At 43.4% G+C, this 144,179-nt stretch overlaps 1 protein-coding gene across 1 annotated transcript; it reads right to left on the bottom strand.

Annotated features, from left to right (window-relative positions):
• Nucleotides 1-32,638: 32,638 nt before the first annotated feature.
• On the bottom strand, nt 32,639-82,948 carry LOC142791224 (uncharacterized). The gene is made up of 2 exons (XM_075885459.1): nt 81,308-82,948; nt 32,639-32,905 (listed from the first exon to the last, which is right to left on the bottom strand). Exons 1-2 carry the CDS (start codon nt 82,946-82,948, stop codon nt 32,639-32,641), a joined length of 1,908 nt encoding a protein of 635 aa, XP_075741574.1.
• Nucleotides 82,949-144,179: the final 61,231 nt, after the last annotated feature.

The following is a 144,179-nucleotide window of genomic DNA, read 5'->3' on the forward strand; positions in this document are numbered from 1 at the left end:
CTTTTGTGATGCAGTGAAGCTTGATCATATTTAAGTATTTGTCCTTTTGTTTGCCTGAAGCGGACGTGCCAAGATGCATATTTGGCCTGTGCAGTCGCAAATGCTTATATTTGTTTGATGCACAAGTGGCCTGGGCATGCGTTCATTTTGTATCATGTAGTGCTCTTCTGCTCAAGCTGGCGTTACCGCAGTGCTTTTTCAATGCAGTGAAGCCTAATCATTTCTTGGTAATTTTTTTTGTCTCCATGAAACGGACGTGCCAAGATGCATATTTGGCCTGAGCAGTCGCAAATGCTTATATTTGTTTGATGCACAAGTGGCGTGTGCATGCGTTCATTTCGTATCATGTAATGCTCTTCTGCTCACGCTGGCATCACCGCAGTGCTTTTGCGATGCAGTGAAGCTTGATCAAATTTAAGTATTTGTCCTTTTGTTTGCCTGAAATGGACGTGCCAAGATGCATATTTGGCTTGAGCAGCCGCAAATGCCTATCTTTGTTTGATGCGCAAGTGGCCTGGGCTTGCGTTCACTTCGTATCATCTAATGCTCTTCTGCTCACGCTGGCTTTACTGCAGTGCTTTTTCGATGCAGTGAAGCTTGATCATATTTTAGTATTTGTCTTTTCGTTTGTCTGAGACGGACATGCCAAGATGCATATTTGGCCTGAGCAGTCGCAAATACTTATATTTGTTTGATGCACAAGTGGCGTGGGCATGCGTTCATTTCGTATCAAGTAATGCTATTGTGCTCACGCTGGCTTCACCGCAGTGATTTCGCGATGCAGTGAAGCTTGATCATATTTTAGTATTTCTCCTTTTGTTTGCCTGAAACGGACGTGCCAAGATGCCTATTTAGCCTGAGCAGTCGCAAATGCTTATAATTGTTTCATGCACAAGTGGCCTGTGCATGCGTTCAATTCGTATCATGTAGTGCTCTTCTGCTCACGCTGGCATTACCGCAGGGCTTTTGCGATGCAGTGAAGCTTGAATAAATTTAAGTATTTGGGTTTTTGTTTGCCTGAAACGGACGTGCCAAGATGCGTATTTGGCCCGAGCAGTCACAAATGCTTATATTTGTTTGATGCACAGGTGGCTTGTGCATGCGTTCATTTCGTATCATGTAATGCTCTTCTGTTCACGCTGGCTTTACCACAGTGCTTTTCGATCCAGTCAAGCTTAATAATTTTTTGGTAATTGTCTTTTTGTCTCCCTAAAACGGACGTGCCAAGATGCATATTTGGCCTGAGCAGTCGCAAATACTTATATTTGTTTGATGCACAAGTGGCGTGGGCATGCGTTTATTTCGTATCAAGTAATGCTATTGTGCTCACGCTGGCTTTACCGCAGTGCTTTCGCGATGCAGTGAAGCTTGATCATATTTTAGTATTTGTCCTTTTGTTTGCCTGAAACGGACGTGCCAAGATGCCTATTTAGCCTGAGCAGTCGCAAATGCTTATAATTGTTTCATGCACAAGTGGCCTGTGCATGCGTTCAATTCGTATCATGTAATGCTCTTCTGCTCACGCTGGCATTACCGCAGTGCTTTTGCGATGCAGTGAAGCTTGAATAAATTTAAGTATTTGTCTTTTTGTTTGCCTGAAACGGACGTGCCAAGATGCGTATTTGGCCCGAGCAGTCGCAAATGCTTATATTTGTTTGATGCACAGGTGGCTTGTGCATGCGTTCATTTCGTATCATGTAATGCTCTTCTGTTCACGCTGGCTTTACCACAGTGCTTTTTCGATCCAGTCAAGCTTAATAATTTTTTGGTAATTGTCTTTTTGTCTCCCTAAAACGGACGTGCCAAGATGCATATTTGGCCTGAGCAGTCGCAAATACTTATATTTGTTTGATGCACTAGTGGCCTGTGCATGCGTTCATTTCGTATCTTGTAATGCTCTTCTGCTCACGCTGGCTTTACCGTAGTGCTTTTGCAATGCAGTGAAGCTTGATCATATTTAAGTATTTGTCCTTTTGTTTGCCAGAAACGGACGTGCCAAGATGCATATTTGGCCTGTGCAGTCGCAAATGCTTATATTTGTTTGATGCGCAAGTGGCCTTTCTTGCAGTCATTTCGTATCATGTAATGCTTTTCTGCTCATGTTGGCTTTACCACAGTGCTTTCGTGATGCAGTGAAGCTTAATCGTCTTTTGGTAATTGTCTTTTTGTCTCTCTGAAACGGACGTGCCAAGATGCATATTTGGCCTGAGCTGTCGTAAATGCTTATATTTGTTTGATGCACAAGTGGCTTGTGCATGCGTTCATTTCGTATCATGTAATGCACTTCTGTTCACGCCGGCTTTACCGCAGTGCTTTTGTGATGCAGTGAAGCTTAATCATATATAAGTATTTGTCCTTTTGTTTGCCAGAAAGGGACGTGCCAAAATGCATATTTGGACTGTGCAGTCGCAAATGCTTATATTTGTTTGATGCACAAGTGGCCTGTTCTTGCGTTCATTTCGTATCATGTAATGCTTTTCCGCTCACGCTGGCTTTACCGCTGTGAATTTCGCAATGCAGTGAAGCTTAGTCATCTTTCGGTAATTGTCTTTTTGTCTCTCTGAAACGGACGTGCCAAGATGCATATTTGGCCTGAGCAGTCGCAAATGCTTATATTTGTTTGATGCACAAGTGGCCTGTGCATGCGTTCATTTCGTATCATGTAATGCTTTTCTGCTCACGCTGGCTTTACCGCAGTGAATTTCGCGATGCAGTGAAGCTTAGGCATCTTTCCGTTATATTCTTATTGTCTCCCTGAAACGGACGTGCTAAGATGCATATTTGGCCTGAGCAGTCGCAAATGCCTATATTTTTTTATGCACAAGTGGCCTGTGCTTGCGTTCATTTCGTATCATGTATTGCTCTTCTGCTCATGTTGGCTTTACCACAGTGCTTTCGTGATGCAGTGAAGCTTAATCGTCTTTTGGTAATTGTCTTTTTGTCTCTCTGAAACGGACGTGCCAAGATGCATATTTGGCCTGAGCTGTCGTAAATGCTTATATTTGTTTGATGCACAAGTGGCTTGTGCATGCGTTCATTTCGTATCATGTAATGCTCTTCTGTTCACGCCGGCTTTACCGCAGTGCTTTTTCGATCCTGTGAAGCTTAATAATTTTTTGGTAATTGTCTTTTTGTCTCCCTAAAACGGACGTGCGAAGATGCATATTTGGCCTGAGCAGTCGCAAATACTTATATTTGTTTGATGCACAAGTGGCGTGAGCATGCGTTCATTTCGTATCATGTAATGCTCTTCTGCTCAAGCTGGCTTTACCGCAGTGCTGTTTCGATGCAGTGAAGCTTGATGATATTTTAGTATTTGTCCTTTTGTTTGCCTGAAACGGACGTGCCAGGATGCATATTTGGCCTGAGCAGTCGCGAATGCTTATATTTGTTTGATGCAAAAGTGGCCTGTGCATGCGTTAATTTCGTATCATGTAATGCTTTTCTGCTAACGGTGGCTTTACCGCAGTGCTTCCGCGATGCAGTGAAGCTTAATCATCTTTTGGTAATTATCTTTTTGTCTCTATGAAACGGACGTGTCAAGATGCATATTTGGCCTGAGCAGTCGCAAATGCTTATATTTGTTTGATGCACAAGTTGCCTGTGCATGCGTTCATTTCGTATCATGTAATGCTCATCTGCTCACGCTGGCATTACCGCAGTGCTTTTGCGATGCAGTGAAGCTTGATCAAATTTAAGTATTTGTCCTTTTGTTTGCCTGAAATGGACGTGCCAAGATGCATATTTGGCTTGAGCAGCCGCAAATGCCCATCTTTTTTAGATGCGCAAGTTGCCTGGGCTTGCGTTCATTTCGTATCATCTAATGCTCTTCTGCTCACGCTGGCTTTACCGCAGTGCTTTTTCGATGCAGTGAAGCTTGATCATAATTTAGTATTTGTCTTTTCGTTTGTCTGAGACGAACGTGCGAAGATGCATATTTGGACTGAGCAGTCACAAATACTTATATTTGTTTGATGCACAAGTGGCGTGGGCATGCGTTCATTTCGTATCAAGTAATGCTATTGTGCTCACGCTGGCTTCACCGCAGTGCTTTCGCGATGCAGTGAAGCTTGATCATATTTTAGTATTTCTCCTTTTGTTTGCCTGAAACAGACGTGCCAAGATGCCTATTTAGCCTGAGCAGTCGCAAATGCTTATAATTGTTTAATGCACAAGTGGCCTGTGCATGCGTTCAATTCGTATCATGTAGTGCTCTTCTGCTCACGCTGGCATTACCGCAGGGCTTTTGCGATGCAGTGAAGCTTGAATAAATTTAAGTATTTGGGTTTTTGTTTGCCTGAAACAGACGTGCCAAGATGCGTATTTGGCCCGAGCAGTCACAAATGCTTATATTTGTTTGATGCACAGGTGGCTTGTGCATGCGTTCATTTCGTATCATGTAATGCTCTTCTGTTCACGCTGGCTTTACCACAGTGCTTTTTCGATCCAGTCAAGCTTAATAATTTTTTGGTAATTGTCTTTTTGTCTCCCTAAAACGGACGTGCCAAGATGCCTATTTAGCCTGAGCAGTCGCAAATGCTTATAATTGTTTCATGCACAAGTGGCCTGTGCATGCGTTCATTTCGTATCAAGTAATGCTATTGTGCTCACGCTGGCTTTACCGCAGTGCTTTCGCGATGCAGTGAAGCTTGATCATATTTTAGTATTTGTCCTTTTGTTTGCCTGAAACGGACGTACCAAGATGCCTATTTAGCCTGAGCAGTCGCAAATGCTTATAATTGATTCATGCACAAGTGGCCTGTGCATGCGTTCATTTCGTATCTTGTAATGCTCTTCTGCTCACGCTGGCTTTACCGTAGTGCTTTTGCAATGCAGTGAAGCTTGATCATATTTAAGTATTTGTCCTTTTGTTTGCCAGAAACGGACGTACCAAGATGCATATTTGGCCTGTGCAGTCGCAAATGCTTATATTTGTTTGATGCACAAGTGGCCTTTCTTGCAGTCATTTCGTATCATGTAATGCTTTTCTGCTCACGCTGGCTTTACCGCAGTGAATTTCGCGATGCAGTGAAGCTTAGTCATCTTTCGGTAACTGTCTTTTTGTCTCCCTGAAACGGACGTGCCAAGAAGCATATTTGGCCTGAGCAGTCGCAAATGCTTATATTTGTTTGATGCACAAGTGGCCTGTGCATGCGTTCATTTCGTATCACGTAATGCTCTTCTGCTCACGCTGGCATTACCGCAGTGCTTTTGCGATGCAGTGAAGCTTGATCAAATTTAAGTATTTGTCCTTTTGTTTGCCTGAAATGAACGTGCCAAGATGCATAATTGGCTTGAGCAGCCGCAAATGCCTATCTTTGTTAGATGCGCAAGTGGCCTGGGCTTGCGTTCATTTCGTACCATCTAATGCTCTTCTGCTCACGCTGGCTTTACCGCAGTGCTTTTTCGATGCAGTGAAGCTTGATCATATTTTAGTATTTGTCTTTTCGTTTGTCTGAGACGAACATGCCAAGATGCATATTTGGCCTGAGCAGTCGCAAATGCTTATATTTATTGATGCACAAGTGGCCTGTTCTTGCGTTCAATTCGTATCATGTAATGCTTATCCGCTCACGCTGGCTTTACCGCTGTGAATTTCGCAATGCAGTGAAGCTTAGTCATCTTTTGGTAATTGTCTTTTTGTCTTTCTGAAACGGACGTGCCAAGATGCATATTTGGCCTGAGCAGTCGCAAATGCTTATATTTGTTTGATGCACAAGTGGCCTTTGCATGCGTTCGTTTCGTATCATGTAATGCTCTTCTGCTCACGCTGGCTTTAGCGCAGTGCTTTTGCGATGCAGTGAAGCTTAATCATCTTTTGGTATGTGTCTTTTTATCTCCCTGAAATGGACGTACCAAGATGCATATTGGCCTGAGCAGTCGCTAATACTTATATTTTTTTGATGCACAAGTGGCGTGGGCTCGCGTTCATTTCGTATGATGTAATGCTCTTGTGCTCAAGCTGGCTTTACCGCAGTGCTTTTGTGATGCAGTGAAGCTTAATTATATATAAGTATTTGTCCTTTTGTTTGCCAGAAAGGGACGTGCCAAAATGCATATTTGGCCTGTGCAGTCGCAAATGCTTATATTTGTTTGATGCACAAGTGGCCTGTTCTTGCGTTCATTTCGCATCATGTAATGCTTTTCCGCTCACGCTGGCTTTACCGCTGTGAATTTCGCAATGCAGTGAAGCTTAGTCATCTTTCGGTAATTGTATTTTTGTCTCTCTGAAACGGACGTGCCAAGATGCATATTTGGCCTGAGCAGTCGCAAATGCTTATATTTGTTTGATGCACAAGTGGCCTGTGCATGCGTTCATTTCGTATCATGTAATGCTTTTCTGCTCACGCTGGCTTTACCGCAGTGAATTTCGCGATGCAGTGAAGCTTAGGCATCTTTCCGTAATTGTCTTATTGTCTCCCTGAAACGAACGTGCTAAGATGCATATTTGGCCTGAGCAGTCGCAAATGCCTATATTTTTTTATGCACAAGTGGCCTGTGCTTGCGTTCATTTCGTATCATGTATTGCTCTTCTGCTCATGTTGGCTTTACCACAGTGCTTTCGTGATGCAGTGAAGCTTAATCGTCTTTTGGTAATTGTCTTTTTGTCTCCCTAAAACGGACGTGCGAAGATGCATATTTGGCCTGAGCAGTCGCAAATACTTATATTTGTTTGATGCACAAGTGGCGTGGGCATGCGTTCATTTCGTATCAAGTAATGCTATTGTGCTCACGCTGGCTTTACCGCAGTGCTTTCGCGATGCAGTGAAGCTTGATCATATTTTAGTATTTGTTCTTTTGTTTGCCTGAAACGGACGTGCCAAGATGCATATTTAGCCTGAGCAGTCGCAAATGCTTATAATTGTTTCATGCACAAGTGGCCTGTGCATGCGTTCAATTCGTATCATGTAATGCCCTTCTGCTCACGCTGGCATTACCGCAGTGCTTTCGGAATGCAGTGAAGCTTGATCATTATTTAGTATTTGTGCTTTTGTTTGCCTGAAACGGACGTGCCAAGATGCATATTTGGCCTGAGCAGTCGCAAATGCTTATATTTGTTTGATGCACAAGTGGCGTGGGCTTGCGTTCAATTCGTATGATCTAATGCTCTTGTGCTCAAGCTGGCTTTACCGCAGTGCTTTTGTGATGCAGTGAAGCTTAATCATATATAAGTATTTGTCCTTTTGTTTGCCAGAAAGGGACGTGCCAAAATGCATAATTGGACTGTGCAGTCGCAAATGCTTATATTTGTTTGATGCACAAGTGGCCTGTTCTTGCGTTCATTTCGTATCATGTAATGCTTTTCCGCTCACGCTGGCTTTACCGCTGTGAATTTCGCAATGCAGTGAAGCTTAGTCATCTTTCGGTAATTGTCTTTTTGTCTCTCTGAAACGGACGTGCCAAGATGCATATTTGGCCTGAGCAGTCGCAAATGCTTATATTTGTTTGATGCACAAGTGGCCTGTGCATGCGTTCATTTCGTATCATGTAATGCTTTTCTGCTCACGCTGGCTTTACCGCAGTGAATTTCGTGATGCAGTGAAGCTTAGGCATCTTTCCGTTATATTCTTATTGTCTCCCTGAAACGGACGTGCTAAGATGCATATTTGGCCTGAGCAGTCGCAAATGCCTATATTTTTTTATGCACAAGTGGCCTGTGCTTGCGTTCATTTCGTATCATGTATTGCTCTTCTGCTCATGTTGGCTTTACCACAGTGCTTTCGTGATGGAGTGAAGCTTAATCGTCTTTTGGTAATTGTCTTTTTGTCTCTCTGAAACGGACGTGCCAAGATGCATATTTGGCCTGAGCTGTCGTAAATGCTTATATTTGTTTGATGCACAAGTGGCTTGTGCATGCGTTCATTTCGTATCATGTAATGCTCTTCTGTTCACGCCGGCTTTACCGCAGTGCTTTTTCGATCCTGTGAAGCTTAATAATTTTTTGGTAATTGTCTTTTTGTCTCCCTAAAACGGACGTGCGAAGATGCATATTTGGCCTGAGCAGTCGCAAATACTTATATTTGTTTGATGCACAAGTGGCGTGGGCATGCGTTCATTTCGTATCAAGTAATGCTATTGTGCTCACGCTGGCTTTACCGCAGTGCTTTCGCGATGCAGTGAAGCTTGATCATATTTTAGTATTTGTCCTTTTGTTTGCCTGAAACGGGCGTGCCAAGATGCATATTTAGCCTGAGCAGTCGCAAATGCTTATAATTGTTTCATGCACAAGTGGCCTGTGCATGCGTTCAATTCGTATCATGTAATGCCCTTCTGCTCACGCTGGCATTACCGCAGTGCTTTCGCGATGCAGTGAAGCTTGATCATTATTTAGTATTTGTCCTTTTGTTTGCCCGAAACGGACGTGCCAAGATGCATAATTGGCCTGAGCAGTCGCAAATGCTTATATTTGTTTGATGCACAAGTGTCCTGTGCATGCGTTCGTTTCGTATCATGTAATGCTCTTCTGCTCACGCTGAATTTAGCGCAGTGCTTTTGCGATGCAGTGAAGCTTAATCATCTTTTGGTATGTGTCTTTTTATCTCCCTGAAATGGACGTGCCAAGATGCATAATGGCCTGAGCAGTCGCTAATACTTATATTTTTTTGATGCACAAGTGGCGTGGGCTTGCGTTCATTTCGTATGATCTAATGCTCTTGTGCTCAAGCTGGCTTTACCGCAGTGCTTTTGTGATGCAGTGAAGCTTAATCATATATAAGTATTTGTCCTTTTGTTTGCCAGAAAGGGACGTGCCAAAATGCATATTTGGACTGTGCAGTCGCAAATGCTTATATTTGTTTGATGCACAAGTGGCCTGTTCTTGCGTTCATTTCGTATCATGTAATGCTTTTCTGCTCACGGTGGCTTTACCGCATTGCTTTCGCGATGCAGTGAAGCCTAATCAGGTTTTGGTAATTGTCTTTTTGTCTCCATGAAACGGACATGCCAAGATGCATATTGGGCCCGAGCAGTCGCAAACGCTTATATTTGTTTGATGCACAAGTGGGTTGTGCATGCGTTCATTTCGTATCATGTAATGCTCTTCTGTTCACGCTGGCTTTACCGCAGTGCTTTTTCGATCCAGTGAAGCTTAATAATTTTTTAGTAATTGTCTTTTTGTCTCCCTAAAACGGATGTGCCAAGATGCATATTTGGCCTGAGCAGTCGCAAATACTTATATTTGTTTGATGCACAAGTGGCCTGTGCATGCGTTCAATTCGTATCTTGTAATGCTCTTCTGCTCAAGCTGGCTTTACCGTAGTGTTTTTGCAATGCAGTGAAGCTTGATCATATTTAGGTATTTGTCCTTTTGTTTGCCAGAAACGGACGTGCCAAGATGTATATTTGGCCTGTGCAGTCGCAAATGCTTATATTTGTTTGATGCACAAGTGGCCTGTTCTTGCGTTCATTTCGTATCATGTAATGCTTTTCTGCTCACGCTGGCTATACCGCAGTGAATATCGCGATGCAGTGAAGCTTAGGCATCTTTCCGTAATTGTCTTATTGTCTCCCTAAAACGGACGTGCTAAGATGCATATTTGGGCTGAGCAGTCGCAAATGCCTATATTTTTTTATGCACAAGTGGCCTGTGCTTGCGTTCATTTCGTATCTTGTATTGCTCTTCTGCTCATGTTGGCTTTACCACAGTGCTTTCGTGATGCAGTGAAGCTTAATCATCTTTTGGTAATTGTCTTTTTGTCTCTCTGAAACGGACGTGCCAAGATGCATATTTGTCCTGATTTGTCGCAAATGCTTATATTTGTTTGATGCACAAGTGGCTTGTGCAAGCGTTCATTTCGTATCATGTAATGCTCTTCTGTTCACGCTGGCTTTACCGCAGTGCTTTTTCGATCCTGTGAAGCTTAATCATTTTTTAATAATTGTCTTTTTGTCTCCCTGAAACGGACGTGCCAAGAAGCATATTTGGCCTGAGCAGTCGCAAATGCTTATATTTGTTTGATGCACAAGTGGCCTGTGTATGCGTTCATTTCGTATCATGTAATGCTCTTCTGCTCACGCTGGCTTTACCGCAGTGCTTTCCCGATGCAGTGAAGCTTAATCATCTTTTGGTAATTATCTTTTTGTCTCCATGAAACGGACGTGCCAAGATGCATATTTGGCCTGAGCAGTCGCAAATGCTTATATTTGTTTGATGCACAAGTGGCCTGTGCATGCGTTCATTTCGTATCATGTAATGCTCTTCTGCTCACGCTGGCATTACCGCAGTGCTTTTGCGATGCAGTGAAGCTTGATCAAATTTAAGTATTTGTCCTTTTGTTTGCCTGAAATGGACGTGCCAAGATGCATATTTGGCTTGAGCAGCCGCAAATGCCTATCTTTGTTAGATGCGCAAGTGGCCTGGGCTTGCGTTCATTTCGTATCATCTAATGCTCTTCTGTTCACGCTGGCTTTACCACAGTGCTTTTTCGATCCAGTGAAGCTTGATAATTTTTTGGTAATTGTCTTTTTGTCTCCCTAAAACGGACGTGCCAAGATGCATATTTGGCCTGAGCAGTCGCAAATACTTATATTTGTTTGATGCACTAGTGGCCTGTGTATGCGTTCATTTCGTATCATGTAATGCTCTTCTGCTCACGCTGGCTTTACCGCAGTGCTTTCGCGATGCAGTGAAGCTTGAATAAATTTAAGTATTTGTCTTTTTGTTTGCCTTAAACGGACGTGCCAAGATGCGTATTTGGCTCGAGCAGTCGCAAATGCTTATATTTGTTTGATGCACAAGTGGCTTGTGCATGCGTTCATTTCGTATCATGTAATGCTCTTCTGCTCATGCTGGCTTTACCGCAGTGCTGTTTCGATGCAGTGAAGCTTGATGATATTTTAGTATTTGTCCTTTTGTTTGCCTGAAACGGACGTGCCAAGATGCATATTTGGCCTGAGCAGTCGCGAATGCTTATATTTGTTTGATGCAAAAGTGGCCTGTGCATGCGTTAATTTCGTATCATGTAATGCTTTTCTGCTCACGGTGGCTTTACCGCAGTGCTTTCGCGATGCAGTGAAGCTTAATCATCTTTTGGTAATTATCTTTTTGTCTCCATGAAACGGACGTGCCAAGATGCATATTTGGCCTGAGCAGTCGCAAATGCTTATATTTGTTTGATGCACAAGTGGCCTGTGCATGTGTTCATTTCGTATCATGTAATGCTCTTCTGCTCACGCTGGCATTACCGCAGTGCTCTTGCGATGCAGTGAAGCTTGATCAAATTTAAGTATTTGTCTTTTTGTTTGCCTGAAATGGACGTGCCAAGATGTATATTTGGCTTGAGCAGCCGCAAATGCCTATCTTTGTTAGATGCGCAAATGGCCTGGGCTTGCGTTCATTTCGTATCATCTAATGCTCTTCTGCTCACGCTGGCTTTACCGCAGTGCTTCTTCGATGCAGTGAAGCTTGATCATATTTTAGTATTTGTCTTTTCGTTTGTCTGAGACGAACATGCCAAGATGCATATTTGGCCTGAGCAGTCGCAAATGCTTATATTTATTGATGCACAAGTGGCCTGTTCTTGCGTTCATTTCGTATCATGTAATGCTTATCCGCTCACGCTGGCTTTACCGCTGTGAATTTCGCAATGCAGTGAAGCTTAGTCATCTTTCGGTAATTGTCTTTTTGTCTCTCTGAAACGGACGTGCCAAGATGCATATTTGGCCTGAGCAGTCGCAAATGCTTATATTTGTTTGATGCACAAGTGGCCTGTGCATGCGTTCGTTTCGTATCATGTAATGCTCTTCTGCTCACGCTGGCTTTAGCGCAGTGCTTTTGCGATGCAGTGAAGCTTAATCATCTTTTGGTATGTGTCTTTTTATCTCCCTGAAATGGACGTACCAAGATGCATATTGGCCTGAGCAGTCGCTAATACTTATATTTTTTTGATGCACAAGTGGCATGGGCTTGCGTTCATTTCGTATGATGTAATGCTCTTGTGCTCAAGCTGGCTTTACCGCAGTGCTTTTGTGATGCAGTGAAGCTTAATCATATATAAGTATTTGTCCTTTTGTTTGCCAGAAAGGGACGTGCCAAAATGCATATTTGGCCTGTGCAGTCGCAAATGCTTATATTTGTTTGATGCACAAGTGGCCTGTTCTTGCGTTCATTTCGTATCATGTAATGCTTTTCCGCTCACGCTGGCTTTACCGCTGTGAATTTCGCAATGCAGTGAAGCTTAGTCATCTTTCGGTAATTGTCTTTTTGTCTCTCTGAAACGGACGTGCCAAGATGCATATTTGGCCTGAGCAGTCGCAAATGCTTATATTTGTTTGATGCACAAGTGGCCTGTGCATGCGTTCATTTCGTATCATGTAATGCTTTTCTGCTCACGCTGGCTTTACCGCAGTGAATTTCAAGATGCAGTGAAGCTTAGGCATCTTTCCGTAATTGTCTTATTGTCTCCCTGAAACGGACGTGCTAAGATGCATATTTGGCCTGAGCAGTCGCAAATACTTATATTTGTTTGATGCACAAGTGGCGTGGGCATGCGTTCATTTCGTATCAAGTAATGCTATTGTGCTCACGCTGGCTTTACCTCAGTGCTTTCGCGATGCAGTGAAGCTTGATCATATTTTAGTATTTGTCCTTTTGTTTGCCTGAAACGGACGTGCCAAGATGCATATTTAGCCTGAGCAGTCGCAAATGCTTATAATTGTTTCATGCACAAGTGGATTGTGCATGCGTTCAATTCGTATCATGTAATGCCCTTCTGCTCACGCTTGCATTACCGAAGTGCTTTTGCGATGCAGTGAAGCTTGATCAAATTTAAGTATTTGTCCTTTTGTTTGCCTGAAATGGACGTGCCAAGATGCATATTTGGCTTGAGCAGCCGCAAATGCCTATCTTTGTTAGATGCGCAAGTGGCCTGGGCTTGCGTTCATTTCGTATCATCTAATGCTCTTCTGTTCACGCTGGCTTTGCCACAGTGCTTTTTCGATCCAGTGAAGCTTAATAATTTTTTGGTAATTGTCTTTTTGTCTCCCTAAAACGGACGTGCCAAGATGCATATTTGGCCTGAGCAGTCGCAAATACTTATATTTGTTTGATGCACTAGTGGCCTGTGTATGCGTTCATTTCGTATCATGTAATGCTCTTCTGCTCACGCTGGCTTTACCGCAGTGCTTTCGCGATGCAGTGAAGCTTGAATAAATTTAAGTATTTGTCTTTTTGTTTGCCTGAAACGGACGTGCCAAGATGCGTATTTGGCTCGAGCAGTCGCAAATGCTTATATTTGTTTGATGCACAAGTGGCTTGTGCATGCGTTCATTTCGTATCATGTAATGCTCTTCTGCTCATGCTGGCTTTACCGCAGTGCTGTTTCGATGCAGTGAAGCTTGATGATATTTTAGTATTTGTCCTTTTGTTTGCCTGAAACGGACGTGCCAAGATGCATATTTGGCCTGAGCAGTCGCGAATGCTTATATTTGTTTGATGCAAAAGTGGCCTGTGCATGCGTTAATTTCGTATCATGTAATGCTTTTCTGCTCACGGTGGCTTTACCGCAGTGCTTTCGCGATGCAGTGAAGCTTAATCATCTTTTGGTAATTATCTATTTGTCTCCATGAAACGGACGTGCCAAGATGCATATTTGGCCTGAGCAGTCGCAAATGCTTATATTTGTTTGATGCACAAGTGGCCTGTGCATGCGTTCATTTCGTATCATGTAATGCTCTTCTGCTCACGCTGGCATTACCGCAGTGCTCTTGCGATGCAGTGAAGCTTGATCAAATTTAAGTATTTGTCCTTTTGTTTGCCTGAAATGGACGTGCCAAGATGTATATTTGGCTTGAGCAGCCGCAAATGCCTATCTTTGTTAGATGCGCAAATGGCCTGGGCTTGCGTTCATTTCGTATCATCTAATGCTCTTCTGCTCACGCTGGCTTTACCGCAGTGCTTTTTCGATGCAGTGAAGCTTGATCATATTTTAGTATTTGTCTTTTCGTTTGTCTGAGACGAACATGCCAAGATGCATATTTGGCCTGAGCAGTCGCAAATGCTTATATTTATTGATGCACAAGTGGCCTGTTCTTGCGTTCATTTCGTATCATGTAATGCTTATCCGCTCACGCTGGCTTTACCGCTGTGAATTTCGCAATGCAGTGAAGCTTAGTCATCTTTCGGTAATTGTCTTTTTGTCTCTCTGAAACGGACGTGCCAAGATGCATATTTGGCCTGAGCAGTCGCAAATGCTTATATTTGTTTGATGCACAAGTGGCCTGTGCATGCGTTCGTTTCGTATCATGTAATGCTCTTCTGCTCACGCTGGCTTTAGCGCAGTGCTTTTGCGATGCAGTGAAGCTTAATCATCTTTTGGTATGTGTCTTTTTATCTCCCTGAAATGGACGTACCAAGATGCATATTGGCCTGAGCAGTCGCTAATACTTATATTTTTTTGATGCACAAGTGGCGTGGGCTTGCGTTCATTTCGTATGATGTAATGCTCTTGTGCTCAAGCTGGCTTTACCGCAGTGCTTTTGTGATGCAGTGAAGCTTAATCATATATAAGTATTTGTCCTTTTGTTTGCCAGAAAGGGACGTGCCAAAATGCATATTTGGCCTGATTTGTCGCAAATGCTTATATTTGTTTGATGCACAAGTGGCTTGTGCAAGCGTTCATTTCGTATCATGTAATGCTCTTCTGTTCACGCTGGCTTTACCGCAGTGCTTTTTCGATCCTGTGAAGCTTAATCATTTTTTAATAATTGTCTTTTTGTCTCCCTGAAACGGACGTGCCAAGAAGCATATTTGGCCTGAGCAGTCGCAAATGCTTATATTTGTTTGATGCACAAGTGGCCTGTGTATGCGTTCATTTCGTATCATGTAATGCTCTTCTGCTCACGCTGGCTTTACCGCAGTGCTTTCGCGATGCAGTGAAGCTTAATCATCTTTTGGTAATTATCTTTTTGTCTCCATGAAACGGACGTGCCAAGATGCATATTTGGCCTGAGCAGTCGCAAATGCTTATATTTGTTTGATGCACAAGTGGCCTGTGCATGCGTTCATTTCGTATCATGTAATGCTCTTCTGCTCACGCTGGCATTACCGCAGTGCTTTTGCGATGCAGTGAAGCTTTATCATATATAAGGTTTTGTCCTTTTGTTTGCCAGAAAGGGACGTGCCAAGACGCATATTTGGCCTGTCCAGTCGCAAATGCTTATATTTGTTTGATGCACAAGTGGCCTGTTCTTGCGTTCATTTCGTATCATGTTGTGCTTATCCGCTCACGCTGGCTTTTTCGCTGTGAATTTCGCAATGCAGTGAAGCTTAGTCATCTTTCGGTAATTGTCTTTTTGTCTCTCTGAAACGGAGGTGCCAAGATGCATATTTGGCCTGAGCAGTCACAAATGCTTATATTTGTTTGATGCACAAGTGGCCTGTGCATGTGTTCGTTTCGTACCATGTAATGCTCTTCTGCTCACGCTGGCTTTAGCGCAGTGCTTTTGCGATGCAGTGAAGCTTAATCATCTTTTGGTATGTGTGTTTTTATCTCCCTAAAATGGACGTGCCAAGATGCATATTGGCCTGAGCAGTCGCTAATACTTATATTTTTTTGATGCACAAGTGGCGTGGGCTTGCGTTCATTTCGTATGATGTAATGCTCTTGTGCTCAAGCTGGCTTTACCGCAGTGCTTTTGTGATGCAGTGAAGCTTAATCATATTTAAGTATTTGTCCTTTTGTTTGCCCGAAACGGACGTGCCAAGATGCATATTTGGCCTGTGCAGTCGCAAATGCTTATATTTGTTTGATGCAAAAGTGGCCTGTGCATGCGTTAATTTCGTATCATGTAATGCTTTTCAGCTCACGGTGGCTTTACCGCAGTGCTTTCGCGATGCAGTGAAGCCTATTCATGTTTTGGTAATTGTCTCTTTGTCTCCATGAAACAGACATGCCAAGATGCATATTGGGCCCGAGCAGTCGCAAACGCTTATATTTGTTTGATGCACAAGTGGCTTGTGCATGCGTTCATTTCGTATCATGTAATGCTCTTCTGTTCACGCTGGCTTTACCGCAGTGCTTTTTAGATCCAGTGAAGCTTAATTTTTTGGTAATTGGCTTTTTGTCTCCCTAAAACGGATGTGCCAAGATGCATATTTGGCCTGAGCAGTCGCAAATACTTATATTTGTTTGATGCACAAGTGGCCTGTGCATGCGTTCAATTCGTATCTTGTAATGCTCTTCTGCTCACGCTGGCTTTACCGTAGTGTTTTTGCAATGCAGTGAAGCTTGATCATATTTAAGTATTTGTCCTTTTGTTTGCCAGAAACGGACGTGCCAAGATGCATATTTGGCCTGTGCAGTCGCAAATGCTTATATTTGTTTGATGCACAAGTGGCCTGTTCTTGCATTCATTTCGTATCATGTAATGCTTTTCTGCTCACGCTGGCTTTACCGCAGTGAATTTCGCGATGCAGTGAAGCCTGGCATCTTTCCGTAATTGTCTTATTGTCTCCCTGAAACGGACGTGCTAAGATGCATATTTAGCCTGAGCAGTCGCAAATGCTTATAATTGTTTCATGCACAAGTGGATTGTGCATGTGTTCAATTCGTATCTTGTAATGCCCTTCTGCTCACGCTGGCATTACCACAGTGCTTTTGCGATGCAGTGAAGCTTGAATAAATTTAAGTATTTGTCTTTTTGTTTGCCTGAAACGGACGTGCCAAGATGCGTATTTGGCCCGAGCAGTCGCAAATGCTTATATTTGTTTGATGCACAGGTGGCTTGTGCATGCGTTCATTTCGTATCATTTAAACGTAAACATTTTGACAGCAATCTGTCTGGCTAAGTGAACAGCTCTCGAGAGTCCAAGGAAAAGCCGGGGTCACGGTAATCCATAAACCTGTTTCGACGCTCGCTCGCTTGCTACCGCGGCCGAAAGACCGACCTCCGAGGGAGCTACACCCGGGCGTTGTCTACAAAGTGTCGTGTTCTGGGTGTCCAGCCTGCTACATAGGCGAGAGCAAAAGTTTCCCGGAAAGAATGCGCCAACACATGAAAGACGTCAGGAAGATGGAAGTGCAACGTAGCGCTCTGGCGGAGCACTGCGAGAAGCATGACCATAAAATTGACTTAGACGGCGCTTCTGTTATTGAAACAGAACGGAATTTGGGAAAGAGGCTCTTGCTCGAGTCTTGGCACATTCAGCATACGCCTGCCAACATGAACCGCTCGCTGGGAACAATGCCTTCGGTGTACGTTCACGGTCTCCGAAACGTGGTGGAAAGGGAAAGCCGGAGCCGGGGTGAGAGAACACGACGCGACGACACTTCCATGACCAAGACAGTCACCCCCTGAGGAAGGGACCGAGTCGGTCTCGAAACGTCGGACTCTATTTGAACTGTGGCTGGAGCAATTTCAATTTCGTATCATGTAATGCTCTTCTGTTCACGCTGGCTTTACCACAGTGCTTTTTCGATCCAGTGAAGCTTAATAATTTTTTGGTAATTGTCTTCTTGTCTCCCTAAAACAGACGTGCCAAGATGCATATTTGGCCTGAGCAGTCGCAAATACTTATATTAGTTTGATGCACAAGTGGCCTGTGCATGCGTTCATTTCGTATCTTGTAATGCTCTTCTGCTCACGCTGGCTTTACCGTAGTGCTTTCGCAATGCAGTGAAGCTTGATCATTTTTAAGTATTTGTCCTTTTGTTTGCCAGAAACGGACGTGCCAAGAAGCATATTTGGCCTGTGCAGTCGCAAATGCTTATATTTGTTTGATGCACAAGTGGCCTTTCTTGCAGTCATTTCGTATCATGTAATGCTTTTCTGCTCACGCTGGCTTTACCGCAGTGATTTTCGCGATGCAGTGAAGCTTAGTCATCTTTCGGTAACTGTCTTTTTGTCTCCCTGAAACGGACGTGCCAAGATGCATATTTGGCCTGAGCAGTCGCAAATGCTTATATTTGTTTGATGCACAAGTGGCCTGTGTATGCGTTCATTTCGTATCATGTAATGCTCTTCTGCTCACGCTGGCTTTACCGCAGTGCTTTCGCGATGCAGTGAAGCTTGAATAAATTTAAGTATTTGTCTTTTTGTTTGCCTGAAACGGACGTGCAGAGATGCGTATTTGGCTCGAGCAGTCGCAAATGCTTATATACTTAGAAATTTGGCGCAACCTCGACTCACGCAAACACTCACACAAGCACACACACTTACACCAGAGCAACACACACGACACGCAGCGCTCACTACCAACTGTTTATTGCTCCTATCTGACCTTCTTAAATACGTACATCGAAATGCGCAAAGGCACAAACTAACAGAACTGCGCCGGTAGAAAACCAACATGGCGTCACCACACCACTAGGAACAAGTAAAAAGTAAAAAAAGTAAAAAAAGTAAAAAAACGGGGGGGGTTAACACGAAAAGGAGATATAATCGCTAAACCCTCGCATCAAGGAAAGATATTTCTTGTTGATACAACACCAAAGATGGCTCGCTGACACATATATCTTTATTCTTTTCTATATAATATGCTTCTAACAGCAAACGTGCTGATAAATTTGAGCTTCTCCCAAGAATCCTTGTATCAGAAAATCGTGGTTCACACCCACATGCGGCAATATGCGACACAAGATGTGCGTACTTGTCCTCGTTTTTCTTAACCTTTAGCGCATGCTCCCTAAGCCGGTCATTGATGCATCGCTCGGTAATGCCAATGTACACGTTACCGCAGGAAAAAGGAATGGAGTATACAACTCCCATGGAACATTTTACGAAGGCATTCTCATGTTTTTTCACGCAACCGCGTCTCTTGCCATTGCAAATACGCGGACATAACTTGGCGAGCTTTTCCGGCGCAGAAAAGACCACAGCCACACCATGCCTTGCAGCAACCTTCTTAATATTATGGGAGAGCTTGTGCACGTAAGGCACGACTTGAAGCTTGGAACCCGAAGGATCCCAAGTAGCTCTATCCCTTTGTGTTCCACGTTTCATCTTCTGCAGTAGTGACTCGGTGACCGCGTTTAGGACCGACGAAGGGAAGCCCGCCGCCGTCAATCGGCTGATCTGTTCATAAAAACTAGTACGCATGTGGTGTGGACACGACTTAATCAACGAGGATTCTAGACATAGCGAAGCAATACCTCTTTTAACTAATTTCGAGTGCGCAGAATCATACGGCAACAGCCCCTTCTTCACTCTAGGCCGGTAGACCCAACAAAAGTGTTCACTACCCCACAGTAGCTTGAGGTCTAAAAACTGGAGACAAGTCTCTGTGGGTACCTCGGTAGTGAACCTAAGTCCGCGTCCATGATCTTTAAAAACACTAAGCACATGTTCACAATAAGAACGCTGCACTTCATATGAAACCTCATCCGCACGCACACTCACTGAAGTACAGGCGTCTACTTGAAAATCTAAAAAGTAATTGGGGGGTGTATATGGCCCCCGCTTGTCTAAAAGAATTAAAAAATCGTCAACATATCTAAAAATCTTCAAAACCTTATTCCCCCTTAAAAATTTATCCAACGTCCTATCTACATCTGCTAAAAAAATATCAGTAAGAACAGGGGCGACACAAGAACCTATACAGATGCCTTGTCGTTGTAGATAGGGCTTGTCGTTAAAAGTAATAAAAGTAACGTTAAGATAAAATTCTAAAAGTGCTAAAAAGTTTTCAACGGATACGCCCGCATTATTCATAAAAGAAACGTCACCATTATCTTCTATGCACTGTCGGACCGAAGTCAAAAGCTTATCATGAGGTACCGAATAAAACAGGTCTTCAACATCTACTGAGAAAGCAAAGGAAATCTGCTGGTTATTCCGTATGAAATCTGCGACATCACTAGAGCTTTTAGTGCGAAACGGGTCACTAACACTGAGTGGCTTTAGTTTGCTTAACAGGAATTTGCTAACGTTGCCCTGCCATGAACCATTTTCACTAACAATGGTTCTGAAGGGAATGCCCACTTTGTGGGTTTTAGCGGAAAAAAAAGACGTTCAAGTTAGTGCTTTTGCTACTAGCTAAGGTTCCAGCCAGCGTAGGAAGTCCTACTTCCCTACAGAACGCGGTGAATTTAGATTTAACGCGTACAGCACTTTTTTTAACAGGTAAAAAGTTCTTGTCAATGGCGCTAATCGCTTTCTCATTGTAAACACCCTGTGGCAAAACAACGAAACCACCCTCCTTGTCGGCTTGTACTAACATCAAATTCTGCTTCTTGAAAAAAGACACCACACTACTCAGTCTTCTGCTACCGCTATTGTCCGGAAGTTGGCTTTCACACCTCGTGAGGCAGTCCATACCGTCCAGCAGGCATCTTTCTCGGTCCTGGTTGGCCTTAGATGACAGGTCCCTGTTCAGGCCTACCAGGTCATGGGCGGAAACACTTGGTGTGCACGCATACTTTGGTCCTTTTCGCAGAAGCTTTTCAATGTCTTCAGGTAGCACTGCACCCCCGAGAACAACGAGGTCCTGACAATTATCTCTTCTCCGTTTACCTTGAAGCCTCAGAAGGGGGGTCAACACGCTCCTCCACCTAGATTCAGTTGTCTGAGCTATACGACGCTTGACTTTCCCGAGTTTATAAGCCGCAAGTTGTTCAGGGTATTCGCATTGAAGAATCACACGAAGCCAATCATAGAGCAGCCTTACTTGGCGCCACAATTCCGCTCTAAGAATTTTGAGCACTCTTTTCACGTGTCCCCAAGAAGGTCTCACGCACCCAAACAAGGCACTTACTTCTTCTGGTGTGATGGCTTTCCGGATGCAGAAGGCGGAAATCCTTGCTCTGCAAGTGGCTTCACTGATGTAGCCCATAAGAAGGTCAATCTTCGCAGACACATTAGGAGCATAAAAAGAGGGGCCCATTGCACTAGAAATATAGCTTAATAAAACTTGTTGTTGGGCTAGTTGGTTATACATCATATACTTAGAAATTTGGCGCAACCTCGACTCACGCAAACACTCACACAAGCACACACACTTACACCAGAGCAACACACACGACACGCAGCGCTCACTACCAACTGTTTATTGCTCCTATCTGACCTTCTTAAATACGTACATCGAAATGCGCAAAGGCACAAACTAACAGAACTGCGCCGGTAGAAAACCAACATGGCGTCACCACACCACTAGGAACAAGTAAAAAGTAAAAAAAGTAAAAAAAGTAAAAAAACGGGGGGGGTTAACACGAAAAGGAGATATAATCGCTAAACCCTCGCATCAAGGAAAGATGAGAATGCCTTCGTAAAATGTTCCATGGGAGTTGTATACTCCATTCCTTTTTCCTGCGGTAACGTGTACATTGGCATTACCGAGCGATGCATCAATGACCGGCTTAGGGAGCATGCGCTAAAGGTTAAGAAAAACGAGGACAAGTACGCACATCTTGTGTCGCATATTGCCGCATGTGGGTGTGAACCACGATTTTCTGATACAAGGATTCTTGGGAGAAGCTCAAATTTATCAGCACGTTTGCTGTTAGAAGCATATTATATAGAAAAGAATAAAGATATATGTGTCAGCGAGCCATCTTTGGTGTTGTATCAACAAGAAATATCTTTCCTTGATGCGAGGGTTTAGCGATTATATCTCCTTTTCGTGTTAACCCCCCCCGTTTTTTTACTTTTTTTACTTTTTTTACTTTTTACTTGTTCCTAGTGGTGTGGTGACGCCATGTTGGTTTTCTACCGGCGCAGTTCTGTTAGTTTGTGCCTTTGCGCATTTCGATGTACGTATTTAAGAAGGTCAGATAGGAGCAATAAACAGTTGGTAGTGAGCGCTGCGTGTCGTGTGTGTTGCTCTGGTGTAAGTGTGTGTGCTTGTGTGAGTGTTTGCGTGAGTCGAGGTTGCGCCAAATTTCTAAGTATATGATGTATAACCAACTAGCCCAACAACAAGTTTTATTAAGCAAATGCTTATATTTGTTTGATGCACGAGTGGCTTGTGCATGCGTTAATTTCGTATCATGTAATGCTCTTGTGCTCATGCTGGCTTTACCGCAGTGCTGTTTCAATGCAGTGAAGCTTGATGGAATTTTAGTATTTGTCCTTTTGTTTGCCTGAAACGAACATGCCAAGATGCATATTTGGCCTGAGCAGTCGCAAATGCTTATATTTGTTTGATGCACAAGTGGCCTGTGTATGCGTTCATTTCGTATCATCGAATGCTCTTCTGCTCATGCTGGTTTTACCACAGTGCTTTGGCGATGCAGTGAAGCCTAATCAGCTTTTGGTAATTGTAGTTTTGTCTCCCGGAAATGAACGTGCCAAGATGCATATTTGGCCTGAGCAGTCGCAAAGAATTATATTTGTTTGATGCACAAGTGGCCTGTGCATGCGTTCATTTCGTATGTTGTAATGCTCTTCTGCTCACGCTGGCTTTACCGCAGTGCTTTTGCAATGCAGTGAAGCTTGATCATATATAAGTATTAGTCCTTTTGTTTGCCCGAAACGGACGTGCCAAGATGCATATTTGGCCTGTGCAGTCGCAAATGCTTATATTTGTTTGATGCAAAAGTGGCCTGTGCATGCGTTAATTTCGTATCATGTAAAGCTTTTCAGCTCACGGTGGCTTTACCGCAGTGCTTTCGCGATGCAGTGAAGCCTATTCATGTTTTGGTAATTGTCTTTTTGTCTCCATCAAACAGACATGCCAAGATGCATATTTGGCCCGAGCAGTCGCAAACGCTTATATTTGTTTGATGCACAAGTGGCTTGTGCATGCGTTCATTTCGTATCATGTAATGCTCTTCTGTTCACGCAGATTTCACCGCAGTGCTTTTTCGGTCCAGTGAAGCTTGAATAAATTTAAGTATTTGTCTTTTTGTTTGCCTGAAACGGACGTGCAGAGATGCGTATTTGGCTCGAGCAGTCGCAAATGCTTATATTTGTTTGATGCACAAGTGGCTTGTGCATGCGTTAATTTCGTATCATGTAATGCTCTTCTGCTCATGCTGGCTTTACCGCAGTGCTGTTTCAATGCAGTGAAGCTTGATGGAATTTTAGTTTTTGTCCTTTTGTTTGCCTGAAACGAACATGCCAAGATGCATATTTGGCCTGAGCAGTCGCAAATGCTTATATTTGTTTGATGCACAAGTGCCCTATGCATGCGTTCATTTCGTATCTTGTAATGCTCTTCTGCTCACGCTGGCTTTACCGTAGTGTTTTTGCAATGCAGTGAAGCTTGATCATATTTAAGTATTTGTCCTTTTGTTTGCCAGAAACGGACGTGCCAAGATGCATATTTGGCCTGTGCAGTCGCAAATGCTTATATTTGTTTGATGCACAAGTGGCCTGTTCTTGCGTTCATTTCGTATTATGTAATGCTTTTCTGCTCGCGCTGGCTTTACCGCAGTGAATTTCGCGATGCAGTGAAGCTTAGGCATCTTTCGGTAATTGTCTTATTGTCTCCCTGAAACGGACGTGCTAAGATGCATATTTGGCCTGAGCAGTCGCAAATGCCTATATTTTTTGATGCACAAGTGGCCTGTGCTTGCGTTCATTTCGTATCATGTTCTTCTGCTCATGCTCTTCTGCTCATGTTGGCTTTACCACAGTGCTTTCGTGATGCAGTGAAGCTTAATCGTCTTTTGGTAATTGTCTTTTTGTCTCTCTGAAACGGACGTGCCAAGATGAATATTTGGCCTGAGCTGTCGCAACTGCTTATATTTGTTTGATGCACAAGTGGCCGGTGCATGCGTTCATTTCGTATCATGTAATGCTCTTAGCTCACGCTGGCTTAACCGCAGTACTTTTGCGATGCAGTGAAGCTTGATCATATTTAAGTATTTATCCTTTTGTTTGCCTGAAACGGTCATGCCAAGATGCAAATGTGGCCTGAGCAGTCGCAAATGCTTATATTTGTTTGATGCACAAGTGGCATGTGCATACGTTCATTTCGTATCATGTAATGCTTTTCTGCTCACGCTGGCTTTACCGCAGTGCTTTTGCGATGCAGTGAAGCTTAATCATCTCTTGGTAATTGTTCTTTGTCTCCCTGAAACGGACATGCCAAGATGCTTATTTGGCCTGAGCAGTAGCAAATGCTTATCATTGTTTGAAACACAAGTGGCCTGGGCATGCGTTCCTTTCATATCATGTAATGCTCTTCTGCTCACGCTGGCTTTACCGCAGTGCTTTTGCGATGCAGTGAAGCTTAATCATCTCTTGGTAATTGTTCTTTGTCTCCCTGAAACGGACATGCCAAGATGCTTATTTGGCCTGAGCAGTCGCAAATGCTTATATTTGATTGATGCACAAGTTGCCTGTGGATGCGTTCAATTAGTATCATGTAATGCTCTTCTGCTCACGCTGGCTTTACCACAGTGCTTTTTTGATCCAGTGAAGCTTAATCATCTTTTGGTATGTGTCTTTTTGTCTCCCTGGAATGGACGTCCCAAGATGCATAATGGCCTCAGGAGTCGCAAATACTTATATTTGTTTGATGCACAAGTGGCATGTGCATACGTTCATTTCGTATCATGTAATGCTTTTCTGCTCACGCTGGCTTTACCGCAGTACTTTTGCGATGCAGTTAAGCTTTATCATATTTAAGTATTTGTCTTTTTGTCTCCCTGAAACGGACGTGCCAAGATGCATATTTGGCCTGAGCAGTCGCAAATGCTTATCATTGTTTGACGCACAAGTGGCCTGGGCATGCGTTCCTTTCATATCATGTAATGCTCTTCTGCTCACGCTGGCTTTACCGCAGTGTTTTGCGATGCAGTGAAGCTTAATCATCTCTTGGTAATTGTTCTTTGTCTCCCTGAAACGGACATGCCAAGATGCTTATTTGGCCTGAGCAGTCGCAAATGCTTATATTTGATTGATGCACAAGTTGCCTGTGGATGCGTTCAATTAGTATCATGTAATGCTCTTCTGCTCACGCTGGCTTTACCACAGTGCTTTTTTGATCCAGTGAAGATTAATAATTTTTTGGTAATTGTCTTTTTGTCTCCCTAAAACGGACGTACCAAGATGCATATTTGGCCTGAGCAGTCGCAAATACTTATATTTGTTTGATGCACAAGTGGCCTGTGCATGCGTTCATTTCGTATCTTGTAGTGCTCTTCTGCTCATGCTGGCTTTACCGCAATGCTGTTTCGATGCAGTGAAGCTTGATGATATTTTAGTATTTGTCCTTTTGTTTGCCTGAAACGGACGTGCCAAGATGCATATTTGGCCTGAGCAGTCACGAATGCTTATATTTGTTTGATGCAAAAGTGGCCTGTGCATGCGTTAATTTCGTATCATGTAATGCTTTTCTGCTCACGGTGGCTTTACCGCAGTGCTTTCGCGATGCAGTGAAGCTTAATCATTTTTTGGTAATTGTCTTTTTGTCTCCATGAAACGAACGGGCCAAGATGCATATTTGGCCTGAGCAGTCGCAAATGCTTATATATGTTTGATGCACAAGTGGCCTGTGCATGTGTTCATTTCGTATCATGTAATGCTATTTGCTCAAGCTGGTTTTACCGCAGTGCTTTTGTGATGCAGTGAAGCTTGATCATATTTAAGTATTTTTCCTTTTGTTTGCCTGAAGCGGACGTGCCAAGATGCATATTTGGCCTGTGCAGTCGCAAATGCTTATATTTGTTTGATGCACAAGTGGCCTGGGCATGCGTTCATTTTGTACCATGTAGTGCTCTTCTGCTCATGATGGCTTTACCGCAGTGCTCTTTCAATGCAGTGAAGCCTAATCATTTCTTGGTAATTGTTTTGTTGTCTCCTTGAAACGGACATGTCAAGATGCATATTTGGCCTGAGCAGTCGCAAATGCTTATATTTGATTGATGCACAAGTGGCCAGTGCATGCGCTCATTTCGTATCATGTAATGCTCTTCTGCTCACGCTGGCATTACCGCAGTGCTTTTGCGATGCAGTGAAGCTTGATCAAATTTAAGTATTTGTCCTTTTGTTTGCCTGAAATGGACGTGCCAAGATGCATATTTGGCTTGAGCAGCCGCAAATGCCTATCTTTGTTTGATGCGCAAGTGGCCTGGGCTTGCGTTCATTTCGTATCATCTAATGCTCTTCTGCTCACGCTGGCTTTACCACAGTGCTTTTTCGATGCAGTGAAGCTTGATCATATTTTAGTATTTGTCTTTTCGTTTGTCTGAGACGGACATGCCAAGATGCATATTTGGCCTGAGCAGTCGCAAATACTTATATTTGTTTGATGCACAAGTGGCCTGTGCATGCGTTCATTTCGTATGTTGTAATGCTCTTCTGCTCACGCTGGCTTTACCGCAGTGCTTTTGCAATGCAGTGAAGCTTGATCATATATAAGTATTTGTCCTTTTGTTTGCCAGAAAGGGACGTGCCAAGATGCATATTTGGCCTGTGCAGTCGCAAATGCTTATATTTGTTTGATGCACAAGTGGCCTGTTCTTGCGTTCATTTCGTATCATGTAATACTTATCCGCTCACGCTGGCTTTACCGCTGTGAATTTCGCAATGCAGAGAAGCTTAGTCGTCTTTCGGTGATTGTCTTTTTGTCTCTCTGAAACGGACGTGCCAAGATGCATATTTGGCCTGAGCAGTCGCAAATGCTTATATTTGTTTGATGCACAAGTGGCCTATGCATGCGTTCATTTCGTATCTTGTAATGCTCTTCTGCTAAGCTGGCTCTACCGCAGTGCTTTTTCGATGCAGTTAAGCTTTATCGTATTTAAGTATTTGTCTTTTTGTCTCCCTGAAACGCACGTGCCAAGATGCATATTTGGCCTGAGCAGTCGCAAATGCTTATATTTGTTTGACGCACAAGTGTCCTGGGCATGCGTTCCTTTCGTATCATGTAATGCTCTTCTGCTCACGCTGGCTTTACCGCAGTGCTTTCGCGATGCAGTGAAGCTTAATCATCTCTTGGTAATTGTTTTTTGTCTCCCTGAAACGGACATGCCAAGATGCTTATTTGGCCTGAGCAGTCGCAAATGCTTATATTTGATTGATGCACAAGTTGCCTGTGAATGCGTTCAATTTGTATCATGTAATGCTCTTCTGCTCACGCTGGCTTTACCACAGTGCTTTTTTGATCCAGTGAAGCTTAATAATTTTTTGGTAATTGTCTTTTTGTCTCCCTAAAACGGACATAACAAGATGCATATTTGGCCTGAGCAGTCGCAAATACTTATATTTGTTTGATGCACAAGTGGCCTGTGCATGCGTTCATTTCGTATCTTGTAATGCTCTTCTGCTCACGCTGGCTTTACCGTAGTGTTTTTGCAATGCAGTGAAGCTTGATCATATTTAAGTATTTGTCCTTTTGTTTGCCAGAAACGGACGTGCCAAGATGCATATTTGGCCTGTGCAGTCGCAAATGCTTATATTTGTTTGATGCACAAGTGGCCTGTTCTTGCGTTCATTTCGTATTATGTAATGCTTTTCTGCTCGCGCTGGCTTTACCGCAGTGAATTTCGCGATGCAGTGAAGCTTAGGCATCTTTCGGTAATTGTCTTATTGTCTCCCTGAAACGGACGTGCTAAGATGCATATTTAGCCTGAGCAGGCGCAAATGCCTATATTTTTTTATGCACAAGTGGCCTGTGCTTGCGTTCATTTCGTATCATGTTCTTCTGCTCATGCTCTTCTGCTCATGTTGGCTTTACCACAGTGCTTTCGTGATGCAGTGAAGCTTAATCGTCTTTTGGTAATTGTCTTTTTGTCTCTCTGAAACGGACGTGCCAAGATGAATATTTGGCCTGAGCTGTCGCAAATGCTTATATTTGTTTGATGCACAAGTGACCTGTGCATGCGTTCATTTCGTATCATGTAATGCTCTTAGCTCACGCTGTCTTAACCGCAGTACTTTTGCGATGCAGTGAAGCTTGATCATATTTAAGTATTTATCCTTTTGTTTGCCTGAAACGGACATGCCAAGATGCAAATGTGGCCTGAGCAGTCGCAAATGCTTATATTTGTTTGATGCACAAGTGGCATGTGCATACGTTCATTTCGTATCATGTAATGCTTTTCTGCTCACGCTGGCTTTACCGCAGTGCTTTTGCGATGCAGTGAAGCTTAATCATCTTTTGGTATGTGTCTTTTTGTCTCCCTGAAGTGGACGTCCCAAGATGCATAATGGCCTGAGGAGTCGCAAATACTTATATTTTTTTGATGCACAAGTGGCGTGGGCATGCGTTCATTTCGTATGATGTAATTCTTTTGTGCTCACGCTGGCTTTACCGCAGTGCTTTCGCGATGCAGTGAAGCTAAATCATCTCTCAGTAATTGTTTTTCGTCTCCCTGAAATGGACAAGCCAAGATGCATATTTGGCCTGAGCAGTCGCAAATGCTTATAATTGAAAAATTGAATTGCTGCACAAACTTGAAGAAAAAAAACCAAGAGAGACAGGAAAGAGTGCAGACTACCAACTGTTTATTGTCGTTTTTTGAAGCCAATATATACATGCTACGCTGCGCTTCCACGATGCGCACAAAACCAAAGACGCCGCAAACAAAGCCGACCAAATCAAATCAAAATTGACTGCCACCACAATGACAAACGTGAAAAATGACAAAATACAAAAGTGATACCCACCACGATCTAAACTGCTTACTCCCAAGGTGTGCGCTCATCTTTTATCTTTTATTATTCATTGCACCAAGCATCAACTAAAGCATGAAAAAATAAAAACATGTTCTAGAGATTTTCGTTTTAAAACCCTAAAAATAGCGCTTAGCACCAAATAAAACAATAACTTAACATTTTCATATTCACTCCAAGCAGCCCCAAATGAGAAACCAGAAAAAGCAGTACGCCGAGAGAGTCAAAAACTATACTACCATAAAATCTAACACAACATTTCGTAGCGTCACATGGGAAAGAAAACAAGAACACTAATAAACAACACAAAGAAAGATGAATAGACGAGAACACAATGCAAGGCGTTAGCCACAACATTACACATGACCTTCCAGGAAGACCATTTCCCTGTCCGAAAGTGAAATGGAAGGCATGCTTATGCACTTGTCATCATATTGTCTGATAAAGTACGCTTCAATTATTTCTCTTTCGGTCTTTTCACGCGCCTTAGCCATGACTGACGCACTCTCGAAACGGGGGGAGCAACCGCATGTCCTACAGTGGAAATCTAAATGACCGCCATTTTTTCCTTTTACGGCCAGACTGTGCTCACGCAAGCGTTCGTTGAGGCAACGCCCCGTCTGCCCTATGTACACCCTCCCACACGACAAAGGAATCAGATATACAACCGCAAATACACACCTAATGAACACGTTCGCATGCTTTTTTGTGCATTTTGCCTTCTTCTGTTTATTCATTAACGAGCAGATCTGACGTAACTTTGTAGGCGCAGAAAACAGTACATCAACACCGTACCTATTAGCCACCTTTTTTACATTATGCGAAACACTATGTACGTAAGGCATAACATGAATAGGCCTCTTCTGCCTTCCTTCGACAGTTGGACCCCCGCCCTTGTATTTTTTAAGAAGGCTTTCACAAGCGCTAGCTAAAAACTGTGCTGGGTAGCCAGCCGCACCCAGACGAGCTACCTGATCCTCGAAGCTTTCAGAGATCAGATGAGGGCAAGACTTGTCGAGGGCTTCCGCACAAGCTGACAACACAATGCCCCTCTTAATCAACTTCGAGTGCGCACTATCAAAAGGCAACAAGCCTTTCTTCGATCGCGGATTGTACTTGAAGCAGATGTGCTCCTTGGCAAACTTCAGCCGTAGGTCCAGAAACTGGATCTCATTATCAACCGGCATTTCGTGCGTGAACTTCAGGCCACTGGAGTGTCTGTTGAAAACCTCAAGGACACCTTTCACAACACCTTGTACCCGTTCACATGGGACCTTCCCAAGCACGATAAGGTAGTCGTCCACATACCTGAAGGTGCGAACGACATCCAAATGGGACAGATCATCCTTCAGGCGTTGGTCGAAGGCTGCCAAGAAAATGTCACTAAGAACAGGTGCGACTGCAGATCCAATACAAATTCCAGCTTTTTGGACGTAGGTGCCTTCCTGGTGGCCGATTGCAGTGGACTCTAGGTAGAATTTTAAAAGTTCCAAAAAGTTATTCACGAAGATACCATGCTTGTTTTGGAAACTAATTTCACCGAATTCTTCGATTGCACTCCTGACAGCATCAAAAAGCGCGCCATGTGGAATTGAGTAAAAAAGCTCTTCCACATCAATTGAAAAAGCCGTGGACGCCACTGGTAAGCTTTCCTTCAAAGTAGAAACGATTTCCAAAGAACTTCGCACTAAAAAAGGGTCACCGCTGTTAAGAGAGCCAAGTACGCTTTGTAGGTACCGTGACACTACCCTTTGCCAGCTGCCCTTCTCGGACACAATGAGGCGAAGCGGGTAGTCACACTTGTGCGTCTTGCAAGTGAAAAATGACTGTAGCGTCACATTGCTTGTTTTTACCACTTCTCTGCACAGCGCATCAAGGTTCATTTCTTTCAACATTTTTTGTATCATGGTTTTCCGTTTCTTTGGACAGAAATGCACCTCCTTGAAGTTTTTGCACACTGCATCTAGTGCCTTGTCCTCGTACATGCGTTCAGGAAGAACCACGAATCCTCCCTCTTTGTCTGAGGTTAGAACCATCAAGTTCCTTTCTTTGAGTGCCTTGACGACAAATTTTAGAGGAGGCCTTGGAACCCGCTGATCACTCACGGTTTTCACCAGGCAGTCTATTCCATCCCCGATGGCCCTCTGCTGGTCCTGCTCTTGTACACGTTGGCCAAACCGATGCACGTGGGACAACATTTCAGGACGCGTTGAACGGGGTTGGAAACTGTATTTGGGACCCTTTTTGAGGACTTGCTCCACAGTTTCAGGGATCCTTACGTCACCCAGGTAAGTGACACTACTGCCTGTTGCAGCCAGTCGTGGTTTTGAAGTAAATGTTGACCTGACGTTCTGCCACAAGAACTCAGCCAACTGATTCGCCTTCCTTTTGTGCTTTGCAAACTGTTGCTGGCCTGTATCACAACCACACTCCTCTTGGAGTACTACCTTGAGCCAGTCAAAATAGAATCGCACTTGTCTCCACGATTCAGACTTCATCAGTTTACAAACTCTCTTGGCGTGGCCCCAGGATGGCTCCAGAGCGCCGAAAAGTACTCTCACTTCAATAGGAACGAGTTTCTTCTTTAAGCAGTAGGACAGATATCGAGACATGCAGATGGACTGTGCGACAAGGTTCACGCAAGCCTTAGCAGCTTGTGGCTTCTTCAGGTAACAGAGGAAAGAGTCCGCAGAACTAGAAATATGTTGAAGCAATACTTTTTTGCAGACTAGTTGGTTCATACTTGAAAAATTGAATTGCTGCACAAAATTGAAGAAAAAAACAAGAGAGACAGGAAAGAGTGCAGACTACCAACTGTTTATTGTCGTTTTTTGAAGCCAATATATACATGCTACGCTGCGCTTCCACGATGCGCACAAAACCAAAGACGCCGCAAACAAAGCCGACCAAATCAAATCAAAATTGACTGCCACCACAATGACAAACGTGAAAAATGACAAAATACAAAAGTGATACCCACCACGATCTAAACTGCTTACTCCCAAGGTGTGCGCTCATCTTTTATCTTTTATTATTCATTGCACCAAGCATCAACTAAAGCATGAAAAAATAAAAACATGTTCTAGAGATTTTCGTTTTAAAACCCTAAAAATAGCGCTTAGCACCAAATAAAACAATAAATTAACATTTTCATATTCACTCCAAGCAGCCCCAAATGAGAAACCAGAAAAAGCAGTACGCCGAGAGAGTCAAAAACTATACTACCATAAAATCTAACACAACATTTCGTAGCGTCACATGGGAAAGAAAACAAGAACACTAATAAACAACACAAAGAAAGATGAATAGACGAGAACACAATGCAAGGCGTTAGCCACAACATTACACATGACCTTGCAGGAAGACCATTTCCCTGTCCGAAAGTGAAATGGAAGGCATGCTTATGCACTTGTCATCATATTGTCTGATAAAGTACGCTTCAATTATTTCTCTTTCGGTCTTTTCACGCGCCTTAGCCATTACTGACGCACTCTCGAAACGGGGGGAGCAACCGCATGTCCTACAGTGGAAATCTAAATGACCGCCATTTTTTCCTTTTACGGCCAGACTGTGCTCACGCAAGCGTTCGTTGAGGCAACGCCCCGTCTGCCCTATGTACACCCTCCCACACGACAAAGGAATCAGATATACAACCGCAAATACACACCTAATGAACACGTTCGCATGCTTTTTTGTGCATTTTGCCTTCTTCTGTTTATTCATTAACGAGCAGATCTGACGTAACTTTGTAGGCGCAGAAAACAGTACATCAACACCGTACCTATTAGCCACCTTTTTTACATTATGCGAAACACTATGTACGTAAGGCATAACATGAATAGGCCTCTTCTGCCTTCCTTCGACAGTTGGACCCCCGCCCTTGTATTTTTTAAGAAGGCTTTCACAAGCGCTAGCTAAAAACTGTGCTGGGTAGCCAGCCGCACCCAGACGAGCTACCTGGGAAAGCTTACCAGTGGCGTCCACGGCTTTTTCAATTGATGTGGAAGAGCTTTTTTACTCAATTCCACATGGCGCGCTTTTTGATGCTGTCAGGAGTGCAATCGAAGAATTCGGTGAAATTAGTTTCCAAAACAAGCATGGTATCTTCGTGAATAACTTTTTGGAACTTTTAAAATTCTACCTAGAGTCCACTGCAATCGGCCACCAGGAAGGCACCTACGTCCAAAAAGCTGGAATTTGTATTGGATCTGCAGTCGCACCTGTTCTTAGTGACATTTTCTTGGCAGCCTTCGACCAACGCCTGAAGGATGATCTGTCCCATTTGGATGTCGTTCGCACCTTCAGGTATGTGGACGACTACCTTATCGTGCTTGGGAAGGTCCCATGTGAACGGGTACAAGGTGTTGTGAAAGGTGTCCTTGAGGTTTTCAACAGACACTCCAGTGGCCTGAAGTTCACGCACGAAATGCCGGTTGATAATGAGATCCAGTTTCTGGACCTACGGCTGAAGTTTGCCAAGGAGCACATCTGCTTCAAGTACAATCCGCGATCGAAGAAAGGCTTGTTGCCTTTTGATAGTGCGCACTCGAAGTTGATTAAGAGGGGCATTGTGTTGTCAGCTTGTGCGGAAGCCCTCGACAAGTCTTGCCCTCATCTGATCTCTGAAAGCTTCGAGGATCAGGTAGCTCGTCTGGGTGCGGCTGGCTACCCAGCACAGTTTTTAGCTAGCGCTTGTGAAAGCCTTCTTAAAAAATACAAGGGCGGGGGTCCAACTGTCGAAGGAAGGCAGAAGAGGCCTATTCATGTTATGCCTTACGTACATAGTGTTTCGCATAATGTAAAAAAGGTGGCTAATAGGTACGGTGTTGATGTACTGTTTTCTGCGCCTACAAAGTTACGTCAGATCTGCTCGTTAATGAATAAACAGAAGAAGGCAAAATGCACAAAAAAGCATGCGAACGTGTTCATTAGGTGTGTATTTGCGGTTGTATATCTGATTCCTTTGTCGTGTGGGAGGGTGTACATAGGGCAGACGGGGCGTTGCCTCAACGAACGCTTGCGTGAGCACAGTCTGGCCGTAAAAGGAAAAAATGGCGGTCATTTAGATTTTCACTGTAGGACATGCGGTTGCTCCCCCCGTTTCGAGAGTGCGTCAGTCATGGCTAAGGCGCGTGAAAAGACCGAAAGAGAAATAATTGAAGCGTACTTTATCAGACAATATGATGACAAGTGCATAAGCATGCCTTCCATTTCACTTTCGGACAGGGAAATGGTCTTCCTGCAAGGTCATGTGTAATGTTGTGGCTAACGCCTTGCATTGTGTTCTCGTCTATTCATCTTTCTTTGTGTTGTTTATTAGTGTTCTTGTTTTCTTTCCCATGTGACGCTACGAAATGTTGTGTTAGATTTTATGGTAGTATAGTTTTTGACTCTCTCGGCGTACTGCTTTTTCTGGTTTCTCATTTGGGGCTGCTTGGAGTGAATATGAAAATGTTAATTTATTGCTTTATTTGGTGCTAAGCGCTATTTTTAGGGTTTTAAAACGAAAATCTCTAGAACATGTTTTTATTTTTTCATGCTTTAGTTGATGCTTGGTGCAATGAATAATAAAAGATAAAAGATGAGCGCACACCTTGGGAGTAAGCAGTTTAGATCGTGGTGGGTATCACTTTTGTATTTTGTCATTTTTCACGTTTGTCATTGTGGTGGCAGTCAATTTTGATTTGATTTGGTCGGCTTTGTTTGCGGCGTCTTTGGTTTTGTGCGCATCGTGGAAGCGCAGCGTAGCATGTATATATTGGCTTCAAAAAACGACAATAAACAGTTGGTAGTCTGCACTCTTTCCTGTCTCTCTTGTTTTTTTTCTTCAAGTTTGTGCAGCAATTCAATTTTTCAAGTATGAACCAACTAGTCTGCAAAAAAGTATTGCTTATAATTGATTGATGCACAAGTGGCCTGTGCATGCGTTCATTTCGTATCATGTAATGCTCTTCTGCTCACGCTGGATTTACCTCAGTGCTTTTGCGATGCAGTGAAGCAGTGAAGCTTGATCAAATTTAAGTATTTGTCCTTTTGTTTGCCTGAAACGGACGTGCCAAGATGCATATTTGGCTTAAGCAGTCGCAAAGGCCTATATTTGTTTGATGCGCAAGTGGCCTTGGCCTGCGTTCAATTCGTATCATGTAATGCTCTTCTGCTCAGCTGGCTCTACCGCAGTGCTTTTTCGATGCAGTTAAGCTTTATCATATTTAAGTATTTGTCTTTTTGTCTCCCTGAAACGGACGTGCCAAGATGCATATTTGGCCTGAGCAGTCGCAAATGCTTATATTTGTTTGACGCAGAAGTGTCCTGGGCATGCGTTCCTTTCGTATCATGTAATGCTCTTCTGCTCACGCTGGCTTTACCGCAGTGCTTTCGCGATGCAGTGAAGCTTAATCATCTCTTGGTAATTGTTTTTTGTCTCCCTGAAACGGACATGCCAAGATGCTTATTTGGCCTGAGCAGTCGCAAATGCTTATATTTGATTGATGCACAAGTTGCCTGTGGATGCGTTCAATTTGTATCATGTAATGCTCTTCTGCTCACGCTGGCTTTACCACAGTGCTTTTTGATCCAGTGAAGCTTAATAATTTTTTGGTAATTGTCTTTTTGTCTCCCTAAAACGGACGTACCAAGATGCATATTTGGCCTGAGCAGTCGCAAATACTTATATTTGTTTGATGCACAAGTGGCCTGTGCATGCGTTCATTTCGTATCTTGTAGTGCTCTTCTGCTCATGCTGGCTTTACCGCAATGCTGTTTCGATGCAGTGAAGCTTGATGATATTTTAGTATTTGTCCTTTTGTTTGCCTGAAACGGACGTGTCAAGATGCATATTTGGCCTGAGCAGTCACGAATGCTTATATTTGTTTGATGCAAAAGTGGCCTGTGCATGCGTTAATTTCGTATCATGTAATGCTTTTCTGCTCACGGTGGCTTTACCGCAGTGCTTTCGCGATGCAGTGAAGCTTAATCATTTTTTGGTAATTGTCTTTTTGTCTCCATGAAACGGACGGGCCAAGATGCATAATTGGCCTGAGCAGTCGCAAATGCTTATATTTGTTTGATGCACAAGTGGCCTGTGCATGCGTTCATTTCGTATCATGTAATGCTATTTGCTCAAGCTGGTTTTACCGCAGTGCTTTTGTGATGCAGTGAAGCTTGATCATATTTAAGTATTTGTCCTTTTGTTTGCCTGAAGCGGACGTGCCAAGATGCATATTTGGCCTGTGCAGTCGCAAATGCTTATATTTGTTTGATGCACAAGTGGCCTGGGCATGCGTTCATTTTGTACCATAAGTGCTCTTCTGCTCATGCTGGCTTTACCGCAGTGCTCTTTCAATGCAGTGAAGCCTAATCATTTCTTGGTAATTGTTTTTTTGTCTCCTTGAAACGGACATGTCAAGATGCATATTTGGCCTGAGCAGTCGCAAATGCTTATATTTGATTGATGCACAAGTGGCCTGTGCATGCGTTCATTTCGTATCATGAATGCTCTTCTGCTCACGCTGGCATTACCGCAGTGCTTTTGCGATGCAGTGAAGCTTGATCAAATTTAAGTATTTGTTCTTTTGTTTGCCTGAAATGGACGTGCCAAGATGCATATTTGGCTTGAGCAGCCGCAATTGCCTATCTTTGTTTGATGCGCAAGTGGCCTGGGCTTGCGTTCATTTCGTATCATCTAATGCTCTTCTGCTCACGCTGGCTTTACCGCAGTGCTTTTTCGATGCAGTGAAGCTTGATCATTTTTTAGTATTTGTCTTTTCGTTTGTCTGAGACGGACATGCCAAGATGCATATTTGGCCTGAGCAGTCGCAAATACTTATATTTGTTTGATGCACAAGTGGCCTGTGCATGCGTTCATTTCGTATGTTGTAAAGTTCTTCTGCTCACGCTGGCTTTACCGCAGTGCTTTTGCAATGCAGTGAAGCTTGATCATATATAAGTATTTGTCCTTTTGTTTGCCAGAAAGGGACGTGCCAAGATTCATATTAGGCCTGTGCAGTCGCAAATGCTTATATTTGTTTGATGCACAAGTGGCCTGTTCTTGCGTTCATTTCGTATCATGTAAAACTTATCCGCTCACGCTGGCTTTACCGCTGTGAATTTCGCAATGCAGTGAAGCTTAGTCGTCTTTCGGTGATTGTCTTTTTGTCTCTCTGAAACGGACGTGCCAAGATGCATATTTGGCCTGAGCAGTCGCAAATGCTTATATTTGTTTGATGCACAAGTGGGCTGTGCATGCGTTCGTTTCGTATCATGTAATGCTCTTCTGCTCACGCTGGCTTTAGCGCAGTGCTTTTGCGATGCAGTGAAGCTTAATCATCTTTTGGTATGTGTCTTTTTGTCTCCCTGAAATGGACGTGCCAAGATGCATATTGGCCTGAGCAGTCGCTAATACTTATATTTTTTGATGCACAAGTGGCGTGGGCTTGCGTTCATTTCGTGTAATGTAATGCTGTTGTGCTCAAGCTGGCTTTACCGCAGTGCTTTTGTGATGCAGTGAAGCTTGATCATATTTAAGTATTTGTCCTTTTGTTTGCCTGAAACGGACGTGCCAAGATGCATATTTGGCCTGTGCAGTCGCAAATGCTTATATTTGTTTGATGCAAAAGTGGCCTGTGCATGCGTTAATTTCGTATCATGTAATGCTTTTCTGCTCACGGTGGCTTTACAGCAGTGCTTTCGCGATGCAGTGAAGCCTAATCATGTTTTGGTAATTGTCTTTTTGTCTCCATGAAACAGACATGCCAAGATGCATATTGGGCCCGAGCAGTCGCAAACGCTTATATTTCTTTGATGCACAAGTGGCCTGTGCATGCGTTCATTTCGTATCTTGTAATGCTCTTCTGCTCACGCTGGCTTTACCGTAGTGTTTTTGCAATGCTGTGAAGCTTGATCATATTTAAGTATTTGTCCTTTTGTTTGCCAGAAACGGACGTGCCAAGATGCATATTTGGCCTGTGCAGTCGCAAATGCTTATATTTGTTTGATGCACAAGTGGCCTGTTCTTGCGGTCATTTCGTATCATGTAATGCTCTTCTGCTCACACTGGCTTTACCGCAGTGCTTTCGCGATGCAGTGAACCTTAATCTTCTCTTGGTAATTGTTTTTTGTCTCCCTGAAACGGACATGCCAAGATGCTTATTTGGCCTGAGCAGTCGCAAATGCTTATATTTGATTGATGCACAAGTTGCCTGTGGATGCGTTCAATTAGTATCATGTAATGCTCTTCTGCTCACGCTGGCTTTACCACAGTGCTTTTTTGAACCAGTGAAGCTTAATAATTTTTTGGTAATTGTCTTTTTGTCTCCCTAAAACGGACGTACCAAGATGCATATTTGGCCTGAGCAGTCGCAAATACTTATATTTGTTTGATGCACAAGTGGCCTGTGCATGCGTTCATTTCGTATCTTGTAGTGCTCTTCTGCTCATGCTGGCTTTACCGCAATGCTGTTTCGATGCAGTGAATCTTGATGATATTTTAGTATTTGTCCTTTTGTTTGCCTGAAGCGGACGTGCCAAGATGCATATTTGGCCTGTGCAGTCGCAAATGCTTATATTTGTTTGATGCACAAGTGGCCTGGGCATGCGTTCATTTTGTACCATGTAGTGCTCTTCTGCTCATGATGGCTTTACCGCAGTGCTCTTTCAATGCAGTGAAGCCTAATCATTTCTTGGTAATTGTTTTTTTGTCTCCTTGAAACGGACATGTCAAGATGCATATTTGGCCTGAGCAGTCGCAAATGCTTATATTTGATTGATGCACAAGTGGCCAGTGCATGCGTTCATTTCGTATCATGTAATGCTCTTCTGCTCACGCTGGCATTACCGCAGTGCTTTTGCGATGCAGTGAAGCTTGATCAAATTTAAGTATTTGTCCTTTTGTTTGCCTGAAATGGACGTGCCAAGATGCATATTTGGCTTGAGCAGCCGCAAATGCCTATCTTTGTTTGATGCGCAAGTGGCCTGGGCTTGCGTTCATTTCGTATCATCTAATGCTCTTCTGCTCGCGCTGGCTTTACCGCAGTGCTTTTTTGATGCAGTGAAGCTTGATCATATTTTAGTATTTGTCTTTTCGTTTGTCTGAGACGGACATGCCAAGATGCATATTTGGCCTGAGCAGTCGCAAATACTTATATTTGTTTGATGCACAAGTGGCCTGTGCATGCGTTCATTTCGTATGTTGTAATGCTCTTCTGCTCACGCTGGCTTTACCGCAGTGCTTTTGCAATGCAGTGAAGCTTGATCATATATAAGTATTTGTCCTTTTGTTTGCCAGAAAGGGACGTGCCAAGATGCATATTTGGCCTGTGCAGTCGCAAATGCTTATATTTGTTTGATGCACAAGTGGCCTGTTCTTGCGTTCATTTCGTATCATGTAATACTTATCCGCTAACGCTGGCTTTACCGCTGTGAATTTCGCAATGCAGTGAAGCTTAGTCGTCTTTCGGTGATTGTCTTTTTGTCTCTCTGAAACGGACGTGCCAAGATGCATATTTGGCCTGAGCAGTCGCAAATGCTTATATTTGTTTGATGCACAAGTGGCCTGTGCATGCGTTCGTTTCGTATCATGTAATGCTCTTCTGCTCACGCTGGCTTTAGCGCACTGCTTTTGCGATGCAGTGAAGCTTAATCATCTTTTGGTATGTGTCTTTTTGTCTCCCTGAAATGGACGTGCCAAGATGCATATTGGCCTGAGCAGTCGCTAATACTTATATTTTTTGATGCACAAGTGGCCTGTGCATGCGTTCATTTCGTATCTTGTAATGCTCTTCTGCTCACGCTGGCTTTACCGTAGTGTTTTTGCAATGCAGTGAAGCTTGATCATATTTAAGTATTTGTCCTTCTGTTTGCCAGAAACGGACGTGCCAAGATGCATATTTGGCCTGTGCAGTCGCAAATGCTTATATTTGTTTGATGCACAAGTGGCCTGTTCTTGCGTTCATTTCGTATTATGTAATGATTTTCTGCTCGCGCTGGCTTTACCGCAGTGAATTTCGCGATGCAGTGAAGCTTAGGCATCTTTCGGTAATTGTCTTATTGTCTCCCTGAAACGGACGTGCTAAGATGCATATTTGGCCTGAGCAGTCGCAAATGCCTATATTTTTTAATGCACAAGTGGCCTGTGCTTGCGTTCATTTCGTATCATGTTCTTCTGCTCATGCTCTTCTGCTCATGTTGGCTTTACCACAGTGCTTTCGTGATGCAGTGAAGCTTAATCGTCTTTTGGTAATTGTCTTTTTGTCTCTCTGAAACGGACGTGCCAAGATGAATATTTGGCCTGAGCTGTCGCAAATGCTTATATTTGTTTGATGCACAAGTGGCCTGTGCATGCGTTCCTTTCGTATCATGTAATGCTCTTAGCTCACGCTGGCTTAACCGCAGTACTTTTGCGATGCAGTGAAGCTTGATCATATTTAAGTATTTATCCTTTTGTTTGCCTGAAACGGACATGCCAAGATGCAAATGTGGCCTGAGCAGTCGCAAATGCTTATATTTGTTTGATGCACAAGTGGCATGTGCATACGTTCATTTTGTATCATGTAATGCTTTTCTGCTCACGCTGGCTTTACCGCAGTGCTTTTGCGATGCAGTGAAGCCTAATCATCTTTTGGTATGTGTCTTTTTGTCTCCCTGAAGTGGACGTCCCAAGATGCATAATGGCCTGAGGAATCGCAAATACTTATATTTTTTGATGCACAAGTGGCGTGGGCATGCGTTCATTTCGTATGATGTAATTCTTTTGTGCTCACGCTGGCTTTACCGCAGTGCTTTCGCGATGCAGTGAAGCTAAATCATCTCTCAGTAATTGTTTTTCGTCTCCCTGAAATGGACAAGCCAAGATGCATATTTGGCCTGAGCAGTCGCAAATGCTTTTAATTGTTGATGCACAAGTGGCCTGTGCATGCGTTCATTTCGTATCATGTAATGCTCTTCTGCTCACGCTGGATTTACCTCAGTGCTTTTGCGATGCAGTGAAGCTTGATCAAATTTAAGTATTTGTCCTTTTGTTTGCCTGAAAAGGACGTGCCAAGATGCATAGTTGGCTTAAGCAGTCGCAAAGGCCTAAATTTGTTTGATGCGCAAGTGGCCTTGGCCTGCGTTCAATTCGTATCATGTAATGCTCTTCTGCTCAGCTGGCTCTACCGCAGTGCTTTTTCGATGCAGTTAAGCTTTATTATATTTAAGTATTTGTCTTTTTGTCTCCCTGGAACGGACGTGCCAAGATGCATATTTGGCCTGAGCAGTCGCAAATGCTTATATTTGTTTGACGCACAAGTGTCCTGGGCATGCGTTCCTTTCGTATCATGTAATGCTCTTCTGCTCACGCTGGCTTTACCGCAGTGCTTTCGCGATGCAGTGAAGCTTAATCATCTCTTGGTAATTGTTTTTTGTCTCCCTGAAACGGACATGCCAAGATGCTTATTTGGCCTGAGCAGTCGCAAATGCTTATATTTGATTGATGCACAAGTTGCCTGTGGATGCGTTCAATTTGTATCATGTAATGCTCTTCTGCTCACGCTGGCTTTACCACAGTGCTTTTTTGATCCAGTGAAGCTTAATAATTTTTTGGTAATTGTCTTTTTGTCTCCCTAAAACGGACGTACCAAGATGCATATTTGGCCTGAGCAGTCGCAAATACTTATATTTGTTTGATGCACAAGTGGCCTGTGCATGCGTTCATTTCGTATCTTGTAATGCTCTTCTGCTCACGCTGGCTTTACCGTAGTGTTTTTGCAATGCAGTGAAGCTTGATCATATTTAGGTATTTGTCCTTTTGTTTGCTAGAAACGGACGTGCCAAGATGCATATTTGGCCTGTGCAGTCGCAAGTGCTTATATTTGTTTGATGCACAAGTGGCCTGTGCATGCGTTCATTTCGTATTATGTAATGCTTTTCTGCTCGCGCTGGCTTTACCGCAGTGAATTTCTCGATGCAGTGAAGCTTAGGCATCTTTCGGTAATTGTCTTATTGTCTCCCTGAAACGGACGTGCTAAGATGCATATTTGGCCTGAGCAGTCGCAAATGCCTATATTTTTTGATGCACAAGTGGCCTGTGCTTGCGTTCATTTCGTATCATGTTCTTCTGCTCATGCTCTTCTGCTCATGTTGGCTTTACCACAGTGCTTTCGTGATGCAGTGAAGCTTAATCGTCTTTTGGTAATTGTATTTTTGTCTCTCTGAAACGGACGTGCCAAGATGAATATTTGGCCTGAGCTGTCGCAAATGCTTATATTTGTTTGATGCACAAGTGGCCTGTGCATGCGTTCATTACGTATCATGTAATGCTCTTAGCTCACGCTGGCTTAACCGCAGTACTTTTGCGATGCAGTGAAGCTTTATCATATTTAAGTATTTATCCTTTTGTTTGCCTGAAACGGTCATGCCAAGATGCAAATGTGGCCTGAGCAGTCGCAAATGCTTATATTTGTTTGATGCACAAGTGGCATGTGCATACGTTCATTTCGTATCATGTAATGCTTTTCTGCTCACGCTGGCTTTACCGCAGTGCTTTTGCGATGCAGTGAAGCTTAATCATCTTTTGGTATGTGTCTTTTTGTCTCCCTGAAATGGACGTCCCAAGATGCATAATGGCCTGAGGAGTCGCAAATACTTATATTTTTTGATGCACAAGTGGCGTGGGCATGCGTTCATTTCGTATGATGTAATTCTTTTGTGCTCACGCTGGCTTTACCGCAGTGCTTTCGCGATGCAGTGAAGCTTAATCATCTCTCAGTAATTGTTTTTCGTCTCCCTGAAATGGACAAGCCAAGATGCATATTTGGCCTGAGCAGTCGCAAATGCTTGTAATTGATTGATGCACAAGTGGCCTGTGCATGCGTTCATTTCGTATCATGTAATGCTCTTCTGCTCACGCTGGATTTACCTCAGTGCTTTTGCGATGCAGTGACGCTTGATCAAATTTAAGTATTTGTCCTTTTGTTTGCGTGAAACGGACGTGCCAAGATGCATATTTGGCTTAAGCAGTCGCAAATGCCTATATTTGTTTGATGCGCAAGTGGCCTTGGCCTGCATTCAATTCGTATCATGTAATGCTCTTCTGCTCAACTGGCTCTACCGCAGTGCTTTTTCGATGCAGTTAAGCTTTATCATATTTAAGTATTTGTCTTTTTGTCTCCCTGAAACGGACGTGCCAAGATGCATATTTGGCCTGAGCAGTCGCAAATGCTTATCATTGTTTGACGAACAAGTGGCCTGGGCATGCGTTCCTTTCGTATCATGTAATGCTCTTCTGCTCACGCTGGCTTTACCGCAGTGCTTTCGCGATGCAGTGAATCTTAAACATCTCTTGGTAATTGTTTTTTGTCTCCCTGAAACGGACATGCCAAGATGCTTATTTGGCCTGAGCAGTCGCAAATGCTTATATTTGATTGATGCACAAGTGGCCTGTGCATGCGTTCATTTCGTATTATGTAATGCTTTTCTGCTCGCGCTGGCTTTACCGCAGTGAATTTCTCGATGCAGTGAAGCTTAGGCATCTTTCGGTAATTGTCTTATTGTCTCCCTGAAACGGACGTGCTAAGATGCATATTTGGCCTGAGCAGTCGCAAATGTCTATATTTTTTGATGCACAAGTGGCCTGTGCTTGCGTTCATTTCGTATCATGTTCTTCTGCTCATGCTCTTCTGCTCATGTTGGCTTTACCACAGTGCTTTCGTGATGCAGTGAAGCTTAATCGTCTTTTGGTAATTGTATTTTTGTCTCTCTGAAACGGACGTGCCAAGATGAATATTTGGCCTGAGCTGTCGCAAATGCTTATATTTGTTTGATGCACAAGTGGCCTGTGCATGCGTTCATTACGTATCATGTAATGCTCTTAGCTCACGCTGGCTTAACCGCAGTACTTTTGCGATGCAGTGAAGCTTTATCATATTTAAGTATTTATCCTTTCGTTTGCCTGAAACGGTCATGCCAAGATGCAAATGTGGCCTGAGCAGTCGCAAATGCTTATATTTGTTTGATGCACAAGTGGCATGTGCATACGTTCATTTCGTATCATGTAATGCTTTTCTGCACACGCTGGCTTTACCGCAGTGCTTTTGCGATGCAGTGAAGCTTAATCATCTTTTGGTATGTGTCTTTTTGTCTCCCTGAAATGGACGTCCCAAGATGCATAATGGCCTGAGGAGTCGCAAATACTTATATTTTTTGATGCACAAGTGGCGTGGGCATGCGTTCATTTCGTATGATGTAATTCTTTTGTGCTCACGCTGGCTTTACCGCAGTGCTTTCGCGATGCAGTGAAGCTTAATCATCTCTCAGTAATTGTTTTTCGTCTCCCTGAAATGGACAAGCCAAGATGCATATTTGGCCTGAGCAGTCGCAAATGCTTATAATTGATTGATGCACAAGTGGCCTGTGCATGCGTTCATTTCGTATCATGTAATGCTCTTCTGCTCACGCTGGATTTACCTCAGTGCTTTTGCGATGCAGTGACGCTTGATCAAATTTAAGTATTTGTCCTTTTGTTTGCGTGAAACGGACGTGCCAAGATGCATATTTGGCTTGAGCAGCCGCAAATGCCTATATTTGTTTGATGCGCAAGTGGCCTTGGCCTGCATTCAATTCGTATCATGTAATGCTCTTCTGCTCAACTGGCTCTACCGCAGTGCTTTTTCGATGCAGTGAAGCTTGATCATATTTTAGTATTTGTCTTTTTGTCTCCCTGAAACGGACGTGCCAAGATGCATATTTGGCCTGAGCAGTCGCAAATGCTTATCATTGTTTGACGAACAAGTGGCCTGGGCATGCGTTCCTTTCGTATCATGTAATGCTCTTCTGCTCACGCTGGCTTTACCGCAGTGCTTTTGCAATGCAGTGAAGCTTGATCATATATAAGTATTTGTCCTTTTGTTTGCCAGAAAGGGACGTGCCAAGATGCATATTTGGCCTGTGCAGTCGCAAATGCTTATATTTGTTTGATGCACAAGTGGCCTGTTCTTGCGTTCATTTCGTATCATGTAATACTTATCCGCTCACGCTGGCTTTACCGCTGTGAATTTCGCAATGCAGTGAAGCTTAGTCGTCTTTCGGTGATTGTCTTTTTGTCTCTCTGAAATGGACGTGCCAAGATGTATATTTGGCCTGAGCAGTCGCAAATGCTTATATTTGTTTGATGCACAAGTGGCCTGTGCATGCGTTCGTTTCGTATCATGTAATGCTCTTCTGCTCACGCTGGCTTTAGCGCACTGCTTTTGCGATGCAGTGAAGCTTAATCATCTTTTGGTATGTGTCTTTTTGTCTCCCTCAAATGGACGTGCCAAGATGCATATTGGCCTGAGCAGTCGCTAATACTTATATTTTTTGATGCACAAGTGGCCTGTGCATGCGTTCATTTCGTATCTTGTAATGCTCTTCTGCTCACGCTGGCTTTACCGTAGTGTTTTTGCAATGCAGTGAAGCTTGATCATAATTAAGTATTTGTCCTTCTGTTTGCCAGAAACGGACGTGCGAAGATGCATATTTGGCCTGTGCAGTCGCAAATGCTTATATTTGTTTGATGCACAAGTGGCCTGTTCTTGCGTTCATTTCGTATTATGTAATGATTTTCTGCTCGCGCTGGCTTTACCGCAGTGAATTTCGCGATGCAGTGAAGCTTAGGCATCTTTCGGTAATTGTCTTATTGTCTCCCTGAAACGGACGTGCTAAGATGCATATTTGGCCTAAGCAGTCGCAAATGCCTATATTTTTTGATGCACAAGTGGCCTGTGCTTGCGTTCATTTCGTATCATGTTCTTCTGCTCATGCTCTTCTGCTCATGTTGGCTTTACCACAGTGCTTTCGTGATGCAGTGAAGCTTAATCGTCTTTTGGTATTTGTCTTTTTGTCTCTCTGAAACGGACGTGCCAAGATGAATATTTGGCCTGAGCTGTCTCAAATGCTTATATTTGTTTGATGCACAAGTGGCCTGTGCATGCGTTCATTTCGTATCATGTAATGCTCTTAGCTCACGCTGGCTTAACCGCAGTACTTTTGCGATGCAGTGAAGCTTGATCATATTTAAGTATTTATCCTTTTGTTTGCCTGAAACGGACATGCCAAGATGCAAATGTTGCCTGAGCAGTCGCAAATGCTTATATTTGTTTGATGCACAAGTGGCATGTGCATATGTTCATTTCGTATCATGTAATGCTTTTCTGCTCACGCTGGCTTTACCGCAGTGCTTTTGCGATGAAGTGAAGCTTAATCATCTTTTGGTATGTGTCTTTTTGTCTCCCTGAAGTGGACGTCCCAAGTTGCATAATGGCCTGAGGAGTCGCAAATACTTAAATTTTTTTGATGCACAAGTGGCGTGGGCATGCGTTCATTTCGTATGATGTAATTCTTTTGTGCTCACGCTGGCTTTACCGCAGTGCTTTCGCGATGCAGTGAAGCTTGATCAAATTTAAGTATTTGTCCTTTTGTTTGCCTGAAACGGACTTGCCAAGATGCATATTTGGCTTAAGCAGTCGCAAAGGCCTATATTTGTTTGATGCACAAGTGGCCTGTGCATGCGTTCATTTCGTATCATGTAATGCTATTTGCTCAAGCTGGTTTTACCGCAGTGCTTTTGTGATGCAGTGAAGCTTGATCATATTTAAGTATTTGTCCTTTTGTTTGCCTGAAGCGCACGTGCCAAGATGCATATTTGGCCTGTGCAGTCGCAAATGCTTATATTTGTTTGATGCACAAGTGGCCTGGGCATGCGTTCATTTTGTACCATGTAGTGCTCTTCTGCTCATGATGGCTTTACCGCAGTGCTCTTTCAATGCAGTGAAGCCTAATCATTTCTTGGTAATTGTTTTTTTGTCTCCTTGAAACGGACATGTCAAGATGCATATTTGGCCTGAGCAGTCGCAAATGCTTATATTTGATTGATGCACAAGTGGCCAGTGCATGCGTTCATTTCGTATCATGTAATGCTCTTCTGCTCACGCTGGCATTACCGCAGTGCTTTTGCGATGCAGTGAAGCTTGATCAAATTTAAGTATTTGTCCTTTTGTTTGCCTGAAATGGACGTGCCAAGATGCATATTTGGCTTGAGCAGCCGCAAATGCCTATCTTTGTTTGATGCGCAAGTGGCCTGGGCTTGCGCTCATTTCGTATCATCTAATGCTCTTCTGCTCACGCTGGCTTTACCGCAGTGCTTTTTCGATGCAGTGAAGCTTGATCATATTTTAGTATTTGTCTTTTCGTTTGTCTGAGACGGACATGCCAAGATGCATATTTGGCTTGAGCAGTCGCAAATACTTATATTTGTTTGATGCACAAGTTGCCTGTGCATGCGTTCATTTCGTATGTTGTAATGCTCTTCTGCTCACGCTGGCTTTACCGCAGTGCTTTTGCAATGCAGTGAAGCTTGATCATATATAAGTATTTGTCCTTTTGTTTGCCAGAAAGGGACGTGCCAAGATGCATATTTGGCCTGTGCAGTCGCAAATGCTTATATTTGATGCACAAGTGGCCTGTTCTTGCGTTCATTTCGTATCATGTAATAGTTATCCGCTCACGCTGGCTTTACCGCTGTGAATTTCGCAATGCAGTGAAGCTTAGTCGTCTTTCGGTGATTGTCTTTTTGTCTCTCTGAAACGGACGTGCCAAGATGCATATTTGGCCTGAGCAGTCGCAAATGCTTATATTTGTTTGATGCACAAGTGGCCTGTGCATGCGTTCGTTTCGTATCATGTAATGCCCCTCTGCTCACGCTGGCTTTAGCGCACTGCTTTTGCGATGCAGTTAAGCTTAATCATCTTTTGGTATGTGTCTTTTTGTCTCCCTGAAATGGACGTGCCAAGATGCATATTGGCCTGAGCAGTCGCTAATACTTATATTTTTTGATGCACAAGTGGCCTGTGCATGCGTTCATTTCGTATCTTGTAATGCTCTTCTGCTCACGCTGGCTTTACCGTAGTGTTTTTGCAATGCAGTGAAGCTTGATCATAATTAAGTATTTGTCCTTCTGTTTGCCAGAAACGGACGTGCCAAGATGCATATTTGGCCTGTGCAGTCGCAAATGCTTATATCTGTTTGATGCACAAGTGGCCTGTTCTTGCGTTCATTTCGTATTATGTAATGATTTTCTGCTCGCGCTGGCTTTACCGCAGTGAATTTCGCGATGCAGTGAAGCTTAGGCATCTTTCGGTAATTGTCTTATTGTCTCCCTGAAACGGACGTGCTAAGATGCATATTTGGCCTGAGCAGTCGCAAATGCCTATATTTTTTGATGCACAAGTGGCCAGTGCTTGCGTTCATTTCGTATCATGTTCTTCTGCTCATGCTCTTCTGCTCATGTTGGCTTTACCACAGTGCTTTCGTGATGCAGTGAAGCTTAATCGTCTTTTGGTATTTGTCTTTTTGTCTCTCTGAAACGGACGTGCCAAGATGAATATTTGGCCTGAGCTGTCTCAAATGCTTATATTTGTTTGATGCACAAGTGGCCTGTGCATGCGTTCATTTCGTATCATGTAATGCTCTTAGCTCACGCTGGCTTAACCGCAGTACTTTTGCGATGCAGTGAAGCTTGATCATATTTAAGTATTTATCCTTTTGTTTGCCTGAAACGGACATGCCAAGATGCAAATGTTGCCTGAGCAGTCGCAAATGCTTATATTTGTTTGATGCACAAGTGGCCTGGGCATGCGTTCATTTTGTACCATGTAGTGCTCTTCTGCTCATGATGGCTTTACCGCAGTGCTCTTTCAATGCAGTGAAGCCTAATCATTTCTTGGTAATTGTTTTTTTGTCTCCTTGAAACGGACATGTCAAGATGCATATTTGGCCTGAGCAGTCGCAAATGCTTATATTTGATTGATGCACAAGTGGCCAGTGCATGCGTTCATTTCGTATCATGTAATGCTCTTCTGCTCACGCTGGCATTACCGCAGTGCTTTTGCGATGCAGTGAAGCTTGATCAAATTTAAGTATTTGTCCTTTTGTTTGCCTGAAATGGACGTGCCAAGATGCATATTTGGCTTGAGCAGCCGCAAATGCCTATCTTTGTTTGATGCGCAAGTGGCCTGGGCTTGCGCTCATTTCGTATCATCTAATGCTCTTCTGCTCACGCTGGCTTTACCGCAGTGCTTTTTCGATGCAGTGAAGCTTGATCATATTTTAGTATTTGTCTTTTCGTTTGTCTGAGACGGACATGCCAAGATGCATATTTGGCTTGAGCAGTCGCAAATACTTATATTTGTTTGATGCACAAGTTGCCTGTGCATGCGTTCATTTCGTATGTTGTAATGCTCTTCTGCTCACGCTGGCTTTACCGCAGTGCTTTTGCAATGCAGTGAAGCTTGATCATATATAAGTATTTGTCCTTTTGTTTGCCAGAAAGGGACGTGCCAAGATGCATATTTGGCCTGTGCAGTCGCAAATGCTTATATTTGTTTGATGCACAAGTGGCCTGTTCTTGCGTTCATTTCGTATCATGTAATAGTTATCCGCTCACGCTGGCTTTACCGCTGTGAATTTCGCAATGCAGTGAAGCTTAGTCGTCTTTCGGTGATTGTCTTTTTGTCTCTCTGAAACGGACGTGCCAAGATGCATATTTGGCCTGAGCAGTCGCAAATGCTTATATTTGTTTGATGCACAAGTGGCCTGTGCATGCGTTCGTTTCGTATCATGTAATGCTCTTCTGCTCACGCTGGCTTTAGCGCACTGCTTTTGCGATGCAGTTAAGCTTAATCATCTTTTGGTATGTGTCTTTTTGTCTCCCTGAAATGGACGTGCCAAGATGCATATTGGCCTGAGCAGTCGCTAATACTTATATTTTTTGATGCACAAGTGGCCTGTGCATGCGTTCATTTCGTATCTTGTAATGCTCTTCTGCTCACGCTGGCTTTACCGTAGTGTTTTTGCAATGCAGTGAAGCTTGATCATAATTAAGTATTTGTCCTTCTGTTTGCCAGAAACGGACGTGCCAAGATGCATATTTGGCCTGTGCAGTCGCAAATGCTTATATTTGTTTGATGCACAAGTGGCCTGTTCTTGCGTTCATTTCGTATTATGTAATGATTTTCTGCTCGCGCTGGCTTTACCGCAGTGAATTTCGCGATGCAGTGAAGCTTAGGCATCTTTCGGTAATTGTCTTATTGTCTCCCTGAAACGGACGTGCTAAGTTGCATATTTGGCCTGAGCAGTCGCAAATGCCTATATTTTTTGATGCACAAGTGGCCAGTGCTTGCGTTCATTTCGTATCATGTTCTTCTGCTCATGCTCTTCTGCTCATGTTGGCTTTACCACAGTGCTTTCGTGATGCAGTGAAGCTTAATCGTATTTTGGTATTTGTCTTTTTGTCTCTGAAACGGACGTGCCAAGATGAATATTTGGCCTGAGCTGTCTCAAATGCTTATATTTGTTTGATGCACAAGTGGCCTGTGCATGCGTTCATTTCGTATCATGTAATGCTCTTAGCTCACGCTGGCTTAACCGCAGTACTTTTGCGATGCAGTGAAGCTTGATCATATTTAAGTATTTATCCTTTTGTTTGCCTGAAACGGACATGCCAAGATGCAAATGTTGCCTGAGCAGTCGCAAATGCTTATATTTGTTTGATGCACAAGTGGCATGTGCATATGTTCATTTCGTATCATGTAATGCTTTTCTGCTCACGCTGGCTTTACCGCAGTGCTTTTGCGATGAAGTGAAGCTTAATCATCTTTTGGTATGTGTCTTTTTGTCTCCCTGAAGTGGACGTCCCAAGATGCATAATGGCCTGAGGAGTCGCAAATACTTATATTTTTTTGATGCACAAGTGGCGTGGGCATGCGTTCATTTCGTATGATGTAATTCTTTTGTGCTCACGCTGGCTTTACCGCAGTGCTTTCGCGATGCAGTGAAGCTTGATCAAATTTAAGTATTTGTCCTTTTGTTTGCCTGAAACGGACGTGCCAACATGCATATTTGGCTTAAGCACTCGCAAAGGCCTATATTTGGTTGATGCACAAGTGGCCTTGGCCTGCGTTCAATTCGTATCATGTAATGCTCTTCTGCTCAGCTGGCTCTACCGCAGTGCTTTTTCGATGCAGTTAAGCTTTATCATATTTAAGTATTTGTCTTTTTGTCTCCCTGAAACGGACGTGCCAAGATGCATATTTGGCCTGAGCAGTCGCAAATGCTTATATTTGTTTGACGCACAAGTGTCCTGGGCATGCGTTCCTTTCGTATCATGTAATGCTCTTCTGCTCACGCTGGCTTTACCGCAGTGCTTTCGCGATGCAGTGAAGCTTAATCATCTCTTGGTAATTGTTTTTTGTCTCCCTGAAACGGACATGCCAAGATGCTTATTTGACCTGAGCAGTCGCAAATGCTTATATTTGATTGATGCACAAGTTGCCTGTGGATGCGTTCAATTTGTATCATGTAATGCTCTTCTGCTCACGCTGGCTTTACCACAGTGCTTTTTTGATCCAGTGAAGCTTAATAATTTTTTGGTAATTGTCTTTTTGTCTCCCTAAAACGGACGTACCAAGATGCATATTTGGCCTGAGCAGTCGCAAATACTTATATTTGTTTGATGCACAAGTGGCCTGTGCATGCGTTCATTTCGTATCTTGTAGTGCTCTTCTGCTCATGCTGGCTTTACCGCAATGCTGTTTCGATGCAGTGAAGCTTGATGATATTTTAGTATTTGTCCTTTTGTTTGCCTGAAACGGACGGGCCAAGATGCATAATTGGCCTGAGCAGTCGCAAATGCTTATATTTGTTTGATGCACAAGTGGCCTGTGCATGCGTTCATTTCGTATCATGTAATGCTATTTGCTCAAGCTGGTTTTACCGCAGTGCTTTTGTGATGCAGTGAAGCTTGATCATATTTAAGTATTTGTCGTTTTGTTTGCCTGAAGCGGACGTGCCAAGATGCATATTTGGCCTGTGCAGTCGCAAATGCTTATATTTGTTTGATGCACAAGTGGCCTGGGCATGCGTTCATTTTGTACCATGTAGTGCTCTTCTGCTCATGCTGGCTTTACCGCAGTGCTCTTTCAATGCAGTGAAGCCTAATCATTTCTTGGTAATTGTTTTTTTGTCTCCTTGAAACGGACATGTCAAGATGCATATTTGGCCTGAGCAGTCGCAAATGCTTATATTTGATTGATGCACAAGTGGCCTGTGCATGCGTTCATTTCGTATCATGAATGCTCTTCTGCTCACGCTGGCATTACCGCAGTGCTTTTGCGATGCAGTGAAGCTTGATCAAATTTAAGTATTTGTCCTTTTGTTTGCCTGAAATGGACGTGCCAAGATGCATATTTGGCTTGAGCAGCCGCAAATGCCTATCTTTGTTTGATGCGCAAGTCGCCTGGGCTTGCGTTCATTTCGTATCATCTAATGCTCTTCTGCTCACGCTGGCTTTACCGCAGTGCTTTTTCGATGCTGTGAAGCTTGATCATATTTTAGTATTTGTCTTTTCGTTTGTCTGAGACGGACATGCCAAGATGCATATTTGGCCTGAGCAGTCGCAAATACTTATATTTGTTTGATGCACAAGTGGCCTGTGCATGCGTTCATTTCGTATGTTGTAATGCTCTTCTGCTCACGCTGGCTTTACCGCAGTGCTTTTGCAATGCAGTGAAGCTTGATCATATATAAGTATTTGTCCTTTTGTTTGCCAGAAAGGGACGTGCCAAGATGCATATTTGGCCTGTGCAGTCGCAAATGCTTATATTTGTTTGATGCACAAGTGGCCTGTTCTTGCGTTCATTTCGTATCATGTAAAACTTATCCGCTCACGCTGGCTTTACCGCTGTGAATTTCGCAATGCAGTGAAGCTTAGTCGTCTTTCGGTGATTGTCTTTTTGTCTCTCTGAAACGGACGTGCCAAGATGCATATTTGGCCTGAGCAGTCGCAAATGCTTATATTTGTTTGATGCACAAGTGGCCTGTGCATGCATTCGTTTCGTATCATGTAATGCTCTTCTGCTCACGCTGGCTTTAGCGCAGTGCTTTTGCGATGCAGTGAAGCTTAATCATCTTTTGGTATGTGTCTTTTTGTCTCCCTGAAATGGACGTGCCAAGATGCATATTGTCTGAGCAGTCGCTAATACTTATATTTTTTGATGCACAAGTGGCGTGGGCTTGCGTTCATTTCGTGTAATGTAATGCTCTTGTGCTCAAGCTGGCTTTACCGCAGTGCTTTTGTGATGCAGTGAAGCTTGATCATATTTAAGTATTTTTCCTTTTGTTTGCCTGAAACGGACGTGCCAAGATGCATATTTGGCCTGTGCAGTCGCAAATGCTTATATTTGTTTGATGCAAAAGTGGCCTGTGCATGCGTTAATTTCGTATCATGTAATGTTTTCTGCTCACGGTGGCTTTGTCGCAGTGCTTTCGCGATGCAGTGAAGCCTAATCATGTTTTGGTAATTGTCTTTTTGTCTCCATGAAACAGACATGCCAAGATGCATATTGGGCCCGAGCAGTCGCAAACGCTTATATTTCTTTGATGCACAAGTGGCCTGTGCATGCGTTCATTTCGTATCTTGTAATGCTCTTCTGCTCACGCTGGCTTTACCGTAGTGTTTTTGCAATGCTGTGAAGCTTGATCATATTTAAGTATTTGTCCTTTTGTTTGCCAGAAACGGACGTGCCAAGATGCATATTTGGCCTGTGCAGTCGCAAATGCTTATATTTGTTTGATGCACAAGTGGCCTGTTCTTGCGTTCATTTCGTATTATGTAATGCTTTTCTGCTCACGCTGGCTTTACCGCAGTGAATTTCGCGATGCAGTGAAGCTTAGGCATCTTTCGGTAATTGTCTTATTGTCTCCCTGAAACGGACGTGCTAAGATGCATATTTGGCCTGAGCAGTCGCAAATGCCTATATTTTTTGATGCACAAGTGGCCTGTGCTTGCGTTCATTTCGTATCATGTTCTTCTGCTCATGCTCTTCTGCTCATGTTGGCTTTACCAAAGTGCTTTCGTGATGCAGTGAAGCTTAATCGTCTTTTGGTAATTGTCTTTTTGTCTCTCTGAAACGGACGTGCCAAGATGCATATTTGGCCTGAGCTGTCGCAAATGCTTATATTTGTTTGATGCACAAGTGGCCTGTGCATGCGTTCATTTCGTATCATGTAATGCTCTTAGCTCACGCTGGCTTAACCGCAGTACTTTCGCGATGCAGTGAAGCTTAATCATCTCTTGGTAATTGTTTTTTGTCTCCCTGAAACGGACATGCCAAGATGCTTATTTGGCCTGAGCAGTCGCAAATGCTTATATTTGATTGATGCACAAGTTGCCTGTGGATGCGTTCAATTTGTATCATGTAATGCTCTTCTGCTCACGCTGGCTTTACCACAGTGCTTTTTTGATCCAGTGAAGCTTAATAATTTTTTGGTAATTGTCTTTTTGTCTCCCTAAAACGGACGTACCAAGATGCATATTTGGCCTGAGCAGTCGCAAATACTTATATTTGTTTGATGCACAAGTGGCCTGTGCATGCGTTCATTTCGTATCTTGTAATGCTCTTCTGCTCACGCTGGCTTTACCGTAGTGTTTTTGCAATGCAGTGAAGCTTGATCATATTTAAGTATTTGTCCTTTTGTTTGCCAGAAACGGACGTGCCAAGATGCATATTTGGCCTGTGCAGTCGCAAGTGCTTATATTTGTTTGATGCACAAGTGGCCTTTTCTTGCGTTCATTTCGTATTATGTAATGCTTTTCTGCTCGCGCTGGCTTTACCGCAGTGAATTTCTCGATGCAGTGAAGCTTAGGCATCTTTCGGTAATTGTCTTATTGTCTCCCTGAAACGGACGTGCTAAGATGCATATTTGGCCTGAGCAGTCGCAAATGCCTATATTTTTTGATGCACAAGTGGCCTGTGCTTGCGTTCATTTCGTATCATGTTCTTCTGCTCATGCTCTTCTGCTCATGTTGGCTTTACCACAGTGCTTTCGTGATGCAGTGAAGCTTAATCGTCTTTTGGTAATTGTATTTTTGTCTCCCTGAAACGGACGTGCCAAGATGCATATTTGGCCTGAGCAGTCGCAAATGCTTATATTTTTGATGCACAAGTGGCGTGGGCATGCGTCCATTACGTATCATGTAATGCTCTTAGCTCACGCTGGCTTAACCGCAGTACTTTTGCGATGCAGTGAAGCTTGATCATATTTAAGTATTTATCCTTTTGTTTGCCTGAAACGGTCATGCCAAGATGCAAATGTGGCCTGAGCAGTCGCAAATGCCTATATTTGTTTGATGCGCAAGTGGCCTTGGCCTGCATTCAATTCGTATCATGTAATGCTCTTCTGCTCAACTGGCTCTACCGCAGTGCTTTTTCGATGCAGTTAAGCTTTATCATATTTAAGTATTTGTCTTTTTGTCTCCCTGAAACGGACGTCCCAAGATGCATAATGGCCTGAGGAGTCGCAAATACTTATATTTTTGATGCACAACTGGCGTGGGCATGCGTTCATTTCGTATGATGTAATTCTTTTGTGCTAACGCTGGCTTTACCGCAGTGCTTTCGCGATGCAGTGAAGCTTAATCATCTCTTAGTAATTGTTTTTTGTCTCCCTGAAATGGACAAGCCAAGATGCATATTTGGCCTGAGCAGTCGCAAATGCTTATAATTGATTGATGCACAAGTGGCCTGTGCATGCGTTCATTTCGTATCATGTAATGCTCTTCTGCTCACGCTGGATTTACCTCAGTGCTTTTGCGATGCAGTGACGCTTGATCAAATTTAAGTATTTGTCCTTTTGTTTGCCTGAAACGGACGTGCCAAGATGCATATTTGGCTTAAGCAGTCGCAAATGCCTATATTTGTTTGATGCGCAAGTGGCCTTGGCCTGCATTCAATTCGTATCATGTAATGCTCTTCTGCTCAACTGGCTCTACCGCAGTGCTTTTTCGATGCAGTTAAGCTTTATCATATTTAAGTATTTGTCTTTTTGTCTCCCTGAAACGGACGTGCCAAGATGCATATTTGGCCTGAGCAGTCGCAAATGCTTATCATTGTTTGACGCACAAGTGGCCTGGGCATGCGTTCCTTTCGTATCATGTAATGCTCTTCTGCTCACGCTGGCTTTACCGCAGTGCTTTCGCGATGCAGTGAATCTTAAACATCTCTTGGTAATTGTTTTTTGTCTCCCTGAAACGGACATGCCAAGATGCTTATTTGGCCTGAGCAGTCGCAAATGCTTATATTTGATTGATGCACAAGTTGCCTGTGGATGCGTTAATTTCGTATCATGTAATGCTTTTCTGCTCACGGTGGCTTTACCGCAGTGCTTTCGCGATGCAGTGAAGCCTAATCATTTCTTGGTAATTGTTTTTTTGTCTCCTTGAAACGGACATGTCAATATGCATATTTGGCCTGAGCAGTCGCAAATGCTTATATTTGATTGATGCACAAGTGGCCAGTGCATGCGTTCATTTCGTATCATGTAATGCTCTTCTGCTCACGCTGGCATTACCGCAGTGCTTTTGCGATGCAGTGAAGCTTGATCAAATTTAAGTATTTGTCCTTTTGTTTGCCTGAAATGGACGTGCCAAGATGCATATTTGGCTTGAGCAGCCGCAAATGCCTATCTTTGTTTGATGCGCAAGTGGCCTGGGCTTGCGCTCATTTCGTATCATCTAATGCTCTTCTGCTCACGCTGGCTTTACCGCAGTGCTTTTTCGATGCAGTGAAGCTTGATCATATTTTAGTATTTGTCTTTTCGTTTGTCTGAGACGGACATGCCAAGATGCATATTTGGCCTGAGCAGTCGCAAATACTTATATTTGTTTGATGCACAAGTGGCCTGTGCATGCGTTCATTTCGTATGTTGTAATGCTCTTCTGCTCACGCTGGCTTTACCGCAGTGCTTTTGCAATGCAGTGAAGCTTGATCATATATAAGTATTTGTCCTTTTGTTTGCCAGAAAGGGACGTGCCAAGATGCATATTTGGCCTGTGCAGTCGCAAATGCTTATATTTGTTTGATGCACAAGTGGCCTGTTCTTGCGTTCATTTCGTATCATGTAATACTTATCCGCTCACGCTGGCTTTACCGCTGTGAATTTCGCAATGCAGTGAAGCTTAGTCGTCTTTCGGTGATTGTCTTTTTGTCTCTCTGAAACGGACGTGCCAAGATGCATATTTGGCCTGAGCAGTCGCAAATGCTTATATTTGTTTGATGCACAAGTGGCCTGTGCATGCGTTCGTTTCGTATCATGTAATACTCTTCTGCTCACGCTGGCTTTAGCGCACTGCTTTTGCGATGCAGTGAAGCTTAATCATCTTTTGGTAATTGTCTTTTTGTCTCCCTAAAACGGACGTACCAAGATGCATATTTGGCCTGAGCAGTCGCAAATACTTATATTTGTTTGATGCACAAGTGGCCTGTGCATGCGTTCATTTCGTATCTTGTAATGCTCTTCTGCTCACGCTGGCTTTACCGTAGTGTTTTTGCAATGCAGTGAAGCTTGATCATATTTAAGTATTTGTCCTTTTGTTTGCCAGAAACGGACGTGCCATGATGCATATTTGGCCTGTGCAGTCGCAAGTGCTTATATTTGTTTGATGCACAAGTGGCCTTTTCTTGCGTTCATTTCGTATTATGTAATGCTTTTCTGCTCGCGCTGGCTTTACCGCAGTGAATTTCTCGATGCAGTGAAGCTTAGGCATCTTTCGGTAATTGTCTTATTGTCTCCCTGAAACGGACATGCTAAGATGCATATTTGGCCTGAGCAGTCGCAAATGCCTATATTTTTTGATGCACAAGTGGCCTGTGCTTGCGTTCATTTCGTATCATGTTCTTCTGCTCATGCTCTTCTGCTCATGTTGGCTTTACCACAGTGCTTTCGTGATGCAGTGAAGCTTAATCGTCTTTTGGTAATTGTCTTTTTGTCTCTCTGAAACGGACGTGCCAAGATGAATATTTGGCCTGAGCTGTCTCAAATGCTTATATTTGTTTGATGCACAAGTGGCCTGTGCATGCGTTCATTTCGTATCATGTAATGCTCTTAGCTCACGCTGGCTTAACCGCAGTACTTTTGCGATGCAGTGAAGCTTGATCATATTTAAGTATTTATCCTTTTGTTTGCCTGAAACAGACATGCCAAGATGCAAATGTTGCCTGAGCAGTCGCAAATGCTTATATTTGTTTGATGCACAAGTGGCATGTGCATATGTTCATTTCGTATCATGTAATGCTTTTCTGCTCACGCTGGCTTTACCGCAGTGCTTTTGCGATGAAGTGAAGCTTAATCATCTTTTGGTATGTGTCTTTTTGTCTCCCTGAAGTGGACGTCCCAAGATGCATAATGGCCTGAGGAGTCGCAAATACTTATATTTTTTTGATGCACAAGTGGCGTGGGCATGCGTTCATTTCGTATCATGTAATTCTTTTGTGCTCACGCTGGCTTTACCGCAGTGCTTTCGCGATGCAGTGAAGCTAAATCATCTCTCAGTAATTGTTTTTTGTCTCCCTGAAATGGACAAGCCAAGATGCATATTTGGCCTGAGCAGTCGCAAATGCTTATAATTGATTGATGCACAAGTGGCCTGTGCATGCGTTCATTTCGTATCATGTAATGCTCTTCTGCTCACGCTGGATTTACCTCAGTGCTTTTGCGATGCAGTGAAGCTTGATCAAATTTAAGTATTTGTCCTTTTGTTTGCCTGAAACGGACGTGCCAAGATGCATATTTGGCTTAAGCAGTCGCAAAGGCCTATATTTGTTTGATGCGCAAGTGGCCTTGGCCTGCGTTCAATTCGTATCATGTAATGCTCTTCTGCTCAGCTGGCTCTACCGCAGTGCTTTTTCGATGCAGTTAAGCTTTATCATATTTAAGTATTTGTCTTTTTGTCTCCCTGAAACGGACGTGCCAAGATGCATATTTGGCCTGAGCAGTCGCAAATGCTTATATTTGTTTGACGCACAAGTGTCCTGGGCATGCGTTCCTTTCGTATCATGTAATGCTCTTCTGCTCACGCTGGCTTTACCGCAGTGCTTTCGCGATGCAGTGAAGCTTAATCATCTCTTGGTAATTGTTTTTTGTCTCCCTGAAACGGACATGCCAAGATGCTTATTTGGCCTGAGCAGTCGCAAATGCTTATATTTGATTGATGCACAAGTTGCCTGTGGATGCGTTCAATTTGTATCATGTAATGCTCTTCTGCTCACGCTGGCTTTAGCGCACTGCTTTTGCGATGCAGTGAAGCTTAATCATCTTTTGGTAATTGTCTTTTTGTCTCCCTAAAACGGACGTACCAAGATGCATATTTGGCCTGAGCAGTCGCAAATACTTATATTTGTTTGATGCACAAGTGGCCTGTGCATGCGTTCATTTCGTATCTTGTAATGCTCTTCTGCTCACGCTGGCTTTACCGTAGTGTTTTTGCAATGCAGTGAAGCTTGATCATATTTAAGTATTTGTCCTTTTGTTTGCCAGAAACGGACGTGCCATGATGCATATTTGGCCTGTGCAGTCGCAAGTGCTTATATTTGTTTGATGCACAAGTGGCCTTTTCTTGCGTTCATTTCGTATTATGTAATGCTTTTCTGCTCGCGCTGGCTTTACCGCAGTGAATTTCTCGATGCAGTGAAGCTTAGGCATCTTTCGGTAATTGTCTTATTGTCTCCCTGAAACGGACATGCTAAGATGCATATTTGGCCTGAGCAGTCGCAAATGCCTATATTTTTTGATGCACAAGTGGCCTGTGCTTGCGTTCATTTCGTATCATGTTCTTCTGCTCATGCTCTTCTGCTCATGTTGGCTTTACCACAGTGCTTTCGTGATGCAGTGAAGGTTAATCGTCTTTTGGTAATTGTCTTTTTGTCTCTCTGAAACGGACGTGCCAAGATGAATATTTGGCCTGAGCTGTCTCAAATGCTTATATTTGTTTGATGCACAAGTGGCCTGTGCATGCGTTCATTTCGTATCAAGTAATGCTCTTAGCTCACGCTGGCTTAACCGCAGTACTTTTGCGATGCAGTGAAGCTTGATCATATTTAAGTATTTATCTTTTTGTTTGCCTGAAACGGACATGCCAAGATGCAAATGTCGCCTGAGCAGTCGCAAATGCTTATATTTGTTTGATGCACAAGTGGCATGTGCATATGTTCATTTCGTATCATGTAATGCTTTTCTGCTCACGCTGGCTTTACCGCAGTGCTTTTGCGATGCAGTGAAGCTTGATCAAATTTAAGTATTTGTCCTTTTGTTTGCCTGAAACGGACGTGCCAAGATGCATATTTGGCCTGAGCAGTCGCAAATGCCTATATTTTTTGATGCACAAGTGGCCTGTGCTTGCGTTCATTTCGTATCATGTTCTTCTGCTCATGCTCTTCTGCTCATGTTGGCTTTACCACAGTGCTTTCGTGATGCAGTGAAGCTTAATCATCTTTTGGTATGTGTCTTTTTGTCTCCCTGAAGTGGACGTCCCAAGATGCATAATGGCCTGAGGAGTCGCAAATACTTATATTTTTTTGATGCACAAGTGGCGTGGGCATGCGTTCATTTCGTATCATGTAATTCTTTTGTGCTCACGCTGGCTTTACCGCAGTGCTTTCGCGATGCAGTGAAGCTAAATCATCTCTCAGTAATTGTTTTTTGTCTCCCTGAAATGGACAAGCCAAGATGCATATTTGGCCTGAGCAGTCGCAAATGCTTATAATTGATTGATGCACAAGTGTCCTGTGCATGCGTTCATTTCGTATCATGTAATGCTCTTCTGCTCACGCTGGATTTACCTCAGTGCTTTTGCGATGCAGTGAAGCTTGATCAAATTTAAGTATTTGTCCTTTTGTTTGCCTGAAACGGACGTGCCAAGATGCATATTTGGCTTAAGCAGTCGCAAAGGCCTATATTTGTTTGATGCACAAGTGGCCTGTTCTTGCGTTCATTTCGTATCATGTAAAACTTATCCGCTCACGCTGGCTTTACCGCTGTGAATTTCGCAATGCAGTGAAGCTTAGTCGTCTTTCGGTGATTGTCTTTTTGTCTCTCTGAAACGGACGTGCCAAGATGCATATTTGGCCTGAGCAGTCGCAAATGCTTATATTTGTTTGATGCACAAGTGGCCTGTGCATGCGTTCGTTTCGTATCATGTAATGCTCTTCTGCTCACGCTGGCTTTAGCGCAGTGCTTTTGCGATGCAGTGAAGCTTAATCATCTTTTGGTATGTGTCTTTTTGTCTCCCTGAAATGGACGTGCCAAGATGCATATTGTCTGAGCAGTCGCTAATACTTATATTTTTTGATGCACAAGTGGCGTGGGCTTGCGTTCATTTCGTGTAATGTAATGCTCTTGTGCTCAAGCTGGCTTTACCGCAGTGCTTTTGTGATGCAGTGAAGCTTGAACATATTTAAGTATTTTTCCTTTTGTTTGCCTGAAACGGACGTGCCAAGATGCATATTTGGCCTGTGCAGTCGCAAATGCTTATATTTGATTGATGCACAAGTTGCCTGTGGATGCGTTAATTTCGTATCATGTAATGCTTTTCTGCTCACGGTGGCTTTACCGCAGTGCTTTCGCGATGCAGTGAAGCCTAATCATTTCTTGGTAATTGTTTTTTTGTCTCCTTGAAACGGACATGTCAATATGCATATTTGGCCTGAGCAGTCGCAAATGCTTATATTTGATTGATGCACAAGTGGCCAGTGCATGCGTTCATTTCGTATCATGTAATGCTCTTCTGCTCACGCTGGCATTACCGCAGTGCTTTTGCGATGCAGTGAAGCTTGATCAAATTTAAGTATTTGTCCTTTTGTTTGCCTGAAATGGACGTGCCAAGATGCATATTTGGCTTGAGCAGCCGCAAATGCCTATCTTTGTTTGATGCGCAAGTGGCCTGGGCTTGCGCTCATTTCGTATCATCTAATGCTCTTCTGCTCACGCTGGCTTTACCGCAGTGCTTTTTCGATGCAGTGAAGCTTGATCATATTTTAGTATTTGTCTTTTCGTTTGTCTGAGACGGACATGCCAAGATGCATATTTGGCCTGAGCAGTCGCAAATACTTATATTTGTTTGATGCACAAGTGGCCTGTGCATGCGTTCATTTCGTATGTTGTAATGCTCTTCTGCTCACGCTGGCTTTACCGCAGTGCTTTTGCAATGCAGTGAAGCTTGATCATATATAAGTATTTGTCCTTTTGTTTGCCAGAAAGGGACGTGCCAAGATGCATATTTGGCCTGTGCAGTCGCAAATGCTTATATTTGTTTGATGCACAAGTGGCCTGTTCTTGCGTTCATTTCGTATCATGTAATACTTATCCGCTCACGCTGGCTTTACCGCTGTGAATTTCGCAATGCAGTGAAGCTTAGTCGTCTTTCGGTGATTGTCTTTTTGTCTCTCTGAAACGGACGTGCCAAGATGCATATTTGGCCTGAGCAGTCGCAAATGCTTATATTTGTTTGATGCACAAGTGGCCTGTGCATGCGTTCGTTTCGTATCATGTAATGCTCTTCTGCTCACGCTGGCTTTAGCGCACTGCTTTTGCGATGCAGTGAAGCTTAATCATCTTTTGGTAATTGTCTTTTTGTCTCCCTAAAACGGACGTACCAAGATGCATATTTGGCCTGAGCAGTCGCAAATACTTATATTTGTTTGATGCACAAGTGGCCTGTGCATGCGTTCATTTCGTATCTTGTAATGCTCTTCTGCTCACGCTGGCTTTACCGTAGTGTTTTTGCAATGCAGTGAAGCTTGATCATATTTAAGTATTTGTCCTTTTGTTTGCCAGAAACGGACGTGCCATGATGCATATTTGGCCTGTGCAGTCGCAAGTGCTTATATTTGTTTGATGCACAAGTGGCCTTTTCTTGCGTTCATTTCGTATTATGTAATGCTTTTCTGCTCGCGCTGGCTTTACCGCAGTGAATTTCTCGATGCAGTGAAGCTTAGGCATCTTTCGGTAATTGTCTTATTGTCTCCCTGAAACGGACATGCTAAGATGCATATTTGGCCTGAGCAGTCGCAAATGCCTATATTTTTTGATGCACAAGTGGCCTGTGCTTGCGTTCATTTCGTATCATGTTCTTCTGCTCATGCTCTTCTGCTCATGTTGGCTTTACCACAGTGCTTTCGTGATGCAGTGAAGCTTAATCGTCTTTTGGTAATTGTCTTTTTGTCTCTCTGAAACGGACGTGCCAAGATGAATATTTGGCCTGAGCTGTCTCAAATGCTTATATTTGTTTGATGCACAAGTGGCCTGTGCATGCGTTCATTTCGTATCATGTAATGCTCTTAGCTCACGCTGGCTTAACCGCAGTACTTTTGCGATGCAGTGAAGCTTGATCATATTTAAGTATTTATCCTTTTGTTTGCCTGAAACGGACATGCCAAGATGCAAATGTTGCCTGAGCAGTCGCAAATGCTTATATTTGTTTGATGCACAAGTGGCATGTGCATATGTTCATTTCGTATCATGTAATGCTTTTCTGCTCACGCTGGCTTTACCGCAGTGCTTTTGCGATGAAGTGAAGCTTAATCATCTTTTGGTATGTGTCTTTTTGTCTCCCTGAAGTGGACGTCCCAAGATGCATAATGGCCTGAGGAGTCGCAAATACTTATATTTTTTTGATGCACAAGTGGCGCGGGCATGCGTTCATTTCGTATCATGTAATTCTTTTGTGCTCACGCTGGCTTTACCGCAGTGCTTTCGCGATGCAGTGAAGCTAAATCATCTCTCAGTAATTGTTTTTTGTCTCCCTGAAATGGACAAGCCAAGATGCATATTTGGCCTGAGCAGTCGCAAATGCTTATAATTGATTGATGCACAAGTGGCCTGTGCATGCGTTCATTTCGTATCATGTAATGCTCTTCTGCTCACGCTGGATTTACCTCAGTGCTTTTGCGATGCAGTGAAGCTTGATCAAATTTAAGTATTTGTCCTTTTGTTTGCCTGAAACGGACGTGCCAAGATGCATATTTGGCTTAAGCAGTCGCAAAGGCCTATATTTGTTTGATGCGCAAGTGGCCTTGGCCTGCGTTCAATTCGTATCATGTAATGCTCTTCTGCTCAGCTGGCTCTACCGCAGTGCTTTTTCGATGCAGTTAAGCTTTATCATATTTAAGTATTTGTCTTTTTGTCTCCCTGAAACGGACGTGCCAAGATGCATATTTGGCCTGAGCAGTCGCAAATGCTTATATTTGTTTGACGCACAAGTGTCCTGGGCATGCGTTCCTTTCGTATCATGTAATGCTCTTCTGCTCACGCTGGCTTTACCGCAGTGCTTTCGCGATGCAGTGAAGCTTAATCATCTCTTGGTAATTGTTTTTTGTCTCCCTGAAACGGACATGCCAAGATGCTTATTTGGCCTGAGCAGTCGCAAATGCTTATATTTGATTGATGCACAAGTTGCCTGTGGATGCGTTCAATTTGTATCATGTAATGCTCTTCTGCTCACGCTGGCTTTAGCGCACTGCTTTTGCGATGCAGTGAAGCTTAATCATCTTTTGGTAATTGTCTTTTTGTCTCCCTAAAACGGACGTACCAAGATGCATATTTGGCCTGAGCAGTCGCAAATACTTATATTTGTTTGATGCACAAGTGGCCTGTGCATGCGTTCATTTCGTATCTTGTAATGCTCTTCTGCTCACGCTGGCTTTACCGTAGTGTTTTTGCAATGCAGTGAAGCTTGATCATATTTAAGTATTTGTCCTTTTGTTTGCCAGAAACGGACGTGCCATGATGCATATTTGGCCTGTGCAGTCGCAAGTGCTTATATTTGTTTGATGCACAAGTGGCCTTTTCTTGCGTTCATTTCGTATTATGTAATGCTTTTCTGCTCGCGCTGGCTTTACCGCAGTGAATTTCTCGATGCAGTGAAGCTTAGGCATCTTTCGGTAATTGTCTTATTGTCTCCCTGAAACGGACATGCTAAGATGCATATTTGGCCTGAGCAGTCGCAAATGCCTATATTTTTTGATGCACAAGTGGCCTGTGCTTGCGTTCATTTCGTATCATGTTCTTCTGCTCATGCTCTTCTGCTCATGTTGGCTTTACCACAGTGCTTTCGTGATGCAGTGAAGGTTAATCGTCTTTTGGTAATTGTCTTTTTGTCTCTCTGAAACGGACGTGCCAAGATGAATATTTGGCCTGAGCTGTCTCAAATGCTTATATTTGTTTGATGCACAAGTGGCCTGTGCATGCGTTCATTTCGTATCATGTAATGCTCTTAGCTCACGCTGGCTTAACCGCAGTACTTTTGCGATGCAGTGAAGCTTGATCATATTTAAGTATTTATCCTTTTGTTTGCCTGAAACGGACATGCCAAGATGCAAATGTTGCCTGAGCAGTCGCAAATGCTTATATTTGTTTGATGCACAAGTGGCATGTGCATATGTTCATTTCGTATCATGTAATGCTTTTCTGCTCACGCTGGCTTTACCGCAGTGCTTTTGCGATGAAGTGAAGCTTAATCATCTTTTGGTATGTGTCTTTTTGTCTCCCTGAAGTGGACGTCCCAAGATGCATAATGGCCTGAGGAGTCGCAAATACTTATATTTTTTTGATGCACAAGTGGCGCGGGCATCCGTTCATTTCGTATCATGTAATTCTTTTGTGCTCACGCTGGCTTTACCGCAGTGCTTTCGCGATGCAGTGAAGCTAAATCATCTCTCAGTAATTGTTTTTTGTCTCCCTGAAATGGACAAGCCAAGATGCATATTTGGCCTGAGCAGTCGCAAATGCTTATAATTGATTGATGCACAAGTGGCCTGTGCATGCGTTCATTTCGTATCATGTAATGCTCTTCTGCTCACGCTGGATTTACCTCAGTGCTTTTGCGATGCAGTGAAGCTTGATCAAATTTAAGTATTTGTCCTTTTGTTTGCCTGAAACGGACGTGCCAAGATGCATATTTGGCTTAAGCAGTCGCAAAGGCCTATATTTGTTTGATGCGCAAGTGGCCTTGGCCTGCGTTCAATTCGTATCATGTAATGCTCTTCTGCTCAGCTGGCTCTACCGCAGTGCTTTTTCGATGCAGTTAAGCTTTATCATATTTAAGTATTTGTCTTTTTGTCTCCCTGAAACGGACGTGCCAAGATGCATATTTGGCCTGAGCAGTCGCAAATGCTTATATTTGTTTGACGCACAAGTGTCCTGGGCATGCGTTCCTTTCGTATCATGTAATGCTCTTCTGCTCACGCTGGCTTTACCGCAGTGCTTTCGCGATGCAGTGAAGCTTAATCATCTCTTGGTAATTGTTTTTTGTCTCCCTGAAACGGACATGCCAAGATGCTTATTTGGCCTGAGCAGTCGCAAATGCTTATATTTGATTGATGCACAAGTTGCCTGTGGATGCGTTCAATTTGTATCATGTAATGCTCTTCTGCTCACGCTGGCTTTAGCGCACTGCTTTTGCGATGCAGTGAAGCTTAATCATCTTTTGGTAATTGTCTTTTTGTCTCCCTAAAACGGACGTACCAAGATGCATATTTGGCCTGAGCAGTCGCAAATACTTATATTTGTTTGATGCACAAGTGGCCTGTGCATGCGTTCATTTCGTATCTTGTAATGCTCTTCTGCTCACGCTGGCTTTACCGTAGTGTTTTTGCAATGCAGTGAAGCTTGATCATATTTAAGTATTTGTCCTTTTGTTTGCCAGAAACGGACGTGCCATGATGCATATTTGGCCTGTGCAGTCGCAAGTGCTTATATTTGTTTGATGCACAAGTGGCCTTTTCTTGCGTTCATTTCGTATTATGTAATGCTTTTCTGCTCGCGCTGGCTTTACCGCAGTGAATTTCTCGATGCAGTGAAGCTTAGGCATCTTTCGGTAATTGTCTTATTGTCTCCCTGAAACGGACATGCTAAGATGCATATTTGGCCTGAGCAGTCGCAAATGCCTATATTTTTTGATGCACAAGTGGCCTGTGCTTGCGTTCATTTCGTATCATGTTCTTCTGCTCATGCTCTTCTGCTCATGTTGGCTTTACCACAGTGCTTTCGTGATGCAGTGAAGGTTAATCGTCTTTTGGTAATTGTCTTTTTGTCTCTCTGAAACGGACGTGCCAAGATGAATATTTGGCCTGAGCTGTCTCAAATGCTTATATTTGTTTGATGCACAAGTGGCCTGTGCATGCGTTCATTTCGTATCAAGTAATGCTCTTAGCTCACGCTGGCTTAACCGCAGTACTTTTGCGATGCAGTGAAGCTTGATCATATTTAAGTATTTATCTTTTTGTTTGCCTGAAACGGACATGCCAAGATGCAAATGTTGCCTGAGCAGTCGCAAATGCTTATATTTGTTTGATGCACAAGTGGCATGTGCATATGTTCATTTCGTATCATGTAATGCTTTTCTGCTCACGCTGGCTTTACCGCAGTGCTTTTGCGATGCAGTGAAGCTTGATCAAATTTAAGTATTTGTCCTTTTGTTTGCCTGAAACGGACGTGCCAAGATGCATATTTGGCCTGAGCAGTCGCAAATGCCTATATTTTTTGATGCACAAGTGGCCTGTGCTTGCGTTCATTTCGTATCATGTTCTTCTGCTCATGCTCTTCTGCTCATGTTGGCTTTACCACAGTGCTTTCGTGATGCAGTGAAGCTTAATCATCTTTTGGTATGTGTCTTTTTGTCTCCCTGAAGTGGACGTCCCAAGATGCATAATGGCCTGAGGAGTCGCAAATACTTATATTTTTTTGATGCACAAGTGGCGTGGGCATGCGTTCATTTCGTATCATGTAATTCTTTTGTGCTCACGCTGGCTTTACCGCAGTGCTTTCGCGATGCAGTGAAGCTAAATCATCTCTCAGTAATTGTTTTTTGTCTCCCTGAAATGGACAAGCCAAGATGCATATTTGGCCTGAGCAGTCGCAAATGCTTATAATTGATTGATGCACAAGTGTCCTGTGCATGCGTTCATTTCGTATCATGTAATGCTCTTCTGCTCACGCTGGATTTACCTCAGTGCTTTTGCGATGCAGTGAAGCTTGATCAAATTTAAGTATTTGTCCTTTTGTTTGCCTGAAACGGACGTGCCAAGATGCATATTTGGCTTAAGCAGTCGCAAAGGCCTATATTTGTTTGATGCACAAGTGGCCTGTTCTTGCGTTCATTTCGTATCATGTAAAACTTATCCGCTCACGCTGGCTTTACCGCTGTGAATTTCGCAATGCAGTGAAGCTTAGTCGTCTTTCGGTGATTGTCTTTTTGTCTCTCTGAAACGGACGTGCCAAGATGCATATTTGGCCTGAGCAGTCGCAAATGCTTATATTTGTTTGATGCACAAGTGGCCTGTGCATGCGTTCGTTTCGTATCATGTAATGCTCTTCTGCTCACGCTGGCTTTAGCGCAGTGCTTTTGCGATGCAGTGAAGCTTAATCATCTTTTGGTATGTGACTTTTTGTCTCCCTGAAATGGACGTGCCAAGATGCATATTGTCTGAGCAGTCGCTAATACTTATATTTTTTGATGCACAAGTGGCGTGGGCTTGCGTTCATTTCGTGTAATGTAATGCTCTTGTGCTCAAGCTGGCTTTACCGCAGTGCTTTTGTGATGCAGTGAAGCTTGAACATATTTAAGTATTTTTCCTTTTGTTTGCCTGAAACGGACGTGCCAAGATGCATATTTGGCCTGTGCAGTCGCAAATGCTTATATTTGTTTGATGCAAAAGTGGCCTGTGCATGCGTTAATTTCGTATCATGTAATGTTTTCTGCTCACGGTGGCTTTACCGCAGTGCTTTCGCGATGCAGTGAAGCCTAATCATGTTTTGGTAATTGTCTTTTTGTCTCCATGAAACAGACATGCCAAGATGCATATTGGGCCCGAGCAGTCGCAAACGCTTATATTTCTTTGATGCACAAGTGGCCTGTGCATGCGTTCATTTCGTATCTTGTAATGCTCTTCTGCTCACGCTGGCTTTACCGTAGTGTTTTTGCAATGCTGTGAAGCTTGATCATATTTAAGTATTTGTCCTTTTGTTTGCCAGAAACGGACGTGCCAAGATGCATATTTGGCCTGTGCAGTCGCAAATGCTTATATTTGTTTGATGCACAAGTGGCCTGTTCTTGCGTTCATTTCGTACTATGTAATGCTTTTCTGCTCACGCTGGCTTTACCGCAGTGAATTTCGCGATGCAGTGAAGCTTAGGCATCTTTCGGTAATTGTCTTATTGTCTCCCTGAAACGGACGTGCTAAGATGCATATTTGGCCTGAGCAGTCGCAAATGCCTATATTTTTTGATGCACAAGTGGCCTGTGCTTGCGTTCATTTCGTATCATGTTCTTCTGCTCATGCTCTTCTGCTCATGTTGGCTTTACCACAGTGCTTTCGTGATGCAGTGAAGCTTAATCGTCTTTTGGTAATTGTCTTTTTGTCTCTCTGAAACGGACGTGCCAAGATGCATATTTGGCCTGAGCTGTCGCAAATGCTTATATTTGTTTGATGCACAAGTGGCCTGTGCATGCGTTCATTTCGTATCATGTAATGCTCTTAGCTCACGCTGGCTTAACCGCAGTACTTTCGCGATGCAGTGAAGCTTAATCATCTCTTGGTAATTGTTTTTTGTCTCCCTGAAACGGACATGCCAAGATGCTTATTTGGCCTGAGCAGTCGCAAATGCATATATTTGATTGATGCACAAGTTGCCTGTGGATGCGTTCAATTTGTATCATGTAATGCTCTTCTGCTCACGCTGGCTTTACCACAGTGCTTTTTTGATCCAGTGAAGCTTAATAATTTTTTGGTAATTGTCTTTTTGTCTCCCTAAAACGGACGTACCAAGATGCATATTTGGCCTGAGCAGTCGCAAATACTTATATTTGTTTGATGCACAAGTGGCCTGTGCATGCGTTCATTTCGTATCTTGTAATGCTCTTCTGCTCACGCTGGCTTTACCGTAGTGTTTTTGCAATGCAGTGAAGCTTGATCATATTTTAGTATTTGTCCTTTTGTTTGCCAGAAACGGACGTGCCAAGATGCATATTTGGCCTGTGCAGTCGCAAGTGCTTATATTTGTTTGATGCACAAGTGGCCTTTTCTTGCGTTCATTTCGTATTATGTAATGCTTTTCTGCTCGCGCTGGCTTTACCGCAGTGAATTTCTCGATGCAGTGAAGCTTAGGCATCTTTCGGTAATTGTCTTATTGTCTCCCTGAAACGGACGTGCTAAGATGCATATTTGGCCTGAGCAGTCGCAAATGCCTATATTTTTTGATGCACAAGTGGCCTGTGCTTGCGTTCATTTCGTATCATGTTCTTCTGCTCATGCTCTTCTGCTCATGTTGGCTTTACCACAGTGCTTTCGTGATGCAGTGAAGCTTAATCGTCTTTTGGTCATTGTATTTTTGTCTCCCTGAAACGGACGTGCCAAGATGCATATTTGGCCTGAGCAGTCGCAAATGCTTATATTTTTGATGCACAAGTGGCGTGGGCATGCGTCCATTACGTATCATGTAATGCTCTTAGCTCACGCTGGCTTAACCGCAGTACTTTTGCGATGCAGTGAAGCTTGATCATATTTAAGTATTTATCCTTTTGTTTGCCTGAAACGGTCATGCCAAGATGCAAATGTGGCCTGAGCAGTCGCAAATGCCTATATTTGTTTGATGCGCAAGTGGCCTTGGCCTGCATTCAATTCGTATCATGTAATGCTCTTCTGCTCAACTGGCTCTACCGCAGTGCTTTTTCGATGCAGTTAAGCTTTATCATATTTAAGTATTTGTCTTTTTGTCTCCCTGAAACGGACGTCCCAAGATGCATAATGGCCTGAGGAGTCGCAAATACTTATATTTTTGATGCACAACTGGCGTGGGCATGCGTTCATTTCGTATCATGTAATTCTTTTGTGCTCACGCTGGCTTTACCGCAGTGCTTTCGCGATGCAGTGAAGCTTAATCATCTCTTAGTAATTGTTTTTCGTCTCCCTGAAATGGACAAGCCAAGATGCATATTTGGCCTGAGCAGTCGCAAATGCTTATAATTGATTGATGCACAAGTGGCCTGTGCATGCGTTCATTTCGTATCATGTAATGCTCTTCTGCTCACGCTGGATTTACCTCAGTGCTTTTGCGATGCAGTGACGCTTGATCAAATTTAAGTATTTGTCCTTTTGTTTGCCTGAAACGGACGTGCCAAGATGCATATTTGGCTTAAGCAGTCGCAAATGCCTATATTTGTTTGATGCGCAAGTGGCCTTGGCCTGCATTCAATTCGTATCATGTAATGCTCTTCTGCTCAACTGGCTCTACCGCAGTGCTTTTTCGATGCAGTTAAGCTTTATCATATTTAAGTATTTGTCTTTTTGTCTCCCTGAAACGGACGTGCCAAGATGCATATTTGGCCTGAGCAGTCGCAAATGCTTATCATTGTTTGACGCACAAGTGGCCTGGGCATGCGTTCCTTTCGTATCATGTAATGCTCTTCTGCTCACGCTGGCTTTACCGCAGTGCTTTCGCGATGCAGTGAATCTTAAACATCTCTTGGTAATTGTTTTTTGTCTCCCTGAAACGGACATGCCAAGATGCTTATTTGGCCTGAGCAGTCGCAAATGCTTATATTTGATTGATGCACAAGTTGCCTGTGGATGCGTTAATTTCGTATCATGTAATGCTTTTCTGCTCACGGTGGCTTTACCGCAGTGCTTTCGCGATGCAGTGAAGCTTAATAATTTTTTGGTAATTGTGTTTTTGTCTCCATGAAACGAACGGGCCAAGATGCATATTTGGCCTGAGCAGTCGCAAATGCTTATATTTGTTTGATGCCAAGTGGCCTGTGCATGCGTTCATTTCGTATCATGTAATGCTATTTGCTCAAGCTGGTTTTACAGCAGTGCTTTTGTGATGCAGTGAAGCTTGATCATATTTAAGTATTTGTCCTTTTGTTTGCCTGAAGCGGACGTGCCAAGATGCATATTTGGCCTGTGCAGTCGCAAATGCTTATATTTGTTTGATGCACAAGTGGCCTGGGCATGCGTTCATTTTGTACCATGTAGTGCTCTTCTGCTCATGATGGCTTTACCGCAGTGCTCTTTCAATGCAGTGAAGCCTAATCATTTCTTGGTAATTGTTTTTTTGTCTCCTTGAAACGGACATGTCACTATGCATATTTGGCCTGAGCAGTCGCAAATGCTTATATTTGATTGATGCACAAGTGGCCAGTGCATGCGTTCATTTCGTATCATGTAATGCTCTTCTGCTCACGCTGGCATTACCGCAGTGCTTTTGCGATGCAGTGAAGCTTGATCAAATTTAAGTATTTGTCCTTTTGTTTGCCTGAAATGGACGTGCCAAGATGCATATTTGGCTTGAGCAGCCGCAAATGCCTATCTTTGTTTGATGCGCAAGTGGCCTGGGCTTGCGCTCATTTCGTATCATCTAATGCTCTTCTGCTCACGCTGGCTTTACCGCAGTGCTTTTTCGATGCAGTGAAGCTTGATCATATTTTAGTATTTGTCTTTTCGTTTGTCTGAGACGGACATGCCAAGATGCATATTTGGCCTGAGCAGTCGCAAATACTTATATTTGTTTGATGCACAAGTGGCCTGTGCATGCGTTCATTTCGTATGTTGTAATGCTCTTCTGCTCACGCTGGCTTTACCGCAGTGCTTTTGCAATGCAGTGAAGCTTGATCATATATAAGTATTTGTCCTTTTGTTTGCCAGAAAGGGACGTGCCAAGATGCATATTTGGCCTGTGCAGTCGCAAATGCTTATATTTGTTTGATGCACAAGTGGCCTGTTCTTGCGTTCATTTCGTATCATGTAATACTTATCCGCTCACGCTGGCTTTACCGCTGTGAATTTCGCAATGCAGTGAAGCTTAGTCGTCTTTCGGTGATTGTCTTTTTGTCTCTCTGAAACGGACGTGCCAAGATGCATATTTGGCCTGAGCAGTCGCAAATGCTTATATTTGTTTGATGCACAAGTGGCCTGTGCATGCGTTCGTTTCGTATCATGTAATGCTCTTCTGCTCACGCTGGCTTTAGCGCACTGCTTTTGCGATGCAGTGAAGCTTAATCATCTTTTGGTAATTGTCTTTTTGTCTCCCTAAAACGGACGTACCAAGATGCATATTTGGCCTGAGCAATCGCAAATACTTATATTTGTTTGATGCACAAGTGGCCTGTGCATGCGTTCATTTCGTATCTTGTAATGCTCTTCTGCTCACGCTGGCTTTACCGTAGTGTTTTTGCAATGCAGTGAAGCTTGATCATATTTAAGTATTTGTCCTTTTGTTTGCCAGAAACGGACGTGCCATGATGCATATTTGGCCTGTGCAGTCGCAAGTGCTTATATTTGTTTGATGCACAAGTGGCCTTTTCTTGCGTTCATTTCGTATTATGTAATGCTTTTCTGCTCGCGCTGGCTTTACCGCAGTGAATTTCTCGATGCAGTGAAGCTTAGGCATCTTTCGGTAATTGTCTTATTGTCTCCCTGAAACGGACATGCTAAGATGCATATTTGGCCTGAGCAGTCGCAAATGCCTATATTTTTTGATGCACAAGTGGCCTGTGCTTGCGTTCATTTCGTATCATGTTCTTCTGCTCATGCTCTTCTGCTCATGTTGGCTTTACCACAGTGCTTTCGTGATGCAGTGAAGCTTAATCGTCTTTTGGTAATTGTCTTTTTGTCTCTCTGAAACGGACGTGCCAAGATGAATATTTGGCCTGAGCGGTCTCAAATGCTTATATTTGTTTGATGCACAAGTGGCCTGTGCATGCGTTCATTTCGTATCATGTAATGCTCTTAGCTCACGCTGGCTTAACCGCAGTACTTTTGCGATGCAGTGAAGCTTGATCATATTTAAGTATTTATCCTTTTGTTTGCCTGAAACGGACATGCCAAGATGCAAATGTTGCCTGAGCAGTCGCAAATGCTTATATTTGTTTGATGCACAAGTGGCATGTGCATATGTTCATTTCGTATCATGTAATGCTTTTCTGCTCACGCTGGCTTTACCGCAGTGCTTTTGCGATGAAGTGAAGCTTAATCATCTTTTGGTATGTGTCTTTTTGTCTCCCTGAAGTGGACGTCCCAAGATGCATAATGGCCTGAGGAGTCGCAAATACTTATATTTTTTTGATGCACAAGTGGCGTGGGCATGCGTTCATTTCGTATCATGTAATTCTTTTGTGCTCACGCTGGCTTTACCGCAGTGCTTTCGCGATGCAGTGAAGCTAAATCATCTCTCAGTAATTGTTTTTTGTCTCCCTGAAATGGACAAGCCAAGATGCATATTTGGCCTGAGCAGTCGCAAATGCTTATAATTGATTGATGCACAAGTGGCCTGTGCATGCGTTCATTTCGTATCATGTAATGCTCTTCTGCTCACGCTGGATTTACCTCAGTGCTTTTGCGATGCAGTGAAGCTTGATCATATTTAAGTATTTATCCTTTTGTTTGCCTGAAACGGTCATGCCAAGATGCAAATGTGGCCTGAGCAGTCGCAAATGCCTATATTTGTTTGATGCGCAAGTGGCCTTGGCCTGCATTCAATTCGTATCATGTAATGCTCTTCTGCTCAACTGGCTCTACCGCAGTGCTTTTTCGATGCAGTTAAGCTTTATCATATTTAAGTATTTGTCTTTTTGTCTCCCTGAAACGGACGTCCCAAGATGCATAATGGCCTGAGGAGTCGCAAATACTTATATTTTTGATGCACAACTGGCGTGGGCATGCGTTCATTTCGTATCATGTAATTCTTTTGTGCTCACGCTGGCTTTACCGCAGTGCTTTCGCGATGCAGTGAAGCTTAATCATCTCTTAGTAATTGTTTTTCGTCTCCCTGAAATGGACAAGCCAAGATGCATATTTGGCCTGAGCAGTCGCAAATGCTTATAATTGATTGATGCACAAGTGGCCTGTGCATGCGTTCATTTCGTATCATGTAATGCTCTTCTGCTCACGCTGGATTTACCTCAGTGCTTTTGCGATGCAGTGACGCTTGATCAAATTTAAGTATTTGTCCTTTTGTTTGCCTGAAACGGACGTGCCAAGATGCATATTTGGCTTAAGCAGTCGCAAATGCCTATATTTGTTTGATGCGCAAGTGGCCTTGGCCTGCATTCAATTCGTATCATGTAATGCTCTTCTGCTCAACTGGCTCTACCGCAGTGCTTTTTCGATGCAGTTAAGCTTTATCATATTTAAGTATTTGTCTTTTTGTCTCCCTGAAACGGACGTGCCAAGATGCATATTTGGCCTGAGCAGTCGCAAATGCTTATCATTGTTTGACGCACAAGTGGCCTGGGCATGCGTTCCTTTCGTATCATGTAATGCTCTTCTGCTCACGCTGGCTTTACCGCAGTGCTTTCGCGATGCAGTGAATCTTAAACATCTCTTGGTAATTGTTTTTTGTCTCCCTGAAACGGACATGCCAAGATGCTTATTTGGCCTGAGCAGTCGCAAATGCTTATATTTGATTGATGCACAAGTTGCCTGTGGATGCGTTAATTTCGTATCATGTAATGCTTTTCTGCTCACGGTGGCTTTACCGCAGTGCTTTCGCGATGCAGTGAAGCTTAATCATTTTTTGGTAATTGTCTTTTTGTCTCCATGAAACGAACGGGCCAAGATGCATATTTGGCCTGAGCAGTCGCAAATGCTTATATTTGTTTGATGCCAAGTGGCCTGTGCATGCGTTCATTTCGTATCATGTAATGCTATTTGCTCAAGCTGGTTTTACAGCAGTGCTTTTGTGATGCAGTGAAGCTTGATCATATTTAAGTATTTGTCCTTTTGTTTGCCTGAAGCGGACGTGCCAAGATGCATATTTGGCCTGTGCAGTCGCAAATGCTTATATTTGTTTGATGCACAAGTGGCCTGGGCATGCGTTCATTTTGTACCATGTAGTGCTCTTCTGCTCATGATGGCTTTACCGCAGTGCTCTTTCAATGCAGTGAAGCCTAATCATTTCTTGGTAATTGTTTTTTTGTCTCCTTGAAACGGACATGTCACTATGCATATTTGGCCTGAGCAGTCGCAAATGCTTATATTTGATTGATGCACAAGTGGCCAGTGCATGCGTTCATTTCGTATCATGTAATGCTCTTCTGCTCACGCTGGCATTACCGCAGTGCTTTTGCGATGCAGTGAAGCTTGATCAAATTTAAGTATTTGTCCTTTTGTTTGCCTGAAATGGACGTGCCAAGATGCATATTTGGCTTGAGCAGCCGCAAATGCCTATCTTTGTTTGATGCGCAAGTGGCCTGGGCTTGCGCTCATTTCGTATCATCTAATGCTCTTCTGCTCACGCTGGCTTTACCGCAGTGCTTTTTCGATGCAGTGAAGCTTGATCATATTTTAGTATTTGTCTTTTCGTTTGTCTGAGACGGACATGCCAAGATGCATATTTGGCCTGAGCAGTCGCAAATACTTATATTTGTTTGATGCACAAGTGGCCTGTGCATGCGTTCATTTCGTATGTTGTAATGCTCTTCTGCTCACGCTGGCTTTACCGCAGTGCTTTTGCAATGCAGTGAAGCTTGATCATATATAAGTATTTGTCCTTTTGTTTGCCAGAAAGGGACGTGCCAAGATGCATATTTGGCCTGTGCAGTCGCAAATGCTTATATTTGTTTGATGCACAAGTGGCCTGTTCTTGCGTTCATTTCGTATCATGTAATACTTATCCGCTCACGCTGGCTTTACCGCTGTGAATTTCGCAATGCAGTGAAGCTTAGTCGTCTTTCGGTGATTGTCTTTTTGTCTCTCTGAAACGGACGTGCCAAGATGCATATTTGGCCTGAGCAGTCGCAAATGCTTATATTTGTTTGATGCACAAGTGGCCTGTGCATGCGTTCGTTTCGTATCATGTAATGCTCTTCTGCTCACGCTGGCTTTAGCGCACTGCTTTTGCGATGCAGTGAAGCTTAATCATCTTTTGGTAATTGTCTTTTTGTCTCCCTAAAACGGACGTACCAAGATGCATATTTGGCCTGAGCAATCGCAAATACTTATATTTGTTTGATGCACAAGTGGCCTGTGCATGCGTTCATTTCGTATCTTGTAATGCTCTTCTGCTCACGCTGGCTTTACCGTAGTGTTTTTGCAATGCAGTGAAGCTTGATCATATTTAAGTATTTGTCCTTTTGTTTGCCAGAAACGGACGTGCCATGATGCATATTTGGCCTGTGCAGTCGCAAGTGCTTATATTTGTTTGATGCACAAGTGGCCTTTTCTTGCGTTCATTTCGTATTATGTAATGCTTTTCTGCTCGCGCTGGCTTTACCGCAGTGAATTTCTCGATGCAGTGAAGCTTAGGCATCTTTCGGTAATTGTCTTATTGTCTCCCTGAAACGGACATGCTAAGATGCATATTTGGCCTGAGCAGTCGCAAATGCCTATATTTTTTGATGCACAAGTGGCCTGTGCTTGCGTTCATTTCGTATCATGTTCTTCTGCTCATGCTCTTCTGCTCATGTTGGCTTTACCACAGTGCTTTCGTGATGCAGTGAAGCTTAATCGTCTTTTGGTAATTGTCTTTTTGTCTCTCTGAAACGGACGTGCCAAGATGAATATTTGGCCTGAGCGGTCTCAAATGCTTATATTTGTTTGATGCACAAGTGGCCTGTGCATGCGTTCATTTCGTATCATGTAATGCTCTTAGCTCACGCTGGCTTAACCGCAGTACTTTTGCGATGCAGTGAAGCTTGATCATATTTAAGTATTTATCCTTTTGTTTGCCTGAAACGGACATGCCAAGATGCAAATGTTGCCTGAGCAGTCGCAAATGCTTATATTTGTTTGATGCACAAGTGGCATGTGCATATGTTCATTTCGTATCATGTAATGCTTTTCTGCTCACGCTGGCTTTACCGCAGTGCTTTTGCGATGAAGTGAAGCTTAATCATCTTTTGGTATGTGTCTTTTTGTCTCCCTGAAGTGGACGTCCCAAGATGCATAATGGCCTGAGGAGTCGCAAATACTTATATTTTTTTGATGCACAAGTGGCGTGGGCATGCGTTCATTTCGTATCATGTAATTCTTTTGTGCTCACGCTGGCTTTACCGCAGTGCTTTCGCGATGCAGTGAAGCTAAATCATCTCTCAGTAATTGTTTTTTGTCTCCCTGAAATGGACAAGCCAAGATGCATATTTGGCCTGAGCAGTCGCAAATGCTTATAATTGATTGATGCACAAGTGGCCTGTGCATGCGTTCATTTCGTATCATGTAATGCTCTTCTGCTCACGCTGGATTTACCTCAGTGCTTTTGCGATGCAGTGAAGCTTGATCAAATTTAAGTATTTGTCCTTTTGTTTGCCTGAAACGGACGTGCCAAGATGCATATTTGGCTTAAGCAGTCGCAAAGGCCTATATTTGTTTGATGCGCAAGTGGCCTTGGCCTGCGTTCAATTCGTATCATGTAATGCTCTTCTGCTCAGCTGGCTCTACCGCAGTGCTTTTTCGATGCAGTTAAGCTTTATCATATTTAAGTATTTGTCTTTTTGTCTCCCTGAAACGGACGTGCCAAGATGCATATTTGGCCTGAGCAGTCGCAAATGCTTATATTTGTTTGACGCACAAGTGTCCTGGGCATGCGTTCCTTTCGTATCATGTAATGCTCTTCTGCTCACGCTGGCTTTACCGCAGTGCTTTCGCGATGCAGTGAAGCTTAATCATCTCTTGGTAATTGTTTTTTGTCTCCCTGAAACGGACATGCCAAGATGCTTATTTGGCCTGAGCAGTCGCAAATGCTTATATTTGATTGATGCACAAGTTGCCTGTGGATGCGTTCAATTTGTATCATGTAATGCTCTTCTGCTCACGCTGGCTTTAGCGCACTGCTTTTGCGATGCAGTGAAGCTTAATCATCTTTTGGTAATTGTCTTTTTGTCTCCCTAAAACGGACGTACCAAGATGCATATTTGGCCTGAGCAGTCGCAAATACTTATATTTGTTTGATGCACAAGTGGCCTGTGCATGCGTTCATTTCGTATCTTGTAATGCTCTTCTGCTCACGCTGGCTTTACCGTAGTGTTTTTGCAATGCAGTGAAGCTTGATCATATTTAAGTATTTGTCCTTTTGTTTGCCAGAAACGGACGTGCCATGATGCATATTTGGCCTGTGCAGTCGCAAGTGCTTATATTTGTTTGATGCACAAGTGGCCTTTTCTTGCGTTCATTTCGTATTATGTAATGCTTTTCTGCTCGCGCTGGCTTTACCGCAGTGAATTTCTCGATGCAGTGAAGCTTAGGCATCTTTCGGTAATTGTCTTATTGTCTCCCTGAAACGGACATGCTAAGATGCATATTTGGCCTGAGCAGTCGCAAATGCCTATATTTTTTGATGCACAAGTGGCCTGTGCTTGCGTTCATTTCGTATCATGTTCTTCTGCTCATGCTCTTCTGCTCATGTTGGCTTTACCACAGTGCTTTCGTGATGCAGTGAAGCTTAATCGTCTTTTGGTAATTGTCTTTTTGTCTCTCTGAAACGGACGTGCCAAGATGAATATTTGGCCTGAGCTGTCTCAAATGCTTATATTTGTTTGATGCACAAGTGGCCTGTGCATGCGTTCATTTCGTATCATGTAATGCTCTTAGCTCACGCTGGCTTAACCGCAGTACTTTTGCGATGCAGTGAAGCTTGATCATATTTAAGTATTTATCCTTTTGTTTGCCTGAAACGGACATGCCAAGATGCAAATGTTGCCTGAGCAGTCGCAAATGCTTATATTTGTTTGATGCACAAGTGGCATGTGCATATGTTCATTTCGTATCATGTAATGCTTTTCTGCTCACGCTGGCTTTACCGCAGTGCTTTTGCGATGAAGTGAAGCTTAATCATCTTTTGGTATGTGTCTTTTTGTCTCCCTGAAGTGGACGTCCCAAGATGCATAATGGCCTGAGGAGTCGCAAATACTTATATTTTTTTGATGCACAAGTGGCGTGGGCATGCGTTCATTTCGTATCATGTAATTCTTTTGTGCTCACGCTGGCTTTACCGCAGTGCTTTCGCGATGCAGTGAAGCTAAATCATCTCTCAGTAATTGTTTTTTGTCTCCCTGAAATGGACAAGCCAAGATGCATATTTGGCCTGAGCAGTCGCAAATGCTTATAATTGATTGATGCACAAGTGGCCTGTGCATGCGTTCATTTCGTATCATGTAATGCTCTTCTGCTCACGCTGGATTTACCTCAGTGCTTTTGCGATGCAGTGAAGCTTGATCAAATTTAAGTATTTGTCCTTTTGTTTGCCTGAAACGGACGTGCCAAGATGCATATTTGGCTTAAGCAGTCGCAAAGGCCTATATTTGTTTGATGCGCAAGTGGCCTTGGCCTGCGTTCAATTCGTATCATGTAATGCTCTTCTGCTCAGCTGGCTCTACCGCAGTGCTTTTTCGATGCAGTTAAGCTTTATCATATTTAAGTATTTGTCTTTTTGTCTCCCTGAAACGGACGTGCCAAGATGCATATTTGGCCTGAGCAGTCGCAAATGCTTATATTTGTTTGACGCACAAGTGTCCTGGGCATGCGTTCCTTTCGTATCATGTAATGCTCTTCTGCTCACGCTGGCTTTACCGCAGTGCTTTCGCGATGCAGTGAAGCTTAATCATCTCTTGGTAATTGTTTTTTGTCTCCCTGAAACGGACATGCCAAGATGCTTATTTGGCCTGAGCAGTCGCAAATGCTTATATTTGATTGATGCACAAGTTGCCTGTGGATGCGTTCAATTTGTATCATGTAATGCTCTTCTGCTCACGCTGGCTTTACCACAGTGTTTGAAAAATTGAATTGCTGCACAAACTTGAAGAAAAAAAACAAGAGAGACAGGAAAGAGTGCAGACTACCAACTGTTTATTGTCGTTTTTTGAAGCCAATATATACATGCTACGCTGCGCTTCCACGATGCGCACAAAACCAAAGACGCCGCAAACAAAGCCGACCAAATCAAATCAAAATTGACTGCCACCACAATGACAAACGTGAAAAATGACAAAATACAAAAGTGATACCCACCACGATCTAAACTGCTTACTCCCAAGGTGTGCGCTCATCTTTTATCTTTTATTATTCATTGCACCAAGCATCAACTAAAGCATGAAAAAATAAAAACATGTTCTAGAGATTTTCGTTTTAAAACCCTAAAAATAGCGCTTAGCACCAAATAAAACAATAAATTAACATTTTCATATTCACTCCAAGCAGCCCCAAATGAGAAACCAGAAGAAGCAGTACGCCGAGAGAGTCAAAAACTATACTACCATAAAATCTAACACAACATTTCGTAGCGTCACATGGGAAAGAAAACAAGAACACTAATAAACAACACAAAGAAAGATGAATAGACGAGAACACAATGCAAGGCGTTAGCCACAACATTACACATGACCTTGCAGGAAGACCATTTCCCTGTCCGAAAGTGAAATGGAAGGCATGCTTATGCACTTGTCATCATATTGTCTGATAAAGTACGCTTCAATTATTTCTCTTTCGGTCTTTTCACGCGCCTTAGCCATGACTGACGCACTCTCGAAACGGGGGGAGCAACCGCATGTCCTACAGTGGAAATCTAAATGACCGCCATTTTTTCCTTTTACGGCCAGACTGTGCTCACGCAAGCGTTCGTTGAGGCAACGCCCCGTCTGCCCTATGTACACCCTCCCACACGACAAAGGAATCAGATATACAACCGCAAATACACACCTAATGAACACGTTCGCATGCTTTTTTGTGCATTTTGCCTTCTTCTGTTTATTCATTAACGAGCAGATCTGACGTAACTTTGTAGGCGCAGAAAACAGTACATCAACACCGTACCTATTAGCCACCTTTTTTACATTATGCGAAACACTATGTACGTAAGGCATAACATGAATAGGCCTCTTCTGCCTTCCTTCGACAGTTGGACCCCCGCCCTTGTATTTTTTAAGAAGGCTTTCACAAACGCTAGCTAAAAACTGTGCTGGGTAGCCAGCCGCACCCAGACGAGCTACCTGATCCTCGAAGCTTTCAGAGATCAGATGAGGGCAAGACTTGTCGAGGGCTTCCGCAAAAGCTGACAACACAATGCCCCTCTTAATCAACTTCGAGTGCGCACTATCAAAAGGCAACAAGCCTTTCTTCGATCGCGGATTGTACTTGAAGCAGATGTGCTCCTTGGCAAACTTCAGCCGTAGGTCCAGAAACTGGATCTCATTATCAACCGGCATTTCGTGCGTGAACTTCAGGCCACTGGAGTGTCTGTTGAAAACCTCAAGGACACCTTTCACAACACCTTGTACCCGTTCACATGGGACCTTCCCAAGCACGATAAGGTAGTCGTCCACATACCTGAAGGTGCGAACGACATCCAAATGGGACAGATCATCCTTCAGGCGTTGGTCGAAGGCTGCCAAGAAAATGTCACTAAGAACAGGTGCGACTGCAGATCCAATACAAATTCCAGCTTTTTGGACGTAGGTGCCTTCCTGGTGGCCGATTGCAGTGGACTCTAGGTAGAATTTTAAAAGTTCCAAAAAGTTATTCACGAAGATACCATGCTTGTTTTGGAAACTAATTTCACCGAATTCTTCGATTGCACTCCTGACAGCATCAAAAAGCGCGCCATGTGGAATTGAGTAAAAAAGCTCTTCCACATCAATTGAAAAAGCCGTGGACGCCACTGGTAAGCTTTCCTTCAAAGTAGAAACGATTTCCAAAGAACTTCGCACTAAAAAAGGGTCACCGCTGTTAAGAGAGCCAAGTACGCTTTGTAGGTACCGTGACACTACCCTTTGCCAGCTGCCCTTCTCGGACACAATGAGGCGAAGCGGGTAGTCACACTTGTGCGTCTTGCAAGTGAAAAATGACTGTAGCGTCACATTGCTTGTTTTTACCACTTCTCTGCACAGCGCATCAAGGTTCATTTCTTTCAACATTTTTTGTATCATGGTTTTCCGTTTCTTTGGACAGAAATGCACCTCCTTGAAGTTTTTGCACACTGCATCTAGTGCCTTGTCCTCGTACATGCGTTCAGGAAGAACCACGAATCCTCCCTCTTTGTCTGAGGTTAGAACCATCAAGTTCCTTTCTTTGAGTGCCTTGACGACAAATTTTAGAGGAGGCCTTGGAACCCGCTGATCACTCACGGTTTTCACCAGGCAGTCTATTCCATCCCCGATGGCCCTCTGCTGGTCCTGCTCTTGTACACGTTGGCCAAACCGATGCACGTGGGACAACATTTCAGGACGCGTTGAACGGGGTTGGAAACTGTATTTGGGACCCTTTTTGAGGACTTGCTCCACAGTTTCAGGGATCCTTACGTCACCCAGGTAAGTGACACTACTGCCTGTTGCAGCCAGTCGTGGTTTTGAAGTAAATGTTGACCTGACGTTCTGCCACAAGAACTCCGCCAACTGATTCGCCTTCCTTTTGTGCTTTGCAAACTGTTGCTGGCCTGTATCACAACCACACTCCTCTTGGAGTACTACCTTGAGCCAGTCAAAATAGAATCGCACTTGTCTCCACGATTCAGACTTCATCAGTTTACAAACTCTCTTGGCGTGGCCCCAGGATGGCTCCAGAGCGCCGAAAAGTACTCTCACTTCAATAGGAACGAGTTTCTTCTTTAAGCAGTAGGACAGATATCGAGACATGCAGATGGACTGTGCGACAAGGTTCACGCAAGCCTTAGCAGCTTGTGGCTTCTTCAGGTAACAGAGGAAAGAGTCCGCAGAACTAGAAATATGTTGAAGCAATACTTTTTTGCAGACTAGTTGGTTCATACTTGAAAAATTGAATTGCTGCACAAACTTGAAGAAAAAAAACAAGAGAGACAGGAAAGAGTGCAGACTACCAACTGTTTATTGTCGTTTTTTGAAGCCAATATATACATGCTACGCTGCGCTTCCACGATGCGCACAAAACCAAAGACGCCGCAAACAAAGCCGACCAAATCAAATCAAAATTGACTGCCATCACAATGACAAACGTGAAAAATGACAAAATACAAAAGTGATACCCACCACGATCTAAACTGCTTACTCCCAAGGTGTGCGCTCATCTTTTATCTTTTATTATTCATTGCACCAAGCATCAACTAAAGCATGAAAAAATACTCTGTCTCTCTCTTGTTGTCTCTCTTGTTTTTTTTCTTCAAGTTTGTGCAGCAATTCAATTTTTCAAGTATGAACCAACTAGTCTGCAAAAAAGTATTGCTTTACCACAGTGCTTTTTTGATCCAGTGAAGCTTAATAATTTTTTGGTAATTGTCTTTTTGTCTCCCTAAAACGGACGTACCAAGATGCATATTTGGCCTGAGCAGTCGCAAATACTTATATTTGTTTGATGCACAAGTGGCCTGTGCATGCGTTCATTTCGTATCTTGTAGTGCTCTTCTGTTCATGCTGGCTTTACCGCAACGCTGTTTCGATGCAGTGAAGCTTGATGACATTTTAGTATTTGTCCTTTTGTTTGCCTGAAGCGGACGTGCCAAGATGCATATTTGGCCTGTGCAGTCGCAAATGCTTATATTTGTTTGATGCACAAGTGGCCTGGGCATGCGTTCATTTTGTACCATGTAGTGCTCTTCTGCTCATGCTGGCTTTACCGCAGTGCTCCTTCAATGCAGTGAAGCCTAATCATTTCTTGGTAATTGTTTTTTTGTCTCCTTGAAACGGACATGTCAAGATGCATATTTGGCCTGAGCAGTCGCAAATGCTTATATTTGATTGATGCACAAGTGGCCTGTGCATGCGTTCATTTCGTATCATGAATGCTCTTCTGCTCACGCTGGCATTACCGCAGTGCTTTTGCGATGCAGTGAAGCTTGATCAAATTTAAGTATTTGTCCTTTTGTTTGCCTGAAATGGACGTGCCAAGATGCATATTTGGCTTGAGCAGCCGCAAATACCTATCTTTGTTTGATGCGCAAGTCGCCTGGGCGTTCATTTCGTATCATCTAATGCTCTTCTGCTCACGCTGGCTTTACCGCAGTGCTTTTTCGATGCAGTGAAGCTTGATCATATTTTAGTATTTGTCTTTTCGTTTGTCTGAGACGGACATGCCAAGATGCATATTTGGCCTGAGCAGTCGCAAATACTTATATTTGTTTGATGCACAAGTGGCCTGTGCATGCGTTCATTTCGTATGTTGTAATGCTCTTCTGCTCACGCTGGCTTTACCGCAGTGCTTTTGCAATGCAGTGAAGCTTGATCATATATAAGTATTTGTCCTTTTGTTTGCCAGAAAGGGACGTGCCAAGATGCATATTTGGCCTGTGCAGTCGCAAATGCTTATATTTGTTTGATGCACAAGTGGCCTGTTCTTGCGTTCATTTCGTATCATGTAAAACTTATCCGCTCACGCTGGCTTTACCGCTGTGAATTTCGCAATGCAGTGAAGCTTAGTCGTCTTTCGGTGATTGTCTTTTTGTCTCTCTGAAACGGACGTGCCAAGATGCATATTTGGCCTGAGCAGTCGCAAATGCTTATATTTGTTTGATGCACAAGTGGCCTGTGCATGCGTTCGTTTCGTATCATGTAATGCTCTTCTGCTCACGCTGGCTTTAGCGCAGTGCTTTTGCGATGCAGTGAAGCTTAATCATCTTTTGGTATGTGTCTTTTTGTCTCCCTGAAATGGATGTGCCAAGATGCATATTGGCCTGAGCAGTCGCTAATACTTATATTTTTTGATGCACAAGTGGCGTGGGCTTGCGTTCATTTCGTGTAATGTAATGCTCTTGTGCTCAAGCTGGCTTTACCGCAGTGCTTTTGTGATGCAGTGAAGCTTGATCATATTTAAGTATTTTTCCTTTTGTTTGCCTGAAACGGACGTGCCAAGATGCATATTTGGCCTGTGCAGTCGCAAATGCTTATATTTGTTTGATGCAAAAGTGGCCTGTGCATGCGTTAATTTCGTATCATGTAATGCTTTTCTGCTCACGGTGGCTTTACCGCAGTGCTTTCGCGATGCAGTGAAGCCTAATCATGTTTTGGTAATTGTCTTTTTGTCTCCATGAAACAGACATGCCAAGATGCATATTGGGCCCGAGCAGTCGCAAACGCTTATATTTCTTTGATGCACAAGTGGCCTGTGCATGCGTTCATTTCGTATCTTGTAATGCTCTTCTGCTCACGCTGGCTTTACCGTAGTGTTTTTGCAATGCTGTGAAGCTTGATCATATTTAAGTATTCGTCCTTTTGTTTGCCAGAAACGGACGTGCCAAGATGCATATTTGGCCTGTGCAGTCGCAAATGCTTATATTTGTTTGATGCACAAGTGGCCTGTTCTTGCGTTCATTTCGTATTATGTAATGCTTTTCTGCTCACGCTAGGTTTACCGCAGTGCTTTTGCAATGCAGTGAAGCTTAATCATCTTTTGGTATGTGTCTTTTTGTCTCCCTGAAATGGACGTGCCAAGATGCATATTGGCCTGAGCAGTCTCAAATACTTTTTTTTTGATGCACAAGTGGCGTGGGCTTGAGTTCATCTCGTATGATGTAATGCTCTTGTGCTCAAGCTGGCTTTACCGCAGTGCTTTTGTGATGCAGTGAAGCTTGATCATATTTAAGTATTTGTCCTTTTGTTTGCCTGAAACGGACGTGCCAAGATGCATATTTGGCCTGTGCAGTCGCAAATGCTTATATTTGTTTGATGCACAAGTGGCCTGTTCTTGCGTTCATTTCGTATCATGTAATGCTCTTCTGCTCACGCTGGCTTTAGCGCAGTGCTTTTGCAATGCATAGAAGCTTAATCATCTTTTGGTATGTGTCTTTTTGTCTCCCTGAAATGGACGTGCCAAGATGCGTATTTGGCCCGAGCAGTCGCAAATGCTTATATTTGTTTGATGCACAGGTGGCTTGTGCATGCGTTCATTTCGTATCATGTAATGCTCTTCTGTTCACGCTGGCTTTACCACAGTGCTTTTTCGATCCAGTGAAGCTTAATAATTTTTTGGTAATTGTCTTTTTGTCTCCCTAAAACGGACGTGCGAAGATGCATATTTGGCCTGAGCAGTCACAAATACTTATATTTGTTTGATGCACTAGTGGCCTGTGTATGCGTTCATTTCGTATCATGTAATGCTCTTCTGCTCACGGTGGCTTTACCGCAGTGCTTTCGCGATGCAGTGAAACTTGAATAAATTTAAGTATTTGTCTTTTTGTTTGCCTGAAACGGACGTGCCAAGATGCGTATTTGGCTCGAGCAGTCGCAAATGCTGATATTTGTTTGATGCACAAGTGGCTTGTGCATGCGTTCATTTCGTATCATGTAATGCTCTTCTGCTCATGCTGGCTTTACCGCCGTGCTGTTTCGATGCAGTGAAGCTTGATGATATTTTAGTATTTGTGCTTTTGTTTGCCTGAAACGGACGTGCCAAGATGCATATTTGGCCTGAACAGTCGCGAATGCTTATATTTGTTTGATGCAAAAGTGGCCTGTGCATGCGTTAATTTTGTATCATGTAATGCTTTTCTGCTCACGGTGGCTTTACCGCAGTGCTTTCGCGATGCAGTGAAGCTTAATCATCTTTTGGTAATTATCTTTTTGTCTCCATGAAACGGACGTGCCAAGATGCATATTTGGCCTGAGCAGTCGCAAATGCTTATATTTGTTTGATGCACAAGTGGCCTGTGCATGCGTTCATTTCGTATCATGTAATGCTCTTCTGCTCACGCTGGCATTACCGCAGTGCTTTTGCGATGCAGTGAAGCTTGATCAAATTTAAGTATTTGTCCTTTTGTTTGCCTGAAATGGACGTGCCAAGATGCATATTTGGCTTGAGCAGCCGCAAATGCCTATCTTTGTTAGATGCGCAAGTGGCCTGGGCTTGCGTTCATTTCGTATCATCTAATGCTCTTCTGCTCACGCTGGCTTTACCGCAGTGCTTTTTCGATGCAGTGAAGCTTGATCATATTTTAGTATTTGTTTTTTCGTTTGTCTGAGACGAACATGCCAAGATGCATATTTGGCCTGAGCAGTCGCAAATGCTTATATTTGTTTGATGCACAAGTGGCCTGTGTATGCGTTCATTTCGTATCATCGAATGCTCTTCTGCTCATGCTGTTTTTACCGCAGTGCTTTGGCGATGCAGTGAAGCCTAATCAGCTTTTGGTAATTGTAGTTTTGTCTCCCGGAAATGAACGTGCCAAGATGCATATTTGGCCTGAGCAGTCGCAAATAATTATATTTGTTTGATGCACAAGTGGCCTGTGCATGCGTTCATTTCATATGTTGTAATGCTCTTCTGCTCACGCTGGCTTTACCGCAGTGCTTTTGCAATGCAGTGAAGCTTTATCATATATAAGTATTTGTCCTTTTGTTTGCCAGAAAGGGACGTGCCAAGACGCATATTTGGCCTGTGCAGTCGCAAATGCTTATATTTGTTTGATGCACAAGTGGCCTGTTCTTGCGTTCATTTCGTATCATGTTGTGCTTATCCGCTCACGCTGGCTTTACCGCTGTGAATTTCGCAATGCAGTGAAGCTTAGTCATCTTTCGGTAATTGTCTTTTTGTCTCTCTGAAACGGAGGTGCCAAGATGCATATTTGGCCTGAGCAGTCGCAAATGCTTATATTTGTTTGATGCACAAGTGGCCTGTGCATGTGTTCGTTTCGTACCATGTAATGCTCTTCTGCTCACGCTGGCTTTAGCGCAGTGATTTTGCGATGCAGTGAAGCTTAATCATCTTTTGGTATGTGTCTTTTTATCTCCCTAAAATGGATGTGCCAAGATGCATATTGGCCTGAGCAGTCGCTAATACTTATATTTTTTTGATGCACAAGTGGCTTGTGCATTCGTTCATTTCGTATGATGTAATGCTCTTGTGCTCAAGCTGGCTTTACCGCAGTGCTTTTGTGATGCAGTGAAGCTTAATCATATTTAAGTATTTGTCCTTTTGTTTGCCCGAAACGGACGTGCCAAGATGCATATTTGGCCTGTGCAGTCGCAAATGCTTATATTTGTTTGATGCAAAAGTGGCCTGTGCATGCGGTAATTTCGTATCATGTAATGCTTTTCAGCTCACGGTGGCTTTACCGCAGTGCTTTCGCGATGCAGTGAAGCCTATTCATGTTTTGGTAATTGTCTCTTTGTCTCCATGAAACAGACATGCCAAGATGCATATTGGGCCCGAGCAGTCGCAAACGCTTATATTTTTTTGATGCACAAGTGGCTTGTGCATGCGTTCATTTCGTATCATGTAATGCTCTTCTGTTCACGCTGGCTTTACCGCAGTGGTTTTTCGATCCTGTGAAGCTTAATAATTTTTTGGTAATTCTCTTTTTGTCTCCCTAAAACGGACGTGCGAAAATGCATATTTGGCCTGAGCAGTCGCAAATGCTTATATTTGTTTGATGCACAAGTGGCCTGTTCTTGCGTTCATTTAGTATCATGTAATGCTTTTCTGCTCACGCTGGCTTTACCGCAGTGAATTTCGCGATGCAGTGAAGCTTAGGCATCTTTCCGTAATTGTCTTATTGTCTCCTTGAAACTGATGTGCTAAGATGCATATTTGGCCTGAGCAGTCGCAAATGCCTAAATTTTTTTTATGCACAAGTGGCCTGTGCTTGCGTTCATTTCGTATCATGTATTGCTCTTCTGCTCATGTTGGCTTTACCACAGTGCTTTCGTGATGCAGTGAAGCTTAATCGTCTTTTGGTAATTGTCTTTTTGTCTCTCTGAAACGGACGTGCCAAGATGCATATTTGGCCTGAGCTGTCGCAAATGCTTATATTTGTTTGATGCACAAGTGGCTTGTGCATTCGTTCATTTCGTATCATGTAATGCTCTTCTGTTCACGCTGGCTTTACCGCAGTGCTTTCGCGATGCAGTGAAGCTTGATCATATTTTAGTATTTGTCCTTTTGTTTGCCTGAAACGGACGTGCCAAGATGCATATTTAGCCTGAGCAGTCGCAAATGCTTATAATTGTTTCATGCACAAGTGGCCTGTGCATGCGTTATTCGTATCATGTAATGCCCTTCTGCTCACGCTGGCATTACCGCAGTGCTTTCGCGATGCAGTGAAGCTTGATCATTATTTAGTATTTGTCCTTTTGTTTGCCTGAAACGGACGTGCCAAGATGCATATTTGGCCTGAGCAGTCGCAAATGCTTTGATTTGTTTGATGCACAAGTGGCCTGCTCATGCGTTCGTTTCGTATCATGTAATGCTCTTCTGCTCACGCTGGCTTTAGCGCAGTGCTTTTGCGATGCAGTGAAGCTTAATCATCTTTTGGTATGTGTCTTTTTATCTCCCTGAAATGGACGTGCCAAGATGCATATTGGCCTGAGCAGTCGCTAATACTTATATTTTTTTGATGCACAAGTGGCGTGGGCTTGCGTTCATTTCGTATGATGTAATGCTCGTGTGCTCAAGCTGGCTTTACCGCAGTGCTTTCGTGATGCAGTGAAGCTTAATCATATATAAGTTTTTGTCCTTTTGTTTGCCTGAAACGGACGTGCCAAGATGCATATTTGGCCTGTGCAGTCGCAAATGCTTATATTTGTTTGATGCAAAAGTGGCCTGTGCATGCGTTAATTTCGTATCATGTAATACTTTTCTGCTCACGGTGGCTTTACCGCATTGCTTTCGCGATGCAGTGAAGCCTAATCATGTTTTGGTAATTGTCTTTTTGTCTCCATGAAACGGACATGCCAAGATGCATATTGGGCCCGAGCAGTCGCAAACGCTTATATTTGTTTGATGCACAAGTGGCTTGTACATGCGTTCATTTCGTATCATGTAATGCCCTTCTGTTCACGCTGGCTTTACCGCAGTGCTTTTTAGATCCAGTGAAGCTTAATAATTTATTGGTAATTGTCTTTTTGTCTCCCTAAAACGGATGTGCCAAGATGCATATTTGGCCTGAGCAGTCGCAAATACTTATATTTGTTTGATGCACAAGTGGCCTGTGCATGCGTTCAATTCGTATCTTGTAATGCTCTTCTGCTCACGCTGGCTTTACCGTAGTGTTTTTGCAATGCAGTGAAGCTTGATCATATTTAAGTATTTGTCCTTTTGTTTGCCAGAAACGGACGTGCCAAGATGCATATTTGGCCTGTGCAGTCGCAAATGCTTATATTTGTTTGATGCACAAGTGGCCTGTTCTTGCGTTCATTTCGTATCATGTAATGCTTTTCTGCTCACGCTGGCTTTACCGCAGTGAATTTCGCGATGCAGTGAAGCTTGGCATCTTTCCGTAATTGTCTTATTGTCTCCCTGAAACGGACGTGCTAAGATGCATATTTAGCCTGAGCAGTCGCAAATGCTTATAATTGTTTCATGCACAAGTGGATTGTGCATGCGTTCAATTCGTATCATGTAATGCCCTTCTGCTCACGCTGGCATTACCGCACTGCTTTTGCGATGCAGTGAAGCTTGAATAAATTTAAGTATTTGTCTTTTTGTATGCCTGAAACGGACGTGCCAAGATGCATATTGGGCCCGAGCAGTCGCAAACGCTTATATTTTTTTGATGCACAAGTGGCTTGTGCATGCGTTCATTTCGTATCATGTAATGCTCTTCTGTTCACGCTGGCTTTACCGCAGTGGTTTTTCGATCCTGTGAAGCTTAATAATTTTTTGGTAATTCTCTTTTTGTCTCCCTAAAACGGACGTGCGAAAATGCATATTTGGCCTGAGCAGTCGCAAATACTTATATTTGTTTGATGCACAAGTGGCCTGTGCATGCGTTCAATTCGTATCTTGTAATGCTCTTCTGCTCACGCTGGCTTTACCGTAGTGTTTTTGCAATGCAGTGAAGCTTGATCATATTTAAGTATTTGTCCTTTTGTTTGCCAGAAACGGACGTGCCAAGATGCATATTTGGCCTGTGCAGTCGCAAATGCTTATATTTGTTTGATGCACAAGTGGCCTGTTCTTGCGTTCATTTAGTATCATGTAATGCTTTTCTGCTCACGCTGGCTTTACCGCAGTGAATTTCGCGATGCAGTGAAGCTTAGGCATCTTTTCGTAATTGTCTTATTGTCTCCCTGAAACGGATGTGCTAAGATGCATATTTGGCCTGAGCAGTCGCAAATGCCTATATTTTTTTATGCACAAGTGGCCTGTGCTTGCGTTCATTTCGTATCATGTATTGCTCTTCTGCTCATGTTGGCTTTACCACAGTGCTTTCGTGATGCAGTGAAGCTTAATCGTCTTTTGGTAATTGTCTTTTTGTCTCTCTGAAACGGACGTGCCAAGATGCATATTTGGCCTGAGCTGTCGCAAATGCTTATATTTGTTTGATGCACAAGTGGCTTGTGCATTCGTTCATTTCGTAATATGTAATGCTCTTCTGCTCACGCTGGCTTTACCGTAGTGCTTTCGCAATGCAGTGAAGCTTGATCATATTTAAGTATTTGTCCTTTTGTTTGCCAGAAACGGACGTGCCAAGATGCATATTTGGCCTGTGCAGTCGCAAATGCTTATATTTGTTTGATGCACAAGTGGCCTGCGTATGCGTTCATTTCGTATCATGTAATGCTCTTCTGCTCACGCTGGCTTTACCACAGTGCTTTTTCGATCCAGTGAAGCTTAATAATTTTTTCGTAATTGTCTTCTTGTCTCCCTAAAACGGACGTGCCAAGATGCATATTTGGCCTGAGCAGTCGCAAATACTTATATTAGTTTGATGCACAAGTGGCCCGTGCATGCGTTCATTTCGTATCTTGTAATGCTCTTCTGCTCACGCTGGCTTTACCGTAGTGCTTTCGCAATGCAGTGAAGCTTGATCATATTTAAGTATTTGTCCTTTTGTTTGCCAGAAACGGACGTGCCAAGATGCATATTTGGCCTGCGCAGTCGCAAATGCTTATATTTGTTTGATGCACAAGTGGTCTGTGTATGCGTTCATTTCGTATCATGTAATGCTCTTCTGCTCACGCTGGCTTTACCGCAGTGCTTTCGCGATGCAGTGAAGCTTGAATAAATTTAAGTATTTGTCTTTTTGTTTGCCTGAAACGGACGTGCAGAGATGCGTATTTGGCTCGAGCAGTCGCAAATGCTTATATTTGTTTGATGCACAAGTGGCTTGTGCATGCGTTCATTTCGTATCATGTAATGCTCTTCTGCTCATGCTGGCTTTACCGCAGTGCTGTTTCGATGCAGTGAAGCTTGATGATATTTTAGTATTTGTCCTTTTGTTTGCCTGAAACGGACGTGCCAAGATGCATATTTGGCCTGAGCACTCGCAAATGCTTATATTTGTTTGATGCACAAGTGGCCTGTGTATGCGTTCATTTCGTATCATCGAATGCTCTTCTGCTCATGCTGGTTTTACCGCAGTGCTTTGGCGATGCAGTGAAGCCTAATCAGCTTTTGGTAATTGTAGTTTTGTCTCCCGGAAATGAACGTGCCAAGATGCATATTTGGCCTGAGCAGTCGCAAATAATTATATTTGATTGATGCACAAGTGGCCTGTGCATGCGTTCATTTCGTATGTTGTAATGCTCTTCCGCTCACGCTGGCTTTACCGCAGTGCTTTTGCAATGCAGTGAAGCTTGATCATATATAAGTATTTGTCCTTTTGTTTGCCAGAAAGGGACGTGCCAAGATGCATATTTGGCCTGTGCAGTCGCAAATGCTTATATTTGTTTGATGCACAAGTGGCCTGGGCATGCGTTCATTTTGTACCATGTAGTGCTCTTATGCTCATGCTGGCTTTACCGCAGTGCTCTTTCAATGCAGTGAAGCCTAATCATTTCTTGGTAATTGTTTTTTTGTCTCCTTGAAACGGACATGTCAAGATGCATATTTGGCCTGAGCAGTCGCAAATGCTTATATTTGATTGATGCACAAGTGGCCTGTGCATGCGTTCATTTCGTATCATGAATGCTCTTCTGCTCACGCTGGCATTACCGCAGTGCTTTTGCGATGCAGTGAAGCTTGATCAAATTTAAGTATTTGTCCATTTGTTTGCCTGAAATGGACGTGCCAAGATGCATATTTGGCCTGTGCAGTCGCAAATGCTTATATTTGTTTGATGCACAAGTGGCCTGTTCTTGCGTTCATTTCGTATCATGTAAAACTTATCCGCTCACGCTGGCTTTACCGCTGTGAATTTCGCAATGCAGTGAAGCTTAGTCGTCTTTCGGTGATTGTCTTTTTGTCTCTCTGAAACGGACGTGCCAAGATGCATATTTGGCCTGAGCAGTCGCAAATGCTTATATTTGTTTGATGCACAAGTGGCCTGTGCATGCGTTCGTTTCGTATCATGTAATGCTCTTCTGCTCACGCTGGCTTTAGCGCAGTGCTTTTGCGATGCAGTGAAGCTTAATCATCTTTTGGTATGTGTCTTTTTGTCTCCCTGAAATGGACGTGCCAAGATGCATATTGGCCTGAGCAGTCGCTAATACTTATATTTTTTGATGCACAAGTGGCGTGGGCTTGCGTTCATTTCGTGTAATGTAATGCTCTTGTGCTCAAGCTGGCTTTACCGCAAAGCTTTTGTGATGCAGTGAAGCTTGATCTTATTTAAGTATTTGTCCTTTTGTTTGCCTGAAACGGACGTGCCAAGATGCATATTTGGCCTGTGCAGTCGCAAATGCTTATATTTGTTTGATGCAAAAGTGGCCTGTGCATGCGTTAATTTCGTATCATGTAATGCTTTTCTGCTCACGGTGGCTTTACCGCAGTGCTTTCGCGATGCAGTGAAGCCTAATCATGTTTTGGTAATTGTCTTTTTGTCTCCATGAAACAGACATGCCAAGATGCATATTGGGCCCGAGCAGTCGCAAACGCTTATATTTCTTTGATGCACAAGTGGCCTGTGCATGCGTTCATTTCGTATCTTGTAATGCTCTTCTGCTCAAGCTGGCTTTACCGCAGTGCTTTTGTGATGCAGTGAAGCTTAATCATATATAAGTATTTGTCCTTTTGTTTGCCAGAAAGGGACGTGCCAAAATGCATATTTGGCCTGTGCAGTCGCAAATGCTTATATTTGTTTGATGCACAAGTGGCCTGTTCTTGCGTTCATTTCGTATCATGGAATGCTTTTCCGCTCACGCTGGCTGTACCGCTGTGAATTTCGCAATGCAGTGAAGCTTAGTCATCTTTCGGTAATTGTCTTTTTGTCTCTCTGAAACGGACGTGCCAAGATGCATATTTGGCCTGAGCAGTCGCAAATGCTTATATTTGTTTGATGCACAAGTGGCCTGTGCATGCGTTCGTTTCGTATCATGTAATGCTCTTCTGCTCACGCTGGCTTTAGCACAGTGCTTTTGCAATGCAGTGAAGCTTAATCATCTTTTGATATGTGTCTTTTTGTCTCCCTGAAATTGACGTGCCAAGATGCATATTGGCCTGAGCAGTCTCAAATACTTTTTTTTGATGCACAAGTGGCGTGGGCTTGAGTTCATCTCGTATGATGTAATGCTCTTGTGCTCAAGCTGGCTTTACCGCAGTGCTTTTGTGATGCAGTGAAGCTTGATCATATTTAAGTATTTGTCCTTTTGTTTGCCTGAAACGGACGTGCCAAGATGCATATTTAGCCTGTGCAGTCGCAAATGCTTATATTTGTTTGATGCAAAAGTGGCCTGTGCATGCGTTAATTTCGTATCATGTAATGCTTTTCTGCTCACGGTGGCTTTACCGCATTGCTTTCGCGATGCAGTGAAGCCTAATCATGTTTTGGTAATTGTCTTTTTGTCTCCATGAAACGGACATGCCAAGATGCATATTGGGCCCGAGCAGTCGCAAACGCTTATATTTGTTTGATGCACAAGTGGCTTGTACATGCGTTCATTTCGTATCATGTAATGCTCTTCTGTTCACGCTGGCTTTACCGCAGTGCTTTTTAGATCCAGTGAAGCTTAATCATCTTTTGGTATGTGTCTTTTTGTCTCCCTGAAATGGACGTGCCAAGATGCATATTGGCCTGAGCAGTCTCAAATACTTTTTTTTGATGCACAAGTGGCCTGTGCATGCGTTCAATTCGTATCTTGTAATGCTCTTCTGCTCACGCTGGCTTTACCGTAGTGTTTTTGCAATGCAGTGAAGCTTGATCATATTTAAGTATTTGTCCTTTTGTTTGCCAGAAACGGACGTGCCAAGATGCATATTTGGCCTGTGCAGTCGCAAATGCTTATATTTGTTTGATGCACAAGTGGCCTGTTCTTGCGTTCATTTCGTATCATGTAATGCTTTTCTGCTCACGCTGGCTTTACCGCAGTGAATTTCGCGATGAAGTGAAGCTTGGCATCTTTCCGTAATTGTCTTATTGTCTCCCTGAAACGGACGTGCTAAGATGCATATTTACCCTGAGCAGTCGCAAATGCTTATAATTGTTTCATGCACAAGTGGATTGTGCATGCGTTCAATTCGTATCATGTAATGCCCTTCTGCTCACGCTGGCATTACCGCACTGCTTTTGCGATGCAGTGAAGCTTGAATAAATTTAAGTATTTGTCTTTTTGTTTGCCTGAAACGGACGTGCCAAGATGCGTATTTGGCCCGAGCAGTCGCAAATGCTTATATTCGTTTGATGCACAGGTGGCTTGTGCATGCGTTCATTTCGTATCATTTAAACGTAAACATTTTGACAGCAATCTGTCTGGCTAAGTGAACAGCTCTCGAGAGTCCTAGGAAAAGCCGGCGTCACGGTAATCCATAAACCTGTTTCGACGCTCGCTCGCTTGCTACCGCGGCCGAAAGACCGACCTCCGAGGGAGCTACACCCGGGCGTTGTCTACAAAGTGTCGTGTTCTGGGTGTCCAGCCTGCTACATAGGCGAGAGCAAGTGTTTCCCGGAAAGAATGCGCCAACACAAGAACAACGTCAGGAAGATGGAAGTGCAACGTAGCGCTCTGGCGGAGCACTGCGAGAAGCACGACCATAAAATTGACTTAGACGGCGCTTCTGTTATTGAAACAGAACGGAATTTGGGAAAGAGGCTCTTGCTCGAGTCTTGGCACATTCAGCATACGCCTGCCAACATGAACCCCTCGCTGGGAACAATGCCTTCGGTGTACGTTCACGGTCTCCGAAACGTGGTGGAAAGAGAAAGCCGGAGCCGGGGTGAGAGAACACGACGCGACGACACTTCCATGACCAAGACAGTCACCCCCTGAGGAAGGGACCGAGTCGGTCTCAAAACGTCGGACTCTATTTGAACTGTGGCTGGAGCAATTTGAATTTCGTATCATGTAATGCTCTTCTGTTCACGCTGGCTTTACCACAGTGCTTTTTCGATCCAGTGAAGCTTAATAATTTTTTGGTAATTGTCTTCTTGTCTCCCTAAAACGGACGTGCCAAGATGCATATTTGGCCTGAGCAGTCGCAAATACTTATATTAGTTTGATGCACAAGTGGCCCGTGCATGCGTTCATTTCGTATCTTGTAATGCTCTTCTGCTCACGCTGGCTTTACCGTAGTGCTTTCGCAATGCAGTGAAGCTTGATCATATTTAAGTATTTGTCCTTTTGTTTGCCAGAAACGGACGTGCCAAGATGCATATTTGGCCTGTGCAGTCGCAAATGCTTATATTTGTTTGATGCACAAGTGGCCTGTGTATGCGTTCATTTCGTATCATAGAATGCTCTTCTGCTCACGCTGGCTTTACCGCAGTGCTTTCGCGATGCAGTGAAGCTTGAATAAATTTAAGTATTTGTCTTTTTGTTTGCCTGAAACGGACGTGCAGAGATGCGTATTTGGCTCGAGCAGTCGCAAATGCTTATATTTGTTTGATGCACAAGTGGCTTGTGCATGCGTTCATTTCGTATCATGTAATGCTCTTCTGCTCATGCTGGCTTTACCGCAGTGCTGTTTCGATGCAGTGAAGCTTGATGATATTTTAGTATTTGTCCTTTTGTTTGCCTGAAACGGACGTGCCAAGATGCATATTTGGCCTGAGCAGTCGCGAATACTTATATTTGTTTGATGCAAAAGTGGCCTGTGCATGCGTTAATTTCGTATCATGTAATGCTTTTCTGCTCACGGTGGCTTTACCGCAGTGCTCTTTCAATGCAGTGAAGCCTAGTCATTTCTTGGTAATTGTTTTTTTGTCTCCTTGAAACGGACATGTCAAGATGCATATTTGGCCTCGCAAATGCTTATATTTGATTGATGCACAAGTGGCCTGTGCATGCGTTCATTTCGTATCATGAATGCTCTTCTGCTCACGCTGGCATTACCGCAGTGCTTTTGCGATGCAGTGAAGCTTGATCAAATTTAAGTATTTGTCCTTTTGTTTGCCTGAAATGAACGTGCCAAGATGCATATTTGGCTTGAGCAGCCGCAAATGCCTATCTTTGTTTGATGCGCAAGTCGCCTGGGCTTGCGTTCATTTCGTATCATCTAATGCTCTTCTGCTCACGCTGGCTTTACCGCAGTGCTTTTTCGATGCAGTGAAGCTTGATCATATTTTAGTATTTGTCTTTTCGTTTGTCTGAGACGGACATGCCAAGATGCATATTTGGCCTGAGCAGTCGCAAATACTTACATTTGTTTTATGCACAAGTGGCCTGTGCATGCGTTCATTTCGTATGTTGTAATGCTCTTCTGCTCACGCTGGCTTTACCGCAGTGCTTTTGCAATGCAGTGAAGCTTGATCATATATAAGTATTTGTCCTTTTGTTTGCCAGAAAGAGACGTGCCAAGATGCATATTTGGCCTGTGCAGTCGCAAATGCTTATATTTGTTTGATGCACAAGTGGCCTGTTCTTGCGTTCATTTCGTATCATGTAAAACTTATCCGCTCACGCTGGCTTTACCGCTGTGAATTTCGCAATGCAGTGAAGCTTAGTCGTCTTTCGGTGATTGTCTTTTTGTCTCTCTGAAACGGACGTGCCAAGATGCATATTTGGCCTGAGCAGTCGCAAATGCTTATATTTGTTTGATGCACAAGTGGCCTGTGCATGCGTTCGTTTCGTATCATGTAATGCTCTTCTGCTCACGCTGGCTTTAGCGCAGTGCTTTTGCGATGCAGTGAAGCTTAATCATCTTTTGGTATGTGTCTTTTTGTCTCCCTGAAATGGACGTGCCAAGATGCATATTGGCCTGAGCAGTCGCTAATACTTATATTTTTTGATGCACAAGTGGCGTGGGCTTGCGTTCATTTCGTGTAATGTAATGCTTTTCTGCTCACGGTGGCTTTACCGCAGTGCTTTCGCGATGCAGTGAAGCCTAATCATGTTTTGGTAATTGTCTTTTTGTCTCCATGAAACAGACATGCCAAGATGCATATTGGGCCCGAGCAGTCGCAAACGCTTATATTTCTTTGATGCACAAGTGGCCTGTGCATGCGTTCATTTCGTATCTTGTAATGCTCTTCTGCTCACGCTGGCTTTACCGTAGTGTTTTTGCAATGCTGTGAAGCTTGATCATATTTAAGTATTTGTCCTTTTGTTTGCCAGAAACGGACGTGCTAAGATGCATATTTGGCCTGAGCAGTCGCAAATGCCTATATTTTTTGATGCACAAGTGGCCTGTGCTTGCGTTCATTCCGAATCATGTTCTTCTGCTCATGCTCTTCTGCTCATGTTGGCTTTACCACAGTGCTTTCGTGATGCAGTGAAGCTTAATCGTCTTTTGGTAATTGTCTTTTTGTCTCTCTGAAACGGACGTGCCAAGATGCATATTTGGCCTGAGCTGTCGCAAACGCTTATATTTGTTTGATGCACAAGTGGCCAGTGCATGCGTTCATTTCGTATCATGTAATGCTCTTAGCTCACGCTGGCTTAACCGCAGTACTTTTGCGATGCAGTGAAGCTTGATCATATTTAAGTATTTATCCTTTTGTTTGCCTGAAACGGACATGCCAAGATGCATATGTGGCCTGAGCAGTCGCAAATGCTTATATTTGTTTGATGCACAAGTGGCCTGTGCATACGTTCATTTCGTATCATGTAATGCTTTTCTGCTCACGCTAGGTTTACCGCAGTGCTTTTGCAATGCAGTGAAGCTTAATCATCTTTTGGTATGTGTCTTTTTGTCTCCCTGAAATGGACGTGCCAAGATGCATATTGGCCTGAGCAGTCTCAAATACTTTTTCTTTGATGCACAAGTGGCGTGGGCTTGAGTTCATCTCGTATGATGTAATGCTCTTGTGCTCAAGCTGGCTTTACCGCAGTGCTTTTGTGATGCAGTGAAGCTTGATCATATTTAAGTATTTGTCCTTTTGTTTGCCTGAAACGGACGTGCCAAGATGCATATTTGGCCTGTGCAGTCGCAAATGCTTATATTTGTTTGATGCACAAGTGGCCTGTTCTTGCGTTCATTTCGTATCATGTAATGCTCTTCTGCTCACGCTGGCTTTAGCGCAGTGCTTTTGCAATGCAGTGAAGCTTAATCATCTTTTGGTATGTGTCTTTTTGTCTCCCTGAAATGGACGTGCCAAGATGCGTATTTGGCCCGAGCAGTCGCAAATGCTTATATTTGTTTGATGCACAGGTGGCTTGTGCATGCGTTCATTTCGTATCATGTAATGCTCTTCTGTTCACGCTGGCTTTACCACAGTGCTTTTTCGATCCAGTGAAGCTTAATAATTTTTTGGTAATTGTCTTTTTGTCTCCCTAAAACGGACGTGCCAAGATGCACATTTGGCCTGAGCAGTCACAAATACTTATATTTGTTTGATGCACTAGTGGCCTGTGTATGCGTTCATTTCGTATCATGTAATGCTCTTCTGCTCACGCTGGCTTTACCGCAGTGCTTTCGCGATGCAGTGAAACTTGAATAAATTTAAGTATTTGTCTTTTTGTTTGCCTGAAACGGACGTGCCAAGATGGGTATTTGGCTCGAGCAGTCGCAAATGCTGATATTTGTTTGATGCACAAGTGGCTTGTGCATGCGTTCATTTCGTATCATGTAATGCTCTTCTGCTCATGCTGGCTTTACCGCCGTGCTGTTTCGATGCAGTGAAGCTTGATGATATTTTAGTATTTATCCTTTTGTTTGCCTGAAACGGACGTGCCAAGATGCATATTTGGCCTGAGCAGTCGCAAATGCTTATATTTGTTTGATGCACAAGTGGCCTGTGCATGCGTTCATTTCGTATCATGTAATGCTCTTCTGCTCACGCTGGCATTATCGCAGTGCTTTTGCGATGCAGTGAAGCTTGATCAAATTTAAGTATTTGTCCTTTTGTTTGCCTGAAATGGACGTGCCAAGATGCATATTTGGCTTGAGCAGCCGCAAATGCCTATCTTTGTTAGATGCGCAAGTGGCCTGGGCTTGCGTTCATTTCGTATCATCTAATGCTCTTCTGCTCACGCTGGCTGTACCGCAGTGCTTTTTTGATGCAGTGAAGCTTGATCATATTTTAGTATTTGTCTTTTCGTTTGTCTGAGACGAACATGCCAAGATGCATATTTGGCCTGAGCAGTCGCAAATGCTTATATTTGTTTGATGCACAAGTGGCCTGTGTAAGCGTTCATTTCGTATCATCGAATGCTCTTCTGCTCAAGCTGGTTTCACCGCAGTGCTTTGGCGATGCAGTGAAGCCTAATCAGCTTTTGGTAATTGTAGTTTTGTCTCCCGGAAATGAACGTGCCAAGATGCATATTTGGCCTGAGCAGTCGCAATTAATTATATTTGTTTGATGCCCAAGTGGCCTGTGCATGCGTTCATTTCGTATGTTGTAATGCTCTTCTGCTCACGCTGGCTTTACCGTAGTGTTTTTGCAATGCTGTGAAGCTTGATCATATTTAAGTATTTGTCCTTTTGTTTGCCAGAAACGGACGTGCTAAGATGCATATTTGGCCTGAGCAGTCGCAAATGCCTATATTTTTTGATGCACAAGTGGCCTGTGCTTGCGTTCATTCCGTATCATGTTCTTCTGCTCATGCTCTTCTGCTCATGTTGGCTTTACCACAGTGCTTTCGTGATGCAGTGAAGCTTAATCGTCTTTTGGTAATTGTCTTTTTGTCTCTCTGAAACGGACGTGCCAAGATGCATATTTGGCCTGAGCTGTCGCAAACGCTTATATTTGTTTGATGCACAAGTGGCCAGTGCATGCGTTCATTTCGTATCATGTAATGCTCTTAGCTCACGCTGGCTTAACCGCAGTACTTTTTCGATCCAGTGAAGCTTAATAATTTTTTGGTAATTGTCTTTTTGTCTCCCTAAAACGGACGTGCCAAGATGCATATTTGGCCTGAGCAGTCGCAAATGCTTATATTTGTTTGATGCACAAGTGGCCTGTGCATGCGTTCATTTCGTATCATGTAATGCTCTTCTGCTCACGCTGGCATTATCGCAGTGCTTTTGCGATGCAGTGAAGCTTGATCAAATTTAAGTATTTGTCCTTTTGTTTGCCTGAAATGGACGTGCCAATATGCATATTTGGCTTGAGCAGCCGCAAATGCCTATCTTTGTTAGATGCGCAAGTGGCCTGGGCTTGCGTTCATTTCGTATCATCTAATGCTCTTCTGCTCACGCTGGCTTTACCGCAATGCTTTTTCGATGCAGTGAAGCTTGATCATATTTTAGTATTTGTCTTTTCGTTTGTCTGAGACGAACATGCCAAGATGCATATTTTGCCTGAGCAGTCGCAAATGCTTATATTTGTTTGATGCACAAGTGGCCTGTGTATGCGTTCATTTCGTATCATCGAATGCTCTTCTGCTCATGCTGGTTTTACCGCAGTGCTTTGGCGATGCAGTGAAGCCTAATCAGCTTTTGGTAATTGTAGTTTTGTCTCCCGGAAATGAACGTGCCAAGATGCATATTTGGCCTGAGCAGTCGCAATTAATTATATTTGTTTGATGCACAAGTGGCCTGTGCATGCGTTCATTTCGTATGTTGTAATGCTCTTCTGCTCACGCTGGCTTTACCGCAGTGCTTTTGCAATGCAGTGAAGCTTTATCATATATAAGTATTTGTCCTTTTGTTTGCCAGAAAGGGACGTGCCAAGACGCATATTTGGCCTGTGCAGTCGCAAATGCTTATATTTGTTTGATGCACAAGTGGCCTGTTCTTGCGTTCATTTCGTATCATGTTGTGCTTATCCGCTCACGCTGGCTTTACCGCTGTGAATTTCGCAATGCAGTGAAGCTTAGTCATCTTTTGGTAATTGTCTTTTTGTCTCTCTGAAACGGAGGTGCCAAGATGCATATTTGGCCTGAGCAGTCGCAAATGCTTATATTTGTTTGATGCAAAAGTGGCCTGTGCATGTGTTCGTTTCGTACCATGTAATGCTCTTCTGCTCACGCTGGCTTTAGCGCAGTGGTTTTGCGATGCAGTGAAGCTTAATCATCTTTTGGTATGTGTCTTTTTATCTCCCTAAAATGGATGTGCCAAGATGCATATTGGCCTGAGCAGTCGCTAATACTTATATTTTTTGATGCACAAGTGGCTTGTGCATTCGTTCAATTCGTATGATGTAATGCTCTTGTGCTCAAGCTGGCTTTACCGCAGTGCTTTTGTGATGCAGTGAAGCTTAATCATATTTAAGTATTTGTCCTTTTGTTTGCCCGAAACGGACGTGCCAAGATGCATATTTGGCCTGTGCAGTCGCAAATGCTTATATTTGTTTGCTGCAAAAGTGGCCTGTGCATGCGTTAATTTCGTATCATGTAATGCTTTTCTGCTCACGGTGGCTTTACCGCAGTGCTTTTTCGATGCAGTGAAGCTTGATCATATTTTAGTATTTGTCTTTTCGTTTGTCTGAGACGAACATGCCAAGATGCATATTTGGCCTGAGCAGTCGCAAATAATTATATTTGTTTGATGCACAAGTGGCCTGTGCATGCGTTTATTTCGTATGTTGTAATGCTCTTCTGCTCACGCTGGCTTTACCGCAGTGCTTTTGCAATGCAGTGAAGCTTGATCATATATAAGTATTTGTCCTTTTGTTTGCCAGAAAGGGACGTGCCAAGATGCATATTTGGCCTGTGCAGTCGCAAATGCTTATATTTGTTTGATGCACAAGTGGCCTGTTCTTGCGTTCATTTCGTATCATGTAATACTTATCCGCTCACGCTGGCTTTACCGCTGTGAATTTCGCAATGCAGTGAAGCTTAGTCGTCTTTCGGTGATTGTCTTTTTGTCTCTCTGAAACGGACGTGCCAAGATGCATATTTGGCCTGAGCAGTCGCAAATGCTTATATTTGTTTGATGCACAAGTGGCCTGTGCATGCGTTCGTTTCGTATCATGTAATGCTCTTCTGCTCACGCTGGCTTTAGCGCACTGCTTTTGCGATGCAGTGAAGCTTAATCATCTTTTGGTATGTGTCTTTTTGTCTCCCTGAAATGGACGTGCCAAGATGCATATTGGCCTGAGCAGTCGCTAATACTTATATTTTTTGATGCACAAGTGGCCTGTGCATGCGTTCATTTCGTATCTTGTAATGCTCTTCTGCTCACGCTGGCTTTACAGTAGTGTTTTTGCAATGCAGTGAAGCTTGATCATATTTAAGTATTTATCCTTTTGTTTGCTTGAAACGGACATGCCAAGATGCAAATGTGGCCTGAGCAGTCGCAAATGCTTATATTTGTTTGATGCACAAGTGGCATGTGCATACGTTCATTTCGTATCATGTAATGCTTTTCTGCTCACGCTGGCTTTACCGCAGTGCTTTTGTGATGCAGTGAAGCTTAGTCATCTTTTGGTATGTTTCTTTTTGTCTCCCTGAAGTGGACGTCCCAAGATGCATAATGGCCTGAGGAGTCACAAATACTTATAATTTTTTGATGCACAAGTGGCGTGGGCATGCGTTCATTTCGTATGATGTAATTCTTTTGTGCTCACGCTGGCTTTACCGCAGTGCTTTCGCGATGCAGTGAAGCTAAATCATCTCTCAGTAATTGTTTTTCGTCTCCCTGAAATGGACAAGCCAAGATGCATATTTGGCCTGAGCAGTCGCAAATGCTTATAATTGATTGATGCACAAGTGGCCTGTGCATGCGTTCATTTCGTATCATGTAATGCTCTTCTGCTCACGCTGGATTTACCTCAGTGCTTTTGCGATGCAGTGAAGCTTGATCAAATTTAAGTATTTGTCCTTTTGTTCGCCTGAAACGGACGTGCCAAGATGCATTATTGGCTTAAGCAGTCGCAAAGGCCTATATTTGTTTGATGCGCAAGTGGCCTTGGCCTGCGTTCAATTCGTATCATGTAATGCTCTTCTGCTCAGCTGGCTCTACCGCAGTGCCTTTTCGATGCAGTTAAGCTTTATCATATTTAGGTATTTGTCTTTTTGTCTCCCTGAAACGGACGTGCCAAGATGCATATTTGGCCTGAGCAGTCGCAAATGCTTATATTTGTTTGACGCACAAGTGTCCTGGGCATGCGTTCCTTTCGTATCATGTAATGCTCTTCTGCTCACGCTGGCTTTACCGCAGTGCTTTCGCGATGCAGTGAAGCTTAATCATCTCTTGGTAATTGTTTTTTGTCTCCCTGAAACGGACATGCCAAGATGCTTATTTGGCCTGAGCAGTCGCAAATGCTTATATTTGATTGATGCACAAGTTGCCTGTGGATGCGTTCAATTTGTATCATGTAATGCTCTTCTGCTCACGCTGGCTTTACCACAGTGCTTTTTTGATCCAGTGAAGCTTAATAATTTTTTGGTAATTGTCTTTTTGTCTCCCTAAAACGGACGTACCAAGATGCATATTTGGCCTGAGCAGTCGCAAATACTTATAATAATACTGATTGTTGGCCTAGTTGGTATTTACTTAATGGCATGATTTGGCCGCAAAAGAGACACACACAAGAAAAGGAACACTCAAACGACAAGCACAGGCGGCACTTCCAACTAAAGCAGACTAGGTGCAGACCCAGACTTAAGTACGAAAATATAGACATGCGCAGTCTTCATACAGCCTTACGCTATCCAACAATCAAACAATCTTGTCTCCGAAGCATACAACGTCACCGACGGTTCGCTGATACACCTTTCACCTTTCTTTTTAATGTAATAGGCTTCCATCAGCTCACGCGCAGTTTTGTACCTGCTTCTACCCAGAATCTTAAACTCATTAAAACGTGGTACACACCCACAGGCTTTACAGTGCATGGGCAAATGCGCCAAGCCATCGTTCATTAAATTTAATTCGTGCTCCCTAACTCGTTCATTGATGCAGCGCCCGGTAATCCCGATGTACGAGTTGCCACACGAAAAGGGAATCTCATAAACAACGCCTTTTGCACATCTCCCGTACATCGTGGCGTGTTTTTTGCCGCACCCTTGACGGCTCGCCTCCACCTCCCGAGCAGTTCTCGGGCACAGCTGAGCCAGCTTTATGGGCGCAGAGAAGGCGACAGGTACCCCATACCGGCCTGCTACCTTTTTCAGGTTGTGGGAGACCTTATGAACATAAGGAATCACTGCAGGTCTTACGGTTTCGGTTCTTTGTTCCCCCGTGGCAGCTCTAGTAACATCACCCTTAGCTTTCCGCAAAAGCGCTTCGGAGACAGCTGTCAATAGCGAGTCAGGGAAATTCGCAGCTAAAAGACGCTGGATCTGGTTTCCGAATGATGCCTGCGTCATGTGCGTGCACGATTTCTCGAGAGTAGATCCCAGGCAGAGCGTAGCTATACCACGCTTAACTATTTTTCGATTGGCAAGAGTCATACGGCATTACACCTTTCTTGGCGCGAGGAAAATATTGCCAACACGTTTGCCCGTCATGGAAAGTTAAGCGGAGATCTAAAAATTGCAGGGTGTTACTTTGCGGCAGTTCTTGTGTAAAAACGAGTCCTTTTCCGTGAAGCCTAAAAATATTTAAAATGTCATCGCAGCGCGTCAAGGAGCCTTGTCTGTTAAAAAGAATTAAAAAGTCATCCATATACCTAAAAACTTTGGCAACGTTCAAGGCGCTATGCAGATTAAAAGCTTCATCGAGCGACCGGTCAATACTAGATAAAAATATGTTGCACAGCAACGGAGCAATACAGGATCCAATGCAAATGCCGCGTTTCTGCAGAAAAAGCTGCTTGTCGAAAGATATAAAAGTGCTACGTAGGTAGGCTTCTAACAGAGTTAAAAAGTCGTCTATCGTTACACCAGCCGCATTTTGAAAGGGTATGGCGCCACTTTCTTCTATGCAGGATCTCACCGCAAAGAAGAGTTCATCATGTGGAATTGAATAAAAAAGATCTTCCACATCTACTGAGAAGCCATTGTTGAGCGAGTGCTCATTATCTCTCAAGAACTGCACTATGTCTTTTGAACTGCTAGTGAAGAAGGGGTCCTTAATCTTAACGCACTTCAGCACCTTCTGTAAGTGCTTACTAAGTAAAAGCTGCCATGTGTCCCGTTCACTCACTATACTTCTAAAGGGTACTTCAACTTTGTGTGTTTTTGCGCTGAAGAATACGTTTAATGCCGTAGCTTTCATTTTTCTAATATCTGTTGCTAACTTTTGCAACTTGAGGTCTTTACATAGCTTGGAAACCTTACTCTTAACCTTTGATTCAGACTTCTTAATCTGAACAAAATTCTTTCTTATAGCCTCTGCTGCCTTCAAATTAAACATTTCTCGTGGAAGCACTACAAAACACCCTTCTTTGTCAGCTTCCAATATGACAATATTCTTTTCCCTACACAACGCTACTGTCTTTCGCATAACCTCAGTTTTATGACTCTGCCTGGTACCAGAAACACATTTTTTCCTGCTATCTACACCATCTAACAGACACCTCTCCTTATCCTCTGCTGAGGCTTTACTAGCCACATATCTGTTAAGTGCCGCTAGTTCATGCACAGGAACACTGGCATCGATGCAATACTTGGGTCCCTTGGAAAGAAGCGTTGCCGAGTCCTCCGGTAGGCTCACGTTTCCTAACATTACCACATTTGATGACTTCGTCGTTGATTTACTGTCCTTGTTAATTTTACAACATTGTCCAATGATTTGTTTCCACCAGTATTCCGTCATATGATGGATGATGCGTCTGGAGGTTCTTAACTTCTCTTCCGCTACCCATGAAACATCATTCTTCAGGTGCACAATGCGTAGCCAGTCGTGAAGTAAGCGTACTTGTCTCCACAATTCTGAACGCAGAATTTTGCACAGCCGGGCATTATGGCCCTTAGAAGAAGCAACATGGCCAAAGAGGGAACTTACTTCAGGTGGCGTAAGTCCTTTGCGTATGCAGAAACCGATGTATCTTGCACGGCAGGTAGTTGCAACAATGGAACTGACAATGATGTCGACGCTTGATAGGAAGTCCGGAGAAGACACACACGAAGAGAGGCCAGTTGCACTAGAAATATATTGTAATAATACTGATTGTTGGCCTAGTTGGTATTTACTTAATGGCATGATTTGGCCGCAAAAGAGACACACACAAGAAAAGGAACACTCAAACGACAAGCACAGGCGGCACTTCCAACTAAAGCAGACTAGGTGCAGACCCAGACTTAAGTACGAAAATATAGACATGCGCAGTCTTCATACAGCCTTACGCTATCCAACAATCAAACAATCTTGTCTCCGAAGCATACAACGTCACCGACGGTTCGCTGATACACCTTTCACCTTTCTTTTTAATGTAATAGGCTTCCATCAGCTCACGCGCAGTTTTGTACCTGCTTCTACCCAGAATCTTAAACTCATTAAAACGTGGCTTCGGAGACAAGATTGTTTGATTGTTGGATAGCGTAAGGCTGAATGAAGACTGCGCATGTCTATATTTTCGTACTTAAGTCTGGGTCTGCACCTAGTCTGCTTTAGTTGGAAGTGCCGCCTGTGCTTGTCGTTTGAGTGTTCCTTTTCTTGTGTGTGTCTCTTTTGCGGCCAAATCATGCCATTAAGTAAATACCAACTAGGCCAACAATCAGTATTATTACAATATATTTCTAGTGCAACTGGCCTCTCTTCGTGTGTGTCTTCTCCGGACTTCCTATCAAGCGTCGACATCATTGTCAGTTCCATTGTTGCAACTACCTGCCGTGCAAGATACATCGGTTTCTGCATACGCAAAGGACTTACGCCACCTGAAGTAAGTTCCCTCTTTGGCCATGTTGCTTCTTCTAAGGGCCATAATGCCCGGCTGTGCAAAATTCTGCGTTCAGAATTGTGGAGACAAGTACGCTTACTTCACGACTGGCTACGCATTGTGCACCTGAAGAATGATGTTTCATGGGTAGCGGAAGAGAAGTTAAGAACCTCCAGACGCATCATCCATCATATGACGGAATACTGGTGGAAACAAATCATTGGACAATGTTGTAAAATTAACAAGGACAGTAAATCAACGACGAAGTCATCAAATGTGGTAATGTTAGGAAACGTGAGCCTACCGGAGGACTCGGCAACGCTTCTTTCCAAGGGACCCAAGTATTGCATCGATGCCAGTGTTCCTGTGCATGAACTAGCGGCACTTAACAGATATGTGGCTAGTAAAGCCTCAGCAGAGGATAAGGAGAGGTGTCTGTTAGATGGTGTAGATAGCCTGAAAAAATGTGTTTCTGGTACCAGGCAGAGTCATAAAACTGAGGTTATGCGAAAGACAGTAGCGTTGTGTAGGGAAAAGAATATTGTCATATTGGAAGCTGACAAAGAAGGGTGTTTTGTAGTGCTTCCACGAGAAATGTTTAATTTGAAGGCAGCAGAGGCTATAAGAAAGAATTTTGTTCAGATTAAGAAGTCTGAATCAAAGGTTAAGAGTAAGGTTTCCAAGCTATGTAAAGACCTCAAGTTGCAAAAGTTAGCAACAGATATTAGAAAAATGAAAGCTACGGCATTAAACGTATTCTTCAGCGCAAAAACACACAAAGTTGAAGTACCCTTTAGAAGTATAGTGAGTGAACGGGACACATGGCAGCTTTTACTTAGTAAGCACTTACAGAAGGTGCTGAAGTGCGTTAAGATTAAGGACCCCTTCTTCACTAGCAGTTCAAAAGACATAGTGCAGTTCTTGAGAGATAATGAGCACTCGCTCAACAATGGCTTCTCAGTAGATGTGGAAGATCTTTTTTATTCAATTCCACATGATGAACTCTTCTTTGCGGTGAGATCCTGCATAGAAGAAAGTGGCGCCATACCCTTTCAAAATGCGGCTGGTGTAACGATAGACGACTTTTTAACTCTGTTAGAAGCCTACCTACGTAGCACTTTTATATCTTTCGACAAGCAGCTTTTTCTGCAGAAACGCGGCATTTGCATTGGATCCTGTATTGCTCCGTTGCTGTGCAACATATTTTTATCTAGTATTGACCGGTCGCTCGATGAAGCTTTTAATCTGCATAGCGCCTTGAACGTTGCCAAAGTTTTTAGGTATATGGATGACTTTTTAATTCTTTTTAACAGACAAGGCTCCTTGACGCGCTGCGATGACATTTTAAATATTTTTAGGCTTCACGGAAAAGGACTCGTTTTTACACAAGAACTGCCGCAAAGTAACACCCTGCAATTTTTAGATCTCCGCTTAACTTTCCATGACGGGCAAACGTGTTGGCAATATTTTCCTCGCGCCAAGAAAGGTGTAATGCCGTATGACTCTTGCCAATCGAAAATAGTTAAGCGTGGTATAGCTACGCTCTGCCTGGGATCTACTCTCGAGAAATCGTGCACGCACATGACGCAGGCATCATTCGGAAACCAGATCCAGTGTCTTTTAGCTGCGAATTTCCCTGACTCGCTATTGACAGCTGTCTCCGAAGCGCTTTTGCGGAAAGCTAAGGGTGATGTTACTAGAGCTGCCACGGGGGAACAAAGAACCGAAACCGTAAGACCTGCAGTGATTCCTTATGTTCATAAGGTCTCCCACAACCTGAAAAAGGTAGCAGGCCGGTATGGGGTACCTGTCGCCTTCTCTGCGCCCATAAAGCTGGCTCAGCTGTGCCCGAGAACTGCTCGGGAGGTGGAGGCGAGCCGTCAAGGGTGCGGCAAAAAACACGCCACGATGTACGGGAGATGTGCAAAAGGCGTTGTTTATGAGATTCCCTTTTCGTGTGGCAACTCGTACATCGGGATTACCGGGCGCTGCATCAATGAACGAGTTAGGGAGCACGAATTAAATTTAATGAACGATGGCTTGGCGCATTTGCCCATGCACTGTAAAGCCTGTGGGTGTGTACCACGTTTTAATGAGTTTAAGATTCTGGGTAGAAGCAGGTACAAAACTGCGCGTGAGCTGATGGAAGCCTATTACATTAAAAAGAAAGGTGAAAGGTGTATCAGCGAACCGTCGGTGACGTTGTATGCTTCGGAGACAAGATTGTTTGATTGTTGGATAGCGTAAGGCTGTATGAAGACTGCGCATGTCTATATTTTCGTACTTAAGTCTGGGTCTGCACCTAGTCTGCTTTAGTTGGAAGTGCCGCCTGTGCTTGTCGTTTGAGTGTTCCTTTTCTTGTGTGTGTCTCTTTTGCGGCCAAATCATGCCATTAAGTAAATACCAACTAGGCCAACAATCAGTATTATTACAATATATTTCTAGTGCAACTGGCCTCTCTTCGTGTGTGTCTTCTCCGGACTTCCTATCAAGCGTCGACATCATTGTCAGTTCCATTGTTGCAACTACCTGCCGTGCAAGATACATCGGTTTCTGCATACGCAAAGGACTTACGCCACCTGAAGTAAGTTCCCTCTTTGGCCATGTTGCTTCTTCTAAGGGCCATAATGCCCGGCTGTGCAAAATTCTGCGTTCAGAATTGTGGAGACAAGTACGCTTACTTCACGACTGGCTACGCATTGTGCACCTGAAGAATGATGTTTCATGGGTAGCGGAAGAGAAGTTAAGAACCTCCAGACGCATCATCCATCATATGACGGAATACTGGTGGAAACAAATCATTGGACAATGTTGTAAAATTAACAAGGACAGTAAATCAACGACGAAGTCATCAAATGTGGTAATGTTAGGAAACGTGAGCCTACCGGAGGACTCGGCAACGCTTCTTTCCAAGGGACCCAAGTATTGCATCGATGCCAGTGTTCCTGTGCATGAACTAGCGGCACTTAACAGATATGTGGCTAGTAAAGCCTCAGCAGAGGATAAGGAGAGGTGTCTGTTAGATGGTGTAGATAGCCTGAAAAAATGTGTTTCTGGTACCAGGCAGAGTCATAAAACTGAGGTTATGCGAAAGACAGTAGCGTTGTGTAGGGAAAAGAATATTGTCATATTGGAAGCTGACAAAGAAGGGTGTTTTGTAGTGCTTCCACGAGAAATGTTTAATTTGAAGGCAGCAGAGGCTAAAAGAAAGAATTTTGTTCAGATTAAGAAGTCTGAATCAAAGGTTAAGAGTAAGGTTTCCAAGCTATGTAAAGACCTCAAGTTGCAAAAGTTAGCAACAGATATTAGAAAAATGAAAGCTACGGCATTAAACGTATTCTTCAGCGCAAAAACACACAAAGTTGAAGTACCCTTTAGAAGTATAGTGAGTGAACGGGACACATGGCAGCTTTTACTTAGTAAGCACTTACAGAAGGTGCTGAAGTGCGTTAAGATTAAGGACCCCTTCTTCACTAGCAGTTCAAAAGACATAGTGCAGTTCTTGAGAGATAATGAGCACTCGCTCAACAATGGCTTCTCAGTAGATGTGGAAGATCTTTTTTATTCAATTCCACATGATGAACTCTTCTTTGCGGTGAGATCCTGCATAGAAGAAAGTGGCGCCATACCCTTTCAAAATGCGGCTGGTGTAACGATAGACGACTTTTTAACTCTGTTAGAAGCCTACCTACGTAGCACTTTTATATCTTTCGACAAGCAGCTTTTTCTGCAGAAACGCGGCATTTGCATTGGATCCTGTATTGCTCCGTTGCTGTGCAACATATTTTTATCTAGTATTGACCGGTCGCTCGATGAAGCTTTTAATCTGCATAGCGCCTTGAACGTTGCCAAAGTTTTTAGGTATATGGATGACTTTTTAATTCTTTTTAACAGACAAGGCTCCTTGACGCGCTGCGATGACATTTTAAATATTTTTAGGCTTCACGGAAAAGGACTCGTTTTTACACAAGAACTGCCGCAAAGTAACACCCTGCAATTTTTAGATCTCCGCTTAACTTTCCATGACGGGCAAACGTGTTGGCAATATTTTCCTCGCGCCAAGAAAGGTGTAATGCCGTATGACTCTTGCCAATCGAAAATAGTTAAGCGTGGTATAGCTACGCTCTGCCTGGGATCTACTCTCGAGAAATCGTGCACGCACATGACGCAGGCATCATTCGGAAACCAGATCCAGCGTCTTTTAGCTGCGAATTTCCCTGACTCGCTATTGACAGCTGTCTCCGAAGCGCTTTTGCGGAAAGCTAAGGGTGATGTTACTAGAGCTGCCACGGGGGAACAAAGAACCGAAACCGTAAGACCTGCAGTGATTCCTTATGTTCATAAGGTCTCCCACAACCTGAAAAAGGTAGCAGGCCGGTATGGGGTACCTGTCGCCTTCTCTGCGCCCATAAAGCTGGCTCAGCTGTGCCCGAGAACTGCTCGGGAGGTGGAGGCGAGCCGTCAAGGGTGCGGCAAAAAACACGCCACGATGTACGGGAGATGTGCAAAAGGCGTTGTTTATGAGATTCCCTTTTCGTGTGGCAACTCGTACATCGGGATTACCGGGCGCTGCATCAATGAACGAGTTAGGGAGCACGAATTAAATTTAATGAACGATGGCTTGGCGCATTTGCCCATGCACTGTAAAGCCTGTGGGTGTGTACCACGTTTTAATGAGTTTAAGATTCTGGGTAGAAGCAGGTACAAAACTGCGCGTGAGCTGATGGAAGCCTATTACATTAAAAAGAAAGGTGAAAGGTGTATCAGCGAACCGTCGGTGACGTTGTATGCTTCGGAGACAAGATTGTTTGATTGTTGGATAGCGTAAGGCTGTATGAAGACTGCGCATGTCTATATTTTCGTACTTAAGTCTGGGTCTGCACCTAGTCTGCTTTAGTTGGAAGTGCCGCCTGTGCTTGTCGTTTGAGTGTTCCTTTTCTTGTGTGTGTCTCTTTTGCGGCCAAATCATGCCATTACGCAAATACTTAAATTTGTTTGATGCACAAGTGGCCTGTGCATGCGTTCATTTCGTATCTTGTAATGCTCTTCTGCTCACGCTGGCTTTACCGTAGTGTTTTTGCAATGCAGTGAAGCTTGATCATATTTAAGTATTTGTCCTTTTGTTTGCCAGAAACGGACGTGCCAAGATGCATATTTGGCCTGTGCAGTCGCAAATGCTTATATTTGTTTGATGCACAAGTGGCCTGTTCTTGCGTTCATTTCGTATTATGTAATGCTTTTCTGCTCGCGCTGGCTTTACCGCAGTGAATTTCGCGATGCAGTGAAGCTTAGGCATCTTTCGGTAATTGTCTTATTGTCTCCCTGAAACGGACGTGCCAAGATGCATATTTGGCCTGAGCAGTCGCAAATGCCTATATTTTTTGATGCACAAGTGGCCTGTGCTTGCGTTCATTTCGTATCATGTTCTTCTGCTCATGCTCTTCTGCTCATGTTGGCTTTACCACAGTGCTTTCGTGATGCAGTGAAGCCTAATCGTCTTTTGGTAATTGTCTTTTTGTCTCTCTGAAACGGACGTGCCAAGATGAATATTTGGCCTGAGCTGTCGCAAATGCTTATATTTGTTTGATGCACAAGTGGCCTGTGCATGCGTTCATTTCGTATCATGTAATGCTCTTAGCTCACGCTGGCTTAACCGCAGTACTTTTGCGATGCAGTGAAGCTTGATCATATTCAAGTATTTATCCTTTTGTTTGCCTGAAACGGTCATGCCAAGATGCAAATGTGGCCTGAGCAGTCGCAAATGCTTATATTTGTTTGATGCACAAGTGGCATGTGCATACGTTCATTTCGTATCATGTAATGCTTTTCTGCTCACGCTGGCTTTACCGCAGTGCTTTTGCGATGCAGTGAAGCTTAATCATCTTTTGGTATGTGTCTTTTTGTCTCCCTGAAATGGACGTCCCAAGATGCATAATGGCCTGAGGAGTCGCAAATGCTTATATTTTTTGATGCACAAGTGGCGTGGGCATCCGTTCATTTCGTATCATGTAATTCTTTTGTGCTCACGCTGGCTTTACCGCAGTGCTTTCGCGATGCAGTGAAGCTTAATCATCTCTCAGTAATTGTTTTTCGTCTCCCTGAAATGGACAAGCCAAGATGCATATTTGGCCTGAGCAGTCGCAAATGCTTATAATTGATTGATGCACAAGTGGCCTGTGCATGCGTTCATTTCGTATCATGTAATGCTCTTCTGCTCACGCTGGATTTACCTCAGTGCTTTAGCGATGCAGTGACGCTTGATCAAATTTAAGTATTTGTCCTTTTGTTTGCCTGAAACGGACGTGCCAAGATGCATATTTGGCTTAAGCAGTCGCAAATGCCTATATTTGTTTGATGCGCAAGTGGCCTTGGCCTGCATTCAATTCGTATCATGTAATGCTCTTCTGCTCAACTGGCTCTACCGCAGTGCTTTTTCGATGCAGTTAAGCTTTATCATATTTAGGTATTTGTCTTTTTGTCTCCCTGAAACGGACGTGCCAAGATGCATATTTGGCCTGAGCAGTCGCAAATGCTTATCATTGTTTGACGCACAAGTGGCCTGGGCATGCGTTCCTTTCGTATCATGTAATGCTCTTCTGCTCACGCTGGCTTTACCGCAGTGCTTTCGCGATGCAGTGAAGCTTAATCATCTCTTGGTAATTGTTTTTTGTCTCCCTGAAACGGACATGCCAAGATGCTTATTTGGCCTGAGCAGTCGCAAATGCTTATATTTGATTGATGCACAAGTTGCCTCTGGATGCGTTCAATTAGTATCATGTAATGCTCTTCTGCTCACGCTGGCTTTACCACAGTGCTTTTTTGATCCAGTGAAGCTTAATAATTTTTTGGTAATTGTCCTTTTGTTTGCCTGAAACGGACGTGCCAAGATGCATATTTGGCCTGAGCAGTCACGAATGCTTATATTCGTTTGATGCAAAAGTGGCCTGTGCATGCGTTAATTTCGTATCATGTAATGCTTTTCTACTCACGGTGGCTTTACCGCAGTGCTTTCGCGATGCAGTGAAGCTTAATCATTTTTGGTAATTGTCTTTTTGTCTCCATGAAACGAACGGGCCAAGATGCATATTTGGCCTGAGCAGTCGCAAAAGCTTATATTTGTTTGATGCACAAGTGGCCTGTGCATGCGTTCATTTCGTATCATGTAATGCTATTTGCTCAAGCTGGTTTTACCGCAGTGCTTTTGTGATGCAGTGAAGCTTGATCATATTTAAGTATTTGTCCTTTTGTTTGCCTGAAGCGGACGTGCCAAGATGCATATTTGGCCTGTGCAGTCGCAAATGCTTATATTTGTTTGATGCACAAGTGGCCTGGGCATGCGTTCATTTTGTACCATGTAGTGCTCTTCTGCTCATGATGGCTTTACCGCAGTGCTCTTTCAATGCAGTGAAGCCTAATCATTTCTTGGTAATTGTTTTTTTTGTCTCCTTGAAACGGACATGTCAAGATGCATATTTGGCCTGAGCAGTCGCAAATGCTTATATTTGATTGATGCACAAGTGGCCAGTGCATGCGTTCATTTCGTATCATGTAATGCTCTTCTGCTCACGCTGGCATTACCGCAGTGCTTTTGCGATGCAGTGAAGCTTGATCAAATTTAAGTATTTGTCCTTTTGTTTGCCTGAAATGGACGTGCCAAGATGCATATTGGGCTTGAGCAGTCGCAAATGCTTATATTTGATTGATGCACAAGTTGCCTGTGGATGCGTTCAATTTGTATCATGTAATGCTCTTCTGCTCACGCTGGCTTTACCGCAGTGCTTTTTCGATGCAGTGAAGCTTGATCATATATTAGTATTTGTCTTTTCGTTTGTCTGAGACGGACATGCCAAGATGCATATTTGGCCTGAGCAGTCACAAATACTTATATTTGTTTGATGCACAAGTGGCCTGTGCATGCGTTCATTTCGTATGTTGTAATGCTCTTCTGCTCACGCTCGCTTTACCGCAGTGCTTTTGCAATGCAGAGAAGCTTGATCATATATAAGTATTTGTCCTTTTGTTTGCCAGAAAGGGACGTTCCAAGATGCATATTTGGCCTGTGCAGTCGCAAATGCTTATATTTGTTTGATGCACAAGTGGCCTGTTCTTGCGTTCATTTCGTATCATGTAATACTTATCCGCTCACGCTGGCTTTACCGCTGTGAATTTCGCAATGCAGTGAAGCTTAGTCGTCTTTCGGTGATTGTCTTTTTGTCTCCATGAAACGGACGGGCCAAGATGCATAATTGGCCTGAGCAGTCGCAAATGCTTATATTTGTTTGATGCACAAGTGGCCTGTGCATGCGTTCGTTTCGTATCATGTAATGCTCTTCTGCTCACGCTGGCTTTAGCGCAGTGCTTTTGCGATGCAGTGAAGCTTAATCATCTTTTGGTATGTGTCTTTTTGTCTCCCTGAAATGGACGTGCCAAGATGCATATTGGCCTGAGCAGTCGCTAATACGTATATTTTTTGATGCACAAGTGGCGTGGGCTTGCGTTCATTTCGTGTAATGTAATGCTCTTGTGCTCAAGCTGGCTTTACCGCAGTGCTTTTGTGATGCAGTGAAGCTTGATCATATTTAAGTATTTGTCCTTTTGTTTGCCTGAAACGGACGTGCCAAGATGCATATTTGGCCTGTGCAGTCGCAAATGCTTATATTTGTTTGATGCAAAAGTGGCCTGTGCATGCGTTAATTTCGTATCATGTAATGCTTTTCTGCTCACGGTGGCTTTACCGCAGTGCTTTCGCGATGCAGTGAAGCCTAATCATGTTTTGGTAATTGTCTTTTTGTCTCCATGAAACAGACATGCCAAGATGCATATAGGGCCCGAGCAGTCGCAAACGCTTATATTTTTTGATGCACAAGTGGCCTCTGCATGCGTTCATTTCGTATCTTGTAATGCTCTTCTGCTCACGCTGGCTTAACCGCAGTGCTTTTGCAATGCAGTGAAGCTTGATCATATATAAGTATTTGTCCTTTTGTTTGCCAGAAAGGGACGTGCCAAGATGCATATTTGGCCTGTGCAGTCGCAAATGCTTATATTTGTTTGATGCACAAGTGGCCTGTGCATACGTTCATTTCGTATCATGTAATGCTTTTCTGTTCACGCTAGGTTTACCGCAGTGCTTTTGCAATGCAGTGAAGCTTAATCATCTTTTGGTATGTGTCTTTTTGTCTCCCTGAAATGGACGTGCCAAGATGCATATTGGCCTGAGCAGTCTCAAATACTTTTTTTTGATGCACAAGTGGCGTGGGCTTGAGTTCATCTCGTATGATGTAATGCTCTTGTGCTCAAGCTGGCTTTACCGCAGTGCTTTTGTGATGCAGTGAAGCTTGATCATATTTAAGTATTTGTCCTTTTGTTTGCCTGAAACGGACGTGCCAAGATGCATATTTGGCCTGTGCAGTCGCAAATGCTTATATTTGTTTGATGCACAAGTGGCCTGTTCTTGCGTTCATTTCGTATCATGTAATGCTCTTCTGCTCACGCTGGCTTTAGCGCAGTGCTTTTGCAATGCAGTGAAGCTTAATCATCTTTTGGTATGTGTCTTTTTGTCTCCCTGAAATCGACGTGCCAAGATGCGTATTTGGCCCGAGCAGACGCAAATGCTTATATTTGTTTGATGCACAGGTGGCTTGTGCATGCGTTCATTTCGTATCATGTAATGCTCTTCTGTTCACGCTGGCTTTACCACAGTGCTTTTTCGATCCAGTGAAGCTTAATATTTTTTTGGTAATTGTCTTTTTGTTTGCCTGAAACGGACGTGCCAAGATGCGTATTTGGCCTGTGCAGTCGCAAATGCTCATATTTGTTTGATGCAAAAGTGGCCTGTGCATGCGTTAATTTCGTATCATGTAATGCTTTTCTGCTCACGGTGGCTTTACCGCAGTGCTTTCGCGATGCAGTGAAGCCTAATCATGTTTTGGTAATTGTCTTTTTGTCTCTATGAAACAGACATGCCAAGATGCATATTGGGCCCGAGCAGTCGCAAAAGCTTATATTTCTTTGATGCACAAGTGGCCTGTGCATGCGTTCATTTCGTATCTTGTAATGCTCTTCTGCTCACGCTGGCTTTACCGTAGTGTTTTTGCAATGCTGTGAAGCTTGATCATATTTAAGTATTTGTCCTTTTGTTTGCCAGAAACGGACGTGCCAAGATGCATATTTGGCCTGTGCAGTCGCAAATGCTTATGTTTGTTTGATGCACAAGTGGCCTGTTCTTGCGTTCATTTCGTATTATGTAATGCTTTTCTGCTCACGCTGGCTTTACCGCAGTGAATTTCGCGATGCAGTGAAGCTTAATCATCTTTCGGTAATTGTCTTATTGTCTCCCTGAAACGGACGTGCTAAGATGCATATTTGGCCTGAGCAGTCGCAAATGCCTATAATTTTTGATGCACAAGTGGCCTGTGCTTGCGTTCATTTCGTATCACGTTCTTCTGCTCATGCTCTTCTGCTCATGTTGGCTTTACCACAGTGCTTTCGTGATGCAGTGAAGCTTAATCGTCTTTTGGTAATTGTCTTTTTGTCTCTCTGAAACGGACGTGCCAAGATGCATATTTGGCCTGTGCAGTCGCAAATGCTTATATTTGTTTGATGCACAAGTGGCCTGTTCTTGCGTTCATTTCGTATCATGTAATGCTCTTCTGCTCACGCTGGCTTTAGCGCAGTGCTTTTGCGATGCAGTGAAGCTTAATCATCTTTTGGTATGTGTCTTTTTGTCTCCCTGAAATGGACGTGCCAAGATGCATATTGGCCTGAGCAGTCGCTAATACGTATATTTTTTGATGCACAAGTGGCGTGGGCTTGCGTTCATTTCGTGTAATGTAATGCTCTTGTGCTCAAGCTGGCTTTACCGCAGTGCTTTTGTGATGCAGTGAAGCTTGATCATATTTAAGTATTTGTCCTTTTGTTTGCCTGAAACGGACGTGCCAAGATGCATATTTGGCCTGTGCAGTCGCAAATGCTTATATTTGTTTGATGCAAAAGTGGCCTGTGCATGCGTTAATTTCGTATCATGTAATGCTTTTCTGCTCACGGTGGCTTTACCGCAGTGCTTTCGCGATGCAGTGAAGCCTAATCATGTTTTGGTAATTGTCTTTTTGTCTCCATGAAACAGACATGCCAAGATGCATATAGGGCCCGAGCAGTCGCAAACGCTTATATTTTTTGATGCACAAGTGGCCTCTGCATGCGTTCATTTCGTATCTTGTAATGCTCTTCTGCTCACGCTGGCTTAACCGCAGTGCTTTTGCAATGCAGTGAAGCTTGATCATATATAAGTATTTGTCCTTTTGTTTGCCAGAAAGGGACGTGCCAAGATGCATATTTGGCCTGTGCAGTCGCAAATGCTTATATTTGTTTGATGCACAAGTGGCCTGTGCATACGTTCATTTCGTATCATGTAATGCTTTTCTGTTCACGCTAGGTTTACCGCAGTGCTTTTGCAATGCAGTGAAGCTTAATCATCTTTTGGTATGTGTCTTTTTGTCTCCCTGAAATGGACGTGCCAAGATGCATATTGGCCTGAGCAGTCTCAAATACTTTTTTTTGATGCACAAGTGGCGTGGGCTTGAGTTCATCTCGTATGATGTAATGCTCTTGTGCTCAAGCTGGCTTTACCGCAGTGCTTTTGTGATGCAGTGAAGCTTGATCATATTTAAGTATTTGTCCTTTTGTTTGCCTGAAACGGACGTGCCAAGATGCATATTTGGCCTGTGCAGTCGCAAATGCTTATATTTGTTTGATGCACAAGTGGCCTGTTCTTGCGTTCATTTCGTATCATGTAATGCTCTTCTGCTCACGCTGGCTTTAGCGCAGTGCTTTTGCAATGCAGTGAAGCTTAATCATCTTTTGGTATGTGTCTTTTTGTCTCCCTGAAATCGACGTGCCAAGATGCGTATTTGGCCCGAGCAGACGCAAATGCTTATATTTGTTTGATGCACAGGTGGCTTGTGCATGCGTTCATTTCGTATCATGTAATGCTCTTCTGTTCACGCTGGCTTTACCACAGTGCTTTTTCGATCCAGTGAAGCTTAATATTTTTTTGGTAATTGTCTTTTTGTTTGCCTGAAACGGACGTGCCAAGATGCGTATTTGGCTCGAGCAGTCGCAAATGCTGATATTTGTTTGAGGCACAAGTGGCTTGTGCATGCGTTCATTTCGTATCATGTAATGCTCTTCTGCTCATGCTGGCTTTACCGCCGTGCTGTTTCGATGCAGTGAAGCTTGATGATATTTTAGTATTTGTCCTTTTGTTTGCCTGAAACGGACGTGCCAAGATGCATATTTGGCCTGAGCAGTCGCGAATGCTTATATTTGTTTGATGCAAAAGTGGCCTGTGCATGCGTTAATTTCGTATCATGTAATGCTTTTCTGCTCACGGTGGCTTTACCGCAGTGCTTTCGCGATGCAGTGAAGCTTAATCATCTTTTGGTAATTATCTTTTTGTCTCCATGAAACGGACGTGCCAAGATGCATATTTGGCCTGAGCAGTCGCAAATGCTTATATTTGTTTGATGCACAAGTGGCCTGTGCATGCGTTCATTTCGTATCATTTAATGCTCTTCTGCTCACGCTGGCATTACCGCAGTGCTTTTGCGATGCAGTGAAGCTTGATCAAATTTAAGTATTTGTCCTTTTGTTTGCCTGAAATGGACGTGCCAAGATGCATATTTGGCTTGAGCAGCCGCAAATGCCTATCTTTGTTTGATGCACAAGTGGCCTGTGCATGCGTTCATTTCGTATGTTGTAATGCTCTTCTGCTCACGCTCACTTTACCGCAGTGCTTTTGCAATGCAGTGAAGCTTGATCATATATAAGTATTTGTCCTTTTGTTTGCCAGAAAGGGACGTGCCAAGATGCATATTTGGCCTGTGCAGTCGCAAATGCTTATATTTGTTTGATGCACAATTGGCCTGTTCTTGCGTTCATTTCGTATTATGTAAAATTTATCCGCTCACGCTGGCTTTACCGCTGTGAATTTCGCAATGCAGTGAAGCTTAATCATCTTTTGGTATGTGTCTTTTTGTCTCCCTGAAATGGACGTGCCAAGATGCATATTGGCCTGAGCAGTCGCTAATACTTATATTTTTTGATGCACAAGTGGCGTGGGCTTGCGTTCATTTCGTGTAATGTAATGCTCTTGTGCTCAAGCTGGCTTTACCGCAGTGCTTTTGTGATGCAGTGAAGCTTGATTATATTTAAGTATTTGTCCTTTTGTTTGCCTGAAACGGACGTGCCAAGATGCATATTTGGCCTGTGCAGTCGCAAATGCTCATATTTGTTTGATGCAAAAGTGGCCTGTGCATGCGTTAATTTCGTATCATGTAATGCTTTTCTGCTCACGGTGGCTTTACCGCAGTGCTTTCGCGATGCAGTGAAGCCTAATCATGTTTTGGTAATTGTCTTTTTGTCTCTATGAAACAGACATGCCAAGATGCATATTGGGCCCGAGCAGTCGCAAAAGCTTATATTTCTTTGATGCACAAGTGGCCTGTGCATGCGTTCATTTCGTATCTTGTAATGCTCTTCTGCTCACGCTGGCTTTACCGTAGTGTTTTTGCAATGCTGTGAAGCTTGATCATATTTAAGTATTTGTCCTTTTGTTTGCCAGAAACGGACGTGCCAAGATGCATATTTGGCCTGTGCAGTCGCAAATGCTTATGTTTGTTTGATGCACAAGTGGCCTGTTCTTGCGTTCATTTCGTATTATGTAATGCTTTTCTGCTCACGCTGGCTTTACCGCAGTGAATTTCGCGATGCAGTGAAGCTTAATCATCTTTCGGTAATTGTCTTATTGTCTCCCTGAAACGGACGTGCTAAGATGCATATTTGGCCTGAGCAGTCGCAAATGCCTATATTTTTTGATGCACAAGTGGCCTGTGCTTGCGTTCATTTCGTATCATGTTCTTCTGCTCATGCTCTTCTGCTCATGTTGGCTTTACCACAGTGCTTTCGTGATGCAGTGAAGCTTAATCGTCTTTTGGTAATTGTCTTTTTGTCTCTCTGAAACGGACGTGCCAAGATGCATATTTGGCCTGTGCAGTCGCAAATGCTTATATTTGTTTGATGCACAAGTGGCCTGTTCTTGCGTTCATTTCGTATCATGTAATGCTCTTCTGCTCACGCTGGCTTTAGCGCAGTGCTTTTGCAATGCAGTGAAGCTTAATCATCTTTTGATATGTGTCTTTTTGTCTCCCTGAAATGGACGTGCCAAGATGCGTATTTGGCCCGAGCAGTCGCAAATGCTTATATTTGTTTGATGCACAGGTGGCTTGTGCATGCGTTCATTTCGTATCATGTAATGCTCTTCTGTTCACGCTGGCTTTACCACAGTGCTTTTTCGATCCAGTGAAGCTTGATCATATATAAGTATTTGTCCTTTTGTTTGCCAGAAAGGGACGTGCCAAGATGCATATTTGGCCTGTGCAGTCGCAAATGCTTATATTTGTTTGATGCACAAGTGGCCTGTGCATACGTTCATTTCGTATCATGTAATGCTTTTCTGTTCACGCTAGGTTTACCGCAGTGCTTTTGCAATGCAGTGAAGCTTAATCATCTTTTGGTATGTGTCTTTTTGTCTCCCTGAAATGGACGTGCCAAGATGCATATTGGCCTGAGCAGTATCAAATACTTTTTTTTTGATGCACAAGTGGCGTGGGCTTGAGTTCATCTCGTATGATGTAATGCTCTTGTGCTCAAGCTGGCTTTACCGCAGTGCTTTTGTGATGCAGTGAAGCTTGATCATATTTAAGTATTTGTCCTTTTGTTTGCCTGAAACGGACGTGCCAAGATGCATATTTGGCCTGTGCAGTCGCAAATGCTTATATTTGTTTGATGCACAAGTGGCCTGTTCTTGCGTTCATTTCGTATCATGTAATGCTCTTCTGCTCACGCTGGCTTTAGCGCAGTGCTTTTGCAATGCAGTGAAGCTTAATCATCTTTTGGTATGTGTCTTTTTGTCTCCCTGAAATCGACGTGCCAAGATGCGTATTTGGCCCGAGCAGACGCAAATGCTTATATTTGTTTGATGCACAGGTGGCTTGTGCATGCGTTCATTTCGTATCATGTAATGCTCTTCTGTTCACGCTGGCTTTACCACAGTGCTTTTTCGATCCAGTGAAGCTTAATATTTTTTTGGTAATTGTCTTTTTGTTTGCCTGAAACGGACGTGCCAAGATGCGTATTTGGCTCGAGCAGTCGCAAATGCTGATATTTGTTTGAGGCACAAGTGGCTTGTGCATGCGTTCATTTCGTATCATGTAATGCTCTTCTGCTCATGCTGGCTTTACCGCCGTGCTGTTTCGATGCAGTGAAGCTTGATGATATTTTAGTATTTGTCCTTTTGTTTGCCTGAAACGGACGTGCCAAGATGCATATTTGGCCTGAGCAGTCGCGAATGCTTATATTTGTTTGATGCAAAAGTGGCCTGTGCATGCGTTAATTTCGTATCATGTAATGCTTTTCTGCTCACGGTGGCTTTACCGCAGTGCTTTCGCGATGCAGTGAAGCTTAATCATCTTTTGGTAATTATCTTTTTGTCTCCATGAAACGGACGTGCCAAGATGCATATTTGGCCTGAGCAGTCGCAAATGCTTATATTTGTTTGATGCACAAGTGGCCTGTGCATGCGTTCATTTCGTATCATGTAATGCTATTTGCTCAAGCTGGTTTTACCGCAGTGCTTTTGTGATGCAGTGAAGCTTGATCATATTTAAGTATTTGTCCTTTTGTTTGCCTGAAGCGGACGTGCCAAGATGCATATTTGGCCTGTGCAGTCGCAAATGCTTATATTTGTTTGATGCTAAGTGGCCTGGGCATGCGTTCATTTTGTACCATGTAGTGCTCTTCTGCTCATGATGGCTTTACCGCAGTGCTCTTTCAATGCAGTGAAGCCTAATCATTTCTTGGTAATTGTTTTTTTTTGTCTCCTTGAAACGGACATGTCAAGATGCATATTTGGCCTGAGCAGTCGCAAATGCTTATATTTGATTGATGCACAAGTGGCCAGTGCATGCGTTCATTTCGTATCATGTAATGCTCTTCTGCTCACGCTGGCATTACCGCAGTGCTTTTGCGAGGCAGTGAAGCTTGATCAAATTTAAGTATTTGTCCTTTTGTTTGCCTGAAATGGACGTGCCAAGATGCATATTGGGTTTGAGCAGTCGCAAATGCTTATATTTGATTGATGCACAAGTTCCCTGTGGATGCGTTCAATTTGTATCATGTAATGCTCTTCTGCTCACGCTGGCTTTACCGCAGTGCTTTTTCGATGCAGTGAAGCTTGATCATATATTAGTATTTGTCTTTTCGTTTGTCTGAGAGGGACATGCCAAGATGCATATTTGGCCTGAGCAGTCGCAAATACTTATATTTGTTTGATGCACAAGTGGCCTGTGCATGCGTTCATTTCGTATGTTGTAATGCTCTTCTGCTCACGCTGGCTTTACCGCAGTGCTTTTGCAATGCAGTGAAGCTTGATCATATATAAGTATTTGTCCTTTTGTTTGCCAGAAAGGGACGTGCCAAGATGCATATTTGGCCTGTGCAGTTGCAAATGCTTATATTTGTTTGATGCACAAGTGGCCTGTTCTTGCGTTCATTTCGTATCATGTAATACTTATCCGCTCACGCTGGCTTTACCGCTGTGAATTTCGCAATGCAGTGAAGCTTAGTCGTCTTTCGGTGATTGTCTTTTTGTCTCCATGAAACGGACGGGCCAAGATGCATAATTGGCCTGAGCAGTCGCAAATGCTTATATTTGTTTGATGCACAAGTGGCCTGTGCATGCGTTCATTTCGTATCATGTAATGCTATTTGCTCAAGCTGGTTTTACCGCAGTGCTTTTGTGATGCAGTGAAGCTTGATCATATTTAAGTATTTGTCCTTTTGTTTGCCTGAAGCGGACGTGCCAAGATGCATATTTCGCCTGTGCAGTCGCAAATGCTTATATTTGTTTGATGCACAAGTGGCCTGGGCATGCGTTCATTTTGTACCATGTAGTGCTCTTCTGCTCATGCTGGCTTTACCGCAGTGCTCTTTCAATGCAGTGAAGCCTAATCATTTCTTGGTAATTGTTTTTTGTCTCCTTGAAACGGACATGTCAAGATGCATATTTGGCCTGAGCAGTCGCAAATGCTTATATTTGATTGATGCACAAGTGGCCTGTGCATGCGTTCATTTCGTATCATGAATGCTCTTCTGCTCACGCTGGCATTACCGCAGTGCTTTTGCGATGCAGTGAAGCTTGATCAAATTTAAGTATTTGTCCTTTTGTTTGCCTGAAATGGACGTGCCAAGATGCATATTTGGCTTGAGCAGCCGCAAATGCCTATCTTTGTTTGATGCGCAAGTGGCCTGGGCTTGCGTTCATTTCGTATCATCTAATGCTCTTCTGCTCACGCTGGCTTTACCGCAGTGCTTTTTCGATGCAGTGAAGCTTGATCATAATTTAGTATTTGTCTTTTCGTTTGTCTGAGACGGACATGCCAAGATGCATATTTGGCCTGAGCAGTCGCAAATACTTATATTCGTTTGATGCACAAGTGGCCTGTGCATGCGTTCATTTCGTATGTTGTAATGCTCTTCTGCTCACGCTGGCTTTACCGCAGTGCTTTTGCAATGCAGTGAAGCTTGATCATATATAAGTATTTGTCCTTTTGTTTGCCAGAAAGGGACGTGCCAAGATGCATATTTGGCCTGTGCAGTCGCAAATGCTTATATTTGTTTGATGCACAAGTGGCCTGTTCTTGCGTTCATTTCGTATCAAGTAAAACTTATCCGCTCACGCTGGCTTTACCGCTGTGAATTTCGCAATGCAGTGAAGCTTAGTCGTCTTTCGGTGATTGTCTTTTTGTCTCTCTGAAACGGACGTGCCAAGATGCATATTTGGCCTGAGCAGTCGCAAATGCTTATATTTGTTTGATGCACAAGTGGCGTGGGCTTGCGTTCATTTCGTGTAATGTAATGCTCTTGTGCTCAAGCTGGCTTTACCGCAGTGCTTTTGTGATGCAGCGAAGCTTGATCATATTTAAGTATTTGTCCTTTTGTTTGCCTGAAACGGACGTGCCAAGATACATATTTGGCCTGTGCAGTCGCAAATGCTTATATTTGTTTGATGCAAAAGTGGCCTGTGCATGCGTTAATTTCGTATCATGTAATGCTTTTCTGCTCACGGTGGCTTTACCGCAGTGCTTTCGCGATGCAGTGAAGCCTAATCATGTTTTGGTAATTGTCTTTTTGTCTCCATGAAACAGACATGCCAAGATGCATATTGGGCCCGAGCAGTCGCAAACGCTTATATTTCTTTGATGCACAAGTGGCCTGTGCATGCGTTCATTTCGTATCTTGTAATGCTCTTCTGCTCACGCTGGCTTAACCGCAGTACTTTTGCGATGCAGTGAAGCTTGATCATATTTAAGTATTTATCCTTTTGTTTGCCTGAAACGGACATGCCAAGATGCATATGTGGCCTGAGCAGTCGCAAATGCTTATATTTGTTTGATGCACAAGTGGCCTGTGCATACGTTCATTTCGTATCATGTAATGCTTTTCTGTTCACGCTAGGTTTACCGCAGTGCTTTTGCAATGCAGTGAAGCTTAATCATCTTTTGGTATGTGTCTTTTTGTCTCCCTGAAATGGACGTGCCAAGATGCATATTGGCCTGAGCAGTCTCAAATACTTTTTTTTTGATGCACAAGTGGCGTGGGCTTGAGTTCATCTCGTATGATGTAATGCTCTTGTGCTCAAGCTGGCTTTACCGCAGTGCTTTTGTGATGCAGTGAAGCTTGATCATATTTAAGTATTTGTCCTTTTGTTTGCCTGAAACGGACGTGCCAAGATGCATATTTGGCCTGTGCAGTCGCAAATGCTTATATTTGTTTGATGCACAAGTGGCCTGTTCTTGCGTTCATTTCGTATCATGTAATGCTCTTCTGCTCACGCTGGCTTTAGCGCAGTGCTTTTGCAATGCAGTGAAGCTTAATCATCTTTTGATATGTGTCTTTTTGTCTCCCTGAAATCGACGTGCCAAGATGCGTATTTGGCCCGAGCAGTCGCAAATGCTTATATTTGTTTGATGCACAGGTGGCTTGTGCATGCGTTCATTTCGTATCATGTAATGCTCTTCTGTTCACGCTTGCTTTACCACAGTGCTTTTTCGATCCAGTGAACCTTAATATTTTTTTGGTAATTGTCTTTTTGTCTCCCTAAAACGGACGTGCCAAGATGCATATTTGGCCTGAGCAGTCACAAATACTTATATTTGTTTGATGCACTAGTGGCCTGTGTATGCGTTCATTTCGTATCATGTAATGCTCTTCTGCTCACGCTGGCTTTACCGCAGTGCTTTCGCGATGCAGTCAAGCTTGAATAAATTTAAGTATTTGTCTTTTTGTTTGCCTGAAACGGACGTGCCAAGATGCGTATTTGGCTCGAGCAGTCGCAAATGCTGATATTTGTTTGAGGCACAAGTGGCTTGTGCATGCGTTCATTTCGTATCATGTAATGCTCTTCTGCTCATGCTGGCTTTACCGCCGTGCTGTTTCGATGCAGTGAAGCTTGATGATATTTTAGTATTTGTCCTTTTGTTTGCCTGAAACGGACGTGCCAAGATGCATATTTGGCCTGAGCAGTCGCGAATGCTTATATTTGTTTGATGCAAAAGTGGCCTGTGCATGCGTTAATTTCGTATCATGTAATGCTTTTCTGCTCACGGTGGCTTTACCGCAGTGCTTTCGCGATGCAGTGAAGCTTAATCATCTTTTGGTAATTATCTTTTTGTCTCCATGAAACGGACGTGCCAAGATGCATATTTGGCCTGAGCAGTCGCAAATGCTTATATTTGTTTGATGCACAAGTGGCCTGTGCATGCGTTCATTTCGTATCATTTAATGCTCTTCTGCTCACGCTGGCATTACCGCAGTGCTTTTGCGATGCAGTGAAGCTTGATCAAATTTAAGTATTTGTCCTTTTGTTTGCCTGAAATGGACGTGCCAAGATGCATATTTGGCTTGAGCAGCCGCAAATGCCTATCTTTGTTTGATGCGCAAGTGGCCTGGGCTTGCGTTCATTTCGTATCATCTAATGCTCTTCTGCTCACGCTGGCTTTACCGCAGTGCTTTTTCGATGCAGTGAAGCTTGATCATATTTTAGTATTTGTCTTTTCGTTTGTCTGAGACGGACATGCCAAGATGCATATTTGGCCTGAGCAGTCGCAAATGCTTATATTTGTTTATGCACAAGTGGCCTGTGCATGCGTTCATTTCGTATGTTGTAATGCTCTTCTGCTCACGCTGGCTTTACCGCAGTGCTTTTGCAATGCAGTGAAGCTTGATCATATATAAGTATTTGTCCTTTTGTTTGCCAGAAAGGGACGTGCCAAGATGCATATTTGGCCTGTGCAGTCGCAAATGCTTATATTTGTTTGATGCACAAGTGGCCTGTTCTTGCTTTCATTTCGTATTATGTAAAACTTATCCGCTCACGCTGGCTTTACCGCTGTGAATTTCGCAATGCAGTGAAGCTTAGTCGTCTTTCGGTGATTGTCTTTTTGTCTCTCTGAAACGGACGTGCCAAGATGCATATTTTGCCTGAGCAGTCGCAAATGCTTATATTTGTTTGATGCACAAGTGGCCTGTGCATGCGTTCGTTTCGTATCATGTAATGCTCTTCTCCTCACGCTGGCTTTAGCGCAGTGCTTTTGCGATGCAGTGAAGCTTAATCATCTTTTGGTATGTGTCTTTTTGTCTCCCTGAAATGGACGTGCCAAGATGCATATTGGCCTGAGCAGGCGCTAATACTTATATTTTTTGATGCACAAGTGGCGTGCGCTTGCGTTCATTTCGTGTAATGTAATGCTCTTGTGCTCAAGCTGGCTTTACCGCAGTGCTTTTGTGATGCAGTGAAGCTTGATCATATTTAAGTATTTGTCCTTTTGTTTGCCTGAAACGGACGTGCCAAGATGCATATTTGGCCTGTGCAGTCGCAAATGCTCATATTTGTTTGATGCAAAAGTGGCCTGTGCATGCGTTAATTTCGTATCATGTAATGCTTTTCTGCTCACGGTGGCTTTACCGCAGTGCTTTCGCGATGCAGTGAAGCCTAATCATGTTTTGGTAATTGTCTTTTTGTCTCTATGAAACAGACATGCCAAGATGCATATTGGGCCCGAGCAGTCGCAAACGCTTATATTTCTTTGATGCACAAGTGGCCTGTGCATGCGTTCATTTCGTATCTTGTAATGCTCTTCTGCTCACGCTGGCTTTACCGTAGTGTTTTTGCAATGCTGTGAAGCTTGATCATATTTAAGTATTTGTCCTTTTGTTTGCCAGAAACGGACGTGCCAAGATGCATATTTGGCCTGTGCAGTCGCAAATGCTTATGTTTGTTTGATGCACAAGTGGCCTGTTCTTGCGTTCATTTCGTATTATGTAATGCTTTTCTGCTCACGCTGGCTTTACCGCAGTGAATTTCGCGATGCAGTGAAGCTTAATCATCTTTCGGTAATTGTCTTATTGTCTCCCTGAAACGGACGTGCTAAGATGCATATTTGGCCTGAGCAGTCGCAAATGCCTATGTTTTTTGATGCACAAGTGGCCTGTGCTTGCGTTCATTTCGTATCATGTTCTTCTGCTCATGCTCTTCTGCTCATGTTGGCTTTACCACAGTGCTTTCGTGATGCAGTGAAGCTTGATCGTCTTTTGGTAATTGTCTTTTTGTCTCTCTGAAACGGACGTGCCAAGATGCATATTTGGCCTGAGCTGTCGCAAATGCTTATATTTGTTTGATGCACAAGTGGCCTGTGCATGCGTTCATTTCGTATCATGTAATGCTCTTAGCTCACGCTGGCTTAACCGCAGTACTTTTGCGATGCAGTGAAGCTTGATCATATTTAAGTATTTGTCCTTTTGTTTGCCTGAAAACGGACATGCCAAGATGCATATGTGGCCTGAGCAGTCGCAAATGCTTATATTTGTTTGATGCACAAGTGGCCTGTGCATACGTTCATTTCGTATCATGTAATGCTTTTCTGCTCACGCTAGGTTTACCGCAGTGCTTTTGCAATGCAGTGAAGCTTAAGCATCTTTTGGTATGTGTCTTTTTGTCTCCCTGAAATGGACGTGCCAAGATGCATATTGGCCTGAGCAGTCTCAAATACTTTTTTTTTGATGCACAAGTTGCGTGGGCTTGAGTTCATCTCGTATGATGTAATGCTCTTGTGCTCAAGCTGGCTTTACCGCACTGCTTTTGTGATGCAGTGAAGCTTGATCATATTTAAGTATTTGTCCTTTTGTTTGCCTGAAACGGACGTGCCAAGATGCATATTTGGCCTGTGCAGTCGCAAATGCTTATATTTGTTTGATGCACAAGTGGCCTGTTCTTGCGTTCATTTCGTATCATGTAATGCTTTTCTGTTCACGCTAGGTTTACCGCAGTGCTTTTGCAATGCAGTGAAGCTTAATCATCTTTTGGTATGTGTCTTTTTGTCTGCCTGAAATGGACGTGCCAAGATGCATATTGGCCTGAGCAGTCTCAAATACTTTTTTTTGATGCACAAGTGGCGTGGGCTTGAGTTCATCTCGTATGATGTAATGCTCTTGTGCTCAAGCTGGCTTTACCGCAGTGCTTTTGTGATGCAGTGAAGCTTGATCATATTTAAGTATTTGTCCTTTTGTTTGCCTGAAACGGACGTGCCAAGATGCATATTTGGCCTGTGCAGTCGCAAAAGCTTATATTTGTTTGATGCACAAGTGGCCTGTTCTTGCGTTCATTTCGTATCATGTAATGCTCTTCTGCTCACGCTGGCTTTAGCGCAGTGCTTTTGCAATGCAGTGAAGCTTAATCATCTTTTGGTATGTGTCTTTTTGTCTCCCTGAAATCGACGTGCCAAGATGCGTATTTGGCCCGAGCAGTCGCAAATGCTTATATTTGTTTGATGCACAGGTGGCTTGTGCATGCGTTCATTTCGTATCATGTAATGCTCTTCTGTTCACGCTGGCTTTACCACAGTGCTTTTTCGATCCAGTGAAGCTTAATATTTTTTTGGTAATTGTCTTTTTGTCTCCCTAAAACGGACGTGCCAAGATGCATATTTGGCCTGAGCAGTCACAAATACTTATATTTGTTTGATGCACTAGTGGCCTGTGTATGCGTTCATTTCGTATCATGTAATGCTCTTCTGCTCACGCTGGCTTTACCGCAGTGCTTTCGCGATGCAGTCAAGCTTGAATAAATTTAAGTATTTGTCTTTTTGTTTGCCTGAAACGGACGTGCCAAGATGCGTATTTGGCTCGAGCAGTCGCAAATGCTGATATTTGTTTGAGGCACAAGTGGCTTGTGCATGCGTTCATTTCGTATCATGTAATGCTCTTCTGCTCATGCTGGCTTTACCGCCGTGCTGTTTCGATGCAGTGAAGCTTGATGATATTTTAGTATTTGTCCTTTTGTTTGCCTGAAACGGACGTGCCAAGATGCATATTTGGCCTGAGCAGTCGCGAATGCTTATATTTGTTTGATGCAAAAGTGGCCTGTGCATGCGTTAATTTCGTATCATGTAATGCTTTTCTGCTCACGGTGGCTTTACCGCAGTGCTTTCGCGATGCAGTGAAGCTTAATCATCTTTTGGTAATTATCTTTTTGTCTCCATGAAACGGACGTGCCAAGATGCATATTTGGCCTGAGCAGTCGCAAATGCTTATATTTGTTTGATGCACAAGTGGCCTGTGCATGCGTTCATTTCGTATCATTTAATGCTCTTCTGCTCACGCTGGCATTACCGCAGCGTTTTTGCGATGCAGTGAAGCTTGATCAAATTTAAGTATTTGTCCTTTTGTTTGCCTGAAATGGACGTGCCAAGATGCATATTTGGCTTGAGCAGCCGCAAATGCCTATCTTTGTTTGATGCGCAAGTGGCCTGGGCTTGCGTTTATTTCGTATCATCTAATGCTCTTCTGCTCACGCTGGCTTTACCGCAGTGCTTTTTCGATGCAGTGAAGCTTGATCATATTTTAGTATTTGTCTTTTCGTTTGTCTGAGACGGACATGCCAAGATGCATATTTGGCCTGAGCAGTCGCAAATACTTATATTTGTTTATGCACAAGTGGCCTGTGCATGCGTTCATTTCGTATCATGTTCTTCTGCTCATGCTCTTCTGCTCATGTTGGCTTTACCACAGTGCTTTCGTGATGCAGTGAAGCTTGATCGTCTTTTGGTAATTGTCTTTTTGTCTCTCTGAAACGGACGTGCCAAGATGCATATTTGGCCTGAGCTGTCGCAAATGCTTATATTTGTTTGATGCACAAGTGGCCTGTGCATGCGTTCATTTCGTATCATGTAATGCTCTTAGCTCACGCTGGCTTAACCGCAGTACTTTTGCGATGCAGTGAAGCTTGATCATATTTAAGTATTTATCCTTTTGTTTGCCTGAAACGGACATGCCAAGATGCATATGTGGCCTGAGCAGTCGCAAATGCTTATATTTGTTTGATGCACAAGTGGCCTGTGCATACGTTCATTTCGTATCATGTAATGCTTTTCTGCTCACGCTAGGTTTACCGCAGTTTTTTGCAATGCAGTGAAGCTTAAGCATCTTTTGGTATGTGTCTTTTTGTCTCCCTGAAATGGACGTGCCAAGATGCATATTGGCCTGAGCACTCTCAAATGCTTATATTTGTTTGATGCACAGGTGGCTTGTGCATGCGTTCATTTCGTATCATGTAATGCTCTTCTGTTCACGCTGGCTTTACCACAGTGCTTTTTCGATCCAGTGAAGCTTAATAATTTTTTGGTAATTGTCTTTTTGTCTCCCTAAAACGGACGTGCCAAGATGCATATTTGGCCTGAGCAGTCACAAATACTTATATTTGTTTGATGCACTAGTGGCCTGTGTATGCGTTCATTTCGTATCATGTAATGCTCTTCTGCTCACGCTGGCTTTACCGCAGTGCTTTCGCGATGCAGTGAAGCTTGAATAAATTTAAGTATTTGTCTTTTTGTTTGCCTGAAACGGACATGCCAAGATGCATATGTGGCCTGAGCAGTCGCAAATGCTTATATTTGTTTGATGCACAAGTGGCCTGTGCATACGTTCATTTCGTATCATGTAATGCTTTTCTGTTCACGCTAGGTTTACCGCAGTGCTTTTGCAATGCAGTGAAGCTTAATCATCTTTTGGTATGTGTCTTTTTGTCTGCCTGAAATGGACGTGCCAAGATGCATATTGGCCTGAGCAGTCTCAAATACTTTTTTTTTGATGCACAAGTGGCGTGGGCTTGAGTTCATCTCGTATGATGTAATGCTCTTGTGCTCAAGCTGGCTTTACCGCAGTGCTTTTGTGATGCAGTGAAGCTTGATCATATTTAAGTATTTGTCCTTTTTTTTGCCTGAAACGGACGTGCCAAGATGCATATTTGGCCTGTGCAGTCGCAAATGCTTATATTTGTTTGATGCACAAGTGGCCTGTTCTTGCGTTCATTTCGTATCATGTAATGCTCTTCTGCTCACGCTGGCTTTAGCGCAGTGCTTTTGCAATGCAGTGAAGCTTAATCATCTTTTGGTATGTGTCTTTTTGTCTCCCTGAAATCGACGTGCCAAGATGCGTATTTGGCCCGAGCAGTCGCAAATGCTTATATTTGTTTGATGCACAGGTGGCTTGTGCATGCGTTCATTTCGTATCATGTAATGCTCTTCTGTTCACGCTGGCTTTACCACAGTGCTTTTTCGATCCAGTGAAGCTTAATATTTTTTTGGTAATTGTCTTTTTGTCTCCCTAAAACGGACGTGCCAAGATGCATATTTGGCCTGAGCAGTCACAAATACTTATATTTGTTTGATGCACTAGTGGCCTGTGTATGCGTTCATTTCGTATCATGTAATGCTCTTCTGCTCACGCTGGCTTTACCGCAGTGCTTTCGCGATGCAGTCAAGCTTGAATAAATTTAAGTATTTGTCTTTTTGTTTGCCTGAAACGGAGGTGCCAAGATGCGTATTTGGCTCGAGCAGTCGCAAATGCTGATATTTGTTTGAGGCACAAGTGGCTTGTGCATGCGTTCATTTCGTATCATGTAATGCTCTTCTGCTCATGCTGGCTTTACCGCCGTGCTGTTTCGATGCAGTGAAGCTTGATGATATTTTAGTATTTGTCCTTTTGTTTGCCTGAAACGGACGTGCCAAGATGCATATTTGGCCTGAGCAGTCGCGAATGCTTATATTTGTTTGATGCAAAAGTGGCCTGTGCATGCGTTAATTTCGTATCATGTAATGCTTTTCTGCTCACGGTGGCTTTACCGCAGTGCTTTCGCGATGCAGTGAAGCTTAATCATCTTTTGGTAATTATCTTTTTGTCTCCATGAAACGGACGTGCCAAGATGCATATTTGGCCTGAGCAGTCGCAAATGCTTATATTTGTTTGATGCACAAGTGGCCTGTGCATGCGTTCATTTCGTATCATTTAATGCTCTTCTGCTCACGCTGGCATTACCGCAGCGTTTTTGCGATGCAGTGAAGCTTGATCAAATTTAAGTATTTGTCCTTTTGTTTGCCTGAAATGGACGTGCCAAGATGCATATTTGGCTTGAGCAGCCGCAAATGCCTATCTTTGTTTGATGCGCAAGTGGCCTGGGCTTGCGTTTATTTCGTATCATCTAATGCTCTTCTGCTCACGCTGGCTTTACCGCAGTGCTTTTTCGATGCAGTGAAGCTTGATCATATTTTAGTATTTGTCTTTTCGTTTGTCTGAGACGGACATGCCAAGATGCATATTTGGCCTGAGCAGTCGCAAATACTTATATTTGTTTATGCACAAGTGGCCTGTGCATGCGTTCATTTCGTATCATGTTCTTCTGCTCATGCTCTTCTGCTCATGTTGGCTTTACCACAGTGCTTTCGTGATGCAGTGAAGCTTGATCGTCTTTTGGTAATTGTCTTTTTGTCTCTCTGAAACGGACGTGCCAAGATGCATATTTGGCCTGAGCTGTCGCAAATGCTTATATTTGTTTGATGCACAAGTGGCCTGTGCATGCGTTCATTTCGTATCATGTAATGCTCTTAGCTCACGCTGGCTTAACCGCAGTACTTTTGCGATGCAGTGAAGCTTGATCATATTTAAGTATTTATCCTTTTGTTTGCCTGAAACGGACATGCCAAGATGCATATGTGGCCTGAGCAGTCGCAAATGCTTATATTTGTTTGATGCACAAGTGGCCTGTGCATACGTTCATTTCGTATCATGTAATGCTTTTCTGCTCACGCTAGGTTTACCGCAGTTTTTTGCAATGCAGTGAAGCTTAAGCATCTTTTGGTATGTGTCTTTTTGTCTCCCTGAAATGGACGTGCCAAGATGCATATTGGCCTGAGCAGTCTCAAATACTTTTTTTTGATGCACAAGTGGCGTGGGCTTGAGTTCATCTCGTATGATGTAATGCTCTTGTGCTCAAGCTGGCTTTACCGCACTGCTTTTGTGATGCAGTGAAGCTTGATCATATTTAAGTATTTGTCCTTTTGTTTGCCTGAAACGGACGTGCCAAGATGCATATTTGGCCTGTGCAGTCGCAAATGCTTATATTTGTTTGATGCACAAGTGGCCTGTTCTTGCGTTCATTTCGTATCATGTAATGCTCTTCTGCTCACGCTGGCTTTAGCGCAGTGCTTTTGCAATGCAGTGAAGCTTAATCATCTTTTGGTATGTGTCTTTTTGTCTCCCTGAAATGGACGTGCCAAGATGCGTATTTGGCCCGAGAAGTCGCAAATGCTTATATTTGTTTGATGCACTAGTGGCCTGTGTATGCGTTCATTTCGTATCATGTAATGCTCTTCTGCTCACGCTGGCTTTACCGCAGTGCTTTCGCGATGCAGTGAAGCTTGAATAAATTTAAGTATTTGTCTTTTTGTTTGCCTGAAACGGACGTGCCAAGATGCGTATTTGGCTCGAGCAGTCGCAAATGCTGATATTTGTTTGATGCACAAGTGGCTTGTGCATGCGTTCATTTCGTATCATGTAATGCTCTTCTGCTCATGATGGCTTTACCGCCGTGCTGTTTCGATGCAGTGAAGCTTGATGATATTTTAGTATTTGTCCTTTTGTTTGCCTGAAACGGACGTGCCAAGATGCATATTTGGCCTGAGCAGTCGCGAATGCTTATATTTGTTTGATGCAAAAGTGGCCTGTGCATGCGTTAATTTCGTATCATGTAATGCTTTTCTGCTCACGGTGGCTTTACCGCAGTGCTTTCGCGATGCAGTGAAGCTTAATCATCTTTTGGTAATTATCTTTTTGTCTCCATGAAACGGACGTGCCAAGATGCATATTTGGCCTGAGCAGTCGCAAATGCTTATATTTGATGCACAAGTGGCCTGTGCATGCGTTCATTTCGTATCATGTAATGCTCTTCTGCTCACGCTGGCATTACCGCAGTGCTTTTGCGATGCAGTGAAGCTTGATCAAATTTAAGTATTTGTCCTTTTGTTTGCCTGAAATGGACGTGCCAAGATGCATATTTGGCTTGAGCAGCCGCAAATGCCTATCTTTGTTAGATGCGCAAGTGGCCTGGGCTTGCGTTCATTTCGTATCATCTAATGCTCTTCTGCTCACGCTGGCTTTACCGCAGTGCTTTTTCGATGCAGTGAAGCTTAATCATATTTTAGTATTTGTCTTTTCGTTTGTCTGAGACGAACATGCCAAGATGCATATTTGGCCTGAGCAGTCGCAAATGCTTATATTTGTTTGATGCACAAGTGGCCTGTGTATGCGTTCATTTCGTATCATCGAATGCTCTTCTGTTCATGCTGGTTTTACCGCAGTGCTTTGGCGATGCAGTGAAGCCTAATCAGCTTTTGGTAATTGTAGTTTTGTCTCCCAGAAATGAACGTGCCAAGATGCATATTTGGCCTGAGCAGTCGCAAATAATTATATTTGTTTGATGCACAAGTGGCCTGTGCATGCGTTCATTTCGTATGTTGTAATGCTCTTCTGCTCACGCTGGCTTTACCGCAGTGCTTTTGCAATGCAGTGAAGCTTTATCGTATATAAGTATTTGTCCTTTTGTTTGCCAGAAAGGGACGTGCCAAGACGCATATTTGGCCTGTGCAGTCGCAAATGCTTATATTTGTTTGATGCACAAGTGGCCTGTTCTTGCGTTCATTTCGTATAATGTTGTGCTTATCCGCTCACGCTGGCTTTACCGCTGTGAATTTCGCAATGCAGTGAAGCTTAGTCATCTTTCGGTAATTGTCTTTTTGTCTCTCTGAAACGGAGGTGCCAAGATGCATATTTGGCCTGAGCAGTCGCAAATTCTTATATTTGTTTGATGCACAAGTGGCCTGTGCATGTGTTCGTTTCGTACCATGTAATGCTCTTCTGCTCAGGCTGGCTTTAGCGCAGTGATTTTGCGATGCAGTGAAGCTTAATCATCTTTTGGTATGTGTCTTTTTATCTCCCTAAAATGGATATGCCAAGATGCATATTGGCCTGAGCAGTCGCTAATACTTATATTTTTTTGATGCACAAGTGGCTTGTGCATTCGTTCATTTCGTATGATGTAATGCTCTTGTGCTCAAGCTGGCTTTACCGCAGTGCTTTTGTGATGCAGTGAAGCTTAATCATATTTAAGTATTTGTCCTTTTGTTTGCCCGAAACGGACGTGCCAAGAGGCATATTTGGCCTGTGCAGTCGCAAATGCTTATATTTGTTTGATGCAAAAGTGGCCTGTGCATGCGTTAATTTCGTATCATGTAATGCTTTTCAGCTCACGGTGGCTTTACCGCAGTGCTTTCGCGATGCAGTGAAGCCTATTCATGTTTTGGTAATTGTCTCTTTGTCTCCATGAAACAGACATGCCAAGATGCATATTGGGCCCGAGCAGTCGCAAACGCTTATATTTTTTTGATGCACAAGTGGCTTGTGCATGCGTTCATTTCGTATCATGTAATGCTCTTCTGTTCACGCTGGCTTTACCTCAGTGGTTTTTCGATCCTGTGAAGCTTAATAATTTTTTGGTAATTGTCTTTTTGTCTCCCTAAAACGGACGTGCGAAAATGCATATTTGGCCTGAGCAGTCGCAAATACTTATATTTGTTTGATGCACAAGTGGCCTGTGCATGCGTTCAATTCGTATCTTGTAATGGTCTTCTGCTCACGCTGGCTTTACCGTAGTGTTTTTGCAATGCAGTAAAGCTTGATCATATTTAAGTATTTGTCCTTTTGTTTGCCAGAAACGGACGTGCCAAGATGCATATTTGGCCTGTGCAGTCGCAAATGCTTATATTTGTTTGATGCACAAGTGGCCTGTTCTTGCGTTCATTTAGTATCATGTAATGCTTTTCTGCTCACGCTGGGTTTACCGCAGTGAATTTCGCGATGCAGTGAAGCTTAGGCATCTTTCCGTAATTGTCTTATTGTCTCTCTGAAACGGACGTGCCAAGATGCATATTTGGCCTGAGCTGTCGCAAATGCTTATATTTGTTTGATGCACAAGTGGCTTGTGCATTCGTTCATTTCGTATCATGTAATGCTCTTCTGTTCACGCTGGCTTTACCGCAGTGCTTTCCGATGCAGTGAAGCTTGATCATATTTTAGTATTTGTCCTTTTGTTTGCCTGAAACGGACGTGCCAAGATGCATATTTAGCCTGAGCAGTCGCAAAATCTTATAATTGTTTCATGCACAAGTGGCCTGTGCATGCGTTATTCGTATCATGTAATGCCCTTCTGCTCACGCTGGCATTACCGCAGTGCTTTCGCGATGCAGTGAAGCTTGATCATTATTTAGTATTTGTCCTTTTGTTTGCCTGAAACGGACGTGCCAAGATGTATATTTGGCCTGAGCAGTCGCAAATGCTTATATTTGTTTGATGCACAAGTGGCCTGTGCATGCGTTCGTTTCGTATCATGTAATGCTCTTCTGCTCACGCTGGCTTTAGCGCAGTGCTTTTGCAATGCAGTGAAGCTTAATCATCTTTTGGTATGTGTCTTTTTATCTCCCTGAAATGGACGTGCCAAGATGCATATTGGCCTGAGCAGTCGCTAATACTTATATTTTTTGATGCACAAGTGGCCTGTGCATGCGTTCGTTTCGTATCATGTAATGCTCTTCTGCTCACGCTGGCTTTAGCGCAGTGCTTTTGCAATGCAGTGAAGCTTAATCATCTTTTGGTATGTGTCTTTTTGTCTCCCTGAAATGGACGTGCCAAGATGCATATTGGCCTGTGCAGTCTCAAATACTTTTTTTTGATGCACAAGTGGCGTGGGCTTGAGTTCATCTCGTAAGATGTAATGCTCTTGTGCTCAAGCTGGCTTTACCCCAGTGCTTTTGTGATGCAGTGAAGCTTGATCATATTTTAGTATTTGTCCTTTTGTTTGCCTGAAACGGACGTGCCAAGATGCATATTTAGCCTGAGCAGTCGCAAATGCTTATAATTGTTCATGCACAAGTGGCCTGTGCATGCGTTATTCGTATCATGTAATGCCCTTCAGCTCAAGCTGGCTTTACCGCAGTGCTTTTGTGATGCAGTGAAGCTTAATCATATATAAGTATTTGTCCTTTTGTTTGCCAGAAAGGGACGTGCCAAAATGCATATTTGGCCTGTGCAGTCGCAAATGCTTATATTTGTTTGATGCACAAGTGGCCTCTTCTTGCGTTCATTTCGTATCATGTAATGCTTTTCCGCTCACGCTGGCTGTACCGCTGTGAATTTCGCAATGCAGTGAAGCTTAGTCATCTTTCGGTAATTGTCTTTTTGTCTCTCTGAAACGGACGTGCCAAGATGCATATTTGGCCTGAGCAGTCGCAAATGCTTATATTTGTTTGATGCACAAGTGGCCTGTGCATGCGTTCGTTTCGTATCATGTAATGCTCTTCTGCTCACGCTGGCTTTAGCGCAGTGCTTTTGCAATGCAGTGAAGCTTAATCATCTTTTGGTATGTGTCTTTTTGTCTCCCTGAAATGGACGTGCCAAGATGCATATTGGCCTGAGCAGTCTCAAATACTTTTTTTTGATGCACAAGTGGCGTGGGCTTGAGTTCATCTCGTATGATGTAATGCTCTTGTGCTCAAGCTGGCTTTACCGCAGTGCTTTTGTGATGCAGTGAAGCTTGATCTTATTTAAGTATTTGTCCTTTTGTTTGCCTGAAACGGACGTGCCAAGATGCATATTTGGCCTGTGCAGTCGCAAAAGCTTATATTTGTTTGATGCAAAAGTGGCCTGTGCATGCGTTAATTTCGTATCATGTAATGCTTTTCTGCTCACGGTGGCTTTACCGCATTGCTTTCGCGATGCAGTGAAGCCTAATAATGGTTTGGTAATTGTCTTTTTGTCTCCATGAAACGGACATGCCAAGATGCATATTGGGCCCGAGCAGTCGCAAACGCTTATATTTGTTTGATGCACAAGTGGCTTGTGCATGCATTCATTTCGTATCATGTAATGCTCTGCTGTTCACGCTGGCTTTACCGCAGTGCTTTTTAGATCCAGTGAAGCTTAATAATTTTTTGGTAATTGTCTTTTTGTCTCCCTAAAACGGATGTGCCAAGATGCATATTTGGCCTGAGCAGTCGCAAATACTTATATTTGTTTGATGCACAAGTGGCCTGTGCATGCGTTCAATTCGTATCTTGTAATGCTCTTCTGCTCACGCTGGCTTTACCGTAGTGTTTTTGCAATGCAGTGAAGCTTGATCATATTTAAGTATTTGTCCTTTTGTTTGCCAGAAACGGACGTGCCGAGATGCATATTTGGCCTGTGCAGTCGCAAATGCTTATATTTGTTTGATGCACAAGTGGCCTGTTCTTGCGTTCATTTCGTATCATGTAATGCTTTTCTGCTCACGCTGGCTTTACCGCAGTGAATTTCGCGATGCAGTGAAGCTTGGCATCTTTCCGTAATTGTCTTATTGTCTCCCTGAAACGGACGTGCTAAGATGCATATTTAGCCTGAGCAGTCGCAAATGCTTATAATTGTTTCATGCACAAGTGGATTGTGCATGCGTTCAATTCGTATCATGTAATGCCCTTCTGCTCACGCTAACATTACCGCAGTGCTTTTGCGATGCAGTGAAACTTGAATAAATTTAAGTATTTGTCTTTTTGTTTGCCTGAAACGGACGTGCCAAGATGCGTATTTGGCCCGAGCAGTCGCAAATGCTTATATTCGTTTGATGCACAGGTGGCTTGTGCATGCGTTCATTTCGTATCATTTAAACGTAAACATTTTGACAGCAATCTGTCTGGCTAAGTGAACAGCTCTCGAGAGTCCTAGGAAAAGCCGGGGTCACGGTAATCCATAAACCTGTTTCGACGCTCGCTCGCTTGCTACCGCGGCCGAAAGACCAACCTCCGAGGGAGCTACACCCGGGCGTTGTCTACAAAGTGTCGTGTTCTGGGTGTCCAGCCTGCTACATAGGCGAGAGCAAGTGTTTCCCGGAAAGAATGCGCCAACACAAGAACGACGTCAGGAAGATGGAAGTGCAACGTAGCGCTCTGGCGGAGCACTGCGAGAAGCACGACCATAAAATTGACTTAGACGGCGCTTCTGTTATTGAAACAGAACGGAATTTGGGAAAGAGGCTCTTGCTCGAGTCTTGGCACATTCAGCATACGCCTGCCAACATGAACCACTCGCTGGGAACGATGCCTTCGGTGTACGTTCACGGTCTCCGAAACGTGGTGGAAAGAGAAAGCCGGAGCCGGGGTGAGAGAACACGACGCGACGACACTTCCATGACCAAGACAGTCACCCCCTGAGGAAGGGACCGAGTCGGTCTCGAAACGTCGGACTCTATTTGAACTGTGGCTGGAGCAATTTGAATTTCGTATCATGTAATGCTCTTCTGTTCACGCTGGCTTTACCACAGTGCTTTTTCGATCCAGTGAAGCTTAATAATTTTTTGGTAATTGTCTTCTTGTCTCCCTAAAACGGACGTGCCAAGATGCATATTTGGCCTGAGCAGTCGCAAATACTTATATTAGTTTGATGCACAAGTGGCCTGTGCATGCGTTCATTTCGTATCTTGTAATGCTCTTCTGCTCACGCTGGCGTTACCGTAGTGCTTTCGCAATGCAGTGAAGCTTGATCATATTTAAGTATTTGTCCTTTTGTTTGCCAGAAACGGACGTGCCAAGATGCATATTTGGCCTGTGCAGTCGCAAATGCTTATATTTGTTTGATGCACAAGTGGCCTTTCTTGCAGTCATTTCGTATCATGTAATGCTTTTCTGCTCACGCTGGCTTTACCGCAGTGAATTTCGCGATGCAGTGAAGCTTAGTCATCTTTCGGTATTTGTCTTTTTCTTTGCCTGAAACGGACGTGCAGAGATGCGTATTTGGCTCGAGCAGTCGCAAATGCTTATATTTGTTTGATGCACAAGTGGCTTGTGCATGCGTTCATTTCGTATCAAGTAATGCTCTTCTGCTCATGCTGGCTTTACCGCAGTGCTGTTTCGATGCAGTGAAGCTTGATGATATTTTAGTATTTGTCCTTTTGTTTGCCTGAAACAGACGTGCCAAGATGCATATTTGGCCTGAGCAGTCGCGAATGCTTATATTTGTTTGATGCAAAAGTGGCCTGTGCATGCGTTAATTTCGTATCATGTAATGCTTTTCTGCTCACGGTGGCTTTACCGCAGTGCTTTTTCGATGCAGTGAAGCTTGATCATATTTTAGTATTTGTCTTTTCGTTTGTCTGAGACGAACATGCCAAGATGCATATTGGGCCCGAGCAGTCGCAAACGCTTATATTTGTTTGATGCACAAGTGGCTTGTGCATGCGTTCATTTCGTATAGTGTAATGCTCTTCTGTTCACGCAGACTTCACCGCAGTGCTTTTTCGATCCAGTGAAGCTTAATAAATTTTTGGTAATTGTGTTTTTATCTCCCTAAAACGGATGGGCCAAGATGCATATTTGGCCTGAGCACTCGCAAAAACTTATATTTGTTTGATGCAAGGTGGCCTATGCATGCGGTCATTTCGTATCTTGTATTGCTCTTCTTGTATTTCTGTGATGAATTTTGTATTGCCATATGTACCGCTGATGCTGAGTGCCAACAGGAGTGGGAGCCCTTTGTCAGGCCTTTGTAGCCTTTTGCTCCTGCTCCTTGTTTCTGTAATGGAAGCAAAATAAACTTCAAACTTCAAACTTCAAACTCTTCTGCTCACGCTGGCTTTACCGTAGTATTTTTGCAATGCAGTGAAGCTTGATCATATTTAAGTATTTGTCCTTTTGTTTGCCGGAAACGGACGTGCCAAGATGCATATTTGGCCTGTGCAGTCGCAAATGCTTATATTTGTTTGATGCACAAGTGGCCTGTTCTTGCGTTCATTTCGTATTATGTAATGCTTTTCTGCTCGCGCTGGCTTTACCGCAGTGAATTTCGCGATGCAGTGAAGCTTAGGCATCTTTCGGTAATTGTCTTATTGTCTCCCTGAAACGGACGTGCTAAGATGCATATTTGGCCTGAGCAGTCGCAAATGCCTATATTTTTTGATGCACAAGTGGCCTGTGCTTGCGTTCATTTCGTATCATGTTCTTCTGCTCATGCTCTTCTGCTCATGTTGGCTTTACCACAGTGCTTTCGTGATGCAGTGAAGCTTAATCGTCTTTTGGTAATTGTCTTTTTGTCTCTCTGAAACGGACGTGCCAAGTGTAATATTTGGCCTGACCTGTCGCAAATGCTTATATTTGTTTGATACACAGGTGGCCTGTGCATGCGTTCATTTCGTATCATGTAATGCTCTTAGCTCACGCTGGCTTAACCGCAGTACTTTTGCGATGCAGTGAAACTTGATCATATTTAAGTATTTATCCTTTTGTTTGCCTGAAACGGACATGCCAAGATGCAAATGTGGCCTGAGCAGTCGCAAATGCTTATATTTGTTTGATGCACAAGTGGCATGTGCATACGTTCATTTCGTATCATGTAATGCTTTTCGGCTCACGCTGGCTTTACCGCAGTGCTTTCGCGATGCAGTGAAGCTTAATCATCTTTTGGTATGTGTCTTTTTGTCTCCC

Source organism: Rhipicephalus microplus, unplaced genomic scaffold (assembly GCF_043290135.1).
Source record: "Rhipicephalus microplus isolate Deutch F79 unplaced genomic scaffold, USDA_Rmic scaffold_153, whole genome shotgun sequence".
NCBI lineage: Eukaryota > Metazoa > Arthropoda > Arachnida > Ixodida > Ixodidae > Rhipicephalus > Rhipicephalus microplus.

Bases quoted from the DNA above. Each gene is read 5' to 3' on its own strand.
- LOC142791224 (XM_075885459.1), bottom strand. From the start codon at position 82,948: ATGTCTCGATATCTGTCCTACTGCTTAAAGAAGAAACTCGTTCCTATT. The intron at 32,906-81,307 runs GTAGCTCGTCTG...CGTGAACTTCAG, and splicing joins CTGAAAGCTTCGAGGATCAG to GCCACTGGAGTGTCTGTTGA.